This window comes from Somniosus microcephalus, unplaced genomic scaffold (genome assembly GCF_052327205.1).
Source record: "Somniosus microcephalus isolate GS21.2 unplaced genomic scaffold, FLI_Smic_1.0 scaffold19, whole genome shotgun sequence".
Classification (NCBI taxonomy): domain Eukaryota; kingdom Metazoa; phylum Chordata; class Chondrichthyes; order Squaliformes; family Somniosidae; genus Somniosus; species Somniosus microcephalus.
This window is the reverse complement of record NW_028225206.1, coordinates 1196599-1340777: the sequence shown is the minus strand read 5'-3', so window position 1 is coordinate 1340777 and position 144179 is coordinate 1196599. Positions and strand designations below refer to the sequence as shown.

At 45.6% G+C, this 144179-nt stretch overlaps 2 protein-coding genes across 2 annotated transcripts; one reads left to right on the top strand and one right to left on the bottom strand.

Moving 5' to 3' along the window:
- Positions 1-26378: 26378 nt before the first annotated feature.
- Positions 26379-108569, top strand: LOC147083913 (scavenger receptor cysteine-rich domain-containing protein DMBT1-like). Its single transcript, XM_085980052.1, has 20 exons — positions 26379-26424; positions 36078-36113; positions 37515-37520; positions 40405-40437; positions 41229-41543; positions 47799-48113; positions 50596-50910; positions 52075-52389; positions 53980-54273; positions 55705-55725; positions 67093-67410; positions 67494-67571; positions 67660-67977; positions 68112-68151; positions 68345-68460; positions 69430-69537; positions 73947-74057; positions 76759-76913; positions 77365-77521; positions 108454-108569. Exons 1-20 carry the CDS (start codon positions 26379-26381, stop codon positions 108567-108569), a joined length of 3213 nt encoding a protein of 1070 aa, XP_085836178.1.
- Positions 108570-109249: 680 nt separating this feature from the next.
- LOC147083912 (poly(ADP-ribose) glycohydrolase-like) lies at positions 109250-131208 on the bottom strand. Its single transcript, XM_085980060.1, has 5 exons — positions 131171-131208; positions 127676-127784; positions 125401-125506; positions 112171-112299; positions 109250-110796 (listed from the first exon to the last, which is right to left on the bottom strand). The coding sequence occupies exons 2-5, from the start codon at positions 127718-127720 to the stop codon at positions 110681-110683; spliced, it is 396 nt and encodes a 131-aa protein (XP_085836186.1). The 5' UTR covers positions 127721-127784; positions 131171-131208; the 3' UTR covers positions 109250-110680.
- Positions 131209-144179: the final 12971 nt, after the last annotated feature.

The window sequence follows — 144179 nt, the reverse complement described above, 5'->3', positions numbered from 1 at the left end:
TAGTTGGAATCTGGAACTCACTGCCTGAAAGGGTGGTAGATGCAGGAACCCTCACAATATTCAAGAAGCATTTCGATGAGCACTTGAAATGCCATAGCATACAAGGCTACGGACCAAATGCTGGAAAATGGGATTAGATGAGACAGGGCTTGATGGCCGGCGTGGATGCGATGGCCTGAAGGGCCTCGTTATGTGCTGTATAACTCTATGACTCTATGAAGTTGACACCTTCCATACCATTGTTTCTAGTATGTCTTCCTTTTTCCTCAACCGAGGATTCCCCTCCACAGTGGTTGTCAGGGCCCTCGACCGTGTCCATCCCATTAATTGCACTTGTGATCTCACCCCTTACCCTCCCTCGCAGAGCCATGATAAGATTCCCCTTGTCTTCACCTTCCACCCCGCCGGCCACCACACGCAACGAATCATCCTCTGCCATTTCCATCACATCCAGCGTGATACCACTACCAAACAGTTCTTCCCCTCTCCTCCCATTTCATCATTACAAAGAGTCTTTTCCCTCCACGGCACCATGGTCCACTCTTCAATCATCTAAAACATCCTCTCCCAATCGGCACATTCCCATGCAAACGCAGGACATGAAACACCTGCCCTTTTACCTCCTCCATTCCGACCATCCAGGGCCCCAAATAGAATAGTAGAGCACAGAAGGCGGCCATTTGGACCATTGTGTCTGTGTCCGGTCTTCTGAAGAGAAATCCGGTTAGTCTCACTTCCCCGCTCTTGCCCCATAACCCAGCACTGATTTTCCCCTTCAAGTATGTATCACATTCCGATTTGAAGGCTACTGTAGAATCTATATCCACCACCCTATCAGGAAGTGCATTCCAAATCCTAACCAGTTGTTGCGTAATAAAGTTTTGCCTCATTTCACCCCTGATTCTTTTGCCAATCAGCTTAAATCTGTGACCTCCAGTTATCGATAGTTCTGCTATTGGCAATGGTTTCTCTTGATTTACAGTATCTAAACTCCTCATAGCCTTATCTGCTCGAAGTAGAACAACCCAAGCTTCTCTGGTCTATTCAAGTAACTGTAATCCTTCAGCCCTGGATCCATTCTAGTAACGCTCTCCTGTACTCTCTAAATCATTCACCTTCACCTCCTTCCTAAATTGTGGTGCCCAGAATTCACTTTTACTTTTTTCAATTTAGTATATTCTGCTCACGATCCTGACTCCTCTACATTGGGGAGACCAAATGTCGATTGGGTGATCGCTTTGTGGAACACCTCCATTCAGTCCGCAATCTTGATCCTGAGATTCTAGTCACCTGCCATCTTAATTCTCCGCACCAATTCCATTCTGACCTCACTGTTCTCGGACTCTGACACTGTTCCAATGAAGCTCAATGGAAGCACAAGGAACAACACCTCATCATTCGATTCAGCACTTTAGAGCCTTCATGTCTCAGCACTTAGTTCAACATTTTCAGATCATTACCAATGCTCCCATTTTGTTGCACAGCAGTTGCTGGTAATGATTCTGCTTTTGTCATTCTCAGCTCATTTAGACCCATCTTTTGTTTCTTTACTTGTCCCATTATGACCCACTTTTGCTTCGCACCATCATCCAATTTGTCATTTAATCACTCCCGCTTTCCACCCTATCACAGACCTTTCCTTTTGTTCTTTCCTCCCCTCTCCCTTTCATTGTCTCTGTACTTGCTTAAAAACTGTTACATGTATACCATTTTCCAGCTCTGCTGAAGGGTCATCGATCTGAAACGTTAACTGTTTTTCTCTCCACAGGTGATGCCTGGGTGTCGATGAGTGTAGTGCGTTTGATGTAGTCTATAAGGATTTTAGCAAGGTTTTCGACTGTGATTTGGACAGGTTGGGTGACTGGGCAGATGCATGGCAGATGCAGTATAATGCGGATAAATCCGAGCTTATCCACACTGGTGGCAAAAACAGAAAGACAGATTATTATCTGAACGGCAATTGATTGGGAAAAGGGGAAGTGCAATGACACCTGCGTGTCCTTGTGCGCCAGCCGCTGAAGGTAAGCATGCAGGTGCAGCAGCCGGTTAAGAAGGAAAATGTTAGGCAGGCCTTCATAGCGAGAGGATTCGAGTAGAGGAGCAAGGATGCCTTGCTGCAGTTGTACACGGCCTTGGTGAGGCCACACCTTGAGTATTGTGCACAGTTTTGGTCACCTTATCTGAGGAAGGATGTTCTTGCCATGGAGGCAGTGCAGCGAAAATTCACCAGGCTGATACCTGGGATGGCAGGAATAACGTATGAAGAGAGATTGAGTCGATTAGGATTTATTCGCTAGAGTTTAGAAGAATGAGAGGGGATCTCTTTGAAACTTAAAATATTCTAACAGTACTAGACAGACTAGATGCAGGAAGGATGATTCCGATGGCAGAGGAGTCCAGAACCAGGGGTCACAGTCTAAGGATAAGGGGTAAGCCATTTAGGACTGAGATGAGGAGGAATTTCTTCACCCAGAGAGTGGGGAACCTGTGGAATTCTCTACCACAGAAGGCAGTTGAGGCCAATTCATTAAATATATTCAAGAAGGAGTTAGATATATTTCTTAAGGCTGAAGGGATCAAGGGATATGGGGAGAAAGCAGGGACAGGGTACTTAATTTGAAAGATCAGCCATAATCTCATTAAATGGGGGAACAGGCTTGAGGGGCCGCATGGCCTACTCCTGCTCCTATCTTCTATGTTTCTATTTCATGCATGGCAGACTGGTCACGAAAGTAAAAGCCCATGGGATCCAAGGTAACGTGGAAGTTGGATCCGAACTTGGCTCAGATGCAGGAAACAAAGTTCGAAGGCTGTTTTTGTGACTCGAAGGCTGTTTCCAGTGGGTTTCGGCAGGGCTTAGTACTGGGTCCTTTGCTTTTTCTGGTATATATCAATGACTTAGACTTGAACGTAGGGAGTATGATTAAGAAGTTTTTAGATGATACAAGAATTGGCTGTTTGCTTGATAATGAAGAAGAAAGCTGCAGACAGCAGGAAGATATCAATGGACTGGTCAGGTGGGCAGAACAGTGGCAAATGGAATTCAATCTGGAGAAGTGTGAGGTAATGCATTTGTGAAGGGCTCACAAGTCAAGGGAATACACCATAAATGGTAGGACACAGAGAAGTGCAGGGGATCTCAGAAACTTTGGAGTGCATGTCCACAGCCCCCTGAAGGTAGTGGGACTGGTAGATAATTGATTAAGAGGGCATACGGAATGTTTGCCTTCATTCTCCGAGGCAAAGAATATAAGAGCAGGGAGGTTATGCTTGAACTGTATAAAACACTAGTTAGACCACAGCTAGAATACTGTTGCAATTGTGGTCACTTCATTACAGGAAGGATGTGATTGCACCAGTGAGGGTGCAGAGGAGATTTACAAGGATGTTGCCCAAGTAGCGGAATTTTAGCTATGAAAAAAGATTGGATAGGCTGGGGTTGTTTTCTTTTGAAAAAAGGAGGCTGAGGGAAGACCTAATTTAGTTGCATATAATATGAGGGGCCATGATAGAATGGGCAGGAAGGACCTATATCCCTTAGCAGAGGGTTCGATAACCAGGGGGAGTAGATTTAAAGTATAGGTAGTAAGTTTAGAGGGGACTTGAGGAGAAATGTTTTCACCCCGAGGGTGGTGGCAGTCTAGAACTCACTGCCTCAAAGTGTTATGTTTTATTGGCTTATGGGATCTGGGCGTCGCTGGCAAGGCCAGAATTTATTGTCCATCCCTAGTTGCCCTTGAGGAGGTGCTGGTGATCCGCTGTCTTGAAATGCTGCAGACTGTGTGTTGAAGGTACTCCCACAGAGTTGTTAGGGAGGGAGTTCCAGGATTTTGACCCAGCGACGATGAAGGGTCAGCGATATACTTCTAAGTTAGGATGGTGTGTGACTTGGAGGGGAATTGAATCTGGTGCCATTCCCATGCGCCTGCTGCCCTTGTCCTTCTTGGTGGAAGAGGGTGTGTGTTTGGGAGGTGCTGCCAAAGAAGCCTTTGCGAGTTGCTGCAGTGCATCTTGTAGATGGTACACACTGCAGCCACGTTACACTGGTGGTGGAGAGAGTGAATGTTTAAGGTGGTAGATGGGGTGTCAGTCAATTGGGCTGCTTTGTTTTGGATAGTGTCGAGCTTCTTGATTTGGAGCTGCAGTCATCCAGGCAAGTAGAGACTATTCCATCACACTCCTTAATTGTGCCTTGTAGATGGTGGAAAGGCTTTGGGGAGACAGGAGGTGATACACTTACAGCACAATACCTAGCCTCTGACCTGCTCTGTTGCCACAGTATTTATGTGACATGTCCAGTTAAGTTCCTGGTCAATGGAGACCCCCAGGACGTTGATGGTGGGGGATTCCGTGATGGTATTGCCATTGAATGTGCCGTCGTCTGTGAACATCCCCATTTCTGACCATATGCTGGAGCGAATTTCATTGATGAAGCAGCTGACGATGGTTGGACCTAGAACACGGTCCTGAGGAACTCCTGCAGCGATGTCCTGTGGCTGTGATGATTGACTTTCAATCACCACAACCATCTTCCTTTGTGCTAGGTATGACTCCAGCCAGTGGAGCGTTTTTCCTCCAATTCCTATTGACTCCAGTTTTACTCCGGCTCCTTGATGCCACACTCGGTCAAATGCTGCCTTGATATCAAGGGCAGTCACTCTCACCTCACCTCTGGAATTCAGCTCCTTTGTCCATGTTTGGCCCAAGGCTGTAATGAGGTCTTGAGCCGAGTGGTCCTGGCGGAACCCAAACTGGGCATCAGTGAGCAGGTTAGTGGTGATTAAGTGCCACTTGATAGCACTGTCGATGACACCTTCCATCACTTTGCTGATGATTGGGATTAGACTGATGTGGCGGTAATTGGCTGGGTTTGATTTGTCCTGTTTTTTGCAGACAGGACATAACTGGGCAGTTTTCCACAGTGTCGGATATATGCCAGTGTTCTAGCTGTACTGGAACAGCTTGGCTAGAGTTGCAGCTAGTTCTGTAGCACAATTCTGCAGCACGGGAGCCGTGATGTTGTCGGGGCCCATGGGTTCCAGAGGCCGAAATCATCATCACATTTAAAAAGTGCTTGGATATGCACTTGAAGTGCCATAACCTACACGGCTACGGACCAAGTTTTGGAAAGTGGATTAGGCTGGATAGCTCTTTGTCGGACACCACAGAGAAGATGGGCCGAATGGCCTCCTTCTGTGCTGTAAATGTCTATGATTCTATGGCCTGCTGAGTGTTTCCATCATTTTCTGTTTTTATTTCAGCTTTCCAGAATCTGCAGAACTATGCATTTGTATTAAAAGGATGAAGTTAAGCGAATATAATAAAAGATGGAATAGTGTTCTTTTTGCGATATTGCCAATGAGAAAGTTCCCTCTCCTTTCTAAACCCCCCTTGGGGCTGGAGTAGAATAATCCCCTTTGCCTTACAATGCCTGTTACATTTCACGTGAGATTTCTGCCTGATCCCTGTGTCCGTCTATCTATATAGTGTCTGTCCAGTACATTTCTGGTGAAATTTCATCCTCACCCTCTGGGTATTAATCTGATGGGCGGATTGCACGCCCTGTCCAGAACCCAGCTGATTTTAATTCTACTGAAATCAGGTAAGAAATGAAATATTTAGTCAGACACACCAGATTGCTATAGAATTTCACCACTCAACAAAAACAGACCCATTTCCCATCAATACTCGACTCAACGACCGTTGCTGCAGCTCTTGGTAATTAAAGGATTTTCAGATGCCAAGGGCCTAAGCTCTGGATTCCCTTCCTAAAGCACTTTTTTATTATTCGTTTATGGGATGTAGGCATTGCTGGCAAGGCCAGCGTCTATTGCCCATCCCTAACTGCCCTTCAGAAGGTGGTGGTGAGCCGAATACTTGAACCGCTACATTCCGTGTGGTGAAGGTACTCCTAGAGTGCTGTTAGGTAGGGAGTTCCAGGATTATGACACAGTAACAATGAAGGATCGGCAATATACTTCTAATTCAGAATGGTGTGTGACTCTGAGGGGATCTTGGAGGTGGTGGTGCTCCCATGCGCCTGCTCCCCTTCTCCTTCTAGGTGGAAGAGGTCACGGGTTTGGGAGGTGCTGCCGAAGAAGACTTGATGAGTTGCTGCAGTGCATCTTGTAGATGGTATATACAGCAGCCGCGGTTTGCTGGTGGTGCAGGGAGTGAATGTTTAAGGTGGTGGACAGGGTGCCAATCAAACGGGCTGCTTTGTCCTGGATGGTGTCGAGTTTCTTCCGCGATTTTGGTGCTGCATACGTCCAGACAAGTGGAGAGTATTCCATCACACGCTTTAATTGAGCCTTCTGATGGTGGAAAGACATTCGGGAGTCAGGAGGTGAGACACTCGCCGCAGAATACCTAGCCTCTGACCAGCTCTTGTTGCCACAATATTGATGTGGCTGGTCCAGTTAAGTTTCTGGTCAATGGTGACCCCTAGGATGCTGATGATGGGGGATTCGGCAATTGTAATGCCATTGAAAGACAAGGGGCTATGGTTAGACTCTCGCTTGGTTGAGATAGTCATTGCCCGGCACTTGTGTAGCTGAATGTTACCTGCCACTTATCAGCCCAAGCCTGAACGTCTTCCAGGTCTTGTTGCATGCAGGCATGGACTGCTTCATTATCTGAGGAGTTGTGAATGGCACTGAACACTGCAGTCATCAGTGAACATCTCCATTTCGGACAATGGCCCAGAAATTCGGGTCAGGGGCTTGCCGCGCATGCAAGCCCCCGATATGCACTTACCCGATGCGCCAGCCGTTGAGCTTCAGGGATGCCTGGAGTTGCTGTTTTAAAATGTTGACTCCCGGGCAGCGTCTGACATCACGCCGCCCAGGAGTGCAGCCAGTGCGAAGCCTGTAGCACACTGTGCAAGTGAGACATGCCCCTTAAGGTCTCATTGTAACAGGACACGCCCCCAATCTTTCCAAGCAGCTGCAGAGGACTTTGTACTTACACAGCTGCAGGGAAAGTAAGTTATCTGCTATTTTATGAATGTTTTGTGAACTTTTATAACATTTTAAAAACGTTGAAATGATTTTGATGTCTCTTAGATAGTTTTAAAGAGAATTGAAGCTATTTAAGCATTTTTTAAAACCTTGAAAACATTCTATTAATTCTTTTCAGTTAATTAGCAAAGTGAAATGGCTGGAATGAGCACATTTCATGTGATTAAAAGAACTCAGAACTTCACTGATGATGACCTCAGCAATCTCCTCAATGAGGTGGAGGCGAGGCGCCTGTGCATCATGGGGAATGAGCAGTCGAGAGCTCTGCGAAAAGGTCAGATGGCAGCATGGTCGGAAGTTGCACAAGCTGTTAGCACGACCTCCACCATTCCACGTACAGCGGAACAATGTCGCAAGAAATTCAGTGACTTGCTGCGATCTGTCAGGGTTTGTACAGTTATTACTAAAGTGTACTGTAACATTGCTTAGAATTTAAGTTAGCCAGATTTCAAAAGGCTTTCTCAATGCATTTACTGCAGTCAATTTACTTCTTGGTAAAGTCACCTGAGGTAGCAATAAAACTTTATGGCTTTGGGGCCAGCTCAGGGATACCTACTGTTCTCTTATCTTGATTCCATTGCTTGGAGCTGTAAAACTTCAATCAAAGATGTAAAGAAACACCCCACCCAGTCTTCAAAGCCTTCGCTGCCCATGTCAGAAATGCAGCTATGTGATTCTCTTATTTCTGGTGTAATTTCAGAGTAAAAGTGCTCACAACTCCAGGGAACGCACACTCACAGGCGGTGGTGTTGCCATGCTGAGGGTTTTGACCGAACATGAGGAACGGGTCCAGCAGATGTACGAATTTGCTAGCAATCGCCCCGCGGATGATTCTGAAACAGACATTGCTGACCCTCAATGTGAGTTGGCCTGGCCAGCTATATGTTAAAGAAGGTTAGGTGTGTGCTGAATATCTGTGATGTGGCACATCGTGCTTTACCTTAGCAAATGTTTTCTGCTTCCTTCCCACAGCTGGACAGAGTACCTCTCACACACGGGATGAGCAGTGTGTGGAGTCAGCAGCCACAGAGGACATTGGGGAAGGTTTTTCTGATGCAATGGCAGCAGTTACTGAGGTGGCTGAGGTGGCTGAGGAACAGGAGCAACCTGTCCTATGTCAGCAAGTGCAGCAGGAGTGTATAGACCCTGTGTCGCTGGCCACTATCTCACCATCTCCTGGCCCTTGTGGCTCTGTGCTAGTCACTGATGACTGTAGCTCCACAGGCAGACACCATATTGACACTTCAGTGCAGGCGGGAGGAGCAGAGGTACAGCAGCACCTACAAGATGAGCAGCAAGATATTGCAGGATTCAGGCAATTGCTGAGCTCGCTCACTGAGAAGGAAGTAGACGCTAGAGACTCTATCAGGCAGGGAATGGAGAATATTGGCATTACACTAAATCAGATATCATCGCAGTTTGTGGTGCTTAATGATAATTATCTTAATCAGATATCGTCGCAGTTGGTGATGCTTAATGCTAATTCTCTTAATCAGATATCATCGCAGTTGGTGATGCTTAATGATAACTCTCTTAATCAGATATCATCGCAGTTGGTGAAGCTTAATGAAACTATGATTGCACTACTTAATTCGCTTGTATCTATCACTACTGGCATAACGCTGACTCCAGCACAAATGCCCTCCCCAGGTCACAGTGCAGTGCCACTTTGGTCCCAGGAGCCAGCAGCTGCGCCAGTCATGATGCAGGGCAGCGTAGAATTGCCTCAGCAACAACCCTTTCCTCAAGCCGCTGCTGAAGAGCAGGAACAATCTGACAGGGCCCTTGCAAATAGATCTGGAGGGCTCCAGTCACGGGTAGTGAAAAGGCGCAGGAAACGTTAGAGTGTCACCGTCAGCTCACTCCGCCACCTTCAACCCTCAGTCACACAGGCCAGTTGGCAAATCGTTAAATAGTTATATTTTTCACTTTATTTAAATGTTAAATATTTTCTTACATATTTAAATTCAAGTGTTTATTTATGAAGGAAAGGATAGGTAACCTTATCGTTTCAGCAGTACACCCAATAATCAATGTTGAAAGAATTTAAAATTTTATTTAACTTCAAAAACTTTTACAACAAATGTTACAAAATTGTAAAATAGCTAGTTTGCACTTTGAATGTCTGTATTGCAGTAAGAAAGTAAAAATTACTGTAAAATGTTTACACTATCTTTTCTAACAGTCACCATTTTGCACATGTTTCAAAACGTTAAGAGGTAGTTAGCATCTTAATTTTTTTAATTTCACTAAGAATCAAACACAAATTAGTTAAACCTGTTTACAAAGTGATTTCAAAACTGTTAACGTTAACATTTTAAAATTGCATAAAGTAGGTCATTAACATCCTTGAACGATGAAAGAAAGACAAGTGAAGAGGAACCCTTTCCAATAACACTTCCTCACTGTTCCTGTCCATAAAATTTTTTAAAGTTCGTAACTGTTACTTAAAATTTACAAGTTATTCACTTTAAACATTGAAACTGAATCTGAAAAGTGTTTGATTATGCAATAAACGGTCACTGTTTCGCTTCAATATGTGTCTGTTTCTGTCTTTGCCTTGCGGGGGGAGGGTTAGGTAGAGGGCGTAACTACCACGTGAAGGTGTTGGCTACCAGCAATTCGCAAGCAGCCTTATATTCGGCGGCACTTGGCTCCTCCCCATGAGCCCTGGCAACATGCACAATGCCATAGTCTTCATCCTCCACTTCAACAGGCAGCTGTTCCTCATTGTTAAGGGTCGGTCCTTCCTGCAGGGCAAGGTTGTGCAAAGCACAACAGGCCAGCACAATCCTTGCCACTTTCTGGTGAGAGTACTGCAAGGTCCCCCCTGACCTATCCAGGCACCGGAAGCGTGATTTCAGAACTCCTATTGTCCTCTCCACCACTTGACGTGTAGACACGTGTGCATGGTTGTATCTGTCCTGAGACTCATTAATGGTATTGCGGTAGGGGGTCATCAGCCATGGTTTTAGCGGGTAGACTTGTCGCCCAATATCCATGCGGATCCTGCAGGCAATTTGCTGAGAGAATCATACAATTTAGAGTTACGGAGGACGAAGGAGTCATGATTACTTCCCCGGTGTCCTGAATTAACGTTTAGGATCCTCAGGTGTGCATCACATAATATCATTACATTCAATGAATGATACCCCTTCCAGTTAATGAATGTCACAGGTGCATCCTTGGGTGCCTTCAATGCAATATGTGTTCCATCGACGGCCCCAATCACTTTGGGGAATCTAGCAATGCGATGAAATGCAAAGGCCATCTCCTTCTGATGACGAGCGGACAAGTCATACATAATGAAATCAGAAATCCTACGGCAAATGGCTGCTGTGACCTGGTGAATGCAGACCCTCGCAGCATTCTTAGAGATGTTGGTTATGTCACCGGTGCCTGCTTGAAATGATCCACTTGCAAAGAAGTTCAATGCTGTCGTTACCTTCATGTTCACTGACAAGGCAGTGCGGGTCTTCGAGCGTGGCTCCAAGTCTGCCTTCAACATGTCACATAGTCGTCCAATTGCCTCTTTACTGAAGCACAGCCGCCTGATACGCAACTCCTCGGACAGCATTTCAAATGATCGCCTCTCCCTGTAAACTCTGTGGGGTGGGTAGTTGTTCCTTCTGATCAGGAGACGTTCGTGGTTCCTCAATCTTCTACGTTGCTCCCTGGCATTCCTATTTCTTTGAAGCAAATACACAAATAGCATCACGGCAAAATTTCTACAACAGGGCATGTTCCTCGCTCACAGGACTACTCCTCACACAGACGTGCCTGTACAGAGTAAATGGAAATAGTTGTTACACTTATTTTAATAAACTGAGTGCCTATAACATCAACTCGGCCTATGACAGGAAGCATGCTTTAACGGCTTGCAAACACATCCTTCCCGCCTGATGAATATCACAGGCCTACATCTTTTTCTAAATTGCAGAAATTCATTATAACATAAATACATTCATCCACGTACTGAAAGGAATACATACATAAATGCACATCCTAAATGGAAAATATACAGACATACATACAATCATACATACATACTTACTAAATATTACTGATGACAATTTCATTTTGTAAGCATTTTATTATTTTTAAAACATTAAATTTCACATTTTATGAAAATAAATTCAATGAGGCCTTGGCCACAGCCACAGTTGCTCCTTCTAACTGCAGTACTGAAAACCCGTTTTAAACAAAAAATTTTTTTAAACTTACCTCAGCCTTTCTTAAAATAACTTTCCTCCCTTTCCCAAACAGGAATTGAAGACTTTCAGAAGCTCCACGATGACAGACTTCTTCCTCCGCAGCTTCTCGATAGCTTTACTCCTGCTTTTTTCATGTGTAAGTTGTCAGGACTTACCCTCACTGAATCCATGAATGAAATCGACGAAGGATTTCCCCCTGAAACGTTGACTCTATTTCTCTCTCCACGGATGTTGCCTGGCCTGCTGAGTTTTTGCAGCATTTTCTGTTGTTATTCCGGATTTCCAGCATCCGCAGTATTTTGCTTTAGACATTTCAGTACTCGCCTATTGTATGGAGAAATAGATGTAATGAACCAGCATTATATGTTGTGGGTATATATTAACTAAGAAAAAAAATAATGAAATTATTTAGCCAGAATTAAACAATTCGAATCGACCATATGTTTTCCCAAAACAATATCTGAGTAGAACATAAGAACATAAGAACATAAGAAGTAGGAGCAGGAGTAGGACATACGGCCCCTCGGGCCTGCTCCGCCATTCAATAGGATCATGGCTGATCTGAGCCTAGACTCACGTCCACTTCCCTGCCTGCTCCCTGTAACCCCTAATTCCCTTATCAGCTAGGAAACTGTCTATCTCCGTTTTAAATTTATTTAATGTCGCAGCTTCCACAGCTCTCTGAGGCAGCAAATTCCATAGATTTACTACCCTCTGAGTGACGAAGTTTCTCATCATCTCAGTTTTGAAACGGCAGCCCCTTATTCTAAGATTATGCCCCCTAGTTCTAGTCTCACCCATCAGTGGAAACATCCTCCCCGCATCCACCCAATCAAGCCCCCTCATAATCTTGTATGTTTCGATAAGATCGCCTCTCATTCTTCTGAATTCCAATGAGTAGAGGCCCAACCTACTCAACCTTTCCTCATAAGTCAACCCCCTCATCTCCGGAATCAACCGAGTAAACCTTCTCTGAACTGCCTCGAGAGCAAGTATATCTTTTCTTAAATATGGAAACCAAAACTGTACGCAATATTCCAGGTGTGGCCTCACCAGTACCCTGTATAACTGAAGCAACACATCCCTGCTTTTATACTCCTTCCCCCTTGCAATAAAAGCCAAGAATCCATTGGCCTTCCTGAGCACCTGCTGTACCTGCATACTAACCTTCTATGTTTCATGCACCAGGACCCCCAGATCCCTTTGTACTGTAGCACTTTGCAGTTTCTCTCCATTTAGATAATAAATTGCTCTTTGATTTTTTCTGCCAAAGTGCAAAACCTCACACTTTGCAACATTATATTCCATCTGCCAAATTTGTGCCCACTCACTTAGCCTGTCTATGTCCTTTTGCGGGCTTTTTATGTCCTCCTCACTCACTGCTTTCCCTCCCATCTTTGTATCGTCGGCAAACTTGGATATGTTGCACCTGGTCCCCTCCTCCAAATCGTTAGTATAGATTGTAAAGAGTTGGTGTCCCAGCACTGACCCCTGCGGAACACCACTTGTCACTGATTGCCAACCCGAGAATGAACCATTAATCCCAACTCCCTGTTTTCTGTTAGATAGCCAATCATCCACCCATGCCAGTATATTACCCCCAATCCCGTGATTTTTTATCTTGTGCAGTAATCTTTTGTGTGGCACCTTGTCAAATGCCTTGTTTGTTACGTCCTCAAAGAATTTGAGCAAATTTGTCAAACATAACTTCCCCTTCATAAAACCATGCTGACTCTGTCCGATTAAATTAAGCTTATCCAAATGCCCTGTTATTGCTTCCTTAATAATGGACTCCAACATTTTACCAACCACAGATGTTAGGCTAATGGGTCTATAGATTCCAGCCTTTTATCTGCCTCCCTTTTTAAACAGGGGCGTTACATTAGCAGTTTTCCAATTTGCTGGGACCTTTCCTGAATCCAGGGAGTTTTGGAAAATTACCACCAATGCATCCGCAATCCCTATCGTTACTTCTCTCAGGACCCTAGGATGTAAGATCAGGTCCTGGGACTAATCTGCCTTAAGTCCCATTATCTTACCGAGTACCATCTCCTTCGTGATTTTAATCATGTTTAGCTCCTACCACTTTTAGCCCCCTGTTTGTGCAGTGTTGGGATATTTTTAGTGTCCTCTACTGTAAAGACTGATACAAAATATTTGTTCAGCATTTCTGCCATCTCCATGTTCCCCACCACTAATTTCCCAGTCTCATCCTCTAAGGGACCAACATTCACTTTAGCCACTCTTTTACTTTTTATATACCTGTAGAAATTCTTGCTATCTGCTTTTATATTTTTTGCTAGTTTTCTTCCATAATCTATCTTTCCTTTCTTAATTAATCTTTTAGCTATTCTTTGCTGGCGTTTAAATGCTTCCCAATCTTCTATCCTCCCACTAGATTTGGCTACTTTATATGCCCTTGTTTTCAGTCGGATACTATCCTTTATTACTTTACTAAGCCACGGATGGCTGTCATTTTTTTTAACACCCCATTTTCCTCAGTGGAATATATTTTTCCTGAAAGTTGTGAAATATCTCCTTGAATATACATCACTGCTCATGTACCGTCTTACACCTTAGTCTATTTTCCCAGTCCAACTTAGTCAACTCTGCTCTCATACCTTCTTAGTCTCCTTTATTTAAGCTTAGTATGCTGGTTTGAGATCCAACTCTCTCACCCTCCAACTGAATTTGGAATTCAACCATGTTATGGTCACTCATTCCAAGGGGATCCTTTACTAGGACATTTCTTATTAATCCTGGCTCATTACACAGGACCAGATCTAAGATTGCCTGCCCCTGGTTGGTTCAGTAAAATACTGCTCAAGGAACCCGTCCCTAATGCACTCTATGAACTCTTCCTCAAGGCTGCCCTGCCCAATTTGATTTGTCCAGTCAATATGAAAGTTAAAATCTCCCATGATTATAGCTGTTCCCTTATTACAAGCCCCAACTATTTCCTGATTTATACTCCGACCAACAGAGTTGCAACTGTTAGGAGGCCTATAGACTATGCCCACTAGTGACTTTTTCCACTTATGATTTCTTATCACCACCCAAACCGTTTCATTATCCTGATCCTTTGACCCAACATCATTTCTCACTATTGCAGTGATTCCATCGGCCCATCGGTGATACTCACATAAGAGTATTTAGATAAACATGAAGCTATTTAAACATATTGGTTTAACTATTGGTGCCTGAACTTCCCAGAGCTGCAGTTCCACCGTTCGAGGGTAGAACAGAGAATATGTGAGAAACAGTGAGCGGTGGGAGTGAGTGGGACTGGAGATTGACAGAGAGGCGAATGAAAGCTTTGATCTAGAGCAGGTAGTGACATTGTACTTTTATCAGAGGGATGGAGAGACAGAGAGAGACAGGCAGACAGAGATGGATAGATATAGAGAGACACAGGCCGAGAGAGAAATGCAGACAGAGACACAGACAGAGATGCGAGTGAACGCAATTAACTAAAGCATGAGGCGATCCTGTACAAGAATCAATGGGATGGAGAGAACGTTATACAGAAAGAGACATAGAGAGAGAAAAATGATAAAATGCAGAGAGAGAGCCAGAGAGAGTGAGAGAGACAGAGAGAAAAGAGAGATATAGAAACAGAGAGAGGAGATTGAAACCAATGAACTAGAGCACGTGAGAAACCTATAGCCTAATCAGAGTAATAAATAGATAGAGAGATAGATAGATAGAGAGATAGAGACATAGAATAATAGAGAGATAGATAGATAGATAGATAGATAGATAAATAGATAGATAGATAGATAGATAGATAGATAGATAGATAGATAGATAGATAGATAGAAAGATAGATAGATAGATAGATAGATAGATAGATAGATAGATAGATAGATAGATAGATAGATAGATAGATAGATAGATAGATAGATAGATAGAAAGATAGATAGATAGATAGATAGATAGATAGATAGATAGATAGATAGATAGATAGATAGATAGATAGGATGCCAGTGAAAAAATACACTAGAGTGGTTGTCAATCAGTACACCAAATAAAGGACTGATGAGAGAGAGAGAGCCCACAAGACAATAGAAACACAGAAACAGAGAACCTCGAGCAGGCAGGGTGATAAGGGAGGTAAAGTTGCAGGAGGGTTTAATAAGATCAGGACAGAGCAGCATAACCGGGAGAGACCGATTTCCAGGAAAGGTAAAAGAAGCAGAAAGACTGGGACAGCCATTTCATGTGCTTTCTCTTCACGCTCATTTAATGGCATATGGCAGACACACACCGACATTAAAGAGTTGATGTGAAAAATAAACTTTGCTGGGCAGAGCGAATGGGATAAGAGAGTGCAGCTGGAAAGTAGCGGAATCATACTGGTAGGCTGCATGTTCTACTTCATTGTTCTGACCTCCTAGACATGCAGTAGAAGCAGTCCCTCTGCTCCATGTACAAGATCCACGACCAAGTTACGATGCGGCTTTCGGGCAAAAAGGGAATCCGTTTCACGGAGGCAGGACTCAGGGTAAGAGCACTGGCAGACTGTCACATAGCAACCGTGGGGGCAATCAATCCCAAGATGGGAACTTTTCTATTAAACCCGCGAACATGGGGCTATGTATTTTCAATTCCGTAGTTGGTGGTGCGCGAGGAAGGTAAATGGTGCTGGATTTAATCTTCTGCAACATCAAGAAGAATGACACCCTGCCAGCGGCCGTGTGTCACATCATCCACTGCGCTGAAGGCAGTTGTCCCGTCTTACATCTAAATGGGAATCTCTGAGACTCTGGGTGTTAGATCCGTGTATTTTTGATGTTGTGTGTCCTTCAAAAACTGGACACGAGACTGCAGGAACAATCAACAGGTATTTACTGGATGAGGGTTACTCTAAATCTAAACGTACAGATCCCTACTCAGGGTTTATATACAGGTGTGGTCACTGCCGGTACTACAGTATACAGGAGCTGTAAAAAAGTACTTCTCCCCTTAAAGGTACATACACTACAATTCCTCCCCTTTTAGATTGACAGTACCCTAACATTCATTTAACAATTAACACTTTTAACATGCACATTAACTGAAAATAGTCCACTTATAAATTCAGTCTTTCGGGTGGCGTCCTGATCCTTTCTGGATAGCGCCTTTCCTGAGTGTTTTGTTCTTGGTGCGGAGGCCCCTTGTCGTCAGTTGATCCATCAGCTTCCGATGCCACTGTTTCTGGGGTAGATGCTACCTGTATGTCGGGTTCATCACCAGGTGCGCGAGACATGGGGTTGACTCATTCCTGTGACTCTAGGATCTGGTCGACATGGCATCTCACAATGTTCTCCCCAACATCCACTGTGTACATTTGGTCTGAGCATATCCAGACGAGATCTCTTACCTTCGGTTAAAGAACATCATGGCCGGGGTCTGGTTGGTGACTGCATGTGTCGCATTTATAATAATAATAATCAACTTTATTGTCATTGTTAGTGCACAAGTGCAGTACCACGAAATGTAGGCTCGCGGCTCCCGAGAGTGTACATTTAGATTAAGAAATTTAAACATTCAACATTCATTTGGCTTGTAATACAATAGCATAAACATAACCATAATAAAGTGCATTGGCAGATCTGCAGGCTTTAGAGTTTATTTGTGGAGTTCAATAGGATGACAGCCCTGGGAAAGAAGCTGTTCCTAAATCTGATCATTTGGGTGCGAATGCATCTGTAGCGCCTCCCAGATGGCAGGAGGGCGAACAGACTGAGGCTGGGGTGGGTAGGGTCTTTGATGATGGTCCGTGACCTCTGTAAACAGCGTTTCTGGTATATATGCTCTATGGTAACAGGAAATTGTCCACCTTATGCTGCAGTGGAATGTCGTCATCGCACATGGCCCTTACTGCTTTCTTAAAGGTTTGTACGAACCTCTCAGCTAATCCATTTGTGGCTGGATGATACAGGGCGGATGTGTAATGCCTTAACCCATTCCTTTTCATGAATCTTCGAAACTCTTCGGACACAAACTGTGGTCCGTTATCAGAGCAAATCTGCTCTGGCAAGCTGTTCCTGGCAAATATGGTCCGCAGGACTGCAATAGTTTTCTCCGTGGTGGTGGACGACATTTTGATCACCTCAGGCCATTTCGAGTGCGCATCCACGGCTATTAGAAACATTGAGACCATGAATGGACCAGCAAAATCAATATGCACCCGTTGCCATGGAGATGAGGGCCACTCCCATGGGTGTAGAGGGGCATGTGGTGGTGCATTTTGGAACTTCTGGCATCCTGAGCGGCTCTTTGTCAGGTCCTCGATTTGCTGATCGATCCCCGGCCACCACACATAAGCCCTAGCAAGGCTTTTCATTTTCACCCCTCCCAGATGGCCTTCGTGAAGCTCATTGAGCTCTCTCTCCCTTAACTTGGGTGGAATTACCACTCGGGATCCACACATCAAGGTCCCCTGGCATACTGACAGCTGTTCTCCTCTGGTTGAGAATGCTGGCAACAGTGAGCCACCATGTGTTGGCCATCCCTTCACATTCAAGTAATATACCCGAGACAGTGGAGGGTCATTTCGGGTCTCCTTCTCTATATCAGCGTTAGTTACTGGCAAGCATTCAATTATAGTCGAATGAAATATTTCGACAGTGTCCACTGCTGGTGCTTCCTCCACAGTAGGCAGTGGCAGGCATGATAGCCCATCAGCGTTTCCATGCTGTTTCGTGCCCTTATACTCGATTTCATATTGGTTCACCCCTAGAAAAAGTGACCATCTTTGTAGCCATTGCGCAGTCATCACCGGAACGCCCTTCTTTGGATTAAAGATGGAGACAAGTGGTTGGTGGTCCGTCAGCAAGGTGAACTTCTGCCCGTGCAGATAGTGGTTGAACTTTTTCACTCCCCACACTAGGCTGAGAGCCTCCCTGTCAATCTGGGCATAGTTACGCTCGGCTGAGGTTAGTGACCAAGACGCAAAGGCTACCGGCCTCTCCGAGCCGTCCGGGAACTTGTGCGACAGCACCGCTCCAATGCCATAAGGTGATGCATCACACGCCAACCGAATGGGTAGTGCTGGGTTGAAATGAGCCAACACCTCTTTTGATGTGATCAATTCTTTGCACTTCTGGAAAGCTCGTTTACATTCGTCATTCCACTTCCATGGTACCCCCGTTTGCAGTAGCGTGTTCAGTGGGTGTAGTACTGCAGACAAATTCGGCAAGAACTTATGGTAGTAGTTCACCAGCCCGAGGAACGACCTCAGTTGTGACACGTTTTCCGTTGCTGGAGCCTTGACTACTGCCTCAATATTTTCAGGGAACTTATGTAACCCCTCTTCATCAATAACATGGCCACAATACAAGATCTGCTTCTGGAAAAACTCGCATTTGTGGCGATTTGCTCGGAGCCCATATTCCTTCAATCTAGTGAGCACATGCTCCAGGTTGGCAAGGTGAGCACTGTCATTTTTGCCCGTGACCAGGATGTCGTCCAAATAACACTGGGTCCCTGGAATCCCTTGCAGGACTTGATCAATTGCCCTTTGCCAAATAGGCGGAGCTGATGCTACCCCGAACACCATCCGGTTGTATTGGTAGAGACCTTTATGAGTGTTGATCATGAGGTACTGTTTCGAGGCTTCTTCTACCTCCATTTGCAGGTACGCCTGGGTCAGATCAATCTTAGCGAAGCATTTCCCTCCAGATAGCGAGGCGAAAATATCTTCAATCCGCGGAAGCGGATATTGTACCGTGTGAAGGACTGGGTTCACTGTCACCTTAAATTCCCCACAGATGCGAACTTTCTTTGGTTCCCCAGGCGTATTACTCAACGACCTCTTCATTACAGGAATGATGGGTGTGGCCCACTCACTCCAGTCCATTTGGACAGTACTCCTGAACGTTCCAAACCTTCCAGCTCTGCTTCGACGGCTGGGCGGATCGCATAAGGCCTTAAAAAACTTTGGGCTTGCATTTTCCTCTATTTTGATCGTCGCTGTTATGCCTTTTAGTGTTCCAAGTCCCTCCTGGAACACTTCTTGTGCATCAGTTAGCATTTTTGACAGTCGTCCAGGTGTGGCGTCATCTTCCTTTTTGGCATCTACAGTCAGTGCTTGTATGGAATGCCAATCTAGCTGTAACTTCCAGATCCATTCACGTCCGAGTAGTGGTGGTCCTCCGTCTGGCAATACATATAGTTCCATTTTTGGTGTTTCCTTACCGATATATACAACGTTCACCCTTATTTTTTCTTTGGGGTAGACTTTTTGCCCCGTGTACATCTTCAAGACAATCTTTGTATCTCTCAAGGGTATATGTGAGAATAGCTGCTTGTAGTCCCTTCGGTTTATGACTGTTAGGGCTGATCCTGTGTCTAATTCCATTTTCACTTGGACTCCAGCTATCTTGAGCGTGACCCAGATAGTTTGATGATCCTCTGTTTGGATCACCTTGTGTAGTTTCAGGCAACCCAGCTCCTTGCTTCCAGAGTCTGTATCACTTTTCTGTTCGTCTGAACTACTCTCCGTCACCTTATGTACCTTCTTGTACTTCTCCTGTGGAGATTTCTTGCTGCTGGTTTTCTTTCCCGACCTGCAGACTCTTGCTATGTGTCCTACTTTTCCACACTTTCTGCACACTTTGTCCTTAAACCAGCAATCATTGTGGTTGTGTGTTGTTCTGCCGCAGCGATAGCACTTCACTGTTCCATGTGACATTTCATTTGTGCCATAGTCTTGCAGTCTCCGTTGTATCTCTGCAGCACCCCGTGCGGCTGCTTCGTGTGATACTGCCATGCTGAAAGCCTTGCCCAGCGGAAGATCCTTTACTGATAGAAGCCATTTCTGGGTTCCTTCACTTTGAAGCCCACACACAAATTTGTCCCATTACATATCTGCTAGTCCCGTTCCAAACTGGCAGTGTTTCGATAGCTTGCGCAGTTCCGTTAAATACTCAGCATTACTTTCATCTTTATGTTGGTTCCTTTTGTGAAACTTAAATCTTTCTGCTATCAGCAGCGGTGTGGGCTTTAAGTGGTTCTGTAGGAATGACACTATGTTTCCAAAATCCTTGTCCACTGGCTTCTCTGGGGTTATTAGGTTTTGCAATAAGCCATACAATTTTGCTCCCATGGAATTCAACAATACCAGTGCTTTCCTCTCATCTGGCACTTCATTCGCCTTGCAGTACACCTCTATGCGTTCGACATATGTCGTCCAATCTTCGGCTTCATTGTCGAACGCTGTGATACTGCCACTCTTCGGCATCCCTGGGTGTGGTTAGACTGGCTCAAAATGGTGTTTTCCCGCGCTTCCCTTCATCAACGCTGCGGCTCAAAATGTTGCTTTCCCGCGCTCTCCCTTCTTCTCCGCTGCGGCTCAAAATGGCATTTTCCCACGCTCTCCCTTCTTCTCCGCTGTGGCTGCTCGGCCCTGGAACACCGGCTGCGCCCTGCGCGTTCCCCCTTCACGCCTCTCTCTCTTCTCCCATTGACGCCGTTCGGTCCTGAACACTGGCTGCGCCCTGTGCGCTCTACCCTCTCTCTTCTCCCATCGACATCATTCAGTCCTGAAAACCGCTGCGCCCTCTGCGCTCTACCCTCTCTCTTCTCCCGTCAATGCCGCTCGTTTCTGAACACTGGCTGCGCCCTGTGCGCTCTACCCTCTCTCTTCTCCCGTCGACGCTACTCGGCCTTTTCTGTGCCGTCGGTCAGCTCTAGCCGCCACTGTCCGGGAACGGTCTGCACCATACATGTTGCCAGCCAGTTTTGCTGGACCACAGTGACTGGAGAACCAAGCCCAGCACTCAACAGCCTCCCCTGCGATGCTCAATCTCTGCTGGATGACTGGGCGGTTGCTCGTGGTACACGCCCGTGCTTCTGGCCTCAACTTTCTTCCACTGTTCTCCAGGAGCGAATCCCTGGGAGGTAATGCAGAGTTGCAGGTAGGTTCGAGTCTGCCTCGTCGCCAGTGTTACATCCGTGTATTTCTGATGTTGTGTGTCCTTCAATAACTAGACACGAGACTGCAGGAACAATCAACAGGTATTTACTGGATGAGGGTTACTCTAAAACTAAACGTACAGATCCCTACTCAGGGTTCATATACAGGTGTGGTCACTGCCGGTACTACAGTATACAGGAGCTGTAAAAAAGTAGTTCTCCCCGTAAAGGTACATACACTACACTGGGGAATGCAGTAGAGACATTACCTGTAGCCTGAAGAACCCGCCCAGTGCTCTGTACTGGAAAACGGCCCCGGTCCGCTGGATAAACTTCAGTGGAACACTTGGATACAAGAGGCCCCGAACACGTTGTTCTGTCAAAATGCATCGACACTCTCTGCAGTCAGGTCAATAGAGTCTGTCTGTCAGGGAGAGGGTTTGGAATCCCTACCTCGACCTGTGTTTTCTTCTTGACACTGGTTTACTGGAACCATTGATCTCTCAGTTGCCCCTCTGCCATTCTGCTCCGTGTCTCTGACACTCCAGCACTGCAGTGTCCGGCTCCAAATGAGTCTGTTGGTGTCCTTACCTGTCACAGTTTCCCCAAATTTCTGAGGTGCCTGAATTCTTGTTTTATTCTCCCTCACTACGTTTCCTTTCTCTGTGGAGCTGTCCTAATTATCACATCACATTTAGTATTGACTGGAAAGAGTCACTGGGTTTGGAGGCTCATGTTCCGCTTTTCTTTATATTCGGGAGATTGAACAGTTGTGTGAAAGCGAGTTTCATTCATCCTGTGGTTGTAAATCCCGTTTTGTTCTGTAGCCGATATTTTACACTCGAGGCAGAAGGTGTCAGATGTGATATCGGGAAACACAAATGGACCTGAGCGACAGTTTAGTCTGTGTCTCCTCTTTCACCAGAACCAGTCATATAGGCCGCCAACTAAAGGGGAATTGTCCGTGGATCGGCTCTCTACCCCTGTATAGTCCAGGGCGAGGAACACTCGGGGACGCGGTTAAAGTGAATAAACCAAAGACTGAATCTCTGTTCAGAGTGAGATCATTATAGCTGCAGTACTGGGGGGAGCCACTGTAACCGTTCTGGGGCCGATCACTGATATTAAACTCCAGCTTTAGTGCGTGTAAGGGACGAAGGGAATTCTACCGGGTGATTAACAATCACGGTATTTATCAGAAGGGAGAATGATTTCATATTAACGTGTTACATATAATTACCTCAATATGATATAATTTAAAGCAACTGCTGCTCTAATGTGTGAGGTGACCTGTTGCTGCTCCAGGCCTGTCCCAATGGGGTGATCGGTCCAGCTCTAGCCCAGCTGGTGCCGACCGCCAGCGGGAATGGTGACCGGCCCGACTCGGGAATCTCCCGGCTCGGAGTCTACATGAATCTCACATTCTCCTCTCTGTATCGGTGAAGTCAATTTAAAAAAGTGAGCGCCGCTACACTACGAACCGCTCTTGGGAAAGGCATTAGCTGGGATTGAATCCATCTGATTGTTGGTGTTTAGTCACTCAATCCTTTTCCGAATACTTTAGTGCTGGGTAAAGGGCTGCAGCACATCAGAAAGTGAGAGGATTCATTCTTCTTTATATGTAATAAAATGATAATATCAGTAATAACGATCAGTAAAGTTGGTCTGAGACCAAAATCATCTCTCATGGGGATTTACGTCCGTGTTTCCCTGATAGACTCCTATTTTCACTCACAAACCGGTATTCAGTGTTGAATAACAGTCCGGGTGGTGTTAGCGCGGGGTCTTGGAGTCAGAAGCAAATGTGCGGCACTGTAGGAGTCTGGACTGCACAGTGGGGCACAAGAGTGTGTAGCTCTGGGGGGCTTTGGAGATTTGATAACCAGGGGAATAGACAGGCGTTTCTGCAACCACAAATATGAGTTCCCAATGGTGTATTGCCTCCCTGGTGCCGAGGTAAAATATACCATTGAACGGGTGCAGGACATTGTGCGAGGGGAAGGGGAACAGGAGAAGTTGTGGTCCATATTGGAAACAATGGCATTGGCAGGAAAAAGGCTGAGGTCAAACAGGCAGAATTTCAGAAGATAGAAAATTATTAAAGAACAGGTCCTCAAAGGTGATCTGCTCTGAAATTCTCCCAGTGCCACGTGCCAGTGAGCACATAAACAGGAAGAGAGTGCAGGTGAATGCATGGCTGGAGAAGTGGTGCAGGAGGGAAGACTTCAGATTTCTGGGGCATTGTGACCAGTTGTCGGGTAGAGTGGACCTGTACAGGCAGGACAGGTTGCACCTGAGCAGGGTTGGGACCAATATCCTCATGGGGAGTTTTATTAGTGCCCTGGGCGAGGGTTTGAACTAATTTGGCCGGAGAAAGGGCCAAATGTAGCAGGATGTAGCAGCACGGAGGAGAGACCAGGTGCATAGAAACAGCAACAGAACAAACAATAACTTATTAAGAGAAGTAAGGGAAATGAGGAAAGAAACAAAGCCGACTAGCATGGTTTTGGAATGCATGTGTGTTAGTGCAAGGACTGCTACAAATAATGTTGATGAGCTACAGGTGCAAGTTGCCACGTGGGTTTATAATAAATTCACCATGATGGAAAACTGGCTTAAACATGGGCAGGAATGTGAACTAAACATTCATGGCTACAATATAGTAAGGATGGATAGGGAAGGGGAAAATAATGGAGGGCTGGCAGATTGATCAAGGATAATATTACAGTTCTTGAAAGGGATGGTATATTAGATAGTTAAAACACTGAATAGATTAGCCTAGAGTTACGGGACAGAAAATGAGCTGTTACATTTCTGAGGAATGAAACAGTACTGGATCTAGTTCTGGGTAACGAAGTAGAGCAAATGCAGTGTGAGTCAGATTGAGAACATCTGGGTAATAGTGATCATACTATAATTATGTGTAACTTGTTATGAACATGGTACAAGAAAAATTAAATGTGAAAATAATCAAATGGAAGAGAACTAAAATGTCACTGATTTGAGAAGTGATCTAGCATATGTGGATTAAAAAAAAGTCCAGGAAAACAGTAAAGGGACAATGACCGGCCTTGAAGGTGGAGATGTTTCGGGCACACTACAAACATATCCCCATAAAGAGGGAAAATTGGTTGTACAAAACTAGAGCTCCCTGGATGACAAAGGAAATAGAGACTAAAATAAAACAGAAAACTGAGGTTTATGACAAAAGGAAGATAGAGAATACAATTGATAACCAGGCAAATTAAAGAGAGTGCAGAGGGCAATTGAAAAAGGATAGAAGAGCAAAGAGAGAGAATGCTAACATAGTAGCTTGTAATGTAAAAGGAACCCCCAAATCTTCTATATACGTATAAGAAGTGAAAGGATAGTTAAAGGAATTGTGAGGCCGATTAGGGGCAAATAATGAAATATTCTGTGGAGGCAGAGGACATGACTGAGCTACTGAATGAATACTTTGCATCTATTTTCACAAAGGAAGAGGATGAAGTTAATGTCGGAGTAGAGGAGTGGGGAGTAGAGATATTGGATAAGATAATAAAGATAGAAAGGAGGTGCTAAATATGTTGGCACCACAAAAATTTAACAAGTCACCCGGTGCAGATGGGTGAATCCTAGCTTGCTACGGGAAGCTAGGATAGAGATAACAGATGCTCTGACCACAAGCTTGCAATCTCCTTGGATATTGAAGTGGTGCCAGAGGGCTGGAGGATTGTAACTGTCACACACCTGTTCAAAAATGCGGAGAGGGAAAAACCAGGAAACTACAGGCCAGTCAGTGGTGGTTGGAAAAAACTACTAGAGATCATTGTCAAGCACAAAATTAATTCTCACTTGGAGAAGCATAGGTTAATAACGGACAGCCAGCATGTATTCGTTAAAGGTAATTCGTTTCTGACTAAACTGATTGAGTTCTCTGATGAAGTAACAGAGACGACTGATGAAGGCACTGCAGTCCGAAAATAGACGCTCATTATATTAAAGGGATGATGGTAACTTGTGTAGTACATTAGCTAAGGAATAGGAGGCAGAGAGTAGTGGTGAAGGAATTTTTATCTGTCTCGATAGAATTATGAAGTGGGGTCCCCCAGGTGTCGGTATTAGGACCATTGCTTTTCTTGCAATCTATAAATGAGCTGGACTTCTGTGCATGGAATACAATTTCAAATATTGCGGGCAATATACATTTACGCAACGTATTAAATAGTGAGTGTTATAAATGTCATAATTCATCAAGAAACTACTCGTGAAATAATGCTGGACGGCCAGCTGTTGGCACCGTCCAAGGAGTATAAATACTCGGGCGTCGGCCCCAGCCTGCCAGGGACATTTTGTAAGACAAGGAACTAGTGAAGTACAACTAGACCTCCATGTTCTGAAACAAGTTGATTAAAGCCTTGCTTTATGCACAAACCAATTGCGTAGTGAGTTTTATTATGTCAGTGAACATTATAGTAGCAGAATTCAGAAAGACATCGACATACGGTGAAATGGGCAGATGCATGGAACATGCAATTTAACGTGGATAAGTGTAAAATGCTGCACTTTGAGAGGAATAATATGGAGAGACAGTATAAACTAAATGGTACTATTTTGAGGGGTGCAAGAACAGAGGGAACTGACAAATATTTGTAGATGACTGGGGAAGTTGAGAGGGTGGTTAAGAAAGCGTATGGGATACTTGGCTTTGTAAATATGGGTATTGAATATAAAAAACTAGTCAATAATGCTAAAACTTTACAAATCTCTGGTTATGCCTCAGCTGGAGTATTGGATACAATTCTGCACACCAGGCTTAAGAAAGGAGTATAGGGTTAAAGGCAAACAGCTGGGGATGTGGAACTAAATTGAACAGCTCTTTCTAAGAGCCGGCACAAGCAGAACGGGCCGAATGGTCTCCTTCTGTTCTGTATGAATCTGTGATCCGGATGCGGGGTCGGTGATTCATTTTGTTTATCTGACTCACGCAGATCAACGGCAGTGGATGGAACCGGGGCTCTTTGCATCTATTAATGTACAGGTTCCTTCTCATTGGTGTATTTTACCAGGCTGCAATTCACGGTTAACACATTTCAAAATCTATTGGTTATTTTGAAAGAAACATTGGTTTTTGTACAAACAGTAGTCCACGAATTAAGTTCCAGTTCAGTCGGGGTGTCGGAAGGTGCTGAAGGGCCCGCTCGGTAACTGGGAACAACATTCGGTGAATGTTCATGACCCGTCGCTGTAACTGGCTCCGGGGACGATGCTGCGGTCTTTCCTGACCATCTTTTTACTGCAGCTTCTCAACTGTGAGTCATCGCTGATTATTAATATTATAATCTGTGCCTCATTAATACAATTATTGCTCTTTACTACTGAACATATTGAGGTGATGTGGAAAGCAAATGTTGTTTTCTTGAATTGTAATAACGTCATCTAGAGCTTAATGTGATATCGGGGCTGGTTTCTCAATCGCCTTCACATGCTGCTCCTGTACAGACAGAGCAGACTGGAGTTCAAAATCTAATCGGACGATTTAAACTGAGCCTGTTAGAAGTAGAGCGCGTTCACTGATAGAATGGAGTGTATCGGGGTCTGGGTCCATTTACAGAAAACTGGTATATTTTATTCAAGTTTGCAATTGATTGGGATCGTATGAGGTGAATATTGAAATGGTTTATTTAATTTGTAGAAGTTTCATTTAATACATATTTTGGGCAGTTTGTTTGATTTTAAGTACTATCAACTTCAAATAGGGAATCAATTCTCCATTTCTGTCGGTGACAATCAGCGGGTTTAGAATAATCTTCAACTGATTAACACCTATTTTAAATTCCCACTCGAGATTTGTGTCAAACTTAGATTTAAAACAGAAATCGGTCACAAATACCGCGGCAGTTTTGTTTTTCTTTTGTCCCCCGCGGCTCCTGTACAGACAGAGCAGACTGGAGTTGAAATTCTAATCGAATTATTTAAACTGAGCCTGTTGGAAGTAGAGCACGGTCACTGTTAGAACAGAGTGTATCGGAGTCTGGGGTGTGAGTGAACTCAGAGTGTAGAACACCAGTCAAAGCTGCACCTACTGCCGACTGAACACGCACACACATTTCTGTCACAGATATTTCTCAGTAGAAGTGCTGTCTGACCCCCGGGCTTTGCTGAGACTGGAACGAACAAATGCTTTGTTCAGCGTTAGAGTGTTGTAGAAGGTCCACAATATTGTATAAAAAATATTAACCAGAGGAGCAACCGATATTGTTTCAATTAGCATTAATTATTAGTATTTTAATACACTATCCCAAAAGATGTCACTGAAACTTCCTCAATCTCCGGGGAATTTACTGTGTGTTGTTGTTTAGTTTATCTATGGATACGCTTTTTATTCTTATAATAGGTACCTCATTAATTTAACTATTGGTCTTTACTAATGAACAGATTGAGGTGATGCGCAAAGTAAATGTTGTTTTCTTGAATTTTATTCGTGTCCTGTAGAGTTTAATGAGATATCGGGACTGGTTTCTCAATCTCCTTCCACCTGCGGCTCCTGTACAGACAGAGCAGACTGGAGTTGTAAATCTAATTGAATCATTTAACCCGAGCCTGTTAGAAGCAGAGCGCGGTCACTGTTAGAATAGAGTGTATCGGTGTCTGGGGTGTAAGTGAAGTCACTGAGTGTAGAACACCAGTCAAAGCTGCACCTACTGCCAACTGAACACACACACACATTTCTGTGACTGATATTTCTCAGTAGAAATGCTGTCTGACCCCAGTGTTTTGCCAAGACTGGAACTAACACACAGTTTGTCCAGCGTTAGAGTATTGTACAAGGTCTATAATATTGTATAATAAAATATTAACTAGAGGTGCAACCAATATTGTTTCAATTAGCATTAATTCTTAGTATTTTTTAGTACTCTATACCAAGAGAAGATTTCACTGAAACTTCTTGAATCTCTGGGGAGTTTACTGTGAGTGTTGTTATTTAGTTTATCTATCTATATGCTTTATATTACCACGATAATATAATTATTGGTCTTTACTACTGAAGACGCTGAGGTGATGTGGAAATTTAAGGTTGTTTCTTTGAATTTTAATAGTGTCCTGTAGAGTTTAATGAGATATCGGACTGATTTCGCATTCGCCTTCCACGTGTACCTTTTGTACAGACAGAGCGGACTAGAGTGGAAAATATAATCGGATTATTTAAACTGAGCCTGTTCGATGTAGAGCGCATTCACTGATAGAATAGAGTGTATCGGAGTCTGGGGTGTAAGTGAAATCTCTGAGTGTAGAACACCAGTCAAAACTGCACCTACTGCCGACTGAACTCACACACACATTTCTGTGACAGATATTTCTCACTAGAAGTGCTGTCTGACCCCCGTGTGATAGAGTGAACTGAAATATTTTAAAAAGTTTTTCAGTATTAGCATGTTGGATGAGTTTATAAATATTTTCTAATAAAATATTAACTAGTGGTGGAACCAATATTGTCAAAATTAACATTAATCATTAGTACAATTATAATTAAATACACTCTCCAACTATTGATGTTAATATAATTTCTTAAATCTTTGGAGAATTTTCTGTGTGTGTTGTTGCTTAGTTTGTGATTACCTTCGAAGTTTTGAACTTTTATGATTAAATTATTTTTCCAGTTCTAACAATTACATGTACAGAGTCATGTAATAATTAAGCTTTCTCAGTCTGTGTCCACATGCCCCATACTTTTCATACAGAGTCATGTAGAATTTAATGAGCTATTGAGATTGTTTCTAAATCTCCTTCCACATTCTCCATACTTTTTATAAAGTGTCATGTAGGGTTTATTCATATTTCGGGACTTGTTCCTCAGTCTCCTTCCACTTGCTCGATATTTTTTGCTGAGGTTTTTGGTCGGTGACTCCATTCAGTTTCTATCTGTTTCCAGCGTGTGATTGGTTATATTTATTAACCTCTATCAATAACAAATGCTGGTTTACTGACAGGGAAATATTATCGTACTGCTATCAGACACTTTATGAGTTTAAAGAGATAGACTTCTGTGGTTAAATTTATTTTATTTTTAAAAACTGATTGAATACTAAAATCCTGTTTTGTAGATAATTTAAAGAACATTTTCTGCAAATCATAGGACGGAGAAAAAGCATGAAATGTGTATCACTCCCTGAATCATTGTCTCAAGTCGCCTGCTGATCACATTCAATTTGAAGAAAACGGGCATCTTTTCCTCAAATTTGTCATTCATTGGGATCGCATGAAGTGAATATTGAAATGCTTCATGCATTTTGAAGAATTCTCTTTTAAAACATATTTTGGGTTGGTTGTTTCATTTTAAATTGCATCAACTACAAATAGGGAAACTTTACCCATTTCTGTCGATGTCATTCTATTCAGATATAAGAATATTTTACATCCGAATAGCAATTATTTTAAATTCCCAGGTGAGCCTTGAGCGAAATTTAGTTTTAAAACCGAAATCTAAGGCACTACCGCACCAGTTTGTTTTATTTTGTCCCCTGCAGCTCCTGCACAGACAGAGCAGACTGGAGTTGAAATTCTAATCCGATTATTTAAACCGAGCCTGTTGGAAGTAGAGCGCATTCACTGTTAGAAACATAGAAACATAGAGATAGGAACAGGAGTAGGCCATTCGGCCCTTCGAGCCTGCTCCGCCATTCAATGAGATCATGGCTGATCTTCGTCTGAGATCATAGCTGATCTTACCAGTTCAGTACCCCGTCCCCGCCTTTTCTCCGTAACCCTTAATCCCCTTAGCCTTCAGAAATATATCCAATTCTCTCTTGAAAATATTTATTGAATTAGCCTTCACAGCCCTCTGTGGCAGGGAATTCCATAGGCTCACCACTCTTTGAGTGAAGAAATTCTTCCTCATCTCTGTTTTAAATGATTTGCCCGCTATTTTTAGACTGTGGCCCCTGGTTCTGTGCTCCCCTGCCATTGGAAACATTCTCTCTGAATTCAGCCTGTCCAGGCCTGCCATAATTTAACATGTTTCGATGAGATCCCCTCTCAATCTTCTAAACTCCAGTGAGTACAAGCCCAAACTATTCAATCTCTCCTCGTAGGTCATTCCCGCCATTCCAGGTATCAGCCTGGTGAATCGCCGCTGCACTCTTTCCATGGCAAGAACATCCTTCCGCAGGTGGGGCGACCAAAACTGTACACAATACTCCAGATGCGGTCTCACCAGCACCTTGTACAGCTGTAGTAAGGTATCCCTATTCCTATACTCGAACCCCTTTGATATGAAGGCCAACATACCATTTGCCTTCTTAATCGCCTGTTGCACCTGCATGCTCTCCTTCAGTGACTGGTGCACAAGAACACCCAGGTCCCTCTGCACTTCCCCATCTCCCAATCTATTGCCATTCAGATAATAATCCACCCTCCTGTTTTTACCCCCAAAGTGGATAACCTCGCATTTATCCACATTATAGTGCATCTGCCACGTATCCGCCCATTCCCCCAACCTGTCCAAATCGCACTGTAGCCTCCTGACATCCTCATCAGAGCCCACCCCTCCTCCTAGTTTAGTGTCGTCAGCGAATTTGGAAATATTGCATCCAATTCCCTGATCCAGATCATTTATATATATTGTGAACAGCTGGGGTCCCAGGACAGATCCTTGCGGCACCCCGCTGGTCACTGCCTGCCACTCCGAAAACGAGCCGTTTATTCCAACTCTCTGTTTTCTATCCGCCAGCCAGTTCTCTATCCACGTTAATACTTTGCCCCCAATCCCATGAGCCTTAATTTTGCATGATAATCTTTTGTGTGGAACCTTATCGAAGGCTTTCTGGAAGTCAAGGTACACCACATCCACTGGCTCTCCCCCATCTATTTTACCAGTTACTTCCTCAAAAAATTCCAGCAGATTAGTCAAACACGATTTACCCTTTGTAAATCCATGTTGACTCTGTCCGATCCTTTCCCCATTTGTCAAGTGCTCCGCTATTTTATCCTTAATAATGGACTCTAGCATTTTGCCCACAACCGATGTAAGGCTTACTGGTCTATAATTCCCTGCTTTCTCTCTACCCCCCTTTTTAAATATTGGGGTAACATTAGCTACCCTCCAATCCACGGGTACTGTTCCTGAGTCAATGGAGTTCCGGAAGATGATCCTTAGAGCATCTGCTATCTCCAGGGCCACCTCCTTAAGTACCCTAGGATGTAGTTTATCAGGCCCCGGGGATTTGTCGGCCTTCAGTCCCCTCAACTTACCCAACACCATATCCCTAGAGATACTAATTTCTGTCAGCTCCTCCCTCTCATTAGTCCCTATGTTTGCCGATATTCCTGGGAGGTTATTTGTGTCCTCCTTTGTGAATACAGAACCAAAGTATGAGTTTAATTGGTCTGCCATTTCCTTATTCTCCATTATATATTCTCCCGAATCGGACTGCAAGGGACTGACTTGGGATTTTACCAGTCTTTTCCTCCTGATATACCGATAAAAGCTTTTGCAGTCTGTCTTTATGTTTGCTGCAAGTTTACTTTCGTATTCTATTTTCCCCTTCCTGATTAATCCCTTTGTCCTCTTTTGCTGTATCCTGTACTGCCCCCAATCTTCCGGTCTGGTGCTTTTTTTTGCCAGTTGATATGCCCTTTTTTTTGATTTTATGCTGTCCCTAATTTCCCTCGTTATCCACGGTTGAGCCACCTTTTTAGGTTTATTTTTATGCCAAACCGGTATAAACATGTTCTGGAATTCTTCCATTCTATCTTTGAATGCTTGCCATTGTCTATCCACTGTCAATCCCCCCAGAAACACCACCCAATCAATCTTACCCAATTCCCGTCTCATACCCTCGTAATTCCCTTTATTTAAGTTCTGGACCTTAGTCTCTGATTCAATTTCCTCACTCTCCATCTCGACTGAGAGCTCGATCATATTATGATCGCTCTGACCCAAGGGGCCTCGTACAAGAAGATTGCTGATAAGTCCCTTCTCATTGCACAATACCCAGTCTAAAATGGCCTGATCTCGAGTCGGCTCCTCGACATATTGGTCCAGATAACCGTCCCGAAAACATTCCAGGAATTCCTCCTCCTCAGAATTTTTACCAATTTGGGTAGTCCAATCAATATGTAAATTAAAGTCACCCATGATGACAGCTGTGCTCTTATCGCACGCTTCTCTAATTTCCCTTTTTATGCCTTCCCTCACCTCCATATTACTATTTGGAGGCCTATATATCACACCCACTAACGTTTTCCTCCCCTTGCTATTTCTCATTTCTACCCATACAGATTCTGTTTCATCCGAGTTAATATCCTTCCTTTCCATTGCATTAATCCCCTCCTTTACCAGCAATGCTACCCCACCTCCCCTACCTTTTTGCCGATCCTTCCTAAATATTGTATATCCCTGGATGTTAAGTTCCCAGCCTTGCCCACCCTGCAGCCACGTTTCTGTAATCCCAATCAAATCATACTTGTTTACCTCTATTTCCACAACTAATTCATCCACCTTGTTCCTAATGCTTCAAGCATTAAGATACAAAGCCTTCAGGCTTACTTTTTTCACACTCTCATTATGAATTAGTTTGGCCCTTTGTGTTTCTCTCCTTTGCTTATTGCTTCTCACCTTTCTACCATCTATTTCTAACTTCATATGACTTCCCTCTTTTCCACTACCTAGGTTCCCATCCCCCTGCCAAATTAGTTTAAATCCTCCCGAACCGCCCTAGAAAATATTACCCCGAGGACACCGGCTCCCTCACAGTTCAGGTGTAGACCGTCCCCTTGGTACAGGTCACTCCTCCCCAAGAACTGGTTCCAATGCCTCAAGAATTTAAATCCCTCTCCCTTGCACCACTGCTCAAGCCACGGATTTAGCTTATCTATCTTACTCTCTCTAAACTTATTAGCTCGTGGCACTGGTAGCAATCCAGAGATTACTACCTTTGAGGTCCTACTTTTCAATTTAGCTCCTAACTCCCTAAATTCAGCTTGTAGGACCTCCTCCCTCTTTTTACCTACATCGTTGGTACCTACATGTACCACGACAACTGGCTGATCCCCCTCCCCCTTCAGAATGCTCTGCACCCGCTCCGAGACATCCTTGACCCTTGCACCAGGGAGGCAACATACCATCTTGGAGTCTCGGTCTCGGCCACAGAAACTCCTATCTATCCCCCTTACAATTGAATCCCCTATCACTATAGCCCTATCCCTCTTTTTCCCGCCCTTCTGTGCAGCAGAGCCAGTCATGGTGCCCTGAACCTGGCTGCTGGTGCCTTCCCCTGATAAGTCATCTCCCCCAACAGTACCCAAAACGGGAAACCTGTTTTGGAGGGAGATGACCGCAGGTGACTCCTGCACTACCTTCCTGCCTTTACCCTGCCTTTTGGTCACCCATTTACTGTCTGAGCTAGCCTTTACCTGCGGTGTGACCAAATCACTGAATGTGCTATCCACAACATCCTCAGCATCGCGTATGCTCCAGAGTGAGTCCATTCGCAGCTCCAGTGCCGCCATGCGGTCTGCTAGGAGCTGCAGCTGGACACACTTCCTGCACACATAGTTGTCAGGGACAGTGTCCCTGATTTCCCACATGGCACAGGAGAAGCATGACACGGGTCCGAGCTGCCCTTCCATGACTTAACACTTACAATACCCTTTTATTTACTACGATTTAGTTAATTATTGAATTCTACTTAGAATAAGTTTGTGAAAGTACTCACCAACCAGTCACCTACCTGTTTTCTGGTGTTGTATTTTCACTGCCGCCTCCTGTCCTGGAACCTTTTCCACCTAGGTTAGGCTCCTGAAATAAAATAAATTGAACTTACCTTTTCAACTTCCCCTAACCCCTAAAAGGTTAGAGGAGGTGGAAGGGTGGGAGACACTACACTGTAGTGTTTCGGGTTTAGCAACAGCTCCACCTATATAAGAGTTACTGGCCTCTTGCTCTCCCGACTGCACCAGCTGTGAAAGAAAAAGCCCGTGAAAGTTGAGCTTTTAAACTCACCAGTTACTGGCCTCCTGCTTCTATTCTCCCGGTTATATATTACAGACAACGTGACACCGATTCCTGTCCTCAGCTGCGTTTGTCAAGAATTCTTGAATGAGAGCAGTTTCCAAACAGAATCTCTCTGGTCTCGTTTTGGCCCGGGCTCTGTAATGTTGACAGAGCGTTACAAACTTCCACTCCAGGAGAGCCTCTGCAGTCCTTCCCAACACTCTGCTGTCCTGCAAATTCATCTTTTATTGTTAACCATTGACAGACTAGTGGGAAAATTCTTTCAGTATTTACTCAAAAACGTTAAAAACTCAACGCTTCTGTTAGAATTGGTCATTTTGAGATTACAAAATAGAGTCACTAGAGAGTGTTTATAAGAAAATTGTTCTCATGTCAGACTATCAGGCCTGTCAAGAATCAAAATAATTATTTTATATTAAATGATTTCAAGTCCGACTTGAACAGCTTTCACAATTAAATGAGTTCCTGTTATGTTTAAGAAGCAATTGAATAGAAAATCTTTAATTGTAGGTTAAAACCTCCAGTAAAACACCAGAGGGAGCTCACACCAAACAATCCAGACTCTGAGCGTTAACAGCGCAAAGAGTAATTTCAAACAAAATATCTCCATAGCCCTTAACTAGTGCTTGGATAAACGTTACAATGGTTAGAAAATCAGCAAACACGCATCGAATATTGACAAGAACAGGACAAAGTGCTCTGATCGCTATCTGCCGAAGTTAAATATACAAACAAAATCAGGATTTGTTACACAAAACTACCAGAGCATGGGACATGTGGAAGGAGATTGAGAAACATGTCCCGCTATCTCATTAAATGCTACATGACACTATCTAAAACTATGGAGTAATTGGAAGGATATTAAGAAACAAGTCCCTATACCTCATTAAACACTACATGACAATGTATATAAAGTATGGGACATGTGGCAAGAGATTGAGAAACATGTCCCGTTATCTCATTAAACACTACATGATTCTGTAGAAAAAGTATGGACCATGTGGAAAGAGACTGAGAAACATTAATTGTTACATGACACTGTTCGTACAAATGTATGAAATAGAAAGCTTAATTTAACATAAAAAGCTCATAGTTTTGACGATCCTCACAAATTAAACAAAAATAGCATACAGCAAAACCCGGTGTGATTTAGGATCTTTCAATAGCATCATTTATGATGAGTGTACTTGATAAGAACTCCATTAATAATGATTACTAATTGAGGCAATATTGGTTCCACCTCTAGTTAATATTTAACTTTTACAATATTTATAGTCCTTGTCAAATGCTCCAACGCTGAACACATTTTTTAAAAAAGGTCAATTCTCTGCATCACATGGTGTCAGACAGCGCTTCACTGAGAAATATCTGGGACCGAAATCTCTATGTGGGTTCATTCGGCAGTAGGTGCAGCTTTGACTGGTGTTCCACACTCAGTGAGTTCACTTACACCCCAGACTCCGATACACTCTATTCTAACAGTGACCGCGCTCTACTTCCAACAGTCTCTGTTTGAAACATCGGCTGGAATATCATCTCCAGTCTGCTCTGTCTGTACGAGAGCCGCAGGGAACAAAATAACAATAACTGGTGCGGAGTTTGTGCTCGATTTCGGTTTAAAATCTAAATTTGACACAAAGATCCTCTGAAAATTAAAGTAAGTTTTGATCAGATGCAATATAGAGTGTATCAGAGTCTGGGGTGTAAGTGAACTCACTGAGTGTAGAACACCAGTCAAAGCTGCACCTACTGCCGACTGAACACGCACACACATTTCTGTCTCAGATATTTCTCAGCAGAAGTGCTGTCTAACCCCGTGTGGTACAGTGAACTGAACTATTTTAACTAGATTATTCAGCATTAGAGGGTTGGAGAAGGAATTTAAATATTGTTAAGATAAATACTACTTAGACGTGGAACCAATATTGTTCAATTTGAATTCATTATCAGTACAATCATTGTTAAGTTTACTCTCCAAACAAATATGTTCCTGAAATTTCCACACTGTCCGGGAGTGTGCTTATTGTTGTTTAGTCACTGATGACCTTCAAAATTATGAACATTTTATCTGAAATTAATCATTCTATTTCATACATTTGTATTAACAGTGTCACGTAATAATTAACGTACCTCAGTCTCCTTCCACATGCCCATGTTTTTATACAATATCAGGTAGTGTTTAATAAGGTATCCCGACTGGTTTCTCAATCTCCTTCCAACTGCTCGATAACCTTTGCTGAGTTTGTCGGTCGATGACTTCATTCAGTTTCTCTCAGTTTCCAGTGTGTGTTTGGTTATATTTATTAATCTCGATCATTAACAAAGCCTGGTTTACTGACAGGGTAACATTATCAGATGCATTGTACGTTTAACGAAATATGTTACCGTGATTTATTTGATGTTATAAAACTGATTGGAAACTAAAATCCTGTTTTATAGATAGCTTAAAGAACATTTTCTGTAAATCATAGAACGGAGAAAAATCATGAAATGTACCCCACTCCCTGAATCATTTTCACAAATCGCGTGTTGATGAAAATCAATTTACAGATAATGGGCATATTTGATTCAAATATGTCATTCATTGGGATCGTATGAAATGAAGTGAAGTGAAGTGAATATTGAAATGTTTCTGTTAATTTGTAGAATTTTAATTTAATACATATTTTGGGTTGTTTGTTTGATCAACTTCAAATTGGAAACAATTGTTCAATTCTGTCGGTGACAGTAAATATGTGTATTATATATTGCATCTGATCAAAACTTACTTTAATTTTCAGAGGATCTTTGTGTCAAATTTAGATTTTAAACCGAAATCGAGCACAAACTCCGCACCAGTTATTGTTATTTTGTTCCCTGCGGCTCTCGTACAGACAGAGCAGACTGGAGATGATATTCCAGCCGATGTTTCAAACAGAGACTGTTGGAAGTAGAGCGCGGTCACTGTTAGAATAGAGTGTATCGGAGTCTGGGGTGTAAGTGAACTCACTGAGTGTGGAACACCAGTCAAAGCTGCACCTACTGCCGAATGAACCCACATAGAGATTTCGGTCCCAGATATTTCTCAGTGAAGCGCTGTCTGACACCATGTGATGCAGAGAATTGACCTTTTTTAAAAAATGTGTTCAGCGTTGGAGCATTTGACAAGGACTATAAATATTGTAAAAGTTAAATATTAACTAGAGGTGGAACCAATATTGCCTCAATTAGTAATCATTATTAATGGAGTTCTTATCAAGTACACTCATCATAAATGATGCTATTGAAAGATCCTAAATCACACCGGGTTTTGCTGTATGCTATTTTTGTTTAATTTGTGAGGATCGTCAAAACTATGAGCTTTTTATGTTAAATTAAGCTTTCTATTTCATACATTTGTACGAACAGTGTCATGTAACAATTAATGTTTCTCAGTCTCTTTCCACATGGTCCATACTTTTTCTACAGAATCATGTAGTGTTTAATGAGATAACGGGACATGTTTCTCAATCTCTTGCCACATGTCCCATACTTTATATACATTGTCATGTAGTGTTTAATGAGGTATAGGGACTTGTTTCTTAATATCCTTCCAATTACTCCATAGTTTTAGATAGTGTCATGTAGCATTTAATGAGATAGCGGGACATGTTTCTCAATCTCCTTCCACATGTCCCATGCTCTGGTAGTTTTGTGTAACAAATCCTGATTTTGTTTGTATATTTAACTTCGGCAGATAGCGATCAGAGCACTTTGTCCTGTTCTTGTCAATATTCGATGCGTGTTTGCTGATTTTCTAACCATTGTAACGTTTATCCAAGCACTAGTTAAGGGCTATGGAGATATTTTGTTTGAAATTACTCTTTGCGCTGTTAACGCTCAGAGTCTGGATTGTTTGGTGTGAGCTCCCTCTGGTGTTTTACTGGAGGTTTTAACCTACAATTAAAGATTTTCTATTCAATTGCTTCTTAAACATAACAGGAACTCATTTAATTGTGAAAGCTGTTCAAGTCGGACTTGAAATCATTTAATATAAAATAATTATTTTGATTCTTGACAGGCCTGATAGTCTGACATGAGAACAATTTTCTTATAAACACTCTCTAGTGACTCTATTTTGTAATCTCAAAATGACCAATTCTAACAGAAGCGTTGAGTTTTTAACGTTTTTGAGTAAATACTGAAAGAATTTTCCCACTAGTCTGTCAATGGTTAACAATAAAAGATGAATTTGCAGGACAGCAGAGTGTTGGGAAGGACTGCAGAGGCTCTCCTGGAGTGGAAGTTTGTAACGCTCTGTCAACATTACAGAGCCCGGGCCAAAACGAGACCAGAGAGATTCTGTTTGGAAACTGCTCTCATTCAAGAATTCTTGACAAACGCAGCTGAGGACAGGAATCGGTGTCACGTTGTCTGTAATATATAACCGGGAGAATAGAAAGAGACCTGGAGATCTGTGGGACACAATATCATCAGGGGGGTTGGGAGCAGGTTAACAAACTGGCTGCATTTCAAAAAGCAGCAAATTAACCAGTAAACGAGAGGACCATTAACCGAACATCATTAACGGGTAAAATGATGGACCAATCGGCGAGGACAGTTTACAAGAGAATTCGCTCAGCAGGAACTTAATGAGGAACACCCAGCACGGAGATAGGAGGTGGGAACCCGCCTGACAAACGGCTCATTTTGTTTTGTTTGGCGAATTTAGAAATAAAATGAGTAGCAGAAACTTCCAATTACAACTTTATTGAAACTTTGAAATTTCCACGTGGAAAACATTGGTTTAAAATAAAAGGGATGAAACGCATCACACAATAAGATTATCTGTAACATAATTTCAATCATATTTATGTTCCATCATGAACTTTGCATGGGAATCCTTTACCTCGCTGTCTAATATCACTGTGAGAGAGCCCTCAAATTCGGCTGCTTCACGACAATATGCCATCCGTGTTCCAGACCAATGGATCCACCACAAACCCAATTCACGTATGGACCATGGTCAAGCAAGGTTGTGTTATCACAGCAACGCTCTTCTCAATCTTCCTTGCTGCAATGCTCCATCTCATCCTCAGTAAGCTCCTCGCTGGAGTGGAGCTAATCTACAGAACAAACAGGAACTGTTCAACCTCTATCACCTCCAGTCCAGGTCCAAGGTCGTCCCATCCTCTCTCATCGAATTACATTATGCAGACAATGCTTGCTTCTGCGCACACTCTGAGGTCGAACTCCAAACCATCGTAAACACCTTCACTGAAGCGTACGTGAGCATGGGCCTTACCCTAAACATCAGTAAGGCAAAGGTCCTCTATCAACCTGCACCCGCCACACAATACTGCTCCCCGATTATCAAAATCCATGACGACGCCTTGGACAACACGGGCCACTTTCCGTACCTCGGGAGCCTACTGTCAACAAGGGTAGACATCGATGACAAAGTCCAACACCGCCAGTGCAGCCTTCGGTCGCCTGAGGAAGTGAGTGTTTGAAGACCAGGACCTCAAACCCAGCACCAATCTGACAGTCAAAAGAGCAGTAGTGATACCCGCCCTCCTGTATGCTTCAGAGACATGGACCATGTACAGAAGGCACCTAAAAGCACTGGAGAATTACCACGAATGCTGCCTCTGCAACATCCTGCAAATCCATTGGCAGGATAAAGGCACCAACGTCAGTATTCTCGCTCAGGCCATCATGCCAAGCATCGAAACTTTGTCCACGCTCTATCAGATCCGATCGACGAGCCAGGACGTCCGCATGCAAAATACGAGACTCCCAAAGCAAGCGCTCTACTCGGAGCTCCAACACGGCAAGAGAGCCTCAGGTGGGCAGAGGAAACACTTCAAGGACACGCGCAAAGTCTCCTTGAAAAAGTGCAACAATCCCACCGACACCTGGGAATCCCTGGCCCAAGACCGCACAACGTTGAGGAGAAGCATTCGGGAGAAGCAGGTCCATCACCACCGCCATCTCTGGGCACCTACACACTGGTAATAAATGGGGCCCGAGCACCGTCATCACAAGGAGAGAGTGCACCCAGGGGTCAGTGTGTGTTTGTGTGAAAATCATTCTCGATAAACTGTAGGCACTTTACAAATGTCAGGTTGCTGCATAGATTGTATTTGCGGTTTTATAAGGAATGAAGAACAGATGAAATCACAGACCCCGGTATCAGTTCTTTCGCAAATTGATGGGAAATTTTACCGCACAGTTCTTTGTATTTGTGACTTTTCTTTCTGACAGTTTTATCCATTTCTTGCCCCAGAGAACTCTAATTCTTAATGTCTTATTTCAGGCAGACCCGGGAACAGTCAAGCTCACCCGTCAGGTAATCGCCTTTTATTTTCACGTTATCTGGAATCTCTCTGCTCTGATCCATCCCATTGAATATTAAGGCTGGGTGACAACCTCAGGGTCTTTTTGATCACCGATTAACCAGCTCCTCGTGTGTCCCTCGGACAGGAAGAGTGTTTCCCGCGGACTGTTACTAAAGATCTTTAATCCCAGGCGAGAGGCGGCTGCTGCCTTCATGCAGAGCGACAATAAACGGGGTCCCTGAAGGGCAGAGTGTGAAGGGCCGGCTCCACTGACACTGCTGCTGGTCCCACAGCAGCTCTCACTTTCCACCTCACCAATCAGTGCTGACATTAGGATCACATGACCATCCAGCCCCGCCTCTTCCTCTACTGTCTCCGGGGATTGGGGGGAATTTCTTCCAATCCTGACTGGGGCTGTGCTCTCACTACGTTCGGCCAATCGGTACTGACCATGATGGACAGCTGACCATTGCAGCCACGCCCATCTCCCGACCTCTGGAGGCTGGAATATATTCTGAGCCAATCGCCACCCGGCCCCGTGGGTGCCGCTCTGGTGCTGGGAACTTCCTGCTGACTCCCGGTTCCCTGCTCGTTCACACCGTTTATTAATATTTCCCTCTCCCTTTTGCCATGTTTAATATTTACTTACTCCGGGTTTTATTCGGGGTCTGGACACAGTCTGATGTTCCCATTGATTCCTCACATGGTCCCTCTGGCCTGGTGAATGGGGGCGGTCCGTGCGCTGGTAGACTGCGGGTTTAATACACTCTAACCGCTTGATGTTATTTCTGATATTTTACAGAGACGGTGAAGCTGAGACTGGTGAATGGGGGCAGTCCGTGCGCTGGGAGACTGGAGATTCACTACAGGGGACAGTGGGGGACTGTGGATGATGATCTCTGGGACCTGCCGGACGCCGCTGTTGTGTGCCGGGAGCTGGGCTGCGGGGCCGCGCTGTCAGCACCGTGCTGGGCTCACTTTGGGGAAGGGTCCGGACCCATTGTGACGTATAATGTTCGGTGCGGCGGGACCGAGGCCGCTCTGCGGGAGTGTGATTCACCTCCATGGGATCACTATTCCGGGTCACACTCCGATGATGCCGGCGTCATCTGCGCAGGTAAAAATCTTTCTTCTGCCTCTCATCTCCCGCCGCCTCTGATTGTTTCCGGAATAAAGCGGAAGTAAAATAATCAGCGGGTGTCCGTCCCCGGAAAGCGAGAGATTATAATTGCAGTATTCCCCGGTTATTATTAATGTTATATTATTAACATTAGGATTAATGTTTGTGTTATTATAATATTACTGTTATTTTATACAATAAACACCCCCACCGGGAGCAGTAAATAGCTGACACTCGGCACATTAACAATGCAGACAGAACAAGTTTCCATTGAGATTTGCCCCAAAGCCGCAGTGAATGAGCTGACCGGCTGGAAATGTCACAATCTCAATCCAACTCTCCATTCTCAACCCAACAGCCGCTACCGGGCATGCGCCGTGAGCCCGGCTCTGCGCCTGCGCTCATCGCTTGTTGTGCGATCTGATATTTTCCACAGACTGTGAATCTGAGACTGGGGAGGGAGGTTTCTCAGCCTCGGGGAGCCTGGGCAATGGGTCCGCGGTTACTGTGGGCAGCACGGGAGGAACTACACAGTAAGATCCCACAGCTGCCTGTACATTCCCATTCATTTCGAGTTTTGATAAATATTGAGAAGATAAAAAGGACAGAATCTTAGACAAATGACTCCAATAGGAAGTTCAGGGGAAACAAATTTACCCAGAGAGTAGTTCATTTGTGACCCGCTTATATTTATGGCTCCGAGTTTTGCTCACCCCACAAGTGGAAACCTTTTCTATTCTACCCTATCAAATGCTGTCATTTTCTTAAATACCACAATTAAGTCACCCCCTCAGCTGTCTTTTTTCTAGCTTGTTCAATCTTTCCTGATAGGTATTGCCTCTCAGTTCCAGAATCATCGTTGTAAATCTTTATTTTCTCAGTGCCTCTTTATCCATTTTATAAATTGGAAACCCGAACTGTGCACAGGATCGGACAAAGTCAACATACATTTCCAAAGGGTAAATCATGCTTGACTAATCCACTGGAAATTTTTGAGGATGTAACTGGTAAAATAGATAAGGGAGAACCAGTGGATGTGGTGTATTTGGACTTTCAGAAGGCTTTATATAAGGTCCAGCATAAGTGGTTAGTGTGTAAAGTTAAGGCACATGGGATTGGGGGGCAAGGTACTGACTTGGATAGAGAACTGGTTGGCAGACAGAAAGCAAAGAGTTGGAATAAACAGGTCTTTTTCCGAGTGGCAGGCAGTGACGAGTGGGGTACCACAGGGATCGGTCCTTGGACCCCAGCTATTCACAATATATATTAATGGTCTAGACAAGGGAACTAGATGTAATATCTCCCAGTTTGCAGACGACACAAAGCTGGGTGGGCGTGTGTACTGTGAGGAGGATGCTGAGAAACTCTAGGATGATTTGGACAGGTTGGGTGATTGGGCAGAAGCATGGAAGGTGCAATATAACGTGGATTAATGTGAGGTTATCCATTTTGGTCGCAAAAACAGGAAGAGAGATTATTATCTGAATGGCAATAGATTGGGAGAAGGGGAAGTGCAACGAGACCTGGGTGTCCTTGTGCACCAGTCGCTGAAGGTGCGCATGCAGGTGCAGCAGGCGGTTAAGAAGGCAAATGCTATGTTGGCCTTCGTAGCGAAAGGGTTTGAGTACAGCAATAAGGATGTCTTGCTGCAGTTGTACAAGGCCTTGGTGAGACCACATCTTGAGTATTGGGTGCAGTTTTGGTCGCCTTAGCTGAGGAAGGATGTTCTTGCCATGGAAGGAGTCCAGCGAAAATTCACCAGGCTGATACTTGGGATGGCAGGAATGACGTATGAGGAGAGATTGGATCGATTGGGCTTGTACTCGCTGGAGTTTCGAAGAATGAGTGGGGATCTCATCGAAACTTATAAAATTCTAACAGGACTAGACAGACTAGATGCTGGAAGGATGTTCCCGATGGTCGGGGAGTCCAGAACCAGGGTTCACAGTCTAAGGATAAGGGGTAAGCCATTTAGGACAGAAATTAGGAGGAATTTCTTCACCCAGAGAGTGGTGAACCTGTGGAATTCTCTACCACAGAAGGCAGTAGAGGCCAATTCATTAAATATATTCAAGAAGGATTTGGATATATTTCTCAAGGCTAAAGGGATCAAGGGATATGGGGAGAAAGCAGGGACCGGGTACAGAATTTGGATGATCAGCCATGATCGCATTGAATGGCGGAGCAGGCTCGAGGGGTTCCTATCTTCTATGTTTCTATGTTAATCTAAGTATGGTTCAACCAAAGTTCTATACAAGTCAAACATAACTATTCTCCCTTTCAATTCTGTCCCTCTAGAAACAAACCCCAGGGCTTTGTTTGCTTTTTCTATGGCTTTATTAACTTGCGTCACTACTTTTAATGATTTGTGTATCTGTACCTCTAGATCCCATTGCTGCTCTACCCAATTTAGGCATTTACCTTCCAAGAAAAATGACTTATTGTGTTGTTTACTATCCATTCTGCTACTACCCAAACTCAAAGTGTTTATTTACACCAAATTCCCGAAATTTCACTCTAAAACAAAAGCAAAATACTCCAGCTGCTGGAAATCTGAACTAAAATCCGATAATGCTGGAAGCACTCAGCTGGCCAGGGAGCATCTGTGGAAAGACAGAATTAACGTTTCAGGTCGATGACATTTCATCATCACTAAAGCAAGATGGAATATTTGGGGGCAGCTGTTGTTATTGGGGGAACAATCCCTGTACAGAGATGGTAGCCATTCTCAAACGGAGTGGTCTGGGTCCCGCTGATCAAAGGGAACGGTCTGTGACCCGGTTATCAAAGGGAGCATGTAGAGGTTCTGGGTCGTTGCCAATTAACCCTTTCACTCTCAAGTTCCAAAAGATTCGACCTGACCCGTATTGGTGAGAGTAATTATATTTTGCTCAGTTTAAGTGAGATTTGATACATTACAGCAGCTGAGCGGTAGTTAAACAAGGTGCAATCAAGATTTATATTTCCCGTTATGCCCTGGGTAGAAGACGCGATATCCAGGGTTCAACTCCAATCGGCCCTGGCCTCGAGGCTCGCCCGGCCGCTTGGTGTGACGCGTGTGGGTCCTCCAACAACCCGAATCCCTCCTCGGCTGGTCTAGAGGATGTTCCCAAGCTCTTCGCTGACTGTCTCTACAATCTATGTGTTTGAGAAACCCCCTTCTTATACTTCATCCCAGCAACGCCTCTGGGGAGCAGTTAACCCAATCACTGACTTACACCTGAAAGCCCCTGTGCAATTACAGGGATGCCCCGAACCTAATGATCCCGCCCGCCCCCGTCAGGCCCTCATCCCGTAACACCCTGACATCATCTGTTTTTGACCATCAAGACTCATGTCTGGGGTAGTTCTGGCAACACAAACGGAACATGTCTCCATAGGCTGAGATGTGGTGTCCTTGCTGTTTGCCTATGTTTTTAATTCACTGCAGATACCAGAACATTCCACAAAGTGGCAGCCACACAGGACCTTGCTAGTTGTGTTCCCACAGACACGCTGTCTGTTCTTATTATTATGTTTGCTGAGAGGCACTTTAAAAAAGTTAATCAATGGAGGCCCAGCGCCTCGGTTTATTCCATTTTAAAATCTAATCAGGTCTACCCATGGCATATTACATCAGGGTTTACAAGTATAGTTATAATCACGGTTTACAAGTATGGTTATAAATGAAGCAATAACACTATGAAATCTTTAAACTAGAATGCATAATATAATCATTGATTTAGTTCATTTCAGTAAGAGAAAATAAAAATGCGGATTTCCCAGGATTAACACAATCTGTCTGGGACCCGGTTATCAAAGGGAGCAGTCTGGGTCGCGGTTCTCAAAGGGAGCGGTCTGGGTCCCGGTTATGAAAGGGAGCGGTCTGGGTCCGGTTATGAAAGGGAGCGGTCTGGGTCCGGTTATGAAAGGGAGCGGTCTGGGTCCGGTTATGAAAGGGAGCGGTCTGGGTCCGGTTATCAAAGGGAGCGGTCTGGGTCCGGTTATCAAAGGGAGTGGTCTGGGTCCGGTTATCAAAGGGAGCGGTCTGGGACCCGGTTATCAAAGGGAACGGCCTGGATCCGATAGTATAAGTGTTGGTCGGAGTTAAGAGATCCTGTTTACTGAGAGCTGTGCTGACTGTGGATCTACGTTCCCCGAACTTAATCCAGGTAATTCGGTGTATGTGCTGAACGGTTACTCGCTGTTAGTGGAGGAGGTCGATGAGGGAGGATCGGGATCACTGCGGCTCCCTTCACATCGGCACTCTCTGTCTCAGTTAAACAGGAACCGAGGGGAGAGCGAGTGGGGAAGAGAGAGAACATGGCTGGAAATCTGCACTCCGGCCCGTGTTTTTCATCAATCATGGTCACTGTAGTCGTCGTCTTGTGAGGACATTTGCTGAAGTGTTTGATTAAATGAATAAGTGGTTATGGGAATTTCACTGTAAAACTTTAAATCTGATGTTAGAGACCGGTCCCTATATGGCGATGTAATATTATTAATTGAGCTTGCATCTACTGCTTTTTGTGGGAAGGAGTTCCACACTTTTACCAACCTTAATGTGAAGAATTGTTCCTGAACTCTATTGAATGGCCTGGCTCTGATTTAAAGGTTCTGTCCCCTGGTCCCAGACTTCCCGCCAGTGGAAGAAGTTTCTCTCTATCTGTCCTACCAGTTCCTTTCAAAATTCTATAAACACCATTTAAATTTCCCCTTAACCTTCTAAGCTTCAGTTAATACAAGCCTGGTTCATGTCATCCCTCCTCATAATTTAACCCTTGGAGCACTGGCAGTGTTCTGGTGAATTTGCGCTGCACTCCTTCCAAGGCCAATATCTTCGTTCTGTGGTGCGGTGCCCACAACTGTACCCAGCTCTCCAGGTGTGGGGTAACCAGGGCGCTGTATAGCTGTAGGTAAACCTCCTCCCATTTAAATTTTAGCCCTCTAGATATAAAGGCTAACATTCCATTAGCATTTTTTATTATGTTTATGTAACTGACCACTGCAGTTTATTGATCTGTGTACACGTACCCCTCAATTTCTTTGAGCCTTCAATGTTTCTACCTTTTCACCATTTAGAAATTCACGGCTCTATCTGTTTTTGATCGAGCGTAGTTCTTGGCCTTGATCCTCTGATGCCCAATCAGCGAACAACAGCAATCAGCAAACAAACCGAATGCTCAACTATGTAAGCAAAAGAGTGCAGGGCCAATCAGGGTGTCTGGATTAAACCGAACACAGCTCCATCCAGTCACGCCTTGTGCTGTGTGTATACATCCGGTCACGAGGCACAAGAGCTCAGAGTTAAACTAGACAGTGCTCTGTCCAGGACTCGCCTTGTGCACCGTGTATAGTTCCGGTAACCAGGTACGCAGGGACAATTAAACCCTGGAAGTGGTGTAGAGCCAAAACTGGAGTCAGATCTCTACAAACCGCTGTGCTGAATAATGGGCCTTGTAGCGGGAAGTGATCTGCTGGAGGCAGTAAATGGGGCGAAATGGTGAATCTGAGAAAAGAAAACTTTAATTTGAACATGTCAATACAACAAGGTGTGAAATACTGAAGGGAGAGAAAGACAGACTTAGGACTGGTGTCCGGATATTCTTCTCACAGAGAGCGATGGAGGACTGGTCTGGAATCTGGTGTAGATTGATTGAGGAAAATAGAATCATTGAAAAGGCAGATGCGAAAAGCCGTCTTTAGGGTCATTCTGGGTTAATGCGCTCTACCGGCTCCAACCGTCATCATCAAACGGATGCATCGTGTGTTGTGTAAAGGCAGTGTGTGCCTGGAGGGAGGCGGGGTGGTCGGGAAATTCTCCCCTCGGTGTCCTTCAGTTACAGGGTGAAAGCGAGGGCGCCCTCTGCCGGCCCATCTCGGCCTCTGCTTTCTGAAGGAGAACATGGATGCGGCCCGCAGAGGAGCGAACCCAAAGTGGGTGCAGGGAGGACAGAGATTGCTTGACTTCGATTTACTCTTCTCTCTCTATCGATACTTTGCCGCGTTCTCTCTGCTGATACAGTGCGTGTTTGTAACATCAGAGTGACGGCCACTGGGTAAGGTACCAACAAATAAAGCAATATTATAAAAAGCCAGACAGTCACATTATAACCAATAGCGTTAGAGGAAAAACAGCATCATCGGTATTGGACCAGAATGGAACCAATCTGAGAACCAATAGTGTCAGATCTGTCATTAATCAGATGTGTATTCATTTGTAAATATTTTATGGTGAATATCGTGAGTATTGTGATTATTATGATTATTCAGATCACAGATTTCCTAGACTAGTATCCGGAGACTCCCCATGCTCGGGCAGACTGGAGGTCCAGTACGGTGAAACCTGGGGAACAGTGTGCGACCTTCACTGGGATTTGAATGACGCCAATGTGGCCTGTGCTCAGCTTCAGTGTGGAGCCGCGGTGTCCGTGCCAAGAGGGGCTTATTTTGGAGAGGGCACTGGACTTCTACGGAGTGATGTCTTTGAATGTACAGGCAGCGAGACAAGTCTGGTTGGCTGCCCTCTTTCTCCAGTAAATCACCACCAGTGCACCCACAGGAACGATGCCAGTGTGATCTGCTCCGGTGAGTACAGACTTACTGAACAACAGACAACTTCCTCCTTAATATTGGGAAAACTGAGGAAGGTGACATTCCTGTGTTTCTCTCTAACAATATCATATATAAACTAGTCCTTACAGTTTACTATTATTGTTATAGGTCTGGCCGAACACGTCAAAATATCCGCAATAATTTGTCAATAGAAAGTTTCTAAACTTAAAGGTTTCTTCTGAAGTAAGCAGATTTGTTGCTAGTTTATTTACCGCCTGCACTGAACGTATTTTTCTCTTAGACAGTTGATGTCACAATCGGTGTCTAACAACTCGCTAGTCGCGCACTGTCTCATTAAACTTGTGCACACCTCATAGACCATCACGGTAGGTTCATTAATAGGACACCGCCTCATTCACTACGGGTTATCATCATTAATCACACGCTGACATCATTGACCGAGAACATCGTTCAATGTACTTTGACTCATTAACAAATTACAGACTTTATTAACTACAGGTTAACTTAAGTAACAACTCAGAACCCTTGCTAAAAATAAGCTGACTTGATGAACTGTGCATTGACGTCATTAGTTTGGTTCCTTTTTTGTTAACCATCCCTTGATTCTGACTTGATTTGTCGTGCACTGATGTTATGGGCGGTCGATTGTCCTCGTTGCCCAAACACGGACTTTCTGGTCCCTTCACTGCGCTCCTTACCCATCCGCTGACGTCATTAAACCGGCACTGTCCTAAACCCCGGGCACCATTTCCATTGCTGATGCTCCTGTGTGATGGTGCCTGCACTGCGGTCATTAGCCCGACATTCACTTGATTAACAGCGCAATGATGTCACCAGCCGTGCACCGTCAACTTTACCGGTACACTGACTTAGGAGACCCGCACTGAACTTCTCAGTGGTGCAGTCACTTTAATTAGCATCAATCGTAGTAACAAGACACTGATCACTTATCTCATTAACTGTTCACTGACCTAGATAATTGACCATTGTCCCCAAAAGTCGGACATTGACTTCATAAACGCGCATTGACCTAATTAGATACTTTGATGTGAACACCAGGCCCCATTAATTGTACCACATGGCAATAGCATTTCGACCCACCCTGTCCAGAGTCACACTTACTGAACAGTAGGGTATCAGGGGGCGGCTGTACTCCCGCACTGGTCAGTACAATCAGGCCAGAGGGAGAAGATTGGGCAGTTATATTATGGAATCAATTCTCTTTACTCCCCACAGCTGATATGATGGGAAACAAATCCATATGATCATAAATAGGTGATTCCCTACCTCTAGCCTGTTCGGTCATTCTATTAGATCATGACTGATATGTATCTCAACTCTATTTATCTTCCTTTGAGCCATATTCCTTGCTACCCTTAACAAACAAGAATCTATCACAGTGTTGAACATTTCGATTGAACACAGCATGCAAAGGCTTTCCTTTAGGGAGCAGGTGGAGAAATTCCAGATTTCCACTACTCTTTATGTGAAAAGTTTCTTCCCAATTTCAGTCTTTGTCCCAACTATCGTCAGCTGCTTCATAAGTTGCCTTCCCTCCAACATAACGTCAGAAGTGGTGCTGTTTGCTGATGATTGCAGAGTGTTCAGCTCCATTCGCAATTCCTTAGATAATGAAGCAAGCCATGGCCACTTGCACCAAGACGTGGACATCATCCAGACTTGGGCTGATAGTTCACGAGTAACATTCCTGCCACACAAGGGTCAGGCAATGACCATCTCCAACATGACAAACTCTGACCACCTCCTCTTGATATTAATTGGCTTTACCATCGCCGATCCCCCACCATCAATATCCTCTGTGTGGCCTTTCACTAGAAACCCTACATGATCAGCCACATAAATGCCGTGTCTAATACGGCAGGTCAGATGCTGGGTATTCTGCAGCGAGTGGCCCACCTTCTGACTCCCCAAAGCCTCTCCACCACCGGCAAGGCTCAGGTCAGGAGTTGATAGAATCCTCTCTAGTTGGGTGCAGCTGCAACAATACTCAAGAATTCCGACACTATCCAGATGAAAGCCGTCCACTTGATTGCCTGCCCATCCACCACCTTAAACATCCAGTCCCTCCATCACTTTAAGCACTGTTGTCATTCTGCTGAATCTGCGCTGCAACACCTCCAAGGCCAATATATCTTTTCTGAAATGCGGTGCCCAAAACTGAGAGCAGTGCCCCAGTTTGTGTCTGACCAAGACTCGGTACAACTGAAACATCACTTCCTCACTTTTATATTCCAAGCCCGTTGAGATAACGGCCAACATTCCATTAGTTTTTCAGGAAGAGCTGTCAACTTTGAGTTATCACACAACTTCTTGGGGTCTTGCAGTAACTTTGATTGCGACAAAGAAATAACTATTTGATAAATTACGGAAGTGCGATAGTGGTGGATAAGCTTCCCCCATTTTCTATTTTGCCCCTTATATATACTAAAGGTGATTTACATTCTATTTGAATCTGTATTTGTTTCCAAAACAGGGAACCATGGACCACGATTGGTCGGTGGGGAGAACAGGTGCTCCGGCCGGGTGGAAGTGCTACACGGAGACCAGTGGGGGACTCTGTGTGATGTTTATTTCGGTTTCGAAGATGCCAGCGTGGTCTGTGAGCACCTTCAGTGCGGGGCAGTCACCGCAACCCCGGGAGCAGCTCAATTTGGGGAGGGAACCGGCCCAGTGTGGAAGGAGAACTACAGGTGCCGGGGGAACGAGTCCCGATTGTGGGATTGTCCGGTTTCATCCTGGGATCAGTTTAGCTGCTCACATGGAAATGACACCAGTGTCATCTGCTCGGGTGAGTCCACTCAGTGTATTGAACTGAAATACACTAACTGTTCTCCTGTCGAGCAGAGTCTCACACCAGTGGCACTATTTCTGTAAGTCACTGATTCACTCGTTTTACTGATCAAGATCACCTTCTTCCTCTGACACTAAGCGAGTCTGAGGTGTGTGTGTCGGTCGATTGGACTGAAGTATATTAGCAATGAATCGAAGGCTTTCAATCCAGTGCACGTTTAATAAATACATATCTCGTGTTACGGTGTAAATCTTTGTAAATACAGAGCAACACCCAGCGTTCGCCACCAACAGCTGTTGAAACGGCAAAAAGCCCCCGGGACCACTGCTATAGCACGGAAACACTGCAGCAGTGTTGGGACCGTTATCAATGTTAGCGGTTCAAATATGAATCAACATAGAATTCTCCGCATAGATCAGCTGCATTTTCACAGAACATTCTGTTAATTTCTTGCCAGATAAATAGTGCGAGATGAGTTTTAATATCCATAAACTGCTCTGTCTCTCTGATTATTCACGAACTTTACGCACATCACAGTTATCCCGGTGTCCTGGAACACATTTATCCATCAACCAGCCCCACCTTATAACAGATTATCTGGTTCGTTATCTCATTGCTGTTTGTGGGGACTGACTGAGCGCAAATCAGCTCTCGCGTTTCACACTTAAAACATCGCAACATGTGGACAGGAGGAGGCCCTTCAGCCCCTCCGGCCTGTCCCGCCGCTGTCGCAGTGACAACAAATCAGAAGTACTTCAGTGGCTGTGAAGAGCTTTGGGCCGTCCTGGGAAGCGCTCTATCAATTACACTTCTGTTTGTTTCTCTCCACATTAGCTGAACTGTGAGCAGCCAGAAGCTATTTTGTGCCCGTGCTCCTGCCTTTGATCACAGCTCGTATCAATAGCCGGCCTGGGCCGCCCGCCCCCAGTTAGTTTTTAGCCCCTTTCCCCAGATTAGCCTCCGGAAGCTGCTCGGCATCTCTCTAAAATCAATTCACTGAGAAAAGGAATTGGCGGAGAGGATCTGCCTACAAACCTTGTGGGTAATTATTACAGAAATATAATCATTAAAATTAACAATAACTGTCCGGGTGAGAGTTAGTAAATTATGGAATATTTTGGCTCAGTTTAACCGTTGCTCGCAATGTGTTTCTGTTTGTAGATGAAGGTTGGCCGCCGAGACTGACTAATGGGGGAAGCCGCTGTGACGGCCGAGTGGAGATTTACTACAACGGCAGCTGGGGGAGAGTGCGGGACAACCTCTGGGACCTAAATGATGCCAACGTGGTCTGCAGACAGCTGGGCTGCGGCTCTGCGATAGCCGCTTATAACTCTTCAAAGTACGGAGAGAGTGAAGGGCCCGTGTGGGTGAATGATGTCCAGTGTGAAGGAAACGAGCCTCAGCTCCGGAACTGCAGCTCATTCACATTGAATCCATCTCTCAATGACAGCATCGGCGTAGGGGTCCTGTGTTCAGGTGAACAAATGGTTCAATTTTACAGAACCATCAAAGGGAATAGCTAATCTGCTGAGAAAAGTGGTAAATTGGTCACTTGTTCCTCGATGTCTCTACACCAGTTATTTAACTCAGGGGATGAGCGAAAAGCGAGAGGACACGGGCAGAACTGGAAAAAAACGAGAACTTGCATTTATATAGCGCCTTAAACGAAAGACAACCGTCGTAAGGTGCTTCACAGGAAGAGAGATGAAGGTATTAGAACAGGCGACTAAAAGCCTGGCCATTTGGGTAAGATCAAGAGCTGGTCTTAAACCAGGAGAGGCGGAAGGTTTAGGGAGGGAATTCCTGATCTTGGGACCAAGACGGAGAAATTCACGGCCGCCAATTGTGGAGGGAGGAAGTGAATGATGCACAAGAGGCCACATTTGCAGAAAAGTAGAGTTCCCGAAATGATTAGGGCTGGAGGCGGTTATAGTGATATTTGAACCTGAGGATGGTAATTTAAAACTGGAGTCTTTGCCGGACAGGAAGCCAATGCAGAGCAGTGAGCACAGGGATGATGGTGAGTGTGACTTGGTGCGGGTCAGGATATCAGAAGTTTTCGGGTGAGCTGAAGGTTATGGAGGGTGCAGGATGGGAGGACGGCGTTTCAGCAGCAGATGGGCCGAGGCAGGGACGGAGGTGAGTGATGATACAGAGGTGGAAGTCGGCGGTCTTTGTGACGGAGAGCACGTGGGATTGGAAGCTCAGCTCGGCGGTCAAATGCGGCCGAGTTTGCAAATCAGTTCCATTGTGCAGCATAAAAGTGCAGACAGATGTGCTGGAGATTCACTGGTCTAAGTTCCATTATGTTGTGTATAAGTATGGAAGGATGTTTTGGCATGGACTGGTCTTAGTGTTATTACACAGCATGTGAATGTAGACAGACATTCTGGGCCTGAAATGGTGTAAGTTCCATTATGCTGTACGTACGTTGCATTCTGCAGTATGCAGTGTGCAGCGGAAGTGATAAATAAAGCTGTGGATAAGTCTATAAGCTAGTATTACGGGGGGAGGAATCTGGTGAAATTAACATAAGCCTGAAGATAAAAGAAAGAGGAGGTGTGAGTGAATGTCAGACCAAGGTAACCAATACGGGTAAGATTAACGGTTAGGGAACAGATACACTTATAGAACAGAATTATAAATTGATTGTTAAAAATAAAGTGAGTAGCACAATTAATAAAAACAAATTATATTGGCTGTACATCTATGTGCACAGCATTCCAAACCAAACGGGAGAACTGGAGGCAATAAATCGAACGATGGAGAAATGAATAGAATGTTATCCTGAAAGGATTAGGGGAAGTGGGGTGGGAGGAGGTTAGTGTGGAGCATGAATACCGGGTTGGACCCTTTGGGCCGAATGGCCTGACTCTGTGCTGTACATTCTGTATAATTCTATGTAATATGTAAGTGCAGACAGATGTTGCGGGATATAATATCATGTACCTGTCACAGACACATATAAAGCACCATTTTTTTAGCTGGAGGAGCAGCAATGTTTGGATTGAGTGATGAGATAAATGTATATTTGAAGTATAATCCTCCTGTATTGTTCTCTAACAGAACACGTGCAGTTAAGGCTGTCCGGCGGTGCAAGCCCATGTGCTGGGCGAGTGGAGGTTTATTACAATGGGACCTGGGGCTCAGTTTGTGATGATTCCTGGGACCTGGCCGACGCTAACGTGGTTTGCAAACAGCTGGGTTGCGGAAATGCGGTGGATGTGGAACTTCCTGCTGCTTGTGGGCAAAGTTCAGGCCCAGTTTGGTTGGATGAACTGCACTGTTCGGGAAACGAATCGTTTCTGTGGGAATGTCCCTCAGCGCCGTGGGGTAAACACGACTGGAGTCATAAAGAAGAGGGGGTAGGGAAAAAGCAGGTAATTACAGACCTGTAAGCCTTACATCAGTTGTGGGCAAAATGCTGGAGTCCATCATTAAGGATGAAATAGCGGAGCACTTAGCAAATGGGGACAGGATAGGACAGAGTCAACATGGATTTACAAAGGGTAAATCGTGCTTGACTAATCTATTGGAATTTTTTGAGGGAGTAACTGGTAGAATAGATGGGGGAGAGCCAGTAGATGTGGTGTACCTGGACTTCCAAAAGGCCTTCGATAAGGTCCCACATAAAAGATTAGCATGGAAAATTGAGGCTCATGGGATAAAGGGGAAAGTTTTGGCGTGGATAGGGAACTGGCTGTCAGATAGAAAACAGAGAGTTGGAATAAACGGCTCATTTTCTGAATGGCAGGCAGTAACAAGTGGGGTACCACAGGGATCTGTCCTGGGCCCCCAGCTGTTCACAATTTACATTAATGACCTGGATCAGGGAGTCGGATGCAGCATTTCCAAATTTGCAGACGACACTAAACTAGGAGGGGGGGTGGGCTCAGAGGAAGAGACCAGGAAGCTCCAGAGCGATTTGGACAGACTGGGCGATTGGGCGGATAAATGGCAGATGCACTATAATGTGGACAAGTGCGAAGTTATCCACCTTGGGTGCAGGAACGGGAGGGCAAATTATTATTTAAATGGCAATAGATTGGGAGAGGGGGAAGTACAGAGAGACCTGGGTGTTCTTGTACACCAGTCACTGAAGGCGAGCATGCAGGTGCAACAGGCGGTCAAGAAGGCAAACGGTATGCTGGCCTTCATAGCAAAAGGGTTAGAATACAGGAACAGGGATACCTTGCTGCAGCTGTACAGGGCACTGGTGAGACCACACCTCGAGTACTGTGTACAGTTTTGGTCGCCTCATCTGAGGAAGGATGTTCTTGCCATGGAGGGGGTGCAGCGGCGATTCACCAGGCTGATACCAGGAATGGCGGGAATGACCTATGAGGAGAGACTATGTAGTTTAGGGATGTACACACTGGAGTTTAGAAGATTGAGAGGGGACCTCATAGAAGTGTATAAAATTCTGACAGGTCTAGACAGACTGGATGCAGAAGGAATGTTTCCCTTGGCGGGTGAGAACAGAACTAGAGGACATAATTTAAGGATAAGGGCTAAACCATTTAGGACAGAGATGAGGGGGAATTTCTTCACTCAGAGAGTGGTGAACCTGTGGAACTCATTGCCACAGAGGGCAGTGTACGCCAGCTCATTAAATATATTTAAGAGGGAATTAGATATATTTCTACGGGCAAAAGGGGTTAAGGGTTACGGAGAGAAGGCGGGGACGGGATACTGAATTAAAGGATCAGCCATGATCTCATCGAATGGCGGAGCAGGCACGAAGGGCCGAATGGCCTACTCCTGCTCCTATCTTCTATGTATCTATGTAAAATGTGAGGGTGGTGTGTTCAGGTAAGGGAGCTTTCTATCTGCTCATTTCTGCAGGGTTATATGCGAGGCTTTACTCGGGAGGTTTTACACAGAATCTACAGCACAGAAACCGGCCATTTGACCCAAATGGTCTGTGCGATATCTTTGCTCCGCACGTGCCTCCTCACTCCGTACTTCATCTAACTCTATCTCCATATCCTTTTGTTCATTCTCCCTCATGTACATATCTAGCTTCAACTAAAAGCATCTACGCTATTCGCCTCAACTACTCTATGTGGTAGCAAGTTCCACATTCTAACCACTCTCTGGGTAAAGAGGTTTCTCCTGAATTCCCTGTTGGACAAGCGGCTATTTTATATACAGGTAACCTTGTTCTGGACTCCCCACAATTGGAAACATCTTCTCTATGTCCACCTACCTATTCCCTTCATAATTTTAAAGACCTCTTTGAGGACACCCTTCAGCCTTCTCTTTTCTAGAGAAAAGAGCCGCAGCCTATTCAGTCTTATTTGATAGTTCTAAACTTTGTGTTCTGGTATCATTTTTGGAACTCGTTTTTTGCTCTTTCTGCAGTGCTTGTGTATCCTTTTTTAGACCAGTATACTATACATTACTCTAAGTGGGTTCTAAACCAAGTTTCCATACAAGTTTTAAAGTAATTTCAAAAATAACAACAGAAAATGCTGGAAAAACTCAGCAGGCCAGGCAACATCCATGGAGAGAGAAATAGAGTCAACGTGTCAGGCCGAAACCCTTTGTCAAGACTGAAAAAGCCCAGGAAATGAAACACATTAAAAGGCCAGGCTGGGAGAGAGCAAAAGAGAAGTGAAGAGACATTAAGAGGTATTGAAAACGAGACGAGATGGTGATAGGACTACTGGAGACAAAAGACGGCTCTAGATTAGGTGTGAAATGCGCTGGCAGAATGGGAGGCAGCTGCCATGTGGGAGAGAGAAAAAGGGGGGAGGGCCAAAACAAAGATGTGGATAAAATATAAGTTAAAATGTAATGGGAGCCGAGGTTATGATCTGAAATTGTTGAACTCGATATTGAGTCTGGAAGGCTGTAAAGTGCCTAATCAGAAGATGAGGTGCTGTTCCTCGAGCTTATGCTGAGCTTCCGTGGAACAATACAAGTGCCCGAGTACAGTGAGGTCTGAGTGGGAATGGAGCGGTGAATTAAAATGACAGGCGACAGGAAGCTCGGGGTCACCTTTATGGACAGAACGGAGGTGTTCCACAAAGCGGTCACTGAATGTGCGTTTGGTCTCCCCAATGTAGAAGAGACCACATCGTGAGCAGCAAATACAGTATACTAGATTGCAAGAAGTACAAGTAAATCATTGTTTCAGCTGGAAGGGCTGTTTGGGGCCCTGGACAGTGGGAAGGGGGGAGCTATAAGGGCAGGTGTTGCATCTCCTGCGCATGCACAGGATGGTGTCGAGCGAAGGGGAATGGGTGCGGGCGGTTATAGAGGAGTGGACTAGAGTGTCTCGGAGGGAGCTGTCCCTATGGAATGCTGAAAGGGGAGGGGAGGGGAAGATGCATTTGGTGGTGGGATCACGTTGGAGGTGGCAGAAATGGCGGAGGTTGATTCATTGAATGTGGAGGCTGGTGGGGTAAAAGGAGAGGACAAGGGAAGCCTATCGTGGTTCCGGGAGGGAGGGGCAGGGGTGAGGGCAGAAGTGCGGGAGATAGAATGGACACGGTCGAGGGCCATGTCAACCATGGTAGAGGGGAATCCTCGGTTGAGGAAAAAGGTTCTGCTGCCATGACATTGGCTGTCTCCATTTCACTGCTCCCCTCACTAACTCCAACCTACATCCCACTGAAATTGCAGCACTCCATTCTCTAAACCAACTCTGACATGCCATTAAACCTACTGACAAGGGTGGTGCTGTTGTTGTTTGGCCAACTGACCTCTACCTAGCGGAAGCTGAATGCCAACTATCCGACACCTCATCCCACCTCCACCTGAACCATGACCCCACTACCGAACACAAATCCATCTTTTCCAAGACCGTCACTGACCTCATCTACTCTCGAGATCTTCCCCCAGCGGCCACCAACCTCATAGTTCCCCATCCCTGCACAGCCCGCTTCTACCTCCTTCCCAAGATCCACAAACAGGACTGCCCTGCTAGACCCATTGTTTCAGCCTGTTCTTGCCCCACGGAACTTATCTCTTCCTATCTCGACTCTATCTTTTCTCCACTTGTCCAGTCTCTTCCCACCTACATCCGCGACACTTCTGATGCTCTCCGCCACTTTAACATTTTGCAGTTTCCTGGCCCCAACCACCTCCTTTTCACCATGGACGTACAATCCCTCTACATTTCCATCCCCCACCAAGATGGCCTGATGGCATTCCGCTTCTTCCTTGAACAGAGTCCCGACCATTCCCCATCCACCACCACCCTACTCTGACAGGCTGAACTTGTTCTCACATTGAACAACTTCTCTTTTGACTCCACTCATTTCCTCCAAATCAAAGGTGTTGCTATGGGTACCCTCATGGGTCCTAGCTATGCCTGCATTTTTGTGGGATATGTGGAACACGCTTTGTTCCAGTCCCACTCGGGTTCCCTTCCTCACCTCTTTTTCCGGTACATTGATGAATGTATCGGTGCCGTTTCCTGCTCTCGCCCTGAGCTACACAATTCCATTCACTTTGCCTCCAATTTCCACGCTTCTCTCACCTTCACATGGTCCATCTCTGACTCTTCCCTTCCCATTTTGGAAGGGGAAGGTGAACAGCCAGTTGTAATGGTGCATATAGGTACCAACGATATAGCTAAAAAACGGGATGAGGTCCTAAAAGCTGAATATAGGGAGTTAGGAGGTAAATTTCAAAAATAGGGCCTCAAAGGTAGTAATCTCAGGATTGCTACCGGTGCCACGTGCTAGTCAGTGTAGAAATAGATTAATACATGGCTAGAGGAATGGCGCAAGGGGGAGGGATTCAAATTCCTGGGACATTGCAACCGGCTCTGGGGGAGGTGGGACTAGTACAAACTGGATGGTTTGCACCTGGGCAGGACCGGGACTGATGTCCTAGGGGGATTGTTTGCTAGTGCTCTAGGGGAAGGTTTAAACTAAAATGGCAGGGGGTTGGGAACGTGAGCAGGGAGGCAGATGAAAGGGGAACAATGATAGAAGCAAAAGACAGGAAGGAGACAAGCAAAGGTGGCAGTCAGAGAAATCAAGGGTTTAAACCAAACATGGCCACAGTAAATAATAATTCTAAAAGGTCTAAGAGTGTTTAAAAAACAAGCCTGAAGGCTTTGTCTCTTAATGCGAGGAGCATTCGTAATAATGTGGATGAATTAGCTGCGCAAATAGAGGTAAATGGATATGATATGATAGGGATTACGAAAACATGGCTCCAGGGTGTCCAAGACAGGGAATGCAACATCCAGGCATATTCAATATTCAGGAAAGACAGGCAAAAATGAAAAGGAGGTGGGGTAGCATTGCTGGTAAGAGGGCATTAACACAATTGTAAGGAAGGATATTAGCTCTGATGATGTGGAATCTGTATGGGTAGAACTGAGAAATACCAAGGAGCAGAAAACGTTAGTGGGAGTGGTAGACAGTCCCCCAAACAGTAATGCAAACGTTGGGGATGGCATTAAATGGGAAATTAGAGAAGCGTGCAATAAGGGCACAGCAGTTATCATGGGAGACTTTAATCTACATATAGATTGGGCTAACGAAATAAGTAACAATACTGTGGAGGAGAAATTCCTGGAGCGTATACGGGATGCTTTCCTGGACCAATATGCCGAGGAACCAACTAGAGACAAGGGCATCTTAGACTGCGTACTATGTCATGAGAAAGGATTAATTAGCAATCTTGTTGCGCTAGGCCCCTTGGGGAGGAGCGATCAAAATGTGATAGAATTCTTCATTAAGATGGAGAGTGAAGTAGTTGACTCAGAGACTAGTGTCCTGAATTTAAATAAATGAAACTACAATGATATGAGTTGCGAGCTGGGTAGGATTGATTGGGTGGATAGGCAATGGCAAACATTCAAAGATCGCACGGATGAACTACAGAATTTGTTCATCCCTGTTTGGCATAACAATAAAACAAAAAAGGTGACTCAACAGTGGGTAACAAGGGAAATTAGGGATAGCATAAGATCCAAGGAGAGGACATACAAATTGGCCAGAAAAAGCAGTAAACCTGAGGATTGGGAGCAGTTTAGGGTTCAGCAAAGGAGGAAAAAGGGATTAATCAAGAGGGGGAAATAGAGTATGAGAGTAAGCTTCAGTGAACATAAAAACTGACTGTAAAAGCTTTTATAGATATGTGAAGAGAAAAAGATTGGTGAAGTCAAACATAGGTCCCTTGCCATCAGAATCAGGGGATTTTTTAATGGGGAACACAGAAATGGCAGATCAATTAAATACATACATTGGTTCTGTTTTCAGAAAGGAGGACAAAAATAACCTCCAAGAGATGTCGGCGAACATAGGTTCTAATGAGAAGGAGGAACTGAATGAAATCGGTATTTGTAGGGAAATGGTGTTAGGGAAATTGATGCGATTGAAGGCCAATAAATGCCCAGGGCCTGATCATCTACATCCTAGGGTACTTAAGGAAGTGGCCCTAGAAATAGTAGATACAATGCTGGTCATCATCCAAAATTCTATAGACTCTGGAACAGTTCCCATGGATTGGAGGGTAGCTAATGTTCCCCCACTGTTCAAAAAAGGTGGTAGAGAGAAAACGGGGAATTATAGACCGGTAAGCCTGACATCAGTAGTAGGGAAAATGCTAGAGTCCATTATAAAAAATGTAATAGTAGAGCACTTGGAAAACAGTGACAAGATCGGGCAAAGTCAACATGGATTTACAAAAGGTAAATCGTGCCTGACGAATCTACTGGAATTTTATGAGGATGTAACTGGTAGAATAGATAAGGGAGAACCAGTGGATGTGGTGTATTTGGACTTTCAGAAGGCTTTTGATAAGGCCCCGCATAAGAGATTAGCATATAATGTTAAGGCACATGGGATTGGGGGCAAGGTACTGACGTGGATAGATGACTGGTTGGCAGACAGGAAGCAAAGAGTTGGATAAACGGTTTTTTTTCTGAGTGGCAGGTTGTGACAACTGGGGTACTGCAGGGATCGGTCCTAGGACCCCAGCCATTCACAATATATATTAATGATCTAGACGAGGAAACTAGATGTAATATCTCCAAGTTTGCAGACGACACAAAGCTGGGTGGGTGTGTGTGCTGTGAGGAGGGTGCCGAGAAACTCCAGCATGTTTTGGTCAGATTTGGTGATTGGGCAGATGCATGGCAGATGCAGTATAATGTGGATAAATGCGAGGTTATCCACTTCGGTGGCAAAAACAGCAAGGCAGATTAATGTCTGAACGGCAATAGTTTGGGAGAAGTGGAAGTGCAACGAGAGCTGGGCGTCCTTGTGCACCAGTCGCTGAAGGTAAGCATGCAGGTGCAGGAGGTGGTTGAGAAGTCAAATGGTATGTTGGCCTTCGTAGCGAGAGGGTTTGAGTACAGGAACAAGGATGTATTGCTGCAGTTGTACAGGGCATTGGTGAGTCCACACCTTGACTATTGTGTGCAGTTTTGGTCGCCTTATCTGAGGAAGGATGTTCTTGCCATGGAGGGAGTGCAGCGAAGAATGACAGTGGATCTCATTGAAACTTATAAAATTCTAACAGGACTAGACAGACTAGATGCAGGAAGGATGTTCCCGATGGCGGGGGAATGCAGAACCAATTGTCACAGTCTAAGGATAAGGGGGAAGCCATTTAGGACAGAGCTGAGGAGGAATTTCTTCACCCACAGAGTGGTGAACCTGTGGAATTCACTACCACAGAAGGCAGTAGAGGCCAATTCATTAAATATATTGAAGAAGGTGTTAGATATATTTCTTAAGGCTAAAGGGATCAAGGGATATTGGGAGAAGGCAGGGACAGGGTACTGAGTTTGGATGATCAGCCATGATCTCATTGAATGGCGGAGCAGGCTCGAGGGGCCGAATGGCCTACTTCTGCTCCTATCTTCTATGTTTCTATGTTTCTTCCTCGACTTCTCCGTTTCCATCTCTGGGGATAGGTTATTGACCAACATTCACTACAAGCCCACTGACTCCCACAGCTACGTGGACTACACTTCCTCTCACTCCGACTCCTGTCAGGACTCTATACATTCTCCCAGTTTCTCCATCTCCCCTGCATCTGCTTCGTCGATGCCACCTTCCACACCAGTGATTCCGACATGCCTTCCTATTTCCTCAACCGAGGATTCCCCTCTACCATGGTTGACACAGCCCTCGATCATGTCCATTCTATCACCGCACATCTGCCCTCATCCCTGCCCCTCCCTCCCGGACCCACGATAGGTTTCCCCTTGTCCTCACCTTTCACCCCACCAGCCTCCACATTCAATGGATCATCTTCCGCCACCTCCAACATGATCCCACCACCAAATGCATCTTCCCCTCCCCTCCCCTTTCAGCATTGAGTAGTGACCACTCCCTCCAAGACACCCTAGTCCACTCCTCTATCACCCCCAGCACCCCTTCCCCTTTGCCCGGAACCTACCCGTGCAAGCACAGGAGATGCAACACCTGCCCTTATACCTCCCCCCTTCCCACTGGCCAGGGCCCCAAACACCCCTTCCAGGTGAAACAGCGATTTATTTGTACTTCTTGCAAACTAGTATAATGTATTCGCTGCTCACGATGTGGTCTCCTCTACATTGGGGAGACCAAACGCGGATTGGGTGACCGCTTTGCAGAATACCTCCATTCAGTCCATAAGGATGACCCCGAGCTTCCGGTCGCCTGTCCTTTTAATTCACCGCCCCATTCCCACTCAGACCTCGGCCCCCATTACATTTTTACTTATATTTTTTATCCATATCTTTGTTTTGGCCCTCCCCCTTTTTTTCTCTCCCACATGGCAGCTGTCTCCCATTCTGCCAGCACATTTCACACCTAATCTAGAGCTGTTTATTTTCTCCACTATTCCTATCACCATCTCGTCTCCTTTTGAATACTGCTTAATGTTTCATCACTTCTCTTTTGTTCTCTCCCAGCCTGGCCTTTTAATGTGTTTCATTCCCTGTGTTTTTTCAGACTTGACAAAGGGTTTTGACCTGAAACGTTGACTCTATTTCTCTCTCCATGGATGTTGCCTGGCCTGCTGAGTTTTTCCAGCATTTTCTGTTGTTATTTCGGATTTCCAGCATCTATAGTATTTTGCTATCGTTTAAAGTAATGTCCTTGCTTTTCAATTAAATTCCACTTGAATTGAACCTCCTTGCTTTGTTTGCGTTCTTATGCCCTTGTTAACTTCCATTGCTAGTTTTAATTATTAGTTTAAGTGTATCTTTTGTTCCTCTATCCCAATTAAGCGTTTATTTTCCAAAGATTTTGTGGCCTCCTTATGCTGCTTATGCAAATGCACCACCTAACACTTACTGATATAAAAATTAATTTACCATTTACACGCCCATTCTGCAAGTTTATTAATATCTTCTAATATTTTGTTGCAATCTTCCTCGGTATTAACTATAGCCCCCAGATTGATGTACTCCATTTATTTAAAATTGTACTTCCAAATCCCAAGTCCAAATCGTTTATGTAAATGATGAACAGTAGCAGTCCCTGCACCGATCCTTGGGGAACACCAGTTCTGAGCTTCCACCAGTCTGATAAATACCTTTAACCCCAACTATCTGTTTTCTGTTTTGTAGCCAGGTAGCTATCTATTCTGCTACTTGTCCTCTGACTCCACATCGCCTGACCTCAGTCCTGTTTCTATGACGCGCTAACGTATCGAAGACCTTTTTCAAATCCACGTATATTGCACCCACCACATTACCCTTGTCTATATTTTCTGTAACTTCTTCATTAATTCAATAACGTTGGTAAAGCATGACTTTCTCTTTGAAATCCATGTTGGTTATTCTTTATTACATATAAAAGCAAAACACTGTAGTTGCTGGATATCTGAAATAAAAACAGAAAATGCTGGAAATATTATGCAGGTCAGGCAGCATCTTTGGTGACACTGACAGAGTTAACGTTTGAGATCGATGGTTTTTCATCAGAACTGGAAAAATATGTAACAGGTTTTTAAGCAAGTACAGTAGTGGGAAAGCTGGGAGTGGAGCAAAGAACATACGCAAAGTCAGGGGAGAATAAATGACAAAACTGGTGATGGTGCCAAGCAAAAGCAGATGGTAATGGGACAAGTAAAGAAACTAAAGTTGGGTCTAGTGGAGGTGTAAATGGGAACCGCAGAATCATCAGCAATGGCTGCCATCTGAAAAAATTACAGCAAAGTTATGTTCTGAAATTGTTTAACTCAATTTTGAATCTGGAAGGCTGTAATGTGTCTAATCAATTGATGAGGAGCTGTTCCTTGAGCTGACATCGAACTTTCAATTTCAGCCCTTGCTGTGTTTTCACTATCCGGTCTGACCCCATATGATCAGCATCCCATATGCCCCTAACTCAGTGAATTTCGAGATCGGCACAATGCTGCACTAATCTTCCATCACCATCACCTCCGTGCCCACTTATCTGGCCAGAATCTGCCCCCGCACAGTGGATGCTTCCTACCATCTTCAGAATTCTCGTTCCCCCTATACCCGTTGCTCTGGCCTCCTACCGTCTCTAGTTCCTTTCATTGGGAACTGCCAACGTGACATCGGCTGTCTCAGTTTCTCTGCTCCACTCACTCACTCTAATCTACCTCCCTCTGACATTGCAGCGATCCATTCTCTTGTATCTAATCCTAATATTGTCATTAAACCAGCTGGCAAGGGTGGCGCTGCTGTTGATTGGCGAACCGACCTCTAACTTGCAGAGTCTGAACGCCCAGTCTCTGAAGCCACCTCGTACCTCCCCGTGGACCAAGACCCCACCACCGAACATCAAGCCATTGTTTGAAAGACGGTCGCCGACCGCATCTTCCCTCAATGGCCTCCAACTTCATAGACCCCCAACCCCACACAGCCCGATTCTACCTCCACCCCAAGATCTACAAACAGGACTGCCCTGGTAGACCCAATGTTTCAGCCTGTTCTCGCCCCATGGAAATGATTCCTTCCTATCTCGACTTTTTTTCTCAACTTATCCAGCCTCTTCACACATGCATCCACGAATCTTCTGACACCTTCCACTACTTGAACAGCTTCCAGTTTCCTGGCACTACCGATCTGCTTTTCACCATGGACTCTACACATCCATCCCCCACCAGGACGGCCTGAATATTCTCAGCTTCTTCATTGAATGGTGGGTCAACCAGTCACCATCCACCACCATTCTCCCCTGCCTGGCTGAAAATGCTCTCACATTGAACAACGTCTCATTTGACTCCACTCACTTCTTCCAAATAAATGGCGTTGCTATGGGAAGCCGTATGTATCCTAGCTGTGCTTGTCTTTTCGTGGGATATGTGGAACATTCTTTGTTCCATTCTTACTCAGGCCCCATCCCTCACATCTGATTCTGGAACGTTGATGACTGTATCGATGCCATTTCCTCCTTTTGTGCCGAACTGGCAAATGTCATCAACTTTGTGAGCAATTTCCAGCGCTACCTGGCCTTCACATGGTCAATCTGAGACTCTTCCCTTCCTCGACATCTCTCTCTCCATTTCTGGGGATAGGCTAACAACCAATATCTGCTATAAGCCTACTGACTCCCACAGCTAACTTAACTACATTTCCTCCCAGGCTGCTTCCTGGAAGGATTCTATTCCATTCTCCCAGTTTCTCCATCTCCATCGCATCTGTTCTGATGATGCCACCTTCCATCCTAGTGTTTCCGATATGTCTTCCTTTTTCCTCAACCGAGGAGTCCCCTCCACCATGGTTGAAAGTGCACTCGAACTGTCCTTTCCATTGCCCGTACCTCTGCTCTCACCCCATTCCTCCCTCGCAGAACCACGATATGGTTCCCCTTGTCTTTACCTTCGACCCCACCAGCCTTCGCATTCAACAGATCAACCTCCAACATTTCTGCCACTTCCAGCATGTTCCCACCACCAAACACATGTCCCCTCCCCTTTCAGCATTCTGAATGGACCGTTGCGTCTGCGACACCCTGGTCCACTCCTCAATCACCCCCAACACCCCATCGCCTTCCCACAGCACCTTCCCATGCAAGCGCAGGAGAATCAATAGCTGCCATTTTACCACTTCCCTTCCCACCATCCAGGGCTCCAAACACTCCTTCCAGGTGGAACAGCGATTTACTTGTACTTCTTTAAATTTAGTATTGAGCATTCGCTGCTCACGATGCGGTCCCCTCTACATTGGGGAGGCCAAACGCAGATTGGTGTTCGCTTTGTGGAACACCTCCATTCAGTCTGCAAGCTGACACCAAGCTTCCAGTGACCTGTCATTTTTATTCTTTGCCCCCCTCCCACTCTGACCTCGCTGTCTTCAAACTCCTACACCAGTCCATGAAGCTCAATGTAAACTCGAAGAAGAAGCACTTCATCTTTCGGTAAGGAAATTTACAGAGTTCAGGACTCAACATTAAGTTCAGCAATATCAGATCATAACCTCTGCCCAAATGTTTTCGTGCAGTAGCGATTGCTGATGATTCTGTTATTCCTATTAATACCTCCTCTGGACACATCTTTTGTTTCTTTTGCCCCATTACCATCTCCTTTTGCCTTGCACCATCATCCCTTTTGGCTCTCAAACTCTCCTGCCTTCCACTCTATCACAGACCTTCCCTTTTGTTCTTTCTCTCCTCCCCAATTTCCCGCTCCTGTACTTGCTTAAAAACCTGTTCCAACTCCAGCATTTTCCAGATCTGACGAAAGGGTCATCGTCCTGAAACATTAACTCTGTTTCTCTCTCCACAGATGCTGCCTGACCTGCTGAGTATTTCCAGCACTTTTTGTTTTTATTTCAGATTTTCAGCATCCACAGTGTTTTGCGTTTGCATTTTGTTTCTGTCCTTGTCCCATTATCATCTCCTTTTGCCTCGCACCATCGTCCCTTTTGTCTCTCAATCTCTCCTGCCTTCCACCCTATCACTGACTTTCCCTTTTGTTCCTTCCTCCCCTCCCCAATTTCCCGCTCCTGTACTTGCTTAAAACCTGTTACATCTCTAACTTTATTCAAGTTCTGACGAATGGTCATCGTCCTGGAAATCGAATTCGGTTTCTCTCTCCGCAGATGCTGCCTGACCTGCTGAGTATTTCCAGAATGCTCTGTTTTTATTGTTTGTTTTATTTTCGATTTCTAGCTGTATTTCTATTAAATTTCTGAAATAATTATCGACACCAGTGACCACAGCCGGTACAACATGTGTTGTGCAGTATGAACACAGAGAGTGATCAATCGAAACACCTGGATATTTCTTGTTTCATTGACAGAGCACAAAGAGATACGACTGGTGAATGGAAAGCATCGCTGTGAGGGAAGAGTGGAAGTGTTCTACAATGGGACCTGGGGAACAGTGTGCTCAGATAAACTGGATCGGCATGATGCAGAAGTGATCTGTAAACAGTTACAGTGCGGCCCCCTCACATCTATTGATTATGATACTCGGATATTCGGAGCGGGATCTGGACCCATTTGGCTCGATGCGATGGAGTGTGATTCGGACGAATCCTTCCTTTGGCAGTGTCAGACAGACCCGTGGGGGGAACACAACTGTGATCACAGGGAGGATGCAGGTGTTGCTTGTTCAGGTAACACAAGGAACCTCTCAATGTGCGGGTGTCATTTCAAACATTGCTGTCCAATACAGTCAGCATATTTCTCTTCTCAACAGAAGTCAAACTGCCGAAGAGATCCCACAGTTCAAGGGTCTGCATTCGAGAATCTGGTTCTAAACATAAACATTCATCAGGTGCTTCCTCTCCTTCATTATACCAACTATCTGACTTGTATTCCAGGCTTGTACTAAATAAATAACAATCAATGATTCTCTTTGATAGACTCGGGACAACCGTTGCGCCTGGTTGGAGGCAACACCAATTGCTCCGGCAGAGTGGAGATATTGTCCAATAACAGCTGGGGCACGGTGTGTGATGACTCCTGGGATATGGCCGATGCCAATGTTGTCTGCAGACAGCTGGGTTGCGGCTCCGCTCTATTGGCCGCAGGAGGGGCCGCCATGGCCCAGGGTGCTGGTCTTATCTGGCTGGATGAGGTGAAGTGCACCGGAAGTGAATCCTTTCTGTCCGACTGTCGTTCCTCACCGCCAGGTCAGCATGACTGTGATCCCAAGGAACATGCCAGTGTGATTTGTTCCGGTAAGGGTCGCAGGGGTTTCCTCGTTCTGTGATCATTACTCATGGATTTCGCAAATTAATAACAACGTTTATATTTTTAATATAAAATCCTAATGTTTGAAGTTCATGAAATGTTTGTACAATATATTCCACAGAACTCGATTTGCCTCCTGCTGCTTCTCCTTCCACACCTGCAGCTACTTATCATTATTAGTACTATTATTAGTATTGATGTTAGCGATCGTATTAGTGGTATTGGTGTTATTGAGATTTTCTTGATTTTGTTAATTTCTGAAGATCACGTGATCGGTTCCAAATTGACTGGAACATTTTTAAAATACAAGGCGGACTGTGTCTGTGTTTTAATCTTTCTGTAATCTTGTGATTAAGGAAAGGGAGGAAAAACCACCTCCTTCCTTGTTGCCATCTGCATAACGCTCGGAGTCCTTCTAATCTGTGAGCTGATCGCACTGGCGGTAATACAGAGAAAGGCAACAAGAAGAGGTGAGGCTCATATCTTGCCGCTGAATTAACACTTGATCTCAGATCGCTTCATATCCGGGCGAGTCTCCAGTTCACTACATTTTCCATAGAGTGTCATGTTGTCTTGTTAGCAATAAATCTGAATTAGCTTTTGGCGAAATGTTCCATTCAATGTGCTGCCCGATTTAGTAAAATAGGACATTTAAAATGGAGAGTTATTTAAAGTGTTCACATTCACTGTCCCAGTTCATCAGCCGGTACATGAGATTCCTGAAGAATTTACTTGCTGCAACAATGGGACAGAAAGTTTATTGAACTGTTTAGGCTGTGCGCTCAGTTATTTATTGGTCTGTTGTTCTTCATTTATTCCATTGGGTATCCGTTCCACCCCTTTAGTTTCTGGGTCCGGATGCCCAATCTCGAACTCTCTGACCGGGTTCTGCCCACCATGTTGAGAGGTGACAGTTTTATAGGACTTTCTGCATTCTCTGGTGATTACTCTACATCCCAACACAACTATTCCACTCCTATCTCACCCACCCAACACACTCCTGCTCTGTGTACACAGCAAGGCTCCTCTCACAATGACGGGACATGCCAGAGAACCATCAGCTCGTCACTCGCGCTTCCAAACTGATGCTGTCCGCAGAGATCAGTCAACTTCACCCAGCTTCTCTTCAGCTGAACTCCCCGTGTGGCCCCGTAACCGACCGATCAACTGGAGCTCATTTCTCCTGATACCCCCTCATTCCCTCTTCCCCAGGTCAATACAACTGGCCGCAGTCTGCTGGAGGTGAACATGTGTCTGCACAGAGACACAGACACACACACGGAATCACAAACACAACTAAACTCCTCCACTTTCACGCTAACTGATTCTGTCCCTTGAATATCACTATATCTGTTATTTGGATTTATTCGCAGATGAATTCCCGTGAAACGCGCGTGAAGTGAATCAACATGTTAATCTCCCCGCCCTCCCTCCAACAGGTGCTGTCACTCGCGGTAGGGAGTCACCTGCTGGTTTGTACCAAGCAATTTATGAAGAGATTGAGAATATTCCCCCTGGCGAGGATTCCGCTCAGACCCAGGGTTCAGGTCTGTATTTTCCGTTGATATCGAATCTTCACTGGACAAATGTTGCCTCCCCTTAAATACCCCTTTTAGTGGTGAATGTACTGACTGGACACGATCAGCAGTCCGCTCACTGTCCCCATGTGAAGGAGTCCTATGACAGTGAGAGTGTCTCTGTGTCCATGTGTATAGTGAGAACAGCAATGGTTTGGGAAGATTTCCACTGGTCGGTATTGCTCAAAGAGCGGGTTTATGGTTTGGTTGTAAATAGCGAGCAGAGACGCTGTTTCTATTTCCCACCCGGCTCCACACGGACTCCCTCAGATATCTGTGCCCAGGAATAATAAACCCAGCGGCTGATTGTATTCTTTTACTTTATATTCACTCAAACATGGCATGAAGTCACAGATCGATTCACAGAAATCACAGAAATCACAGAAACCTCACAGTACAGATAGAGGCCATTTCGGCCCATCAAGCCTGCACCGACACATATCCCACCCGATCCCCGTAACCCCTACACATATCCCACCCTATCCCCATAACCCCACGTATTTAATCCCCCTAACACTAAGGGTCAATTTTTATCATAGCCAATCAACCTAACCTGCACATCTTTGGACTGTGGGAGGAAACCGGAGCACCCGGAGAAAACCCACGCAAACACGGGGAGAATGTGCAAACTCCACACAGACAGTCACCCGAGGCCGGATTCGAACCCGGGTCCCTGGCGCTGTGAGGCAACAGTGCTAACCACTATGCCACCGTGCTGCCCATCTTCATTCCTGCACTTATCGCCTTTCCTTTGGCCAGATATTCTGATCCTTACGGGTGTTTACGCGCTGTGTACGCACCCGCAGGGACATCGGAAATGCCGGTTTCACGCATGCACAGCGGATGTGCTGAAAACCAGCTTTTCCGATCAGTCAAGAATGGCCTAGACAGATCCTCCGCCTGCCCTGGAGAAGGGCCTCCGCGGGCAGAGAGTTCCGCTTTCTGGAGACCCTCCGCCCGCAGTAAACCCAAACAATTCTTACACCAGGTAAAAGCAGGCCTGCTTTAACCAGGATAAGAGTATTAAAAAGTAAAACAAAACAATGTTTTCACTCAGTTATCATGTAAAAATACTTTCAAAAAAGGTCAGTTTATTTCTAGCCCCGTAAAAAACTTTAATTATTTTGTTCAAAAAATTTCATTTTTTTAAAAATATTTAACTTTTTGTAATTTCAACTAATTTTCAAAAGGTGATGGCTTATTTTAAAATGTATTTAAAGTTTTACTGTTTCCGGACTGTCTGTCAAGTGTATGAAGGGAGATTTCCTTCTTTGATTGGCTCCCCAGTGCCCACATGGTCCCAGGGACGCTTGCGAACCGCATGTGCCTCTGGGATACGTGGGCCCGGCGCCTTTAGACTTGGAGAGGCCCAGGAGCAGAACTATATTCACCTCGGGAGCCCTCAGGTTAGCCCGTGGATTTTTTCCAGATCGGCGGCCTCCGCACGCGGGAAGTCTCTGATCAGAAAATATGGCCCAAAATTGGCCTCGAAATTGCAGTTGGAGCCCTGCCACGGGCGAACGACTCTGAACTACAAGAAAAGTAGCCATGATGTGGAGATGCCGGTGTTGGACTGGGGTGGACAAATGTAGGAAGTCACACAACACCAGGTTATAGTCCAACAGCTTTATTTGAAATCACAAACTTTCGGAGCGCTGCTCCTTCGTCAGGTGGATGAAGGAGCAGCGCTCCGGAAGCTTGTGATTTCAAATAAAGCTGTTGGACTATAACCTGGTGTTGTGTGACTTCCTACAAGAAAAGTATGCAGCTACCTTCTGCCTCCAGACCTTTGCTCTGTTCCGCTCCTGGGCCTGCAGGCATCCACATGCGTAAATGCCCCATATCCCAGGGGCGCAAGCGGTTCGCAAGCAGTGTGCCAGTCCAATCAATCTCAATGGGGAATTCCTATTTTGCGTATGGGGATTCCATTTTAGTATGGAGTCTCGGTAACCAGAATGGTCCAGATTTTCTTGGGCCGATGACCGAGTACGCGGTGTGTACGCAGCCGCTAGTGCCCCGCAACCACTGGGTTTCCACGATGAACATGCGCGAAAACTCAGAACATACGATTTGTCAAGTTTCAGCTCGACAGATCCACCGCATCCCCGGAAATGAACATTCGCTGGGGAGAGCTGGGCTATTTACCCAACTACTGCCCAGCGAATGCCCGTGAAATTTACACCTGGTAAAAGCAGCGATAAGGACTTTTTTTTAACAGCGTAAGACTTTAAGTAACTATTAAAATACTTTTAAAATTAGATAAAAATAACAAACCTTTAAAATTAGTTTAGGTTCTTTTAAGCCCCTGTAAAACATTTAAATTTATATTTCGCAAAATTAAACTTTAGCTTTATAAGTTTCATTAAATTGTATTTTAATTCATTTTGAATGTGTAATGATTTGTTTTTATTTAACTGGTGTGTAATTGTCTTTTTTAGGGGATTCCTATCATGATTATGGGGATTCCCCTTTATGATTGGTTGGGCCGGCCCACGTGATCCCAAGGTATTTGCGAAGTGCGTGCGCCCCGGGATACGTGGGCCTTTACACAGGTGTGCGCGGAGAGGCCCAGGAGCGCAAGTGTCCGAATATCCGTGACCATCAGGTCGGTTCGCACTATTCTTGCGGCTCGGAGGCAACCGCCCGCGGGAAGCCTGCGACCGCAAATTGAAAGCGCAGTTTCACACCACTTAAATCAAAATAAATAATCAGAGGTTCCAAATCAGTTAAAATACAATTTAAAACCATTTTTCTTGTAGACTAAATATAAACATTTTTAAAGGGGCAAAAATAACCTAAACTAATTTTAAATATTTACATCACTTTAAAAAATTTATTTCAAGAATTATTTAAACTCTTACGCTGGTAAAAAAATGCCATACCACTGTTTTTAGCAGGCATAAGGGTTTCGTGGGCATTCGCTGGGCAGCAGTTGGGCAAATAGTCCAACTCTGCACCAGTGAATGTCAATATCCTGCGGATTCCAACGATGTGTAAAACAGAATCTGGACAGATTGCAAGTTCTGGATTGTCGGGCATCACACGCGGAACCCCGGAACTTGCGGGAAACTTACGATGGTGTGTGTACGCCGTCTTAGGCCACGGAAAATCCGGGATAGGGCTGGAAATTGCAGTTGGAGGCTTCCCGCGGGTGAATGCCTCTGAACCACAAGTAAACTCAGCACCTACCTGCTGCCCCTGGACCTTCGGACATTTGCGCTCCTGGGCCTCCAGGCATATGCCTGTGTAAAGGCCCACGTATCCCAGGAGCACTTGCAAGCGCCCCTGGGATCAGGTGGGCCAGCCCAATAAATCACAAAGGGGGTTCTCATTATTCTTATGGGGATTCAATTTAAAGAAAGACTTGCATTTATATAGCGCCTTTTATGACAACTGGACGCCTCAAAGCGCTTTACAATTAATGAAGTACTTTTAGAGTGCAGTCACTGTTGCAATGTGGAAAATGCGGCAGGCAAGTTACGCACAGCAAGCTCCCACAAACAGCAATGTGATAATGACCGGATAATCTGTTCTTGTTATGTTGATTGAAGGACAAATATTTACATACGGAATCCACGTAAGCATAATAGGAATCCCCTAAAAAATACATTTTAACAAAACTGAAATAAAAGTAAATCATCACATGGTCAAAATTAATTAAAATAAAATGTAATTAAACATTTAAAAGAAAATTAAATAGTTTGAAAAATAAATTTAAACTTTTTTCAAGGGGCATAAAATATCGGAAACTAATTTTAAACGTTTATGTATGTTTAAATCATTTAAATAAATGTATTTTACTGTGTATTTAAATGCTTACACTGGTACAAGAAGGCCTTTTACTTCTCTTTTACTTCTTTTGGTTCTTTTATTCTTTTGTCCGATCGCAGCCCTGCCTTCGATCTAGTTCCTTTTCTCTCCAGTTTTGAAGAAGGGTCAAACCCGAAACGTCAACTCAAATTTCTCTCCACGGATGTTGCCTGACTTGCTGAGTTTTTCCAGCATTTTCTGTTGTTATTTCGGATTTCCAACATCTGCAGTATTTTGCTATCGTACAAGAAGGCCTTACTCTTGCTTTTACCAGGTGTAAGTGTTGTGTTCATTCGCTGGGCGGTAGTTGGGCAAAGAGCTGAATCCTGCGCCTGCGAATGTCCATTTCCTGCGGGTGAGCACCATCTGTCAAACAGAATCTTGACAGATTGCAAGCTCTGCGTTTTTGTTCAAGTGCATCACATGTGGAAACACGGAACTTGTGGGACACTTATGATCATGTACGTTGTGTGTATGCGATCATAGGCCCCGGAAAATCCGGTTTATGTTTTCTGCTCCGATATCCTGAACAACCTCTCCAATAACCATCCATTATTTGTGTTTGACAGTTTATGGTTCCACTGACTCCCTCAATCAGATTGAATATTACACCAGTGACGTTTTGGGTGACACTGACCCGGGATCAGAAAATCCTGAAGGGAAGTCCTCCAGTATTCAGGGTGGGTACATTTTTACTTCCTACAATCTCTTTTTTGCACTTCACGCTTTCTACTACCTAAAACCAACAACTAAAGATAAAAAGCTTACTTGCCGATTAATGACACTGACAAGGACCCACAATACCGGACAGTGGATTTGGTTAAAAAATATTGTAGAAATAATTTGGATTTGAAACAAGGTCATGTTAATTTCCCACAATGGATTTTTTTTCCGTTCCTGGATTGGCTGGCAAGGCCAACATTTATTGCCCATCCCTAATTGCCCTTGAGAAGGTGGAGGTGAGATGCCTTCTTGAACCGCTTGAGTCCCTGTGGTGAGGGTATTCCCACAGTGCAGTTACAGAGGGAGTTACAGGATTTTGACCCAACGACGATGAAGGAATGTCGATATATTTCCATGTCAGAATGGTGTGCAACTTGGAGGGAACTTGCAGTAGATGGTGGTCCCAGGTGCCTGCTGGCCTTGTCCTTCTAGGTGGTAGAGGTCGCGGGTTTGGGAGGTACTGCTGAAGACGCCTTGGTGAGTTGCTGCAGTGTATCTTGTAGATGGTACACACTGGAGCCACGGGGCACTGGTGGTGGAGGGTGCTGGATGGGGTGCCAATCAAGCGGGCTGAATTGTCCTCAATGGTGTTGAGCTTCTTGAGTGTTGCAGGAGCTGCACTCATCCAGGCAAGTGGAGAGTATTCCAGCACACTCCTGACTTGTGCCTTGTAGATGCTGGAAAGGCTTTGGGCAGTCAGGAAATGAGACAGTCGCCGTAGAATACCCAGCCTCTGATCTGCTCTTGTAGTCATAGTATTTATGTGTCTGGTCAATGGTGACACCTTCCATTTCTTTGCTGATGGAGCGATAATGGGCCGGATAGGATTTGTCCTGCATTTTGTGAACAAGTCATACCTGGGCAGTTTTCCACATTGTTGGGTACATGCCAGTGCTGTAGCTGTACTGGGACAGCTTGGCTAGAGGCGTCGCTGGTTCTGGAGCACAGGTCTTCAGCCGGCATGTTGTTAGAGCCCATAGCCTTTGCTGTATCCAGTGCATTCAGCCATTTCTTGATACCACGTGGAGTGAATTGAGTTGGCTGCAGACTGGCTTCTGTGATATTGGGGACCTGAGGAGGAGGCCGATATGGATCATCCACTCGGCACTTCCGGCTGAAGATGGTTGCAAACATTGCAGCCTTGTATTTTTCACTCACGTGCTAAGCTCCACCATCATTGGGGATGGGGATATTGATGAAGCCTCTTCCTCCCATTAGATATTTCATTATCCGCCACCATTCACTACTGGATGTGACAGGACTGCAGAGCTTTGATCTGAACCGTTGATTCTGTAAATTCTGTAACCTTGCTGCCCTCAGTGCTACTTCCAAGTGGTGTCCAACATGGAGGAGTACTGATTCAGCAGCTGAGGGAGGGTGGTAGGTGGTAATCAGCAGCTGGTTTCCTTGCCCAGCTCGACCTGAAGCCATAAGACTTCATGGTGCTGGAGTCAATGTTCAGCACTCCCATTACCACTCCCTCCCGAATGTATAGCACTGTACCGCCACCTCTGGTGGGTCTATCCTGCCGGTGGGACAAGACATACCCAGGGTTGGTGTTGGAGAGGTTACCTAATGGCTTTAATGTATGATTCTGTGAGCATCATATGTCAGGCTGTTGCTTGCTAGTCTGTGGACAGCTCGCACAATTTTGGAACAAGTCCCCAGATGTTCGTGAGCAGGACTTTGCAGTGTTGACTGGGCTGGGTGTGCCGCTGTCATGTCCAAGGGGGATCATGATCAGGAAACCCCGCTCACTCTCTCTGTACTAACCGACTGTGTTATACACTATTTTCTCTGCTCTGATACCTGAGGTATTACCTGTACTAATGGACTGTACATTATTGTGTCTGACTGCAGGGAGAGCCGGCATTTATGGTCCATCCATTGTTGCCCTGATAAGGTAGTGGTGGGCCTTCCTCTGAACCACTGCAGTCCTTGCAGTGAATGATCTCCCACAATGGTGTCAGTTACCAAATTCCAGGATTTTGTCAATGGGTCGATGAAGGGATTATGTTGTCTGCTCCGATGTGCTATCAATCTCCATTTTTTGTGTTTGACAGTTTCTGGTTCCTTTGACTCCCTCAATCAGATCGAATATTACACCAGTGACATTTTGGGTGAAATTGATCCGGGATCAGAAAATCCTGAAGGGAACACCGCCACTATTCAGGGTGGGTAAAAATCCCAATTACTACAATCATTTGTTGGACTTCACACAGTTTATTACCCAAAACCAACAACTAAAGACATCAGAGCTTACTCGCCGAAAAATGACAGCGCCAAGGATCCGTAGTACTGGACAGTGATTTTAGTTGCAAAATATTGTGGAAATACTTTGAATTTGAAACAAAATCATATCGATTTCCCCCAATGGTATAATGGAAGGAAACATTCAGTTCATTGTGTTTCCTCACACGGCTCTATGGGCTGTGAAATGTGAAATGTGTGTGCAGGTTGGGTGGGTGATTCAATGCGATATTTGTGACTTTAACACGGAGACTAAACTACCTCGACACGACACGGTCCAATCATTGCCCCAGATAACCCCACTTCACCCGAAGACCACATTGGTCCACTCTCCCGCCCTGCAAGGCCCGGGTAGATTGATTTATTATAATATCATTCTGAGTACTCAGTGCTGGCATTTGGTTTCAGTGGAAATCTCTATTTCCTCCCAGGTCCGGTTCTGGGCGATTATGACGATGTTGAGACTGGAGTCACTGACACTCAGGGCGGTCACTTTCTGCTGGACGGTGGTCCTGATGTTCTCCTCACACTCAGAAGTGCCGGCGGTGATCTCTCCACTCTCGGTGAGTTACATCTCTGACATTCCCGCAGTCACCAGCCCTCTGTGTAGGAATGAACTGTCGCTCTTTTAAATTCCCTTTCAATCGGCGGTGACACGGAGCGATGGTTGATTGAAGTCCATGTTGTGATTACAGGAAATGAAGTGTTCTAGAACAGGGATGTTCTAGAAAAGAGATCCTGATGCTGTTCAGTGTGGATTATCTTCCTTGTTAATATTCGCACCAGGAATCATTCCAGTGCTCAAACTGAACCGCCCGATTCTCGGATATTAGATGCACCTCGTCTGCTGTCACCCAGCGGTAAAACCCAGCACGGGGGTGTGGGTAGAAAACAATTCTCTTCCACTCACAGACCAACAAAGTCCAGCCTCTTCACCAAATTGACAGATATATGTGACCCACACTGATGCGGGTTTTACCGCCATCATTAACCCATAATCTGTCTCTCCCACAGTGTACAGCTCTCAGACCCGCACTGATCCCGGTTTACCGGTTCCTTCCACTCCTGGTAACAATGACCATGTTCACTGTGACACGTTCACAACCCCGGACATTCCGCCACCGATGGGCAGTGACTGTGTGGCTCAAAATGTTACATCTACGTCAAGCCGGTAAGAGCAATGTTTTATTACCTGTTGCATTGTTTGTGCCCCAGTGCTGGGGGAGTGTCCAGTCCCGGGTGGATTCTACTGTGTGACAATGGGCAGTGTGTTCAACCGTTAGTGATACTGAAACTAGCAGAGAGAACATGCTGTGTATTTACTGTGGAAATAAATACCCCATTATACTGGCTGTAATTAATTCAATTCTGTGATTGTGGGGAGTGTGTTTAACGGCAAATGATACTGAAACTGTCAGAGAGAAGATGTTGTTTATTTATTATTTAAATAAAAGGGTAATTGAAGTGAAGTATCAGAGAGAACATTCTGAGTAGTGAAAAAGACTCCATTTGATTGTATGGTGTGTTGTTGAATTGTTTAATCCTCTTTCTCGCTCTCTCAAGGTGTTTTTTTTTCCTTTCAGAGAGAATTAAGTGGAAAATCCTGGATGCGATATCCCGGGGCGTGTCACAGTGTAGCGGGAAATAACCTGTGTTAAATCTGAGAGAATATCCATTAACTTAACGAACAGTGTGAACATGCTGAATGTGCTTTTCTTCACGATATAAACATCATTTTATTTGATCAATCGCCATGTTAATTTGTTTTGAAATACATAGATTTAGCTTTTGTCTATATTCTGGCTGCGTTCTGCTTAATTAAACATTATAAAACAGGAAGAATGTATTCGGATCATTGCTCTGTCTACAGTAATACTGTAATACACTGCTCTGCGTGGATTAAGCAACTGTGTAAAAGAGATTAAGAACATCTGTTTATTGCTGAAGGTTTTATATGAACTTCATTTTGTAACCGCTTCACTTTTACATCCTCCATTTAAGATTGTTCAGAACCCGCAGGGGGTCAAAGGAATAGTCTGTCTGTTTTATCTCCCTTTATTGTAACTGGTCCCTGCACCGCCATATACTCAATGTACAGAGACTGCTGCAGTCTCCTACTGGAAATGGTGATGTACATTGCGTTGAAAAATAAAAATGCATTTATTAAATATTATTTGAAATCTGTGCCTTTGTCCATGTTCATGTTTTTATTATGTCCCATCAGTAAACACACACCAATCCCTAGATACAGCACAATGTTGTTTTGCTGCACGACACCTGTCCCTGGGAATTCGGCGTATGGCAGGAGACCAGGAGAATCTAATCAGAGTTCCACGGCCACTGTTTTTGGACTTTAATTCTAAAAGCTAAATATTTCAGTTATTCAGCCGCAGGGAGCAATGGTCACTCAATCAGCAAAACGACTGTACCGTGCAGTGTCCGCCAGCAGGTGGCGATGCTTATTCCATCAGTGTGACCACTGCAATGGCAAGTGTCCACCAGCAGAGGGCGAACATTATTATAAATAAAACAGGAAATGCTGGAACCACTCAGCAGGTCAGGCAGCATCTGTGGAAAGAGAAAAAGTTAACGTTTCATGTCAGTGATATCTTCAGAAATTTAAAATGTCAGATTAACCGCTTTTAGTAAATAAAGAGCCAGGGAAAAGGGGGCATGAAAAGATCAAAAGGCTGAAGGTCTGTGATAGGATGGAGGGCAGGAGTGATTCAGTGAATCCTCGCTTCCCTCACTCTGATCCATGTCCCTGTGAATTGCAGCATTCCATTCTCTCAGGTACAAACCTGACATTATCATTAATTCTGCTGATAAGGGAGTCGCTGTTGTTGTGTGATGAAAATAGCGCCACCTTGTGGGGTCTAAACACAAAGGCCCACAATTTGCGATCGGAGGCTTCCCGCGGGTGGAAGCCTCCGACCTGTAAAAAATCTCCGCATTTCCCTGGTGGCCCGGGAGGTTTGGAGTCTCGCGATCCTGGGCTTCTCCGGGTCCGCGCGGGCAGAGGCCCAGGGATCTCAGGTGCGCATGCGGCTCACAAGCGCCCCTGGGATCACATGGGCCGGCTCAACCAATAAAAGAAGGGAATCCCCATTCATACTTCTGGGAGTTTCGTGCGTCCGGAGCTCCCATAAATATGAATGGGATCACTTTAAAAATAAACAAACACATAAAATAAATAAATAAATTACATTTGTAAAATTAATTAAAATGCCATTTAATTAATTATTTTAAACGAAATTTTAAGTTTTTAAAAAAAATTAAATGTATTAACGGGGCTAAAAATCAACTTACATTATTCCACAGTTTTTTTTATGTATAAATGAGTGATCACATTTTAGTTTGCTATTTTTTAAAACTCTTATTCTGGTAACAGCAGGCGTTACACCTGCATTTATCAGGCATAAGAACTTCACAGGCATTCAGCGGGCGCAAGTTGGGCAAATAGCGGAAATCTCCACCCGCAGAGGCCCATCTCCCGGGGATACGGAGGATCTGTCAAGAAAATTTCGATCAGAAAATGCTGGAAATACTCAGCAGGCCAGGCAGCATCCGTGGAGAAAGAGACAGAGTTAATGTTTCAGGTCTGGGACCCTTCATCAGAACTGGAAAACCTGGAGATGTAACAGATATTAAGCAGGATCAGAGACAGGGGGGTTGGTTAGGAGGGGAGGAAGGAATTGAAAGAACATCCTGTACTTTTGTAAGAGGCAGGAAAGATAAAATGTTGCAAATGGGAATGGCAAAAATCACACTGCATGAAAAATGGGGGCAGGGATAATTATCTGAAATTGTTGAACTGAATGTTGAGTCCGGAAGGCTGTAAAGTGCCTAATCAAAAGATGAGGTGCTGTTCCTCGAGCTTACCTTGAGCTTCATTGGAACAGTGTAATAGGCCGAGGATGCTCAGGGTCACCCTTACGGACTGAACGGAGGTGTTCCGCAAAGCGGTCGCCCAATCTGCGTTTGGTCTCCCCAATGTAGAGGAGACCGCATTGTGAGCAGCAAATACAGTATATTAAATTGCAAGAAGTACAAGTAAATCGCTGTTTCACCTGGAAGGGGTGCTTGGGGCCCTGGACAGTGGGAAGGGAGGAGGTGAAAGGGCAGATGCTTGCACGGGAAGGTGCCGGGCGAAGGAGAAGGGCTGTTGGGGGTGATTGAGGAATGGACCAGGGTGTCGTGGAGGGAGCGGTCCCTTTGGAATGCTGAAAGGGGAGGTGAGGGGAAGATGTGTTTGGTGGTGGGATCACGTTGGAGGTGGCGGAAATGGCGGAGGATGATCCATTGAATGTGGAGGCTGGTGAGGTGAAAGGTGAGGACAAGTGGAACGCTATCGTGGTTCTATTAAAGAGGGGAAGGGGTGAGAGCAGCAGTGCGGGAAATAGAACGGACACGGTCACGGTAGAGGGGAATCCTCGGTTGAGGAAAAAGGAAGACATGTTGGAAGCACTGGTATGGAAGGTGGCATCGTCAGAACAGACGCGACGGAGACGGAGAAACTGGGAGAATGGAATAGAGTCCTTACAGGAAGCGGGGTGGGAGGAAGTATAGTCCAGGTAGCTGTGGGAGTTGGTGGGCTTGTAGTGGATGTTGGTCGAAAGCCGATCGCCAGAAATGGCGACGGAGAAGTCAACGAAGGGAAGGGAAGAGTCGGAGATGGACCATGTGAAGGTGAGGGATGGGTGGAAATTGGAAGTAAAGTGAATGAACTTATCTAGTTCAGGGCGAGAGCAGGAAATGGCACCAGTACAGTCATCGATGTACCAGAAAAAGAGGTGAGGGAGGGGACCTGAGTAGGACTGGAACAAAGAATGTTCCACATATCCCATGAACAGGCTGGCACAGCTAGGGCCCATGCGGGTTCCCATAGCAACACCCTTAATTTGGTGGAAGTGAGTGGAGTCAAAGGAAAAGTTGTTCAACGTGAGAACAAGTTCAGCCAGGCAGAGGAGGGTGGTGGTTGACGGGGACTGGTTGGGCCTCTGTTCAAGGAAGAAACGGAGCGCCCAAAGTCCGCCCTGGTGGGGGATGGAAGTGTAGAGGGATTGGACGTCCATAGTGAAAAGGAGATGGTTGGGGCCAATAAACTGGAAACTGTTGAAGTGACGGAGGGCGTCGGAAGAGTCGCGAATGTAGGTGGGAAGAGACTGGAGAAGGGGAGAAAAAATAGAGTGGAGATAGGAAGAAATAAGATCCGTGGGGCAAGAACAGGCTGAAACGATGGGTCTACCAGGGCAGTCCTGTTTGTGGATCTCGGGAAGTAGTTAGAAGCAGGGTGTGCAGCGTTGGGGGACTATGAGGTTGGCGGCCATGGAGGGTAGATCTCCAGTGGAGATGAGGACAGTGACGCACTTGGAAACAATGGCTTGATGTTTGCTAATGGGGTCATGGTCCAGGCAGAGGTTGGAGGAGGTGTTGGAGAGTTGGCGTTCAGCTTCCACACGGTAGAGGTTGGTTCGCCAAACAACAACAGCACCACCCTTATCAGCAGGTTTAATGATAATGTTAGGGTTGGGTCGGAGAGAATGGAGTGCTGCAAGTTCAGAGGGAGGTAGGTTGGAGTGAGAGAGGGGAGCACAGAAATTGAGATGGCCGATGTCACGTCGGCAGTTAGCAACGAAAAGATCTAGAGAGGGTAAAGGCCAGAGGGAGGGGTCCAAGTAGAAGGAGCATTTAGAAAGCGGGAGAAAGGATTGGCCATGTTTTCACTATCCCCTCTGACCTTCCCCTCTCTGACCCCGAACGATCAGTCCTCAGCAAAGGCCTGAGCTTCATCCCCTTATGCCCCTAACTGAATGAATTTCGAGCTCGGCACGATGCTGAGCTCTTCTTCCGTTGCCTTCATCTGCATGCCCACTTCTCTGGCCAGGAGTTTTCCCCCGCATGGCTGATGCTTTCTCCCGTTTTCTAAATTCTCCTTCTACTTGGAACCCTCCCTCTGGCCTTTACCCTCTCTAGATCTTTTCATTGCTAACTGCCGACTTGACATCAGCTGTCTCCATTTCTCTGCTCCCCTCTCTCACTCCAACCTACCTCTCTCTGAACTTGCAGCACTCCGTTCTGTCCAATCCAAACCTAACATTATCATTAAACCTGCTGATAAGGGTGGTGCTGTTGTTGTTTGGCGAACCGACCTCTACCGTGCGGAAGCTGAACGCAAACTCTCCAACACCTCCTCCTACCTTCGCCTTGACCATGACCCCACTAGCAAACATCAAGCCATTGTTCCCAAGTATGTCACTGACCTCATCTCCTCTGGAGATCTTCCCTCCATGGCCGCCAACCTCATAGTCCCCCAACCCCACACAGCCCGCTTCTACCTCCTTCCCAAGATCCACAAACAGGACTGCCCTGGAAGACCCATCGGTTCAGCTTGTTCTTGCCCCACGGAACTTAGCTCTTCCTATCTCAGCTCTATTTTTTCTCCCCTTGTCCAGTCTCTTCCCACCTATATTCGCGACTCTTCTGATGCCCTCCTTCACTTTAACAGTTTCCAGTTTCCTGGCCCCAACCGTCTCCTTTTCACTATGGACGTCCAATCCCTCTACTCCTCCATCCCCCAGCAGGACGGCCTTTGGGCGCTCCGTTTCTTCGTTGAACAGTGGCCAAACCAGTCCCCATCCACCACCACCCTCCTCCGCCTGGCTGAACTTGTTCTCACATTGAACAAGTTCTCCTTTGACTCCACTCACGTCCTCCAAATTAAAGGTATTGCTATGGGAACCCGCATGGGGCCTAGCTATGCCAGCCTGTTCATGGGATATGTGTAACATTCTTTGTTCCAGTCCTACACAGGTCCCATCCCTCACCACTTTTTCTGCTACATTGATGACTGTATTGGTGCCGTTTCCTGCCCTCGCCCTGAACTAGATAAGTTCATTCACTTTACTTCCAATTTCCACCCTTCCCTCACCTTCACATGGTCCATCTCTGACACTTCCTTTCCCTTCCTTGATTTCTCCGTCTCCATTTCTGGCGATCAGCTTTCAACAAACATCCAGTACAAGCCCACCGACTCCCGCAGCTACCTGGACTACACTTCCTCCTACCCCGCTTCCTGTAAGGACTCTATTCCATTTTTCTAGTTTCTCTGTCTCCGCCGCATCTGTGCGGGTTAGGTTGATTGGCTATGATAAATTGACCCTTAGTGTTAGGGGGATTAAATACGGGGATAGAGTGGGATATGTGTTGGTGTAGGGGTTGCGGGGATCGGGTGGGATATGTGTCGGTGCAGGCTCGATGGGCCGAAATGGCCTCTATCTGCACTGTGGGGTTTCTGTGATTCTGTGATCTTCTGAGGCAGTGCATGGAACCGTGGATGACTTGCTTCCACATTAGAAATGAGTTCTCAGGTGACTGATGAGTCCAATGCGGGACCTACAGTCTCTGTTACAGGTGGGGCAGACAGTGGTTGAAGGGGAGGTTGGGTGGTGTGCTTGGGTTGACGTGCGCTCCTTGCGCTGCCTGCGCTTGGCTTCTGCGTGCTCCTGGTGAAGAGACTTGAGGTGTGCGGCGCTTTCCCGGATGCTTCTCCTCAACTTTGTGCGGTCTTCGGCCAGGAATTCCCAGGTCTCGGTGGGAATGTTACACTTTTTCAAGGAGGCTTTGAGGGTGACCTTGAAGTGTTTCCTCTACCCACCTGGGGCTCTCTTGCTGTGTCGGAGCTCCGAGTAGATCACTTGTTTTGGGAGTCCCGTATTTGGCATGCGGACAATGTGACCCATCCATCGGAGCTGATCAAGCATGGTCAAAGCTTCGATGCGGCGAATGTTGGCCTGAGCAAGAACACTGACACTGGTGCGCCTATTCTGCCAATGGATTTGCAGGATCTTGTGAATTGCAATGGAATATCAATTTAAAATAGAACAATAATTTGCAATGCAATAGCACATTGCAATGGAATATCACACTGAAATATAATCGTCACTTGCAATGCAATAATACATTTCAATGGAATATTACTTTGCAATTTAATAGTCATTTGCAATGTAATAGCACCTTGTAATGCAATGCCACTTTGCAATATAACCATCATTTGCAATGCAATAGAACATTGCAATGGAACATCACTGCAATACAATCATCATTTGCAATGCGAAAGAACATTTCAAGCTACTATCAGTTGGCAATATAACAGCCATTTGCAATGCAACAGAACAGTGCAATGGAATATCACTGCAATATAATCGTCATTTGCAATGCGAAAGAACATTTCAAGGTACTATCAGTTTGCAATATAATAGTCATTTGCAATGCAATAGAACACTGCAATGGAATATTACCTTTCAATATAATAATAATTTGCAATGCAACAGAACATTGCAATGGAATATCAATTTGCAATATGATTGTCATTTGCAATGCAAAAGCACATTGCAATGGAATATCACTTTGCAATATAATTGTCATTTGCAATACAATAGCAAATTGCCATGTAATATCGATTTGCAATATAATCACCATTTGCAATGCAATAGCACTTTGCAATGGAATATATATTTGCAATATAATAGTCTTTTGCAAAGCAATATCGCATTGTAATGGAATATCGCTTTAAATAAAATGTGTAATTTGCAATGCAATAACATATTGCAATGGAATATCAATTGGCAATATAATTGTCATTTGCAATGCAATAGCACATTACGATGCAATAGAGCATTGCAATGGAATATAAATTTAAAATATAACAATCATTTGCAATGCAATAGTAGATTGCAATGGAATATCACTTTGCAATATAATAGTCATTGGCAATGCAATAGCACATTGCAATTTAATTTCGCTTTGCAATATAATCATCATTTGCAATGCAATAGCACTTTGCAATGGAATATAAATTTGCAATATAATAGTCTTTTGCAAAGCAATATCACATTTTAATGAAATGTCACTTTGCAATATAATAGGCATTTGCAATGCAACAGTACATTGCAATGGAATATCACTTTGAAATATAATAGACACTTGCAATGCCAAAGCAAATTGCAATGGAATATCATTTTCCAAAACACAACTATTTTGAAAACAAGATAACAATGCAATGTAATATCACTTTGAAATATAATTGTCATTTGCAATGCAATAGAACATTGCAATGGAATATAACATTGCAATATAATAGGCATTTGCAATGCAATAGCGCATTGTAATGGAATATCGCTTTATAATATAATCATTATCTGCAATGCAACAGCATATTGCAATGGAACATCACTTTGCAATATTATCATCATTAGCAATGCAACAGCACATTACAATGCAATAGACCATTGCAATGGACTCTCAGTTTGCAACATAATAGTTATTTGAAAGGCATTGGCACATGGCAATGGAAGATTAATTTAAAATATAACAGTCATTTGCAAGAGGGTGGTTGGAATGTGGAACTCAATGCCTAAAAGGGTGGTAGAGGCAGGAACCCTCACAACATTCAAGAAGCATTTGGATGAGCACTTGAAATGCCATTGCATACAGGGCTATGGACCAAATGCTGGAAAATGGGATTAGACTGGACAGGGATGGATGGGCGGCGCAGACACGATGGGCCGAAGGGCCTCTTTCTGTGCTGCAAAACTCTATGACTCTATGACTCTATGACAATAGAATATCACTTTGCCATATAATATGCTTTTGCAATGCAATAGAACATTGCAATGGAACATCACTGCAATATAATCGTCATTTGCAATGCAATAGAACATTTCAATGGACTCTCAGTTTGCAATATAATAGTCATTTGCAATGCAATAGAACATTGCAATGGAATGTTACCTTGCAATATATTAGTCATTTGCAATGCAAAAGAACATTGCAATGGAATATCGCTTTGCAATATTATCGTCATTTGCAATGCAACAACACATTGCAATGTAATTTCAGTTTGTAGAGTAATAGTCATTGGCAATGCATTAGAACATTACAATGAAATATCACTTAACAGCATAGTAGTCATTTGTAATGCAATAGAACATTGCAATGGTATTTCACTTAGCAATGTAATAGTCAGTTGCAATGCAAAAGCTCATTACAATGGAATATCGCTTTGCAATATAATTGTCATTTGCAATGCAATAGCAAATTGCAATGGAATATCGATTTGCAAAATATTCGTTATTTGCAATGCAATATAACATTGCAATTGAATATCACTTTCCAATGTAATAGTCATTTGCAATGCAATAGAAAATTGCAATGGGATATCACTTCACAATACAATAGTCACTTGCAATGCAATATAATATTGCAATGGAATATAAATTTGCAATATAATTGTCATTTGCAATGCAACATCACATTGGAATGCAATGTCGCTTTTCAATATAATTGTCATTTGCAATGCAATATAACAATGCAATTTAATATCACTTTGCAATATAATAATCATTTGCAATGCAATAGCAAATTGCAATGGAATATAAAATTGCAATGTATCAGCATTTGCAATGCAACATCACAATGTAATGGAATATTGTTTTAAAATAAAATCGTAATAGGCAATGTAATAGCATATTGCAATGGAATATCAATTTGAAATATAATCGTCATTTGCAAAGCATTAAGACATTGCAATGGAATATCACTTTGCCATATAATAGTCATTTGCAATGCATTACCTCATTCTAATGGAATATCACTTTGCAATGTAATAATCATGAGCAATGCAATAGCATACTGCAACGGAATATCACATAAGAATATAGTAGTCATTTGTAAGGCAATAGAAGATTGCAATCTAATATCACGTTGTAATATAATAGTCATTTGAAATGCAATGGCACATTGCAATGGAATATCACTTTGCCATATAATATGCTTTTGCAATGCAATAGAACATTGCAATGGAACATCACTGCAATACAATCGTCATTTGCAATGCAATAGAACATTTCAATGGACTATCAGTTTGCAATATAATAGTTATTTGCAATGCAATAGAACATTGCAATGGAATATTACCTTGCAATATATTAGTCATCTGCAATGCAAGAGAACATTGCAATGGAACATCACTCTGAAATATAATCATCACTTGCAATGCAATAAAACATTGCAATGGAATATTACTTTGCAATTTAATAGTCATTTGCAATGCAATAACACCTTGTAATGCAATGCCGCTTTGCAATATAACCATCATTTGCAATACAATAGAACATTGCAATGGAACCTCACTGCAATATAATCATCATTTGCAATGCGAAAGAACATTTCAATCTATCAGTTGGCAATATAATAGTCATTTGCAATGCAATAGAACAATGCAATGGAATATCGATTTGCAGAGTAATCGTTATTTGCAATGAAAATAACATTGCAATCTAATATCACTGTGTAATATAATAGTCATTTGTAATGCAATATCATATTGCAATGGAATATCACTTAAGAATACAGTAGTCATTTGTAATGTAATAGAAGATTGCAATCTAATATCATGTTGTAATATAATACTCAATTGAAATGCAACAGCACATTGCAATGGAATTTCACTTTGCAATATCATAGTCATTTGCAATGCAATAGAACACTGCAATGGAATATTACCTTTCAATATAATAGTCATTTGCAATGCAACAGAACATTGCAATGGAATATGACTTTGCAATATGCTCGTCATTTGCAATGCAAAATCACATTGAAATAGAATATCACTTTGCAATATAATTGTCATTTGCAATACAATAGCAAATTGCCATGTCATATCGATTTGCAATATAATCGTCATTTGCAATGCAATAGCACTTTGCAATGGAATATAAATTTGCAATATAATAGTCATTTGCAAAGCAATATCGCATTGTAATGGAATAACGCTTTAAATCAAATTTGTAATTGGCAATGCAATAACATATTGCAATGGAATATCAATTTGCAATACAATCATCATTTGCAATGCAATAGTACATTACGACACAATAGAACATTGCAATGGAATATCAATTTAAAATATAACAGTCATTTGCAATGCTACAGTAGATTGCAATGGAATATCACTTTGCACTATAATAGTCATTGGCAGTGCAATAGCACATTGCAATGTAATTTTGCTTTGCAATATAATCATCATTGGCAATGCCAAAGCAAATTGCAATGGAATATCATTTCCCAAAACACAACTATTTTGAAAACTATATAACAATGCAATGTAATATCACTTTGCAATATAATTGTCATTTGCAATGCAATAGAACATTGCAATGGAATAGTACCATGCCATATATTAGTCATTTGCAAATCAAGAGAACATTGCAAAGGAACATCACTGCAATATAATCGTCATTTGCAATGCAATAGATGATTGCAATGGAATATCGCTTTGCAATATTATCATCATTTGCAATGCAACAACACATTGCAATGTAATTTCAGTTTGCAGAGTAATAGTCATTGGCAATGCATATTAACATTGCAATGATATATCATTTAACAGCATAGTAGTCATTTGTAATGCAATAGAATATTGCAATGGTATATCACTTAACAATGTAATAGTCACTTGCAATGCAAAAGCTCATTACAATGGAATATCGCTTTGCAACATAATATGCTTTTGCAATGCAATAGCAAATTGCAATGGAATATCGATTTGCAAAATATTCGTTATTTGCAATGCAATATAACATTGCAATTAAATATCACTTTGCAACGATGGCTTAGTGGTTAGCACTGTTGCCTCACAGCGCCAGGGACCCGGGTTCGAATCCGGCCTCGGGTGACTGTCTGTGTGGAGTTTGCACATTCTCCCCGTGTTTGCGTGGGTTTTCTCCGGGTGCTCCGGTTTCCTCCCACAGTCCAAAGATGTGCGGGTTAGGTTGATTGGCTATGATAAATTGACCCTTAGTGTTAGGGGGATTAAATACGTGGGGTTACGGGGATAGGGTGGGATATGTGTTGATGTAGGGGTTACGGGGATCGGGTGGGATATGTGTCGGTGCAGGCTCGATGGCCTGAAATGGCCTCTATCTGCACTGTGGGGTTTCTGTGTGATTCTGTGTGAATATAATAGTCATTTGCAATGCAATAGAAAATTGCAATAGGATATCACTTTACAATACATTAGTCATTTGCAATGCAATATAACATTGCAATGGAATATTACTTTACAATATAATAGTCACTTGCAATGCAATAGCAAAGTGCAATGGAATACAAATTTGCAATATGATAGTCATTTGCAATGCAACATCACATTGGAATGCAATGTCACTTTTCTATATAATTGTCATTTGCAGTGCAATATAATAATGCAATTTAATATCACTTTGCAATATAATAGTCATTTGCAATGCAATAGCAAATTGCAATGGAATATAAATTTACAATATAATAGTATTTGCAATTCAACATCACGTTGTAATGGAATATTGCTTTAAAATAAAATCGTAATTGGCAATGCAATAGCATATTGCAATGGAATATCAATTTGAAATATAATCGTCATTTGCAAAGCAATAGAACATTGCAATGGAATATCACTTTGCCATATAATAGTCATTTGCAATGCATTACCTCATTCTAATGGGATATCACTTTGCAATGTAATAATCATTGGCAATGCAATAGCATATTGCAATGGAATATCACATAAGAATATAGTAGTCATTTGTAATGCAATAGAAGATTGCAATCTAATATCACGTTGTAATATAATAGTCATTGGAAATGCAATGGCACATTGCAACGGAATATCACTTTGCCATATATTATGCTTTTGCAATGCAATAGAACATTGCAATGGAACATCACTGCAGAACAATTGTCATTTGCAATGCGATAAACCATTTCAATGGACTATCATTTTGCAATATTATAGCCATTTGAAATGCAATGGCATATGGCAATGGAATATTACTTTAAAATATAACAGTCTTTTGCAATGCAATAGAAAATTGCAATGGAACATCACTGCAATAATTTCATCATTTGCAATGTGATAGAACATTTCAATAGACTATCAGTTTGCAATATAATAGTAATTTGCATTGCAATAGAACATTGGAATGGAATATTACCTTGCAATATAATAGTCATTTGCAATGCAAAAGAATATTTCAATGGGATATCACTTTGCAATACGATCATCATTTGCAATGCAATAGAACATTGCAATGGAATATCACTTAACAGCATAGAAGTCATTTTTAATGCAATAGAACATTGCAATGGTATATCACTTAGCAATGTAATAGTTACTTGCAATGCAAATGCACATTGCAAAGGAATATCACTTTGCAATAAATTGTCATTTGCAATGCAATAGAACATTGCAATGGAATAGTACCATGCCATATATTAGTCATTTGCAATGCAAGAGAACATTGCAATGGAACATCACTGCAATATAATCGTCATTTGCAATGCGAAAAAACATTTCAATGGACTATCTGTTTGCATTATAATAGCCATTTGAAATGCAAAGGCATATGGCAATGCATTATTACATTAAAATATAAGAGTCTTTTGTAATGCAATAGAACATGGCAATGGAATATCGCTGCAATAATTCCATCATTTGCAATGCGATAGAACATTTCAATGGACTATCAGTTTGCAATGTAAAAGTCATTTGCATTGCAATAGAACATTGGAATGTAATATTACCTTGCAATATAATAGTCATTTGTAATGCAATAGAACATTGCAATGGTATATCACTTAGCAATGTAACAGTTACTTGCAATGCAAAAGCACATTGCAAAGGAATACCACTTTGCTACATAATTGTCATTTGCAACGCAATAGCAAATTGCAATGGAACATCGATTTGCAAAATAATCGTTACTTGCAATGCAATATAACCTTGCAATTGAATATGCAATGCACTAGCTCATTGGAATGCAAGGTTGCTTTGCAATATCATCGTCATTTGCAATGCAATACAAAATGCAATGGAATATCACTTTGCAATCTAATAGTCATTTGCAATGCAATAGCAAATTGCAATGAAATATAAATTTGCAATATAATAGTAATTGCAATGCAATATCAGATTGTAATGGAACATCCCTTTAAAATAAATTCATAATTGGCAATGAAATAGCATATTGCAATGGAATATCAATTTGAAATATAATTGTCATTTGCAATGCAATAGAACATTGCAATGGAATAACATTTTGCAGTATATTAGTGATCTGCAATGCAATAAAACTTTGCACTGGAATATTACCTTGCAATATAAGTCATTTGCAATGCATTACCTCATTCTAATGGAATATCACTTTGCAATGTAATAATCATTAGCAATGCAATAGCATATTGCAATGGAATATCACATAAGAATATAGTAGTCATTTGTAATGCAATAGAAGATTGCAATCTAATATCATGTTGTAATATAATAGTCATTTGAAATGCAATGGCACATTGCAACGGAATATCACTTTGCCATATATTATGCTTTTGCAATGCAATAGAACATTGCAATGGAACATCACTGTAAGGATTTCGGGGGCTTCGTTTAAACTGGTTTAAGGTAATCTACCTGGCCAGCAGTCTTTTTGCTGCTGCACTCTAAACCAATTTACAAACAGCGGTTTCGAATCGCTACCCCTCCTTTAGTTCTGAGTGGAGGAACTTATAATTAATGATATTAAAACGGAACACGTGGTTTGGATGAGAGAAAAAAATCAAGCTTTATTAACTAAAAGAAACTACAATCACAATATCAAACTATCCCACACGAACACAGTAAAATTGTAAAACTATACAGCAGGAGGGTTGCAGATGGTGAAAACGAGGGGTACAATGGCTACAATGTTATTTAAACAATCTTAGCAATTCCCTTAAATCACCATCCCCCCTTAACTCCTGCTAGGTTGCCTTGTTGAGAGTCAGAAAATCTCTGCTCACATGGTCCAGCGAAGAGAGAGAGAGAGAGAGAGAGAGCTCACCTATGTCCCAGGAAGTCAAGAGGCAAGAGCCAAGAGTCAAGAGAGCGAGCTGGCTGCTCAGCCCTTTTTTTATACCTGGTGAGCCCCTCACATCCTGCCTTGCAAGGGCTGTGTGCAAAATTAACCCCAAAGCTGTGATAGGCTAACTCAAAGTGGTTAGATTGAGTGAATGTGATTTTCAGAGCTCCCTTTGCTGAAACAAAAGGGAGATACATCTGCTCTATAGTCCAGTACTGGGTGATTGGAAACCCATTCAAGATACAAAGAGTCTCTTCTGCAGTTTAGGTGTATCCACTCGATATACAAACAAATGCTAATAGCATTCAATTGCTTTATAAACAAAGCAATGTCCTTTGTCTTCATTGAACCTTACTTCCAGACACAGGAAGCTGCATTCCAAACCTCTTTTGTCATTCGGCCATGTGGTGCGACTGCCATTTTATCCCTGGAAATTTAAAAAGCACATTGCCCAGGGATACTTTAATCAAAAACATGAATCTTCAGAACTGTAAATTATTGCGAATTCTTACAGTCCGCCCTTGGATACTTCCAGCTTGCTTGTAGTATCCTCTTGAAGAAATGAGCAATAATTTCTGACCCCCCACAAACAACCATCCCCTGTATTTACCTAATAGCTATCTGCCACTGATCCCCATCCTGTCTATTCCCCTTAAATTCAAGAAAAAACCATGGTACAGTTGGCATCTTACAGATACTTCAGTTTTCAATAAGGGGTCTCATACAACTACACGCTTGTAAAATTATACAGTGTAAACCAAATTTAGAATCACTTTTTTTTTACATCATAATTTATTACAAAATGTTGCAATCTTAGTTACACAATGTACTCAAATTATCGCAAGCACGGAGAGGGTCCTACGCCTCTGCTCAACTTGGAGTTGTCACAAACTGGTCCCAAGCACGGAGAGGATCCGACGCCTCTGCTCAACTTGGGGCTGCAACACAAAATACAAAAAATCATTAAACAACATGCTTAAATGAAACCCGATCTTCACGTGCCGATGATGGGTCGCGAAATTCGAGTGGGTATTGCTCCTCCCACTCGGGCAGTAAAAATACCTTCCACCCCCCTTTGATCAGCTTAAACTTTAAAACAGGCAGAATGGATTTAGCGACCAGCCTGCTCCAACAGCCCCGAGCCATTCCCTTGTTCTTTTGTGGAGGCGGGGTACCCCTCACGTTTAAAATATACCTTGGCACAGACCGAGACCGGGGAGTATGGGATCTCATGACTCCCAGTCCCTCCCCATCCCATCTTCCCTCGACTGGCTGCAGAAAATGATGGGTGCCTGTGTGGCGGCACTCCCTGGCCCCACACTGATCCGGCCACCCACTCATCCTTCCCAGCCACAACTTATCTTCTTGGCCCGTGGGCCCCCGGGTGAGTTCCTCCCTCCCCCGACCGCACCCACGTGACTCTTGGGTCTCCCCCTCCTCTATACAATAATTCCCGGGCCATCACCACCCACCCCCGGGGAACGCGTCCCTATGACCAGGCACCCGCGCTTCCCCATCGTGACTCCTCAACAGCGAGGTTTCCCGCACGTGAACTTCGGTCAGGATAGTGCTGGGTTGGGGGCCATGCCCCACCCAGCTGGGGCCATCTCCTCCCCGTAGGAGGAGAAGGCAAGTTCCTCCAGACTCTGTCCAATTTTTCCCGAAGATCGCTGCCGGGTCTCCTGGATTCGTCCAGTGGCGAGGTGATCCCCAACATTCCGTATCTTCATTCGGTGTCCAGCTCGGGCTGGGCGAACATGGCTGCTTCATTTTCCAATCTCCTGCAAAAACTTAAAAGGACATGCAGCCAGGTCTCACTGACCTGCTGCCTTAGGTGGAGACATGGTCGGGTCCCTTGACCTCGGACCAAAATACAAACATTCGGCACACATGTTAAACTTACTTAAAACTAGTTAAATAAAAATCATTAAACACCTTATCAAGCTTTATACACTCACATAGCTATAATACAAATGCCGCCCGTCTCCGGACGGCCAGTCTAATCTCTGGCACTGTCACAGATTGCTGCTGGCTGCAGCGAAGCTGGACTGCCTCCTGTCTCTGGTCCCCCACAGCTTATGGCTGTTGAGTGGGGGCCTCTGTTCTCTGGCTTTTCCCTGGCTCGGGAAACCGCTCTATTCCACTGTAAAGTGGGTGACCATGCTTTCTTAGGCTGGGGCACCCGCTGAGACCTTCTGAGGGGTGTCTCTATGGGGGAAACTTTGGCTGGCAGACCCTGAGCTTGGGTCACAGCCCCAGCTGGCTGGGAACCTTCTCCCCCATGTCCAAATAGCCCGCACTGTATAATGTACCTGGAAGCCTGCTGGTACAAATCTCTCTCTCCTGATCCAAAACCTGGTGTCAGCTCCCTCCCTATGTCTCCTACCACCCCATTGTCCACCCCTCCTCACTGCCAGAGCTCCTCAAAACCCGGAGCTGTGGGCTGCTGCCTTGGGATCTCTAATTCCCTAGCCAGCCTTTCCCTGGGTGATGCCTGTGGGATAGTTTGATTTGGGCTGCCAGTAAAATCCAGCTGACCTGCCTTCGGGCTGATCAGACAAATCATCCCCTTTGATGCATTTAAAGCCATGTTAAGGCTTTCTATCTCCGCACTACAGGGGCCATGATCTGCTTCCTCAAACCTTAGGGCGCAGGCCAGCTTATAAGCTGCCCTTGCTTCCCTAAACCTTTCCTCCTGCTCTCTCTTCACACCCTTCCTAACCCAGCCACCTATACCCCGATAGGTCAGCCTACACGCTGCTGCTAACATCCGCAGGGCTACTCACATACTGAAAACAACGAGAGAAACAAGAGCTGATGCTTTCTCCAGATCCAGACCACTTATTAAATCAAAAACTGCCTCCACTCCTACCTGGCTCGCCATTGTAAGGATTTCGGGGGCTTCGTTTAAACTGGTTTAAGGTAATCTACCTGGCCAGCAGTCTTTTTGCTGCTGCACTCTAAATCAATTTACAAACAGCGGTTTCGAATCGCTACCCCTCCTTTAGTTCTGAGTGGAGGAACTTATAATTAATGATATTAAAACGGAACATGTGGTTTGGATGAGAGAAAAAAATCAAGCTTTATTAACTAAAAGAAACTACAATCACAATATCAAACTATCCCACACGAACACAGTAAAATTGTAAAACTATACAGCAGGGGGGTTGCAGATGGTGAAAACGAGGGGTACAATGGCTACAATGTTATTTAAACAATCTTAGCAATTCCCTTAAATCACCATCCCCCCTTAACTCCTGCTAGGTTGCCTTGTTGAGAGTCAGAAAATCTCTGCTCACATGGTCCAGCGAAGAGAGAGAGAGAGAGAGAGAGAGCTCACCTATGTCCCAGGAAGTCAAGAGGCAAGAGCCAAGAGTCAAGAGAGCGAGCTGGCTGCTCAGCCCTTTTTTTATACCTGGTGAGCACCTCACATCCTGCCTTGCAAGGGCTGTGTGCAAAATTAACCCCAAAGCTGTGATAGGCTAACTCAAAGTGGTTAGATTGAGTGAATGTGATTTTCAGAGCTCCCTTTGCTGAAACAAAAGGGAGATACATCTGCTCTATAGTCCAGTACTGGGTGATTGGAAACCCATTCAAGATACAAAGAGTCTCTTCTGCAGTTTAGGTGTATCCACTCGATATACAAACAAATGCTAATAGCATTCAATTGCTTTATAAACAAAGCAATGTCCTTTGTCTTCATTGAACCTTACTTCCAGACACAGAAAGCTGCATTCCAAACCTCTTTTGTCATTCGGCCATGTGGTGTGACAGCCATTTTATCCCTGGAAATTTAAAAAGCAAATTGCCCAGGGATACTTTAATCAAAAAACATGAATCTTCAGAACTGTAAATTATTGCGAATTCTTACATCACTGCAGAACAATCGTCATTTGCAATGCGATAAACCATTTCAATGGACTATCATTTTGCAATATTATAGCCATTTGAAATGCAATGGCATATGGCAATGGAATATTACTTTAAAATATAACAGTCTTTTGCAATGCAATAGAAAATTGCAATGGAACATCACTGCAATAATTTCATCATTTGCAATGTGATAGAACATTTCAATGGACTATCAGTTTGCAATATAATAGTAATTTGCATTGCAATAGAACATTGGAATGGATATTACCTTGCAATATAATAGTCATTTGCAATGCAATAGAATATTTCAATGGGATATCACTTTGCAATGCGATCGTCATTTGCAATGCAATAGAACATTGCAATGGAATATCACTTAACAGCATAGAAGTCATTTTTAATGCAATAGAACATTGCAATGGTGGCATAGGTGGCATAGTGGTTAGCACTGTTGCCTCACAGCGCCAGGGACCCGGGTTCGAATCCGGCCTCGGGTGACTGTCTGTGTGGAGTTTGCACATTCTCCCCGTGTTTGCGTGGGTTTCCTCCGGGTGCTCTGGTTTCCTCCCACAGTCCAAAGATGTGCGGGTTAGGTTGATTGGCTATGATAAATTGACCCTTAGTGTTAGGGGTATTAAATACGTGGGGTTACGGGGATAGGGTGGGATATGTGTTGGTGTAGGGGTTACAGGGATTGGGTGGGATATGTGTCGGTGCAGGCTCGATGGGCCGAAATGGCCTCTATCTGCACTGTGGGGTTTCTGTGATTCTGTGATTCTGTGATCACTTAGCAATGTAATAGTTACTTGCAATGCAAATGCACATTGCAAAGGAATATCACTTTGCAATAGATTGTCATTTGCAATGCAATAGAACATTGCAATGGAATAGTACCATGCCATATATTAGTCATTTGCAATGCAAGAGAACATTGCAATGGAACATCACTGCAATATAATCGTCATTTGCAATGCGAAAAAACATTTCAATGGACTATCCGTTTGCAATATAATAGCCATTTGAAATGCAAAGGCATATGGCAATGGATTATTACATTAAAATATAAGAGTCTTTTGTAATGCAATAGAACATGGCAATGGAATATCGCTGCAATAATTCCACCATTTGCAATGCGATAGAACATTTCAATGGACTATCAGCTTGCAATGTAAAAGTCATTTGCATTGCAATAGAACATTGGAATGTAATATTACCTTGCAATATAATAGTCATTTGTAATGCAATAGAACATTGCAATGGTATATCACTTAGCAATGTAACAGTTACTTACAATGCAAAAGCACATTGCAAAGGAATACCACTTTGCTATATAATTGTCATTTGCAACGCAATAGCAAATTGCAATGGAATATCGATTTGCAAAATAATCGTTACTTGCAATGCAATATAACCTTGCAATTGAATATGCAATGCATTAGCTCATTGGAATGCAAGGTTGCTTTGCAATATCATCGTCATTTGCAATGCAATACAAAATGCAATGGAATATCACTTTGCAATCTAATAGTCATTTGCAATGCAATAGCAAATTGCAATGAAATATAAATTGGCAATATAATAGTAATTGCAATGCAATATCACATTGTAATGGAATATCCCTTTAAAGTAAATTCATAATTGGCAATGAAATAGCATATTGCAATGGAATATCAATTTGAAATATAATTGTCATTTGCAATGCAATAGAACATTGCAATGGAATAACATTTTGCAGTATAATAGTGATCTGCAATGCAATAGAACTTTGCACTGGAATATTACCTTGCAATATAATAGTCATTTGCAATGAAGTAGTACATTGCAATGGGACATGGCTTTGCAGTATAATAGTAATTTGCAATGAATTAGAACATTGCAATGGAATATCACTGCAATATAATCGTTATTTGCAACGCAATAGAACATGGCAATGGAATATCGCATTGCGTTATGATCATCATTTGCAATGCAATAGAACATTGCAATGGAATATCACTTTGCAATAGTATCGTCATTTGCAATGCAACAGCACATTGCAAAGTAATTTCAGTTTGCAGAGTAATAGTCATTTGCAATGCATTAGAACATTGCAATGGTATATCACTTAGCAAAGTAATAGTCACTTGCAATGTAAAAGCACATTGCAATGGAATATCACTTTGCAATATAACTGTCATTTGCAATGCAACAGCAAATTGCAATGGAATATCGATTTGCTAAATATTTGTTATTTGCAATGCAATATAACTTTGCAATTGAATATCACTTTGCAATATAATAGTAATTTGCATGCAATAGAAAATTACGATGGGATATCACTTTGCAATATAATAATCATTTGCAATGCAATAGCACATTGGAATACAATGTCGCTTCGCAATTTAATCGTCATTTTAAATGCAATGGAATATCACTTTGCAATAAAATAGTCATTTGCAATGCAATAGCAAAATGCAATGGAATATAAATTTGCAATATAATAGTCATTTGCAATACTATATCACATTCTAATGGAATATCGCTTTAAAATAAAATTGTAATTGGCAATGCAATAGCATATTTCAATGGAATATCAATTTGAAATATAATCGTCATTTGCAATGCAATAGAGCATTGCAATGGAATAATATTTTGCAGTATAAAAGTGACTTCCAATGCAATAGAACTTTGCATTGGAATATTATCTTGCAATATAATAGTCATTTGCAATGACGTAGCACATTGCAATAGAATATGGCTTTGCAGTATAATAGTAATTTGCAATGCATTAGAATATTGCAATGGAATATCACTGCAATATATTCGTTACTTTCTATAGCATTAAAAGACAGGCATAGCTTGGACCCATGTGGGTTAACCAGTGACAAGTTTATTTGGAGGAAGTGAGCAGTGTCAAAGGAAAAGCTGTTTAATGTGAGACGGAGATTGGCCAGGTGGAGGAGGGTGGTTGTGGATTGGGATTGGTTGGGCCGCCATGCATGGATGAAGCGCAGGGCCCGCAGGCCATCCTGCTGGGGTGGAGGTGTAGAGGGACTGGACAACCTGGGGAGAAAACGAGATGTAGAGTCACTGGACATCCTTGTAAGGGATGAATGTGTAGAAGGACTGAACGTCATGATGAGAGAAGGAGATGTAAATGGACTGGACAATCTGGTGAGCGATGGAGGTGTCGGGGCCTGAATGTCCTGGTGGGGGTGAGGTTGTAGAAGGACTGGGCATCTATGGTGAAAAGGAGACATCTACGACCATGAAACTGGAATGGTTAAAAAGGTGAATGCTGTCGGAAGAGATTAGACAAGGGGAGAACATTTACAGTTGAGATAGGAAGAAATCAGTTCCATGGGGCATTAACAGGTTGATAAGATTGGTCTACCGGCGGGGTCCTGTTTGTGGATGTTTGAAAGGAGGGAGCAGTGGCTGTGCCAGGTGAGTGGACTATCAGTTTGGAGGCCGTGTGATGAAGATGTCCAGAGGAGATGAGGTCATTGCCAGCCTGGGAAAGGATTGCTTGATGTTCGGTGGTGGGGTCACGGTGCGGGGGAGGGACAAGGAGATGTCAGAGTTTGGGCTGTATTTTGCGGCCAATACGGGTGTGTACAAGGTGTGCATGTGTCCGTAGATTCCACGCTAGTTCGGGGATTAGGCATCGAAATCTTCTTAAATAGCAAAATACTGCAGATGCTGGAAATCTGAAATAATAACAGGACATGCTGGAAATACTCTGCAGGCCAGGCAGCATCCGTGGAGAGAGAAACAGAATTAACGTTTTAGGTCTGGGACCCTTCATCAGAACTGGAAAAAGCTGGATATGTAACAGATATTAAGCAGGAGCAGAGACGGGGGCGCGGGGCGGCGGGGGGGTTGTTAGGAGGGGAGGAAGGAATTGAAAGAACATCCTGTACTTTTGTAAGAGGCAGAAAAGATAAAATGTTGCAAATGGGAATGGCAAAAATCATACTGCATGAAAAATGGGGGCAGGGCTAATTATCTGAAATTGTTGAACTGAATGTTGAGTCCGGCAGGCTGTAAAGTGCCCAATCAAAAGATGAGGTGCTGTTCCTCGAGCTTACCTTGAACTTCATTGGAACAATGTAATAGGCCGAGGACAGAGAAAACAGAGCGGGAGTGAAGCGATGAATTAAAGTGACACGCGACCGAAAGCTCAGGGTCACCCTTACGAACTGAACGGAGGTGTTCCCCAAAGCGGTCGCCCAATCTGCGTTTGGTCTCCCCAATATAGAGGAGACCGCATCGTGAGCAGCGAATGCAGTATATTAAATTGCAAGAAGAACAGGTAAATTGCTGTTTCACGTGGAAGGGGTGTTTGGGGCCTTGGACAGTGGGAAGGGTGGAGGTAAAAGGGCATGAGTTGCATCTCCTGCGCTTGCACGGGAAGGTGCCAGGTGAAGGAGAAGGGCTGTTGTGGGTGACTGAGGAGTGGACCAGGGTGTCACAGAGGGAGCGGTCCCTTCGGAGCTCCACACAGTCACCCGAGGCCAGATTCGAACCCAGGTCCCTAGCGCTGTGAGGTAACAGTGCTAACCACTATGCCACCGTGCTGCCCAAGATGCTAAGTGATATTACATTGCAATGTTCTATTGCATTGTAATGTACTATGGCATTGCAAATGACGATTTTATTGCAATGTTCTATTCCATTGCAATGTTCTATTGCTTTGCAAATGATGATTATAATGCAATGCGATATTCCAATGCAATGTTCTATTGCATTGCAAATGACAATTATATTGCAGAGATAGTCCATTGCAATATTCTAATTACTATTATACTGCAAAGCCATATTCCATTGCAATGTGTTACTTCATTGCAAATGACTTGTATTGCAAGGTAAAATTCCAATGCAAATTTCTATTGCATTGCAAGTGAATATTATACTGCAAAGTGATATTCCATTGCAATGCGCTATTGCATTGCAAATGACTATAATATTGCAAAATGTTATTCCATTGCAATGCTCTATTGCACTGCAAATTATTATTATATTGCAAATGTTAATTCCATTGCAATTTGCTATTGCATTTCAAATGACTATTATATTGCAAAGTGATATTCCATTGCATTGTTATATTGCCTTGCAAATGACTATTATATTGCAAAGCAACATTGCATTCCAATGTGCTATTGCATTGCAAATGACTATTAAATAGTAAAGTGATATTCAATTGCAATGTGCTATTGCATTGCAAATGTCTATTATATTGTAAAGTAATATTACATTGCAATGTTCTATTGCATTGCAAATGATGATTATAATTCAAAGCGATATTCCATTACAATGTGATAATACATTGCAAATGACTATTACATTGCAAATTTATATTCCATTGCAATTAGATATTGCATTGCAATTGACTATTATATTGCAGAATGATATTCTATTGCATTGTTATATTGCATTGCAAATGAGGATTATATTGCAAAACGACATTGCATTCCAATGTGCTATTGCATTGCAAATAACTATTATATAGCAAAGTGATATTCAATTGCAATGTGCTATTGCATTGCAAATGTCAATTATATTGCAATGTTATATTACATTGCAATGTTCTATTGCATTGCAAATGACGATTATATTGCAAAGCGATATTCCAATGCAATGTTGTATTGCATTGCAAAGGACGGTTATATGGCAAAGCGATATTCCATTGCAATATGCTATTGCATTGCAAATGACTATTATATTGCAAAGTAATATTCCATTGCAATGTTTTATTGAATTGCTAGTGACGATTATATTTCAAAGTGATATTCCATTGCAATGTGCTATTGCATTGAAAGTGACTAAAATATTGCAATGTGATATCGTATTGGTACATGAGCAGTGGTGTTCATTCAAGGAGATATTTCACAACTTTCAAGAAAAATATATTCCACTGAGGAAAAAGCGGCGTAAAAAAAAGACAGCCATCCGTGGCTAAGTAAAGTAATAAAGGACAGTATCCGACTGAAAACAAGTGCATATAAAGCAGCCAAATCTAGTGGGAGGATAGAAGATTGGGAAGCACTTAAAAGCCAGCAATGAATAACTAAAAGATTAATTAAGAAAGGGAAGATAGATTAGGAAAGTAAACTAGCAAAAAATATAAAAACAGATAGCAAGAGTTTCTACAGTGATATAAAAAGAAAAAGGGTGGCTAAAGTGAATGTTGGTCCCTTAGAGGACGAGACCGGGAAATTAGTAGTGGGAAACATGGAGATGGCAAATACGCTGAACAATTATTTTGTATCAGTCTTTACAGTAGAGGACATTAAAAATATCCCAACACTGGACAAAAAGGGGGTTATGGGGGGGAGGAGCTAAACATATTAAAATCACTAAGGAGATGGTACATAAGAACATAAGAAATAGGAGCAGGAGTAGGCCATACGGCCCCTCGGGCCTGCTCCGCCATTCAATAGGACCATGGCTGATCTGAATATAGACTCACGTCCAATTCCCTGCCGTCTCCCCGGTAAGATAATGGGACTTAAGGCGAATAAATTCCTGGACCTGATGGCTTACATCCTAGTGTCTTGAGAGAAGTAGCGTTAGGGATTGCGGATGCATTGGTGGTAATTTTCCAAAACTCCCTGGATTCAGGAAAGGTCCCAGAAGATTGGAAAACTGCTAATGTAATGCCCTTATTTAAAAAGGGAGGTAGACAAAAGGCTGGAAACTATAGACCAGTTAGCCTAACATCTGTGGTTGGTAAAATGTTGGAGCCCATTATTAAGGAAGCAGTAACAGGACACTTGGATAAGCATAACTTAAACGGACAGAGTCAGCATAGTTTTATGAAGGGGGAGTCATGTTTGACAAATTTGCTCGAATTCTTTGAGGACGTAACAAACAGGGTGGATAAAGGGGAACCAGTGGATGTGGTGTATTTGGACTTCCAAAAGGCATTTGACAAGGTGCCACACAAAAGATTACTGCACAAGATAAAAAATCACGGGATTGGGGGTAATATACTGGCATGGGTGGAAGATTGGCTATCTAACAGAAAACAGAGAGTGGGGATAAATGGGTCATTCTTGGGTTGACAATCAGTAACTAGTGGTGTTCCGCAGGGGTCAGTGCTGGGACCCCAACTCTTTACAATCTATATTAACGATTTGGAGGAGGGGACCAAGTGCAACGTATCCAAGTTTGCCGAAGATACAAAGATGGGAGGGAAAGCATTGCGTGAGGAGGACATAAAAAAACCTGCAAAAGGTCATAGACAGGCTAAGTGAGTACTGGGCAGAAATTTGGTAGATGGAATATAAATGTTGGAAAGTGTGAGGTTATGCACTTTGGCAGAAAAAATCTAAGAGCAAGTTATTATCTAAATGGAAAGAAACTGCAAAGTGCTCCAGTACAAAGGGGTCTGGGGGTCCTGGTGCATGAAACACAGAAGGTTAGTATGCAGGTGATCAGGAAGGCCAATGGAATCTTGGCTTTTATTGCAAGGGGGATGGAGTATAAAAGCAGGGAAGTCTTGCTGCAGTTATACAGGGTACTGGTGAGGTCACACCTGGAATACTGCGCACAGTTTTTGTTTCCATATGTAAGAAAAGATATACTTGCTCTCGAGGCAGTTCAGAGAAGGTTCACTCGGTTGATTCCGGAGAGGAGGGGGTTGACTTATGAGGAAAGGTTGAGTAGGTTGGGCCTCTACTCATTGGAATTCAGAAGAATGAGAGGCGATCTTATCGAAACATATAAGATTATGAGCGGGTTTGATCGGGTGGATGCGGGGAGGATGTTTCCACTGATTGGTGAGACTAGAACTAGGGGGCATAATCTTAGAATAAGGGGCTGCCCTTTCAAAACTGAGATGAGGAGAAACTTCTTCACTCAGAGGGTAGTAAATCTATGGAATTTCATACCTCAGAGAGCTGTGGAAGCTGCGACACTAAATAAATTTAAAACGGAGATAGACAGTTTCCTATCTGATAAGGGAATTAGGGGTTACGGGCAATGGGCAGGGACGTGGACGTGAGTCTAGGTTCGGATCAGCCATGATCCTATTGAATGGTGGAGCAGGCCCGAGGGGCCGTATGGCCTACTCCTGCTCCTACTTATGTTCTTATGTTCTTATATTATGTTTTTATGTATTGATTGGAGGATGTGAGCAGCCTCTGGACCAATGGGAGGTTAGGAGCCACTGTGTGGGGATTGGATTAGGTGAGCAGGCTCTGGGCCAATGGCAGGGCAGGAGTCAGTGTATGTGGATTGGAGGATGTGAGCTGCCTCTGGGCCAATGGCAGGGCAGGATTCAGTGTATGTGGATTGGAGGAGGGGAGCAGGCTTTGGGCCAATGGCAGCGTAGGAGTCAGTGTGTGGGCATTGGATTAGGTGAGCAGCCTCTGGGCCAATGGCAGGGCAGGAGTCAGTGTGTGGGGATTGGAGGAGGGGAGCACATTCTGGGCTAAAATCTAGCCAGGGTAAAATGGAACCAAAGACTGGCAGGAAAAACTATAACAGAACAATGGGTGATCTTTAAGGAGGAGATGTTCCAAGTACAAGCTAGGTACATTCCAACAAGAGGGAAGGGTGAGGGAACCAAAGCAAGGGCTCCTTGGATGACGGGGGAGATAGAGAAGATGATGAAACAAAAAAAGAGAGTGTATGATGCATGTCAGGTGAATTCTTCAAGGGAGAACCAGACCAAATACAGTAAGTTGAGAGGGGAAGTAAAGATGAAAATAAGATTGGCAAAGAGAGAATATGAGAGCAGAATGGCGGTTAACATAAAAGGGAACCCAAAAATCTTCTACCGGCATGTAAACAGTAAGCAGGTTGTAAGAGGCGGGGTGGGGCCCATTAGAGACAAAGAAGGTGATATATGCTTAGAGGTGCAGGGCAAGGCTAGAATACTCAATGAGTACTTTGTATCGGTGTTTACTAAGGAGGTGGATGCTGACAAAATATCAGCAGAAGTGGAAAAGGTAGAAGCAATGGAAGGGGTGAAAATTGATAGACAGGATGTACTAGAAAGGCTGGGTATGCTTAGAGTAGATAAGTCACCTGGTCCAGATGGCTTGCATCCCAGGTTGCTAAGGGAATTGTGGGAGGAGATAGCAGAAGGGCTTGCCATAATTTTCCAATCTTCTCTAGATGTGGGGGAGGTGCCTGAGGATTGGAAAGTGGCAGATGTGACACCATTGTTCAAGAAAGCATGTGAGGACAATCCTAGTAACTACAGGACAGTCAGTTTAACATCAGTGGTGGGTAAAGTTTTAGCAACAATAATCAAGGAAAAAATTAACAGGCACTTGGAGAGGTTTAAGCTAATTAAGGAGTGCCAACACGGATTTGTAAAAGACAGATCATGTTTGACGAAACTAATTGCATTTTTTAATGAAGTAACAGGGAGGATTGATGAAGGGAATGCAATGGATGTTGTCGACATGGATTTTAGGAAGGCATTTGACAAAGTACCACATGAAAGGCTGGTTAACAAAATTGAGGCTCATGGGAATAGATGGGTCAGTGGCAGCTTGGATAAGGAATTGGCTTAAGGACAGAAAACAGAGAGTTGTGGTAAATGGCTGTTTTTCAGACTGGAGGATGGTAGACAGTGGTGTTCCCCAAGGGTCAGTGCTGGGGCCACTGCTTTTTTGATGTATATAAATGACCTGGATATTGTAATACAGAGTAGAATTTCTAAATTTGCCGATGACACCAAACTTGGAGGTGTGGCAAACAGTGAGGATGATACCAATCGACTGCAACAGGACATAGAAAGGCTAGCAGAATGGGCAGACAAGTGGCAGATGGAATTTAATACAGACAAGTGTGAGGTGATGCATTTTGCCAGAAGGAACAGGAAGAGGCAATATACACTTAATGGCACAGTTTTAAAGAGTGTGCAGGGATAGAGGGACCTGGGAGTTAATGTGCATAGGTCCCTGAAGGTGGCAGGACATATTGAGTGGTTAGCAAAGCATATGGGATCTTGTGCTTCATAAATAGAGGTATTGAGTACAAAAGTAGAGAAGTTATGCTGAACCTTTATAAAGCGCTGGTTAGGCCACAACTGGAGTACTGCGCCCAGTTCTGGTCACCACACTTTAGGAAGGATGTGAAGGCCCTTGAGAGGGTGCAGAGGAGATTTACCAGAATGGTTCCGGGGATGGGGGATCTTAGCTACCAGGACAGGTTGGAGAAGCTGGATTTGTTTTCATTAGAGCAAAGGAGGTTGAGGGGTGATTTGATAGAGGTGTACAAGATTATGACGGGTTTGGATAGGCTAGATGTGGAAAGGCTGTTCCTACAAGTTGATGGTACAAGGACTCGGGGACACGGATTTAAGGTTTTGGGCAAGAGATACAGGGGGGATGTGAGGGAAAACTTTTTTATGCAGCGAGTGGTGATGATCTGGAACTCGCTGCCAATGGAGACACAATGCTTTCAAGGGGGGACTGGATAGGCACTTGAGGGAAATGAACTTGCAGAGTTATGGGGATAGAGCGGGGGTATGGGACTGACTGGCTTGCTCTAGAGAGCCGGCACGGACTCGATGGGCCAAATGGCCTCATTCTGTGCCGTTATGACTCTGAGACTCTTTCATTCAGTCGTTCATTCAGTTATTAATTCATTCTGACATTCAGTCATTCCAACCATCATTCTTTCAATTTGTCAATTCAGTCATTTCATTGAGTTAAAGATTTCCCTGTCGTAGATTGCTAGCTTTTCACTGAACTTTCAATTTTTAATAAAAACAGAAAATGCTGGAAATACTCAGCAGGTAATTTTTAGTCTGCCTTGTCACTTTGTGATATCTTTCAACAAAAGTGCTTATTTCACTGAGTTCCAGCTTTACCTGTTGTGGATTATTGGCCCAAACACTGTGGCCAGCAGCGTCGTTCCCGAGTACCTTGACAGGCCGCCAGTTCACCATTAACTTGCGGTATTTTTCAAAGGCGGTATGGCGGTACACAAGATACGGCCATTATTTTTTTAACTGTATCCAACTCATTTTTAGCCGTTCTTGTCAGTTTTTGTGTTTGTTCAGCAGAATGCTTATCACAACAACAACAACTTGTGCCTTTAATGTAGTGAAACCTCCCAAGGTGCTTCGCAGAAGCAGCAAATAAATCTTGACACTGAGCCACATAAGGATAAATTAGGGCAGGTGACCAAAAGCTTGATCAAAGCGTAGGTTTTAAGGAGCGTCTTAAAAGAGGAAAGAGAGGTAGCGAGGCGGTGAGGTTTAGGCAGGGAATTCCAGAGCTTAGGGCCGAGGCAACAGAAGGCACGGCCACCAATGGTTGAGCGATTATAATCAGGGATGCTCAAGAGGCCAGAATTAGAGGAGCGCAGATATCTCGGGGGGGTTGTAGGGCTGGAGGAGGTTACAGAGATAGAGAGCGGCGAGGCCATGGAGGGATTTGAAAACAAGGATAAGAATTTTGAAATCGAGGCGTTGCTTAACCGGGAGCCAATGTAGGTCAGTGAGCTCAGGGGTGATGGGTGAATGGGACTTGGTGTGAGTTAGGACATGGGCAGCCGAGCTTTGGATGACCTCAAGTTTGCATAGGGTAGAATGTGGGAGGCCAGCCAGGAGTGTGTTGGAAGTCAAGTCTCGAGGTAACAAAGGCATGGATGAGGGTTTCAGCAGCGGATGAGCTGAGGCAATGGCAGTCAGGTGAGTTTGCGATGCTGGAAAGAGGCGGTGTTAGTTGTGGCACGGGTATTCCACTGACTATCTTGCTTACCTCTACAAGACCAGCTCTCAGTCACTTCCTCTGATGGTGAAGAACTCCGTAATTGCCAAGCATTTAACATCTTGTTGGAAATGCAGTGAAGGAAAATCACTTTTAATCCCACTGATTTCATGGTGCGCAATTCTTGTTCATCCCCTCGCACTGCTCCCAACTCCAGTGACAGTCTTGTACCAGTTCGCTCCTCACTGTTGTTTTATCCGGCTCCGAATGCTCTCTTCAGGCAGCCCAGCTTTGAAGGGATACTTTCTAGAATTGTCCCACAGGGAGGCTTTTTAAAGAGTGAAAGTTCCGCACTCCACTTTTACAGAAATCCTAGTGACAGCACTGATGTGGGTTTCTGTCCTTCCCTCCTAACTGTGAATGGTGGCCTGACTCGCTCACTCTCTGAGCTGCCATTCAGGGGCCTGATGACTTCTCTGTCCACTCCACAAACAATTACAAAATGAGTTCCACCCTTACTCGTGAAACACACGCAAGTTCAGCAATAGGATGCGCTGAAAAGTTCATCCCATATGTCAAACTGAAACCGATTTCATGGTTATTCAGACTAAACACCTTCAGCTCTTGCTGCCTCCTGTTAGATCCATGCTGGGAGCCGGGCCTGTCAGTGACGGTGCCTGTTCATGCCAGCCTGGAGCTCTTTCAACATCATCTTCCTGCTCATTGGTACGAGGCTCCCAGAGGATGTACCAGCTAAATGAAAGGTTGCGACCTTCTGCCCCGCACCACCCCCTCCCCGTCCAAAACTGGATGGGAGCGTCACGGACTAGCACCAGGACAGCCTGATAGCTGAAGGTGTGATATTTACTGTTGGTGAGAGTTCATTGAGAACTTTACTAACTAATGCCCCCACCCCACCACATCATGGGGCAAAAGGGACTTCTGCTTTTATAAGCAGAATTATCGCCGATCCTTCATCGTCGCTGGGTCAGAATCCTGGAACTCCCTCCCTAACAGCACTGTGGGAGCACCTTCACCACACGGACTGCAGCGGTTCAAGAAGGCGGGTCACCACCACCTTCTCAAGGGCAACTAGGGATGGGCAATAAATGCCGGCCTTGCCAGCGATGCCCACATCCCATAAACAAATAAAAAAATAAGCTGGGTCTATGTCTCAGCCGCCCTGGTGTGAAAGCAGGCGTGTTGGCCCCTCACCGTACGGGCGCTGATCTGAACAACTGCTGTGCACATTAGACCGGCGGATCTAAGAGAGAGAGTGAGGGGCAGGTGAGAGGCCTCGGCTTGGGTTCATTGCTCTGATTCTATCCTATTGCGGTTGTACAGACATCCCACGGGGTGTAGTGTCAGTCAGTCACTGACAGTGACGGTGAAATGTAATGAGTGCTCCTGTTCCCCATCAAAAGAAATTCTCGTTCCTTTCAACATTATTTTAAGTTTTTAATTTGGATTAGGATGTACAAGATAAGAACAATTTGGGTTGGAGAACCACTTAACACTTATAAAGAAAGAAAGACTTGCATTTATATAACACCTTTCACGACCTCAGGATGTCCCAAAGGCTTTACAGCCAACGAAGGACTTTGGACTGGACTCACTGTTGTAATGTAGAAACGTGGCAGCCAATTTGTGCACAGCAAGCTCCCACAAACAGCGATGAGATAATGACCAGTTAATCTGTTTCAGTGATATTTATTGAGGGATAAGTATTGGCCAGGACACCGGGGAGAACTCTCCTGCTCTACAATATAGTGTTATGGGATCTTTTACATCCACCCGAGAGAGTAGACTGGATCTCGGTTTAACGTCTCATCCGAAAGACGGATGACTCACTATGAAATGAAACGGCCCTTGGGAATCTGTGTAAAAATGCATGAGACAGCTTCAGGCTCTCACTTCGCACCTGGTTGGTATTTGCCCAGCTGTAGCATCGCTTCCTGTGCTCACAATCTCTGTAAAACCAACCCTGACCCTAATGCTGTAAGCACAGGGTTAATCAGACTGGCCCGAAGCCGACTGACGCTGTACTGCTGCTGAGCTCTCTTCATAGTGTGGCAATGTTAACCTTTCACCTTTGCTTGTTAAGTTAATTTAGATGCGGTGACCACTGAACTAAGGCTGATCTCGAAGCAGTGGTCAGTTTAATCACTTCAGTAAACCTAAAGACATCCCAGTGCAGACTGATCCAGATATTTCACAGAACTTTAATCAGTTGATAACAAGTGTGTGAAAAACAAAGGAAACCCTCTGGGGATACATCCTCCTTTTTAATTGGGGTTTCTGTAGAAGCAGAAGATTGGCTGGTATTGAATGGCACCGAATCAAAGACACACTTACAATCAAAGGTTTCACCTGGTAGAATAGCAGAAACTAGCGATAAGATAACAGAGTAAGGAGTCTCATTAACACAACAGAAAAATAACTCTAAGTAAACAAAACTAAAATTATCGATAAGGGGACAAGCTGATTAAAATTCACCTTATATAGGGCCGTAATTTAACTTTTGTACAATCTTAATGCAGAAACATGTGGGTAGTCACATCGAGCGGGGTAAGAAAAAGATATAAAAGGTGTGTGTTTGTACAGATACCACAAGGTCTGATCAACCTGTACACTGAGCTCGAAGCTGTGACACGTTTCAGTCCCCGACTAAAGCAGCCAGCCTCAGTTGTAAATGCTGTCTTTTTTAAGTGTATGTTTAAGGACTATTGCCTGTGCTGTAAGCTTAATAAATCTCTGGCCCCTGATTTTCAATGTTTAAGAACCCTGTTGATTTGAGGAATGAATTATAAATGAGATCCTCTCCTCCATCAATGCACTGAGCGTCTTTCTGTCATTTGCTGCTGGTGATCAGATTCGCACCTTTAAACAGTTCACATTGTTCTGAATGAACTCGTATAGATCTCTGGCTCTGCTTGTTCCAAAATCTGTTCTCGAGTACTTCTCCAAAATGTTGTAAAGTTGCCCTATGAGAAAAGCAGCAGAATGTTTGATGACATTACACTCAAACCAGCTCGCCAAGGTTTTTCACTTAATTTCTCGCCTCCTCTCCTGAAGGTACCGCCGCTTGCTGGGGTACAATCCCACGGGTGTTAGCCGTAGCCTCCCTCCCCCGGATCAGTGTGTTAATCTGTGCTTGGACAGTAAGTAGTGGCAGGCTATTCAGCCGCTTGGGGCTTCACATATGCACCTGATTCTACCTTTACCATGTCTGTCTGTCCACACAAGCGCACACACACACACCCACACCGCACCCCACACTCACACCCACACCAACCCACACACCCACACCGCACCCCACACTCACACCCACACCAACCCACACCCACACCGACGCCCACACACACTCTCACACCCACACTCACACCCACAGCCACACTCACACCCACACTCACACCCACATGAACACACCCATGAACACACCCATGAACACGAACACAAATGCACCCACGAACACGCACACACACGAACACACACACACCCATGAACATGCACGCACACACACACACACACCACACCCCACCCACACACCCACACACACACTTGACACCCACACCCACTCTCAAACCCACACTCACACCCACAGCCACACTCACACTCACACCCACACTCACTCACACCCACACGAACACACCCATGAACACGAACACACACGCACCCACGAACACGCACGCACACATGAACACACACACACCCCAAGAACACGAACACACACGCATGCACACACACCCACATGCACACACGAACCCACGCACACCCACACACCCACGAACACACACCCACCCACGAACACACACCCACCCACGAACACGCACACAACTACATACAAGCAAGATATACTAATCAAGACCAGGAGCTGGGCTGATTTTGGCCCATTCCCCCACACCCGATAAGAATGATGATGTGAATTATAGCAACTCACCAAGGCCCTGCTTTAACTCTGCTAACAAAGCACGAAGCAGGAATGGAACCTGGGATCCTCCTCTAAACCCCAGTCTCACGTTGGGAGGTTAATTTTCAACTGAGCCATTACAGCAGCTCGCCTTCACACAAGTGCTGAAGGTCTCGGTAAACTGGTGGTGTAGGTATTCCTCATCTTTCCCCGAGTGATGCCACTGGATGGCTTTATTGATGGGCCCTCTACTCCTGCTCTTTCATGTTCTCGACAGTTAGAACCGTCACAAAAGCATTGACAACTACACATTGACCTAACGTTTGAGCAGCTGTGGCTCCTGTTCCTGATCACTATCCAATGGCGTCGAGCAGAAAATACCAGAAACCGCTGCTGTCTCTGAGCTCACACCGTACACTATCCATCTTCTAGTTTGGTTGGTACTTACCCACTGTGACATCTTTCCTTTGCAAAAACTGATGCATTTCATATATGCTTCTCATCAAGGCCCTGTCCCCAAAAGTAAAGTACACCACGTCCCTCTGTGCCTGAGCAGCTGCCATTATCTGAAGGAGAGCTGTGGAAAGAAAGCATGATTTCAGAGTCATAATAATTACAGCACAGAAGGAGGCCGTGAGGCACCTCAGGTCTGCACTGGTGCCCGTTCTGCAACTGCAGCCTTCGACTCTAATCCTGCCCTTCCTCTATACCTTTACCGTCTTCCTTTTCAAATACTGAATCCAGTTCCCATTTAAATGATGTGTGGGGCTCTGCCACAGCAGCCACGCGTGGTAAAATGTTCAAGGTTCAAATAACCCTCTGCACGATCAAAAATTCTTCTGATCCTGGTGCTGACGCCCTCTTATTCCCTGTATCTGTGCCAGTGTGAGCAATCTTTGTCTGTGTAACTTGGGCCATTTTATGTTAAAGGCGCTATATAAATGGTTGTTTCTAGAATTGTTCCCATGGATGCAAGCACCTGGCTCTTTGTCTCTGGTGGATTTTTATTTTCCATTCAGGACACAGCAGAAGATTTGCAGCTTCTCTGGTCATTATCACAGTGCTGTTTGTGGGAGCTTGCTGTGCACAAATTGGCTGCTGCGTTTCCCACATTACAACAGTAACTGCACTCCAAAAAGTTCTTCATTGGCTGTGATGCGCTTTGGGATGTCTGGTGGTCGTGAAAGGCGCTATAGAAATGCAAGTCTCTCTTCTCTTCCTGGGCGCTAATGCCACCCACTTCCTTCAGGTGGCAGTGCTGAGACCAGCACCTTCCACTGAATCGATAGCTCCACCAGCAGCAGCGTGCTGGTACTGCAACTGCAGTATTTACCCAACTTGCAAAACTCACGGGGAGAAATTCGGTAGCTTAGCGCCTGGCAGGGCGCTAACGGGGCACTGAGGCAGTAGCACCGCGGTGAGGTGAATCCAGCAGCGCATGCCAAATTCGACCTCCCACCCCCGTAGCACCGCCGCTACGATTAGCGCCGGGGACTTCAGCAGCAGGCAAATCGTAACGTCAGTGAGTGTGCAAAGGTCACTGGGCGCCCAATCTGCCAAATTAAGCATCATCCCCTGCCTTAGCGACTCGCCCAACAGCGGTAATGGGAGGGGGCGTGAAGCAGGCATATGTCGGCTCCAGGGGCGCTATTTAAAGGGATCAGTCGCAGCTGTCAGGTTAGTGCTGTTTCAGTTTGCGATTGTACAAGAGTTTAATTCAGTCATTTAAAAGTTCTTTAGTATCAGGAGTGTTGTGGCCACTAAAAATTAGTTACATTTATTCTGACAAACTTTCAAAGTGCTACACATCGTTACATTAATGGGGGCTGTACTGGCAGTCAACCTCGCCCTCCAGGGTCTACAGCAGAGGGAGAGGAGGAAGCGAGAAAGATTGCAAGATGTGGCCTGAGGGAGGAGGAGGGCCATCAGGGCTCTCAACAGGAGGCCTTACCCTCCGAGGGTATTCCGAGAGCACTTCTCCTTCCTCCAATTAAGCGAGGAGCAGTGCATTAGAAGGCTCTGCTTCAGCAAGGATGTGGCCACCTCCTGCAACCAGACCTCGAGCCTCAGATCAGGTCAACCATGGCTCTCTCTGTGGCAGTCAAGGTCACCGTCGCCCTCAATTTCTTCGTCAGTGGTTCCTTCCAGTCTGCAACAGGAGATATAGCGAACATCTGCCAGTTCGCAGACCATCGCTGCATCCGGGAGGTCACAGAGGTACTCTACAGTAGGAGAAGGGACTACATTTCATTCCCCATCACCAGAGAGAAGCAGGACAAACGTGCATGTGGCTTTGCCAGGATAGCGGGCTTCCCCATGGTGCAGGGCGCCAATGACTGCACCCACATGGCTTTGCCTGAGGTCTCCGTAACTGCAAAGACTACCACTCACTTAATGTGCAGTTGGTGTGTGACCACAGACAGCAAATCCTCAATGTGAATGCCCGCTATCCTGGCAGCACCCACGATGCCTTCATCCTGCGCCAGACCGGTGTGCCAGCACTCTTCCAGCCATCACATCAAGCTCGCGGCTGGCTGGCTGGAGACCAGGGCTATCCGGTCTCCACCTGGCTCATGACTCCCCTCCACAACCCCAACACACCTGCTCAGCACTCATATACTGAGAGCCATGCTGCCACCAGGAACATCATCGAACAGACCATTGGAGTGCTCAAGCAACGGTTCCAGTGCCTTGACCGCTCGGGAGGAGCCCTTCAGTACTCGGCTGAGCTGGTGTCCCATTTCGTTGTGGTCTGCTGCATGCTCCACAACTTGGCCATCATGAGGGCCCAGCTGTTGCCACCAGGGACTGCGAAACAACCTCAGGAAGAGGAAGAGAGGGAGGAGGAGGAGGACGAGGGAAAGGAGGAAGAGAAAGAGGAGGAGGAGGAGGAGCAGGAGCGAGGGAGGAGGCAGCCACTCAATCTTTCTTCTGGAAGGGCGGTCCGTGACAGCCTCATCAGACTGCAGTTCCAATAAATTAAACCCCAGATCCCCATTGCTCACCACATCCCCATCATTCCATCCCTGTCGCAGGTCACATCACAGCACAACGCTGAAATGAGCGACATCACAAAATCATCCAAAGCCAATTAATAATAATCAGTGAACACATATTTGCAACAACACTATTAACTATTCACCCTGGTGCAATCCCTTAGTGCCTCTTGTTACTGTGCCTTTGCCTACCCTAGTGCTCCTACCAAATGTTGGCCCAACGGCTGCAGCACGGTGGGTGGAAGGCTGCTGAGTGTCCGTGCGGGAGACTTCAGATGGCCTTGTGGATCGCACTCGACCAGCTCTGGGCCTGGAAGGCCCGGCTGTAGACTGCACCACCTCAGCATTGGCGGCAGCAGTCTGGGCTGGCTGGATGACAGGCAGCGACAAGGGCAATGGCGGAGTGCCAGTGGTGGAAGCAGGAATGCTGTCATCCTGAGAGAGGACAGTAACTTCCTGCTCCACTGACACACTGCCACTCCCCCGAGGCAGCACCTCAGCATCACTGCCAATCTGCTGGAGCACAGATTGCTGGCCTGCTGTGACACCGTGACACTGAGTGCGGTTTTCAACAGAGTGCTGAGAGTTGGGTGAGTCAGGGAGTCTTAACTGGTTGCTGAAATCAAACTTTTGTTTGTTTCACATTTACTGTGTACTGTTTAAAATCTAAATTTCCCAGCTTTAAGCAGGGTTAAAAAGGGATAAACAAGTCCTACAACTCAGAGCAGCTGAAGGCAGTTAACAAGGGAAACTGGAGTAATCTGGTTAACCTGGTTCTCATGTAGCTGGGCTCAGCAAGTCTTTGTTTCAGGGCCCATAAAAACAGGCTTTGAAGTGCGATTTTGCACTGAGTGCGGTTTTCAACAGAGTGCTGAGAGTTGGGTGAGTCAGGGAGTGTTAACTGTTTGCTGAAATCAAACTTTTGTTTGTTTCACATTTACTGTGTATTGTTTACTGTTTAAAATCTAAATTTCCCAGCTTTAAGCAGGGTTAAAAAGGGATAAACAAGTCCTACAACTCAGAGCCGCTGAAGGCAGTTAACAAGGGAAACTGGAGTAATCTGGTTAACCTGGTTCTCATGTAGCTGGGCTCAGCAAGTCTTTGTTTCAGGGCCTATAAAAACAGGCTTTGAAGTGCGATTTTGCACTGAGTGCGGTTTTCAACAGAGTGCTGAGAGTTGGGTGAGTCAAGGTGAGGCAAGGCCTCAGAGCTTCGGCGGGTGCTTCAGCGGTAGAGCGGGCCTACAAAGGGCTCCAGAGACCAGGTAAGGCTTACTTTACTGGTGGTATTGAATTAATTTAATTTAAATTGATGAAAGGGGTAGGTCATGCCAGGAGGGCCCAGCCCCGTGATATGCTCCTCTTGCTCTATGTGGGAATTCAGGGACGCTGCCAGTGTCCCTGACCAACACGTGTGCCAGAAATGCATCCAGCTGCAGCTACTAATGGGCCGTCTTGGGGCGCTGGAGCTGTGGGCGGATGGGTTGTGGAGCATTCACGGTACTGAGAGGGTCGTGAATTACTCGTACAGTGAGTTGGTCACACCGCAGGGTAGGGCTGCACAGGCAGAAGGGAAATGGGTGACCACCAGGCGGAACAATAGAAGCAGGCAGGTAGTGCAGGGGACCCCTGTGGCCATCCCCCTTTCAACCAGGTATACCGCTTTGGATACTGTTGGGGGGATGATTTATCAGGGGAAGGCAGCAGCAGCCAACTTCCTGGCACTGGGGGTGCTCCTGCTGCCCAGGAAGGGAGGAAAAAGAGTGGGCGAGCAATAGTGGTAGGGGATTCTATAGTAAGGGGAACAGACAGGCGTTTCTGTGGCTGTAGACGTGAATCCAGGATGGTTTCTTGCCTCCCTGGTGCCAGGGTCAAGGATGTCACTGAGCGGCTGCAGGGCATTCTGGAGGGGGAGGGCGAACAGCCAGAGGTCGTGGTCCACATTGGTACCAACGACATAGGTAAAAAGAGGGATGAGGCCCTGCAGCAAGAATTTAAGGAGCTAGGTAGAAGATTAAAGAGCAGGACCTCAAAGGTTGTAATCTCTGGATTACTCCTGGTGCCACGTGCTAGTGAGTATAGGAATAGGAAGATAGAACAGATGAATGCGTGGCTAAAGGAATGGTGCAGGAGGGAGGGCTTTAGTTTCCTGGATCACTGGGTCTGCTTCTGGGAAAGGTGGGACTTGTACAAGTCGGACGGTTTACACCTGAACCAGAGGGGGACCAATATCCTTGCGGGGAGGTTTGCTAGCACTGTTGGGGGGGGTTTAAACTAACTTGGCAGGGGGATGGGATACAGAGTGGAGCTATAGTAGGGGGTGATTTATAGCCAAATACGGAGGAAAAAACAAGTCAGCTGGGAAGGCAGAGCAAATATGTGAAGGCAAAAGGGAATATGGCAAGGCTGGAAGGCATTTATTTTAATGCAAGGAGTCTTGCAAATAAGGTGGATGAACTGAAGTTGTTGTTGAACACATGAACACATTGTTGCTATCACGGAGACATGGTTGAGGGAGATAGAAATGGCCTCTATCTGCACTGTGGGGTTTCTGTGATTCTGTGACTGGCAGCTCAATATTCCGGGGTATAGAATCTTCAGGCGAGACAGAGGGGGGTGTAAAAGGGGAGGGGGTGTTGCAATATTAATTAAGGAGTCAATTACTGCTGTAAGGAGGGATGATATATTAGCGGGTTCCTCTAATGAGGCCATATGGGTAGAACTTAAAAACAAAAAGGGGGCAAGCACTTTGCTGGGAGTGTACTATAGGCCCCCAAACAGTCAGGGGGAGATAGAGGAACAGATATGTAGGCAAATCTCAGAGCAGTGCGAAAATAATAGGGTAATAATAGTGGGGGATTTCAACTTCCCCAATATTAATTGGGATAGTCAGAGTGTGAAAGGCTTAGAGGGTGCAGAATTCTTAAAGTGCATCCAGGAGAGCTTTTTGAGCCAACATGTAGAAAGTCCTACAAGAGAGGGGGCGGTACTGGACCTAATTCTAGGGAATGTAGCCGGGCAAGTGGTGGAAGTGTCAGTAGGAGAGCATTTTGGCGACAGTGACCATAATTCGGTGAGATTTAAGGTGGTCATGGAAAAAGACAAAGACAGCGCGGAAATAAGGGTTCTAAATTGGGGGAAGGCCGATTTTAATATGATAAGGCAGGATCTGGCCAAAGTGGACTGGGAGCAGCTACTTATAGGAAAATCCACAACAAAGCAGTGGGAGACTTTCAGAAGGGAAATAGAGAGAGTACAACGCCAACATGTTCCCGTAAAGGTCAAGGGTGGGACCAACGAGCAAAGGGAACCTTGGATGACAAGGGATATACAAAAATGCATTAGGAAAAAAAGGGGGGCTTTTGGCAGTTACAAAAGACTAAAGATGGAGGAAGCCCTAGAGGAGTATAAAAAGTGCAGGGGCATACTTAAAAAAGAAATTAGGAGAGCGAGGAGGGGCCATGAAATAACACTGGCGAGCAAAATAAAGGAAAATCCTAAGATGTGTTATAAGTATATTAAGGGCAAGAGGATAACCAGGGAAAGGGTAGGGCCCATTAGGGACCAAAGTGGCAATCTGTGTGTAGAGCCAGATGATGTAGGCGGGGTTTTAAATGAATATTTTGCATCTGTGTTCACTATGGAGAAAGGCGATGTAGACATAGAAATCGGGCAAGGGGACTGTGATATACTTGAACATATTAGCATCGAGAGGGAGGAGGTACTAGTGGTTTTAGCAGGCCAAAAAGTGGATAAATCCCTAGGCCCGGACGAGATGTATCCCAGGCTGCTGAGTGAGGCAAAGGAGGAGATTGCAGGGGCTCTGACACAAATTTTCAGAACCTCTCTGGCCACAGGGGATGTACCAGAGGACTGGAGAACAGCTAACGTAGTACCATTATTCAAGAAGGGTAGCAGGGATAAACCAGGGAATTACAGGCCAGTGAGCCTAACATCTGTGGTAGGGAAATTATTGGAAAAAATTCTGAGGGACAAAATTAGTCTCCACTTGGAGAGGCAAGGATTAATCGGGGATAGTCAGCATGGCTTTGTCAAGGGTAAATCATATCTGACCAATCTGATTGAATTTTTCGAGGGGGTGACTAGGTGTGTGGATGAGGGAAATGCTGTGGATGTGGTATACATGGACTTCAGTAAGGCTTTTGACAAAGTCCCACTGGTCAAGAAGGTAAGAGCCCATGGGATCCAGGGTGCCTTGGCACGTTGGATCCTAAAGTGGCTGAGTGGCAGGAGGCAGAGGGTGATGGTCGAAGGTTGCTTTTGTGACTGGAAGCCTGTGTCCAGTGGGGTACCTCAGGGATCGGTGCTGGGTCCCTTGCTGTTTGTGATCTACATAAATGATTTGGATGAGAATGTAAAAGGTATGATCAGTAAGTTCGCAGATGCCACGAAAATTGGTGGGGTGGTAAATTGCGAGGAGGAAAGCCTCAGGCTACAGGACGATATAAACGGGTTGGTCAGATGGGCGGAAAAGTGGCAAATGGAATTTAACCCTGAAAAGTGCGAGGTGATGCATTTTGGACGGACAAATAAGGCAAAGGAATACACAATGAGTGGTAGGACCCTAGGAAGTACAGAGGGTCAGAGGGACCTTGGTGTACATGTACATAGATCCCTGAAGGCAGCGGAACAGGTAGATAAGGTGGTTAAAAAGGCATATCGGATACTTGCCTTCATTAGCCGAGGCATAAAATATAAGAGCAAGGAGGTTATGATGGAGCTGTACAAAACGCTGGTAAGGCCACAGCTGGAGTACTGTGTGCAGTTCTGGTCGCCTCACTATCGGAAGGATGTAATTGCTTTGGAGAGGGTGCAGAGAAGATTCACCAGGATGTTACCTGAGATGGAGCGCCTCAGCTATGAAGAAAGACTAAACAGGCTGGGATTGTTTTCCTTGGAGCAAAGAAGGCTGAGGGGGGACCTGATTGAAGTGTGCAAAATGATGAGGGGCATAGATAGGGTAGATAAAGAGGAACTTTTCCCCTTAGTAGGGGGGTCAATAACAAGGGGGCATAGATTCAAGGTAAGGGGCAGGAGGTTTAGAGGGGATTTGAGGAGGAACTTTTCCACCCAGAGGGTGGTTGGAGTCTGGAACTCACTGCCTGAAAGGGTGGTAGAGGCAGGAACCCTCACAACATTCAAGAAGCATTTGGATGAGCACTTGAAATGCCATTGCATACAAGGCTATGGACCAAATGCTGGAAAATGGGATTAGTTTGGACAGGGCTTGATGAACAGCGCAGACACGATGGGCCGAAGGGCCTCCTTCTGTGCTGTAAAACTCTATGGCCTAGAAATTCACTTTGGGCCCGCCAGCTGGCGTGCGCCCAAAATTTAGCGCTGAGAGCGGAGGCAGTTGCGACCGTCAGATATTCAGTTTCTGCGCCCCAAGTCGGAACCGGGTGCTATTCCAGGGTGTGCCCGCCCCCGCTTGGGGCGCTGAAACTGAATTTCAGCGCTCTAGGTGCCGCTGCGCCACCCGCTGCGGAGCAGCAGGCTGCGGTACTGCAGGCCTCCTCCTTCTCTTAAGGGGGAGGTGCCTGCAACGGGGAGGTCGCCGCTGGATAGTGCCGGCAAATTAGCCCGGCACCACGGAGAAGTGCCGGGTTCGCGGAAAGCAGCCGGCAATGCCACGGGGGGGTGGTGGTGGAGGAGGCCGGGGAAGGAGGTGCGGGCAGGCGGCCGCCGAAAAAGCAGCCGGCCGCACCTCCACCTTAAAGCGCACCATTAAGGCTACAGTACGGCCCCGTTTTCTGATCGCTGTTTGCGGCCACTGTGGAAGAGGTGGCCGCAACTAAATATGGGGGTCGGGCCGGTGGCGGGGCGGTAGCGGGGCACTGCGCGCACCGATGACATCATCGGTGCCGGCGCAGCGCTAACAGCTACCGCCGCCATTACCGCAGCGCTGAATATCAGCGCAAACTCCTCTATTGGCGCAGAGGCCCTCTTTGGGCGGTAACTGGCTGCAAAGCTGGCAGCACCTTACTGAATTTCTAGGCCTATGACTCTAAACTCTATGACCGTGAAAACTCCGGTGGACGGTGGTCGACCCAGCCACGATGGCAGCAGCCAGAGCTTATGTGGCAGCAAGCTGAGACTGCGTGAAAGCAGTCTGAGAATCGATGGCACCAAGCATAGTCTGCATTACAGCACTAAGACGTTGCATGGCTTCAGTCTTTGCTGCAATGGAAGCTGCGACATTGCCCATCACACGCAGCAACAGGTCTGGGTCTCCACTGTTTCTCAGGGAGTTCACCGTCCTTTCCAGACTGGAAATGACAGGCTCCATGGTGTGCACAGAGCTCTGTGCAATGTTGGAGGCGGACTCCACCACGCTCCTTACCATTGCCGAGAGGCTCTCGGGCACCCTTGCCATTGCACCTATCATCTCCGTGTGCATGCCCATCACCCTTCTTCTAAAGAACTCCCCATCAACGTCCTCAACTGAGTCCTGTGCAGCAGAACTCGCCCTCCGGGGAGCTGACGCTCGCGCTACCCTTTCCCCCTGGCCTTGCTGCAGCCCACTTGTCCCCGGTGCATGACCCTGTGCAGATCCCGCTACTATACTAGCCTCTAAAGAACGCGTAGTGCCAGTATCTGAGCTGGTGCCTGTGGGTGAGACATGCAGTGACACAGTGTGTTCTTCGTCCTCCTCTTCTTCTGCCTCACTCTCTGTGGTACCCTCAGGGACAGGATGCTCAGCTGCTTGCTCATTATCTGAAAGCATAAAGGCACAAGAGTCGGGTTAACATAGAAACATAGAAGACAGGAGCAGGAATAGGCCATTCGTCCCTCGAGCCTGCTCCGCCCTCAATGCAATCATGGCTGATCATCCAAATTCAGTACCCTGTTCCTGCCTTCTCTCCATATCCCTTGATCCCTTTAGCCTTAAGAAATATATCTAAATCCTTCTTGAATATATTTAATGAAATGGCATCTGCTGCCTTCTGTGGTAGAGAATTCCACAGGTTCACCACTCTCTGGGTGAAGAAATTCCTCCTCATCTCAGTCCTAAATGGCTTACCCCTTATCCTTCGACTGTGACCCCCGGTTCTGGACTCCCCGGCCATCGGGAACATCCTTCCTGCATCCAGTCTATCTAGTCCTGTTAGTATTTTATAAGTTTCAATGAGATCCCCTCTCATTCTTCTAAACTCCAGCGAGTATAAGCCCAATCGACCGAATCTCTCCTCATACGTCATTCCTGCCATCCCAGGTATCAGCCTGGTAAATCTTTGCTGAACTCCCTCCATGGCAAGAACATCCTTCCTCAGATAAGGTGACCAAAACTGCACACAATACTCAAGGTGCGGTCTCACCAAGGCCCTGTACAACAGTAGCAAGACATCCTTGTTCCTGTACTCAAACCCTCTCGCTACAAAGGCCAACATACCATTTGCCTTCTTAACCGCCTGCTGCACCTGCATGCTTACCTTCAGCGACTGGTGCACAAGGACACCCAGGTCTCGTTGCACTTTCCCTTCTCCCAATCTATTGCCATTCAAATAATAATCTGCCTTCCTGTTTTTGACACCAAAGTGGATAAGCTCGCATTTATCCACATTATATTGCATCTGCCATGTGTCTGCCCAATCACCCAACCTGTCCAAATCATACTGGAGTTTCTCGGCATCCTCCTTACAGCACACACTCCCACCCAGCTTTGTGTCGTCTGCAAACTTGGAGATATTACATCCAATTCCCTCGCCTAGATTATTAGTATATTGTGAATAGCTGGGGTCCCACGTCCGATCCCTGTGGTGCCCCACTAGTCACTGCCTGCCACTTGGAAAAAGACCCGATTATTCCAACTCTTTGCTTTCTGTCTGCCAACCAGTTCTCGATCCAAGTCAATACCTTGCCCCCAATCCTATGTGCCTTAACTTTACACGCTAATCTCTTATGCGGGACCTTATCGAAAGCCTTCTGAAAGTGCAAATACACCACATCCACTGGTTCTCCCTTATCAATTTTACCATTTACATCCTCAAAAAATTCCAGTAGATTAGTCAAGCACGGTTTACCTTTTGTAAATCCATGTTGACTTTGTCCGATCCTGTCACTGTTTTCCAAGTGCTCTGCTATTACATTGTTACAATGGACTCTAGCATTTTCCCCACTACCAATGTCAGGCTTACCAATCTATAATTCCCCTTTTTCTCTCTACCACCTTTTTTGAATAGTGGGGTAACATTAGCTACCCTCCAATCCATGGGTACTGTTCCAGAGTCTACAGAATTTTGGAAGATGACCAGCAATGCATCTACTATTTCTAGGGCCACTTCCTTAAGTACCTAGGATGTAGATTATCAGGCCCTGGGGATTTATCGGCCTTCAATCCTGTCAATTTCCCTAACACCATTTCCCTACAAATATTGATTTCTTTCAGTTCCTCCCTCTCATTAGAACCTATGTTCCCCGACATCTCTGGGAGGTTATTTGTGTCCTCCTTTGTGAAGACAGAACCAAAGTATGTATTTAATTGTTCTTCCATTTCTTTGTTCCCCATTATAAATTCCCCTGATTCTGACTGCAAGGGACCTACGCTTGACTTCACCAATCTTTTTCGCTTCACATATCTATAAAAGCTTTTTCAGTCAGTTTTTATGTTCCCTGAAAGCTTACTCTCATACTCTATTTTCCCCCTCTTAATTAATCCCTTTTTCCTCCTTTGCTGAATCCTAAACTGCTTCCAATCCTCAGGTTTACTGCTTTTTCTGGCCAATTTATATGTCCTCTCCTTGGATCTTATGCTATCCCTAATTTCCCTTGTTAGCCACGTTTGAGTCAGCTTTTTTTTTAATGCCAAACTGGGATGAACAGATTCTGTAGTTCATTCATGCGATCTTTGAATGTTTGCCATTGCCTATCCACCGTCAACCCTTTGAGTGACATTCCCCAATCAATCGTACCCAACTCTCGCCTCATACCATCATAGTTTCCTTTATTTAAATTCAGGACCCTAGTCTCTGAGTCAACGACTTCACTCTCCATCTTAGTTAAGAATTCTATCATATTATGATCGCTCCGACCCAAGGGGCCTCGCCCAACAATATTGCTAGTTTATCCTTTCTCATTACATAATACCCAATATAAGATGGCCTGATATCTAGTTGGTTCCTCGACATATTGGTCCAGGAAACCATCCCGTATACACTCCAGGAATTCTTCCTCCACTGTATTGTTACAAATTTGGTTAGCCCAATCTATATGTAGATTAAAGTCACCCATGATAACTGCTGTGCCCTTATTGCATGCATCTCTAATTTCCCTTTTAATGCCATCCCCAACCACCACATTACTGTTTGGTGGTTTATATACCACTCCCACTAACGTTTTCTGCCCCATGGTATTTCTCAGTTCTACCCATACAGATTCCACATCTTCAGAGCCAATATCATTCCTACAATTGTGTTAATCCCTTTTTTACCAGCAATGCTACCCCACCTCCTTTTCCTTTTTGCCTATCTTTCCTTAAGGTGAGGGGAGGGGGCAGGAAGGGAGAAAGGCATGCATACAGCATGATTAGCTGGAAAGTGGGAAAGGCTTGTGTGGTGAGGGGGAAGTGGGATGTGAGGAGGAGGAGTAGGGATGAACATACCATTGTTGTCCCTAAGAGGGTCAACATTGCTGGTGGCCACAACGCCCACCACCTGGCACCCAATAATCTGCAGCACTCTCCTCCAGCTCAGACAGTGGTCGGGTGTCAGGTTTTCCCCCGCCTGTGCGCTCCTGCTCCCTCCTGTTGTGAGTGACCTTGGCCTGCAAGAGAAAGGAAAGTGTGTGAGTGAGTGTGGAGCAAGGTGTTTGGGAGATGTGCCTGCCACAGTTGAATAGCTGCCATTGTTTGCCAGGTGTGAGATGTGGGTGTGAGTGTTGGTAGGTAGAGATTGTTGGAGGATGAGTGCTGGGGGAGTGGTGCTTTGGGCAGTGTATGAAGATTGTGGCTCAGATGGTGGTATGCAGCATTTGTTGAAGCGTTGACTCACCCTGACCACACGAGTGAGGTTGTTAAATTTCTTCCTGCTCTGTGTGTGTGCCCTGGGGACCACAGTGCTGCCCGAGACCTGCTGGGTGACCTCCCTCCACATGGTGTGGAAGACTTGCGGTGAGGGCCTCCTGCCACTTGCTGGGTACAGCACGGCCCTCTGTCTCTCCACAGCGAAGACCAACTCCTCCAATGCTTGGTTGCAGAATCTGCGGGCTCTCTCCCTGGGCCGTTGATCTGCCATGAATACAGCTGCTTGAATCATCCGGCTCCTTGCGCTTGGCCTGCTCCTGCTTGCTGACACAGGTTAACAGGCAGCAAAGCTGAGAATGAGGTTCTGCAGCATCAATGAACCTCCCCTCTAAGAACTGGAAAGAGCCTGTGGCAATGATGACCTTCGATTAGACTGCACCTGACATTGGTTAGTGTTTTGAGTGTAACGCCACTGAGCTAAGCCGTTAGCACTTGATTTAGCGCTGCCATCCATTCTCTGAGCGACTACACTGAATTTTGTGTGCAGCGAGATTCATTCGCGCCTGGCGCTAAATCTCAAACTTTTCCAAAGTTAGCGCCCACTCCTGGGCTATAATGAATTTCTCACCCACAGTGGCCTCAGATGGTTGTACTCCACTTGAGGTGGTCTTTTACTAACGGCAGTTTAACAATCAACCAACCTTTAAGCTGTACATCCCCTTTGCATGCTTCACAGCCCCAGTTGCCGGTGGCGATGGCGGAATGCTGATTGGCTGGTATCACACAGTGTGAGAATCCACAGAAAGCCTTCAGAGGAGACACAGCATTAAAGGCACCAGACTCAAAGCCGTTAAATCTGACCAACAAACAAAATGCAGTCAGAGATGCCTTTTATTTCCAGCCTTCGCCTCTCTTCTCCTGAAGGTGCTGACACTGGCTTGGTCCAGTCTCGCCCCCCCCACCGTCCTGCCCATCCCGTCCCACCCCCACCCCATCCCGTCCCAACCCGTCCCGTTCCCCCACCGTCCCTCCGCCAACCATCCCTCCCCCACCATCCCCTCCCCCAGCATCATCTCCCCCACCATCCCCTCCCCCACCGTCCCTCCCCCACCGTCCCCTCCCCACCATCCCCTCCCCCAACATCCCCTCCCCCACCGTCCCCTCCGCCCACCGTCCCTCCCCCGCCGTCCCCTCCCCCCACCATCCCCTCCCCCCACCGTCCCCTCCCCCACCCACCGTCCCCTCCCCCACCGTCCCCTCCCCCACCGTCCCTCCCCCACCGTCACCTCCCCCACCGTCACCTCCCCCACCGTCACCTCCCCACCGTCCCCTCCCCCAACGTCACCTCCCCCACCGTCCCCTCCCCCACCGTCCCTCCCCCACTGTCATCTCCCCCACCGTCCCTCTCCCACCGTCCCCTCCCCCACCGTCCCCTCGGACCACCGTCCCTCCCCCACCGTCCCCTCCCCCACCGTCCCTCCCCCACCATCCCCACCGTCCCTCCCCCACCGTCCCCTCCCCCACCATCCCCTCCCCCATCGTCCCCTCCCCAACGTCCCCCTCCCCCACCGTCCCCTCGCCCACCATCCCCTCCCCCACCATCCCCTCCCCACCGTCCCTTCCCCCACCGTCCCCTCCCCCACCGTCCCCTCCCCCATCGTCCCCTCCCCCACCGTCCCCTCCCCCACCATCCCCCTCCGCCACCTTCCCCCTCCGCCACCTTCCCCCTCCGCCACCTTCCCCCTCCGCCACCTTCCCCCTCCGCCACCGTCCCCTCCCCCACCGTCCCCTCCCCCACCGTCCCCTCCCCCACCGTCCCCTCCCCCACCATCCCCTCCCCCACTGTCCCATCCCCCACTGTCCCCTCCCCCCACCGCAGCAGCCCCAACACTGGGCTGGCAAGGCCCAGCTAACTCCACACTGACCAGTGATCTAAGCAAGGATCGCTGTGGTTCAGTACCAGATGGGACAAGATCCTTTAGCAGTGAGTGGAACAGCAGTGACTGTGACAGCCCCAAGCCACACCAGCAGGTCGAGAGGAGAGGGGCAGAAACCCAAATCATTTCCACAATCTTATCTGTGACCAGTGACTAAAATGTATAATTCTACTTTTGCTGCTGATACCTTTAAGTATTTTAAATAATAAGTTATTCTCTCCCTTTTCCCAAATGGACGTCGTTGGCTATGAATGGGTGAACCTTCTCCCTGGCCTCTGCTGTGAAACTGGCTGTTGGGAGGCGAGAGCAGAAAGTTGAAGCAAAGTAGACCGCTTTGCTCACGCCAGTGGGGTGACTCTAGCCAAGCCCGGAGAGCAGCTCCAAGGGCCCACACCCTCCAGAATGAGGTGACCACTAATGGTGACCACTAATGAGAAACCCCCTTGACTCGTCCCAACAAAAATGTGTAAATTTAGATCATTTGTAAATTGGCATCAATGAAGCGATGTCCAGGGGTTCCCGCTAGTGGACACCAGGTGGCTGCACCCATGGTCAGCTCGGTGTGTGACCGAGATCAGGACCGAGCAGGCAGGCTCAGGCAAGGGTCCACTTTTCACATCGAGCTCGACAATCAGACAGCTGGTTAGATGCAGACTGGAGTTCAGGCCGGCTGCAAGATACAGTTTGTAAGTCTGCAGGGGCCGCTGATTGCGGTTTTAGATCTTCAAAAAATTGTACCTGTTTCAATCAACCTCGGACTTCAATGAATCCTGAAACTTAAAAACGCACGAGCTGAAGTAATGTAGTGCGCAGTAATCCTTGCCTGGCTGTCACCCTGAAGCCCTGTGATTAAGATCAGGAGCTAACCTGTGGGCCACTCTCACTATACGCTGGTACTGTGTGTGGGTTCCCAACAGGACCTGCTCGCCTTTAAGTTGGTTACTACACACTTTGCATCCGTTTCAAGCTGTGTGACCACGGATGTCGAAGGCGGCCAGTTTCCTTTGCTGGGTTGTGTTCTTCCTGTCTCAGGACTTACCTTTCTCAGCTCCCTCTCCAAAAACCGAGGTTGGTACTGGTCCATGGGGTTGCGAAAGTTAATAGCATCAATGGCCACTATCTCTGTACTTCGCCTCAGCCAGGAATCCCTGGAAAAATGGAAATGGGATGAATATTTCTGTTTGCAAAGACCCCGAATATTCACTCCCCCCTCCCCAAGGTATTAATGTGGCACGGTTGGTGATTTATTTAGATAGTGAAAATAAACTTAATTCCCAGAGCAACTGAAATATTGGCAATCCGCCAGAACAAATGAAACTACGGACAGCAAATGCCCCTTCAGACACTTTCTTTTCACAGACAATGTACAATCTGCCCTTTCACAGACGGTTTGTCTCTTCCCACTCTCCTGAAGGTGGTGCCTCCCTCACTGGAGCAGTGACCAACATCAGCGGCATTTTCTAACAAGGTAAAACCCTGAAATTTCTCACTGATGCCGAGTGTATTGCCAGGATATTAGTCTAACGCAATTTTCTACCTTATTCAGTTCTGTCCTACAGGGGGTTTATATATAGAATAACGGATACCCGGGAGTGAGTTACAGGCTGGAATCTAATCAAGGGGTTCGGGGGTTTATATACAGAATAACGGATACCCGGGAGTGAGTTACAGGCTGGAATCTAATCAAGGGGTTTGGGGGTTTATATATAGAATAATGGATACCCGGGAGTGAGTTACAGGCTGGAATCTAATCGAGGGGTTCGGGGGTTTATATGTAGAATAACAGATACCCGGGAGTGAGTTACAGGCTGGAATCTAATCAAGGGGTTCGGGGGTTTATATATAGAATAACAGATACCCAGGAGTGAGTTACAGGCTGGAATCTAATCGAGGGGCTCGGGGGTTTATATGTAGAATAACAGATACCTGGGAGTGAGTTACAGGCTGGAATCTAATTGAGGGGTTCGGGGGTTTATATATAGAATAACAGATACCCGGGAGTGAGTTACAGGCTGGATTCTAATTGAGGGGTTCGTGGGTTTATATATACAATAACGGATACCCGGTAGTGAGTTACTGGAGACATCAGCTCGCGTTTCTCTGACTTTAGTCTCTAACCTTCTGTAACAGAACTTCCTCAGGGCAGTGTCTGAGGCCCAACCATCTTCAGCTGTTTCATCAATGACCTTCCCTCCATCATAAGGTCAGAAATGGGGATGTTTGCTGATGACTGCACAGTGTTCAGTTCCATTCGCAACTCCTCAGATAATGAACCAGTCCATGCCCCCATGTAGCACGATCTGGACAACATTCAGGCTTGGGCTGATAAGTGGCAGGTAACATTCGTGCCACACAAGTGCCAGGCAATGACCATCTCCAACAAGCGAGAGTCTAACCACCGCCCCTCGGCATTCAATGGCATTACCATCGCCGAATCCCCCAGCATCAACATCCTGGGGGTCACCATTGACCAGAAACTTAACTGGACCAGACACATAAATACTGTGGCAGCAAGAGCAGGTCAGAGGCTGGGTATTCTGCAGCGAATGTCTCACCTCCTGACTCCCCAAAGCCTTTCCACCATCTACAAGGCACAAGTAAGGAGTGTGATGGAATACTCTCCACTTGCAGCTCCAATAACACTCAAGAAGCTCGACACCATCCAGGTCAAAGCAGCCCGCTTGATTGACACTCCATCCACCACGTTAAACTTTCACTCCCTCCACCACAGGCGTACCGTGGCTGCAGTGTGTACCATCTCCAAGATGCACTGCAGCAACTCGCCAAGGCTTCTTCGGCAGCACCTCCCAAACCCGTGACCTCTGCCACCTAGAAGGACAAGGGCAGCAGGCGCATGGGAACACCACCATCTCCAAGTTCCCCTCCAAGTCACACATCATCCTGACTTGGAAGTATATCGGCCGTTCCTTCATCGTTGCTGGGTCAAAATCCTGGAACTCCCTCACTAACAGCACTGTGGGAGTACCATCACCACACGGACTGCAGCGGTTCAAGAAGGCGGCTCACCACCACCTTCTCAAGGGCAACTAGAGATGGGCAATAAATGCTGTCCTTGCCAGCGACGCCCACATCCCATGAACGAATTAAAAAGAATTCTACCCCTCTCGATATAAAGGCTAACATTCCATTTGCCTTTTGATTATTTTTTGTACCTGACTACATTTTAGTGATCTGTGTACACGGAGCCCTAAATCTCTTGGGCCCTCCACTGTTCCCAGCTTTTCACCATTTAGAGAATACTCAGATCCATCCTTTCTTGGCCCAAAATGGATGACCTGGGTTGAAATCCATCTGCCAGGGTTTTGCCCACTCACTGAATCTCTCAATGGCTCTTTGTAATTTTATGCTCCTGTCTACACGACTTACTATACCACCAATCTGTGTCATCGGCAAACTTGGATGTACGGCTCTCTAATGTGTTAATAAATATAGTGAATAGTTGAGGCCCCAGCACAGATCCTTGTGGGACACCACTAGTCACTTCCTTCCAACTCGAGTACACGCCCATTATCCCTGCTCCCTGTCTTCCACCGCAGAACCAATCTCCTCACTAGGTCAGTAATTTGCCTTCAATTCCATGAGCTTTAATTTAGGTCTTGTGTCTTCTGCAATTATCTTGCATTCTTCACATAATTCAAACCTGCCTGACCTTGTCTCTCAATCAGCACTTCTCCCAATGCAAATAGCTCAAGTTTGGAGAGTCTTTTGATAACTTGCCCCCAAAATATTTTTTTTTTTAAGTTCTATAAAGTGGGCGCTCAGAGACCCACTTCCTTCACTCTTCCCCACTCACTTTCTTTCTCTTCTACAACCCAAATCAAAGCCGGAGATACATAATCCCATTCCAAAAGAAGAGGGTATCCAGATCTGCACTTTTTGTTCAGCTGGAGTCCCAACACCTTCAGGGGCCCAGGCGGTCAGGCGGAATCGCTCTGACGCAACACCTCATATCATCTCAGAAATGTCCCAGAGCACTTCACACTCAATGAAATACATTGAAGTCACTGTTATATGGGCAAACACAGCAGCTAATCCGTACAAAGCAAGATCACACAAACAGCAATCAGGTGAATAACCAGTTAATCCATTTTTGGGGGTGTTAGTTGAGGGAGGTGTGTTGGCCAGGATACTGGGAGAACTTCCCGCTGTTCTACAATGATGACACGGGATCTTTAACATCCACTTCAAAAGGCAGGTGGCACCTCGGGCAGCCTAGACTATGTGCCCTCGTCCTGCATCGAGGCCTGAGCCCACAGCCTTTGGAGTCCGAGACGAGAGTGCTTCCAAGTGAGCCGAGCTGGAACACGGGTGGTTTTTGTTCAAGGTCACCATCAACAGCGGGAGTACTAAAGGCGCTCAGATGGCCAATTCTGATAATCACTATTTCAGGCAAATTGTTGCTCTAAGCATCGACAGGACAGAGGGCTCCAGATCTCCACTTTGAGCAGCCATGGTTACGATAGCCCCCAACACCCAAGCACCATATTCTCTACCTGAATGGGATGTCGCTCACCTTGGCGTCTCATCATTGTAAAATCTGGCCCATCTGTACGAGTCACTGTATCAATTAGATTCACTGTAACGCTGAGCTCCTGGAAATCAGATGATTGGGATCAGTGGAATCTCTCAGCATTCGATCACTCTCATTGTCTGCTCTCTTCCTCCGCGCACTGGTTCTGTTTCTCCCCTCTTTGTGTTCCGAGTCTCAGATTGTCACCCGGCCTGCACCAGGGGATGAGACTGGAAATCTGCCCCTCCATGCTCGCTGACGGATGGGAGACTCCCGGGGATTAACTGGCCCATCCGTTTCCCCAGCCTTCCTTGTGAGTTAGAGCCACCTCCCCATCTCTCCTGAAGATGCTGCCTGTGGTGGGGACAGTTTTACAGGGGGGGCACTGGCCCTCCAATACCTCGTCCAATCGACCATTCTTTAGGTATGAGTACCATCAGTGAGTATCGGCACGCTATCTGAACTGATCCCAATCCAGTTCGAAGCCACTGTCCAGACACCCGCACACTTCCAGCAGGGGTGGCGCGGTGGTTATGACACTGGACTAGTTAATCCAGAGTAGAGCCAGTTCAAATCCCACCAGGGCAGTTTCATAATTTGAATTCAGTTAAAAAAATCTGGAAGTAAAAAGTTGGTCTCAGTAAAAGTGACCGTGAAGCTGTCGGATTGTCGTACAAACCCAGCTGGTTCACTAATGTCCTTTAGGGAAGGAAATCAGCTGTCCTTACCCGGTCTGGGCCTATATGTTACTCCAGTCCCACACCAACCTGGCTGACTCTTAACTGCCCTCCGAAGTGGCCCAGTGAGCCCCTCGGTTGTGCAGGGTGACTGGGGATGGACAGTAAATGGTGGACTTGCCAGCGACGCCCACATCCCAACAGGTTACGTGATTGGACAATAAGGTGACAGATGGAGTCTAATGTGGGGAAATGTGAGGTAATTCACTTTGGTAGGAAGAACAGAAAAACAATGGCCTAGAAATTCAGTGGGCTTTGCGCCCAGTTACCGCCCAAAGAGGGCTTCTGCGCCAGTCTGCAAACTTCGGGCGAACTTCATTGACGCGCTAATTGCGGCGGTAGCCGTTTGCGCTGCGCCGCCACCGATGACGTCATCGGTGTGCGCAGCGCCCCGGTTCCGCCCCGACACCGGCCCGATCCCCATCTTCAGTAGCGGCCGCCTCTTCCGTGGCGGCCGCTAATAACTTTCGGAGACCGGGTCCGTACAGCAGCCTTAGTGGGGCGCTTTAAGGTGGAGGTGCGGCCGGACGCTTTTTCGGCGGCCGCCTGCCCGCACCTCCTTCCCCGGCCTCCTCCACACCCCCCGCCCCCCCGCAGCATTGCCGGCTGGTTTCCGGGAGCCCGGCACTTCTCCGTTGTGCCGGGCTCTTTTGCCGGCACTCGCGATCGGGGCTCCGGCTGCTGCAGGCACCTCCTCCTTAAGAGAGGGAGGAAGGCCTGCAGTACCGCAGCCTGCCGCTCCGCTGCGGGTGGCGCTGCAGCCACTAGCACGCCGATATTCAGTTTCAGCGCCCCAAGCGGGGGCGGCCACACTCTTGAACAGCGGCCGTCCTCGACTTTGGGCGCTGAAACTGAATATCGGCTGGGCGCGAGTGGCTCCGCGCCCAGCGGTAAATTCTGGCCGCCAGCGAGCTGGCGGGGCTATAGCTAATTTCTAGGCCAATATTTTTTAAATTGTGAGAAACTATTAAATGTTGGTGTTCAGAGAGATTTAGGTGTCCTCGTACAGGAAACACAGAAAGCTAGCACGCAGGTATAGCAAGCAATAAGGAAGGCAAATGGCATGTTGGCCTTTATTGCAAGGGGTTGGAGTATAAGAGTAAGGAAGTCTTGCTACAATTGTACAGGGCCTTGGTGAGACCACACCTGGAGTACAGTTTTGGTCTCTTTATCTGAGGAAGGATATATTTGCCTTGGCGATGGTGCAGCGAAGATTCACTAGATTGATTCCTGGGATGTCCTATGAGGAGAGATTGTGTAGAATGGGCCGATACTCTCTGGAGTTTAGAAGAATGAGAGGTGATCTCATTGAAACATACACGATTCTGAGGGGGATTGACAGGGTAGATGCCGAGAGGTTGTTTCCCCTGGCTGGAGTGTCTAGAACTAGGGGCCATAGTCTCAGGATAAGGGGCCGGCCTTTTTAGACTGAGACGAGGAGGAATTTCTTCACATGGGAGTGTTGTGAATCTTTGGAATTCTCTGCCCCAGAGGGCAGTGGTTGTTGAGTCATTGAGAACATTCAAGGCTGAGACAAATAGATTTTTGGACTCTAGGGGAATCAAGGGCTATGGAGATCGGGCGGGAAAGTGGAGTTGAGGTCGATGATCAGCCATGACCTTATTGAATGGCGGAGCAGGCTCGAGGGGCCGAATGGCCGACTCCTGCTCTTATTTCTTATGTTCTTATGGGAATGAACATAAATAAACCCTGTAAATGGTACATTTTCTACAGCACCATTAATGCAGCAACCGTCACACGGCACTGGAGATGGTACAGGAAAACCATGGGCAAAACGGCAGGTTTGGAGGAGATTTTTTAAAGGCAGGGAGACAAGTAGCGAGGGGGAGGGAGGGAGAGTGCAGCTACTCATTGAGAAACTCCCAGCTTTTCTCTCACACGTTTGCTAGTGTTCCTTCAGGCAGCGAGCATTTGCTTAGCGCAGTTTCAGAGTTTGGGAGCTGCGACTCCCTGAACCATTATTTAAAAAAATCCATCTGAACCGGGCAGTAAATCCCAATAAATCCAAGCAGATCCCGAATTACACCCATGGAGAAAGAACTGGGAATGCTGAGAATGTTCCGAATGGGAGGTTCACCAGAAGCAGTGCAGACGATGGACCCTCGTCCAAGCATCAACCCGGCTTTCCTCCCTTCCAAATGCTGACTGTTTATTCCATCAGACCCTGAGCTCTCCCGAATCCGAACTATTTAAACAGGAGGCTCGCTGCCGCTTGCAGCGCAAAGTAACTGAGTTAACAGAGCTGAAACCTCACAGGTAATAACCAGACATTCGTTTTCCAGCAGCTTCTCGGTGAAGAGACGTGCCACGATCAGCTCCGGGTTAATGAGAAATCGGATTTCCTCCTGGACAAGTCCAGAGCCAAGAACTCCACCTCCCACCAACGCTGCAGCAAAATCCTCCTGGAATCAACAGGCACACTGGTCACACCGCGCACTGCTCCAGCCCGCACTGGTCACACCGTGCACCACTCCAGCCCACACTGGTCACACCGTGCACTGCTCCAGCCCACACTAGTCACACCGAGCACTGCTCCAGCCCAAATTGTCACACTGCGCACCGCTCCAGCCCGCACTGGTCACACCGCGCACCGCTCCAGCCCACACTGGTCACACCGTGCACCACTCCAGCCCAAACTGGTCACACCGCGCACCACTCCAGCCCACACTGGTCACACCGCGCACCGCTCCAGCCCAGACTGGTCACACCGCGTACCGCTCCAGCCCGCACTGGTCACACCGCGCACTGCTCCAGCCCACACTGGTCACACCGTGCACCACTCCAGCCCACACTGGTCACACCGCGCACTGATGCAGCCCACACTGGTCACACCGCTCCAGCCCACACTGGTCACACCGCGCACCGCTCCAGCCCACACTGGTCACACCACGCACCGCTCCAGCCCACACTGGTCACACCGCGCACCGATCCTGCCCACACTGGTCTCACCGTGCACTTCTCCAGCCCACACTGGTCACACCGCGCACTGCTCCAGCCCACACTGGTTACACCGCACACCGCTCCAGCCCACACTGGTCACACCGCGCACCGCTCCAGCCCACACTGGTCACACCGCGCACCGCTCCAGCCCACACTGGTCACACCGTGCACCGCTCCAGCCCACACTGGTCACACCGTGCACCGCTCCAGCCTGGAGAACGGCACTTCAATGTGGATCCTTTGTAAGATTGGAAAATACCATGTTTCAGCATCTGGTTCCTTTACTACATGGGAACTCAACAACAACTTGTACCTTTATAGGACCTTTAACATAGTAACAATGGCCCGCTGTGCTTCACAGGAGTGTAAAGCAGACAAAGATTGACCCCGAACCACATGAGGACGAAGTACGGCAGGTGACCAAAAGCTCGGTCAAAGAGGGAGGTTTTGAGGAACGTCTTAAAGGAGGAAAGGGAGGCGGAGAGGTGGAGAGGTTTAGGGAGGGAATTCCAGAGCTCAGGCCCTCAGCAGCTGAAGGCACGGCCACAAATTTTGGAGCGATTAATATCGAGGAGGCGCAAGAGGCCAGAATTCTGTCTGTCCCTCCCTCTAAAAATTTGCATGTATGACCTTTCATGTCTCTAACATGTCCCAAAGTGCCTCGCAGCCAATGAATGAGTCGTATAGTCAACCGAAGATTTCTGTTTTTACACAGCGGGTGATGAACAGTTCGGATGGGTTGGCAGGAAGGCTGCCTGAGACCAGGACACTGAACTCATTGAGAAGAACAGCTAGGTACTGCCATGGGGAAACAGTGGGATTTATATTCTCAGAGGGCGAGGTCAAAAGGTCAGAAGGGCCTTCTTCGATCAAACCATTATTTTATGCTTGTGTTTTGGTGCCACAGGCAATTCCCAGTTTGGCCATGCATTGGTCAGGTCCAATTGGTAATTCTGACATCCAGGGTCAGTGTAAGCATGGTGCAATTACACAAGCCAGGTGACGGGAATGAAATAACTTGCATGGGCTTTCAACCGCACGAGCAGGCTGTAAAACTACGCTACACCCCGCTGTATCTGCGAGATTTAGTATCCGCTTTAAATGCAGATTTTGATTCCAGTTTCCTTCCTTCACCCCTTCTCCTGAGCCTTTCACTAATGTACAGTAATGTTGCATAGGCCAGCGGTCGGGGCCCGTTTCTGGCAGTGACCATGAGCAGCGAGATGACCAGGGTTGTCCTGTCTGCCATTGGGTTTCCTGATTGGCTGCTGGTGTACTTCCACTTTGCTCCCCATACCAATATATGGCACTCACCCTTCCGCAACATGGGCCTGTGCTGTGGAGATGTTGAGCAGGCTCTTATTCATATACTTCCAGGAAGGGGGTCCAGACCAGATGGGCTCTTTCCAACTTGAGGCCAAAGCTGAATGTCACTCCGCACGACACTTTAACACGTCTTAAACATATGTCTCTCCAGTGAACTGAGCTGACAGCTGAAGCCGGTGTGGAACGATACACGGAGGGAGTTGTGGGACATCTCCTACAAGTGGTGGGACTGTGAGCGGTGTTAGACCTTTGCACCTGCCAGTCCTCTGTTACCTGCAGCATGTCATGTTCCTCTTCTATTCTGCCCTTACAGGTGATATGAAGCTTAGTCACCTTGTACATAGATCTGGAACCAAGAGAAACATTTATTGGAACAGATGGTGGAAAGCAGCCGTTGTTGTGCAGGCACTGGGCAAGAAACGAAATGACCAAGGATTATAAATGACCACATATTTACCCCCCGCCCCCCTCCAACCCCCGACCCCCCACAATTTCCCTTCTCTCTGTCTCTGGAAGTCACTGAATTCTCACTTGGTTTCCACAGGCAGTGCTCACCCAATGATACCCAGCCTCAGTGATCATTGTCCCTGTGCAGGTTCTGACCAAGTGTTGGCAGCCGATCTGTGGAGGACATCAGACCTATCGTGTCCACGCATCAATAACACACGGACTGCAGGAGAATGGTAATAACAGGTAATTACTGAACAGAGGGTATGCTGAAACTGAAAGTACAGAAGCCTGCTACGGCTTTATATACAGGTGTGGTCACTGCCGGTACTGCAGTATAAAAGCAGTTCTCTGTTAAAGGTACATACACAACAATTCCTCCCCTATTAGATAAACATTCATTTAACAATTGAATAATAACTAATTACAATTACAATTTTCTTTGTACTATATACATCAGCTGAAAGTAATCATTTATAAATTCAGTCTTTGAGGCGGCTTCCTGATCCTGTCTGGATAGCACCTTTCTCGAGTATCCTGTTCTTGCGGCGGAGTCGATTCTGGGTCATTGTCATTGGTTGTTTCATCCGCTTCCAATACCACTGATTCTGAGGTAGACGCAATCTGTACTTCGGGTTCATCACCAGGTGTGCCTGCTCGTGGTATGGGTTTGACTTGTTCCTGTGACTCTAGAATCTGGTCAGCATGGTGTCTCACGATGCTCTCTCCAACGTCCACTGTGTACATTAGTGGTCCCTGCCATGTGCATATCGTTCCTGGCTGCCATTTTTCCATTCGGTAATTGCGGGCCAAGACTGGTTACCCTATCTTGAAGTTCCTGGTTGGCTTTTCATTGATGTGCTGGAATTGCTTATTCTCAACCTCTCGTCTTATGTTTGGTTTGAGCAAGTCCAGGCGACATCTTAACCCGTGGTTAAAGAACATCATGGCTGGAGTTTGGTTGGTGACTGCATGTGTCGCATTTCGGTAAGCAAACAAGAAATTATCCACCTTGTGTTGCAGTGGTAGGTTGTCGTTATACATCGCCTTTATTGCTTTTTTAAAGGTTTGAACAAACCTCTCAGCCAATCCATTTGTGGCTGGATGATATGGGGCGGATGTGTAATGCTTTACCCCATTATAACTCAAAAACCTCCAGAAATCCTCGGACACAAGCTGTGGCCCATTATCGGAGCAAATCTGTTCTGGCAAGCCAGTCCTGGCGAAGATGGTCCTTGGACTGCAACAGTTTTCTCCATGGTTGTGGAGGACATTTTGATGACCTCTGGCCATTTCGAATATGCATCCACGGCGATTAAAAACATTGAGTCCATAAATGGACCAGCAAAATCAATGTGTACCCGTTGCCATGGAGATGAGGGCCACTCCCATGGGTGTAGCGGGGCCTGTGGTGGAGCGTTTTGGACCTTCTGGCATCCTGTGCATCTCTTGGTCATTTCTTCGATTTCTTTATCGATTCCCGGCCACCACACAAACGCCCTGGCTACGCTCTTCATTTTCACCCCTCCCAGATAACCCTCATGAAGTTCATTGAGCACTCTTTTTCTCAACTTAGGTGGAATTACCACTCGGGTCCACACATCAAGGTCCCCTGGCACACTGACAGCTGTTCTCTCCTTGGCGAGAATGCTGGCAACAGTGAGTCGCCATGTGCTGGCCAACCCTTCACCGTTAAATCATAGACCTGAGAGAGTGTCGGGTCATTTCTGGTTTCCTTTTCTATACTTGAGTTTGTAACAGGTAGACATTCGACTATGGTTGAATGGAATATCTCAACAGGGCCCACTGCAGGTGCTTCCTCCACCATAGGCAGTGGCAGGCGCGACAGTCCATCAACGTTTCCATGCTGTTTCGTGCCCTTGTACTCTATGTCGTATTGATGAGCCCCTAGAAAAATGGACCATCTTTGCAGCCGTTGCGTCGTCATCACCGGAACGCCCTTCTTTTGGTTAAACATGGAGACAAGAGGCTGGTGATCAGTCAGTAAGGTGAATTTCTGCCCATGCAGATAGTGATTGAACTTCTTCACCCCCCACACCAGGCTGAGGGCCTCCCTGTCAATCTGGGCATAGTTACGCTCGGCTGAAGTTAACGAGCGTGACGCAAAGGCTATTGGCCTCTCTGAACCGTCAAGGAATTTGTGCGACAGCACCGCTCCAATTCCGTAGGGAGACGCATCACATGCCAACCTAATCGGTAGTGATGGATTGTAGTGGGCCAATACATCTTTTGAGGTGATTAGGCATTTTCATTTCTGAAAGGCACGCTTACACTCATCACTCCATTTCCATGCTCCTCCAGTTTGCAGCAGGGCGTTCAGCGGGTGCAGAATTGGAGACAAGTTTGGCAAGAACTTATGGTAGTAGTTCACCAGCCCGAGGAACGACCTCAGTTGTGACACATTTTCCGGTGCTGGAGCCTTGACTACTGCCTCAATCTTATCTGGGGACTTATGTAACCCCTCTTCATCAATCACGTGACCACAATACGAGATTTGTTTCCTGAAAAACTCGCATTTGGGGTGGTTGGCTCGTAGCCCATATTCTTGCAATCTAGTGAGCACCTGCTTCAGGTTGGCAAGGTGTTCACTGTCATTTCCACCCGTAACCAGGATGTCGTCCAAATTACACTGGGTCCCCGGGATCCCTTGCAGGACTTGTTCCCTCACCCTCTGCCAAATAGCCAGAGCTGATGCGACTCCGAATACCAGTTGGTTGTACTGGTAAAGACCTTTGTGAGTGTTTATCGTGAGGTATTTCCTAGATGCTTCTTCTACCTCCATTTGTAGATACGCTTGGGCCAGATCAATCTTCGTAAAGCATTTCCCTCCAGATAGTGAGGCGAAAATATCTTCCATCCGTGGAAGTGGAAATTGTACTGTGTGAAGGACTGGGTTCACAGTTACCTTAAAGTCCCCACAGATGCGAACCTTCTTCAGTTCCCCAGGCCTGCTGCTCAATGACTTCTTCATTACAGGAACGATGGGTGTGGCCCACTCGCTCCAGTCCACCTTGGACAGCACACCCGAATGCTCCAGACTCTCCAGCTCTGCTTCAATAGCTGGGCGGATCGCATGCGGGCTTAAAAAATTTTGGGTTTGCTTTATCTTCCATTTTTATCGTTGCCGTTATGCCTTTTAGAGTCCCAAGTCCTTGCTGGAACACGTCTTTCACGTCAGTTAGAATTTTTGACAGTCGTCCAGGTGTGACGTCATCATCCTTTTTGTCAGCCACAGTTAGCGCCTGAATGGAATGCCAATCCAGTTGTATTTTTCGGATCCATTCACGTCCCAATAATGGTGGTCCTCCATCTTGTAGTATATACAGATACAGTTCCTGTGTTTCCTTGCCGTTGTATTTAACGGGCACCCTTATTTTTCCTCTGGGGTAGACTTTTTGCCCCGTATATGTCTTCAAGATAATGGAAGTATCCTTCAAGGGAATGTATGAGAATAGCCGCTCGTAGTCTCGTCGATTCATGACTGTTAGGGCTGATCCTGTGTCCAATTCCATCTTTACTTGGGACACTGCTATCATGTGGGTGACCCAAATGGTTCGGTGATCCTCCTTTGCGATCACGTTGTGTAACTTTAAACAATTAGTCTTCTGCTCCCGGAGTCATTATCACTCTTCTGATCTTCCGAACTACCGTCCGTCATCTTTTGTACTTTATTGTACTTTTCCTCAGTAGTTCTTTTAGTGTTGGTTTTCTTTCCTGACCTGCAGACTTGTGCTATGTGTCCCAATTTTCCACATTGCCTGCATACTTTGTCCTTAAACCAGCAATCCTTCTGGTCATGGGTTGTTCTGCCACAGCGATAGCACTTTTCTGCTCCATATGCCATTTCATTAGCGCTATACTCTTGTGGTTTATGTTGTATTTCCGCAGCTCCCCGTGCTGCTGCTTCGCTGAAAGCCTTTTCTAGCGTAAGGTCCTTTTCCGAAAGTAGTCGTTTCTGGGATCCTTCACTCTGGAGCCCGCAGACAAACTTATCCCTTAAGCTATCTGCCAGTCCTGCTCCGAACTGGCAGTGTTTTGATAACTTGTGTAGTTCCGTAAGATAGTCAGCATTACTCTCGTCTTTGTGCTGGTTTCATTTATGGAACTTGAATCTTTCTGCTATCAGCAGCAGCGTAGGGTTTACATGTTCTTTTAAGATATTGACAATCTCATCAAAACTTTTCTCCATTGGTTTAGCTGGGGTAATTAAATTCCGCAATAGGCCGTATGTTCTCGCACCCATCAAATTCAATAATACCGATGCCTTCTTTCCATCGGCCACCTCATTTGCCTTGCAGTACACTTCAATTCTTTCCACATACGTGGTCCAGTCTTCTACTTCGTTGTCGAAAGCAATGATGCTGCCACTCTTCGGCATCTTGGGTGGTTTAAAATGGCACCTCCCGCGCTTTTCCTTCTTCCCCAATGGGTTAAAATGGCACCTCCCACGCTTTTCCTTCTTCCCCCTGCTGCCAATGCTGCTCTTAGCGTTCTAACTCATAATGGCGGCGCCCTGCGGCTTTCTGCGCGTCTCTCTTTTGTTAATTAAATTTTCTTCGACGTTGTCCGCTGAGCGTCTCTCAGTTCCTTCCCCTTTCTTTTTCTTAACGCAGCCCGACTCTTGATCACCGGCCACGCCCTGTGCGCTCCACCATCTCTCTCTCTTTTTCTTCCCGATGACACTGCTCAGCCGCTTTTCAGAGCCGCTCGATCGAGCTCTAGCCGGCCGCAGTCCAGGAAAGGTCAGCGCACTACCTGCTACCAGCCCGATTTGCTGGGACACCTTGACTGGAGAACCAAGCCCAGCTCTACACAGCTTCCCCTGCGATTCTCTGAACTCCGATGGATCACTGGGCGGTTGCCCATGATCAACGCCCGTTGCTCTGGCTTCGACCTCCAAGAAGCTTCTTTTCAGGGATGGATCCCCGTGAGGTGATGCAGTACTGCAGGTGAGTTTGAACCTGCTCGTCACCACTATAGTGTCCGCACATCAATAACACACGGACTGCAGGAGAACGGTATTAACAGGTATGTACTGAACAGAGGGTATGCTGAAACTGAAAGTACAGAAGCCTGCTATGGCTTTATATACAGGTGTGGTCACTGCCGGTACTGCAGCATAACAGCAGTTTTCCCTTAAATGTACATACACAACAAGATCCAGGGTCTGACTGTATCCACACTCGATTTTCACAAGAGCATTTCCCGGGAGGTCGCCGGCTGGTGCTCAGGGGCAGAAACCTTGGCCAATTTCAAAGGAACAGGAGGAGGCCATTCAGCCCCTCGATGCTTTTCCGCCATTCTATTAGATCATAGCTGTTCTTACCTCAACTCCATTTACCCGCCTTTTCTCCATAGCTCTCGATACCCTTACCCAACAAAAAGCCGCTGTTCCAAGTCTCGAGAACCCCAGCAGCCACAGCCTTTCGGGGGACAGAGTGTTCCAGAATTCCACCACACTTTGCACAAAGTAAATGTTTCCTGATTCCCCACAACCCCCGCTGGAGTGACGTGTGCCCCCCCCGCCGCTGCTGGAGTGACGTGTGCCCCCCCGCCCCCGCTGGAGTGAAGTGTGCCCCCCGCCCCCGCTGGAGTGACGTGTGCACCCACCCCCCGCCCCTGCTAGAGTGAAGTGTGCCCCCACCCACCGCCCCTGCTGGAATGAAATGTGCCCCCCGCCCCCGCTGGGGTGACATGTGCCCCCCCGCCCCTGCTGGAGTGATGTGTGCCCCCCGCCCCCGCTGGAGTGACGTGAGCCCCCCCGCCCCCGCTGGAGTGATGTGTGCCCCCCGCCCCTGCTGGAGTGATGTGTGCCCCCCCCGCCCATGCTGGAGTGATGTGTGCCCCCCGCCCCCGCTGGAGTGATGTGTGCCCCCCCCCGCCCGTGCTGGAGTGATGTGTGCCCCCCGCCCCCGCTGGAGTGATGTGTGTCCCGCCGCCCCCGCTGGAGTGACGTGTGCCCCCCGCCCCCGCTGGAGTGACGTGAGCCCCCCCGCCCCCGCTGGAGTGATGTGTGCCCCACCCGCCCGTGCTGGAGTGATGTGTGCCCCCCGCCCCCGCTGGAGTGATGTGTGCCCCCCCCGCCCGTGCTGGAGTGATGTGTGCCCCCCACCCCCGCTGGAGTGATGTGTGCCCCCCGCCCCCGCTGGATTGACGTGTGCCCCCCCCGCCCCCACTGGAGAGACGTGTGCCCCCCGCCCCCAAAGGAGTGATGTGTGCCCCCCCCGCCCCCGCTGGAGTGACGTGTGCCCCCCCTCCACCCCCCGCTGGAGTGATTTGAGCCTCCCCTCCCCCCCCGCTGGAGTGACGTGTGCCCCCCCACTGCCCCCCACTTGAGTGACGTGTGCTGCCCCAACCAACCCCCCCCCCCGCTGGAAAGATGTGTGCCCCCCACAACCGCCCCCCCGCTGGAGTGACGTGTGCCCCTCCCACTGACCCCCACTGGAGTGACGTGTGCCCCCCGCTGTAGTGACGTGCCCCCCCAAGCTGCAGTGACGTTTCCCCCCCCCTGCTGACTTGATGTGTGCCCCCCTCCCCCCGCTGGCGATCCGACTCGGTGCAACTCAGCAATGAGCTCTGAACTGAGCGAGGGGGAAAGTTCTATCGTTGAATTTGGGAAGGTTGTGAGATGCAACTTTCAGCAGTGTAAGTTTTGCATAAGCAGTTCGACAAATAAAAAGACACTCTCGGCCATTTGCTGCCGTCCACCAAGGCGCTATCTGGGAATAACCGAAGCTGCCCTTACAGCACTTTCTATTGGCATTTAAAAGGGCACCCATCCACCACCTTAAACATTCACCCCCTCCACCACCAGCGTACCGTGGCTGCAGTGTGTACCATCTAGAAGATGCACTGCAGCAACTCGCCAAGGCTTCTTCGGCAGCACCTCCCAAACCTGCGACCTCTACCACCTGGAAGGACAAGGGCAGCAGATGCATGGGAACACCACCACCTCCAAGTTCCCCTCCAAATCACACACCATCCTGACTGTGGAAATATATCGCCGATCATTCATCGTTGCTGGGTCAGAATCCTGGAACTCCCTCCCTAACAGCACTGTGGGAGTACCTTCACCACACGGACTGCAGTGGTTCAAGAAGGCGGCTCACCACCACCTTCTCAAGGGCAACTAGCGATGGGCAATAAATGTCCATGAATTAATTTAAAGAAAAGAAACGACATGCCACTTTTGCCCATTACCAGTTGATCCTTCATGGCTTTGAACACAGGGAGTCAAGGAGCAAGTGAAGCAAGGTTAAAGGTGAAGAATAATTGGAGGGTGTGCTGACGTAACCTGTGGGATTTTCTACCACAGAAGGCTGTGGAGGCCAAGTCACTGAATATATTTAAGAAGGAGATAAATAGATTTCTCGACACAAAAGGCATCAAGGGGTATGGGGAGAGAGCGGGAATATGGCATTGAGATAGAGGACCAGCCATGTTCATATTGAATGGCGGAGCAGGCTCGAAGGTTCTTTCCTGTTTTATATTTTTCTATGTTTCTATATAACTCCTTCCTC

Coding starts and splice junctions, on each gene's coding strand:
- LOC147083912 (XM_085980060.1), bottom strand. CDS start 127,720: ATGGACCAGTACCAACCTCGGTTTTTGGAGAGGGAGCTGAGAAAG. Junction 112,300..125,400: donor AGGGGATGTACAGCTTAAAG/GTTGGTTGATTG, acceptor TTCTTTCCACAG/CTCTCCTTCAGATAATGGCA. Junction 110,797..112,170: donor AAGGAAAGATGTCACAGTGG/GTAAGTACCAAC, acceptor CTTTTCTCATAG/GGCAACTTTACAACATTTTG.
- LOC147083913 (XM_085980052.1), top strand. CDS start 26,379: ATGCTGCGGTCTTTCCTGACCATCTTTTTACTGCAGCTTCTCAACT. Junction 68,152..68,344: donor GCTTCTCCTTCCACACCTGC/AGCTACTTATCA, acceptor ATCTTGTGATTA/AGGAAAGGGAGGAAAAACCA. Junction 74,058..76,758: donor GAAGTCCTCCAGTATTCAGG/GTGGGTACATTT, acceptor ATTTGGTTTCAG/TGGAAATCTCTATTTCCTCC.